The following is a 129,689-nucleotide window of genomic DNA, read 5'->3' as shown; positions in this document are numbered from 1 at the left end:
TGCTCAGATGTTCTTGTTGTTGCTTATATAAGGGCTTCACATAAAATCAAGAGCGGTTGGTATTCATGGCTCGCAAAGAGGGATGATGTGAGGATGACTCTGTGTTTATCGCAACAGGTTACCAGGAGAAGTTTGAAACAGAGACGCTGGTCCTCTGACTAAGATCTGCTGACCTGAAGCCTGTGGCAAACGCTGTGACTCTTGTTTTGGTTGTTATGAATATTTTTGAATATGCTGCTAGGTGCATAATGTTTTTCTGACAGCTAAATGTCTACTAAACAATAGTAGATTTCTTGATTTTTTTAGATAAAAAATACAATTAAAAAAGCATCATATTTGTCCTTCTGAAATAAACATTTATTTTCCTGGGAACAGTGAATCTAGACAGGATCCCTGCTAGACAGACTATCCTGGTTGTGTGGCTTGTGGCTGACTACGTAGCGAGTGGTAGGTCACATGCACTACATAGCTGTTATCTAGCAGACAGAGCAGGATTTGTTCAATCTGATCAAACTAAAGTTAATTTGGTCGCCATAAATAGCAGCTGATGTAAAAGTAAACAATTAAGAAAGAAGAGATTCCTCAGGCCATACCAGAAACGTAACATCCAGGTAAAGAACACTTACACGATATGTTCCATCTTCTCATATGACCTTATATTTAATTGATCCCACTGTGTTAGTCTGACCTTTTCTCTCTTGCAGTTCCTCCCACTAAAGCCCACGTTTGGGTTCAGAGAAACCATGTTGGTGCAGGAACTACACCTGGCCCCAAAGGCCTAATAAAAACACACAGTGGAGACTTAACCTGTCAGTCTGTAGTTTAGCCTTGGGAAGGCTAAAAAAGGCAGGTCAGATTTTTTACAAGACTCGTGCAATAAATTAAAGATGGGGTCTGGTGCATAAAGCATGATATATAATTTAGCTCTTAGGACATTTTACTTTAATGGAGTGACTGTTTGTTGTTTTGCAAGCTGTTTAAATTCCAACCATGCCATCTGTTGATATGACAAACTTCTTGCCAGCTGTTATTTTGCACCGTTAGCTTGCCGTCCAGTCAACCTGATGAATATGAGCCATCTACAAGTTTGTGAAAAGTCCACATTTGCATAAATGTCAGATTAATTAAACTACTTTAGTGATGCATTTCAATTGTTTTGTCCACAGTGAAGCTATTTTATCTAACTAGACCAAACGAAACAAGGTCCTATTCCATTATCAACTTCTTTCCTCTAATCTGGAATGTCCAGATACCATCATGTTTTCTAGATAAAATGTTTGTGATTAGAGGAGGCAAAGTTTTACGTTTTTGGTAAAATTTACAAGAAGAATGTGAAGAGGTGGTCGAAACTTAGACCACCGCTTTAAACTGTCAAGCATGGTGGTGGTAGCATCATACTAAGGGTATGTTTAGTAGCCTGACGTAGTCCTACTCAATTCTAGTCAGAATATGAGTCTGATGCTGCTCCATAGAGCTGTGATTATGGGGCGTGTTTCGAATGAACCAGGAAAAAAAATGCCTCTGCACTCAATTGGATAGACCTACAACCAATAAGAGCAACGGAGTGCGTGACGTATGTTAAGCGATGCATAGTTGTTGTCAACAAAAATCAAAGCGTGCAGTTGCACGCCTAGAATAAGAAGATGAGACTTGATCGCGTTTCTCTGTTCCTCTTTTAAAATTAATTTGCTGACAATATCTTCTAGAACAGATCTAATAGCAGAATCTACTCACCTCAACTCTCCAGCAGCAGCCATTGTTGTTGTCACCCAAGCGCGCTTTGGTCACATGGTTGATTACGTTACTGTTGATCATCTGTCCATCATCGTATAAAGCCCGCCCTGACAATTTGATTGGATCGCCAGAGGGTGGGCGATCATACTCGCGCTACTATGGAGCAGAGCCAGACCGAACTTCCCGACCTCAAACCTTGTGGGCGGGACTAAGTTCGGAATGGCACCCAGGCTATATGTTTAGTGGTGCACTACAGAAAGTTATAAAAAATTAAACAGGACTACTGTATTCCTTGATGAAAAAAAAGAAGTAAACAGTTGCAACTAGAGAACATTGATTCCAACCACACATCAAAACTAGCTTTGATTCGCTAGAGCAGGCTACCAAGAAGGTTGACTGCAACAGTATTGATAATGGTTTCACTCTTACTAAAAAGTCAGCGGATTTAAATGACCCTTGTAAATTTACACAAAGAAAGCTTATTTTGCAACATGCAGAAGAATATTTATCCAAATATTAGTCAGATCTGTGCATGTTAGACCCAGAGTGGATGAAAGAAAATAATTACTTTATTCACAAACCTGTTCATCCAACTCTAGGTTAATAGAAATAACTGTTTAATAATAGTGTTGTTTTGAGATATCCCCCCCATTTAAGGAAGAACATTTCAAATAAATGATAAAATGCTCTAATCTGATATGATAGATTTGCACTGATGATGAGTTTCTGTACATTCTTTTTTTATCTGTACCAAATTGTGAAAAGAATGCTTGCTGATAAATGCTTTACCATGCTCTATTGCTTTGCCATCAGGGTTCTTACTAAACAGTAAGTTTCCGTTGAAAATTTCCAGTCACATTTGTTGCAAATAAAACTCTGACAATAAACCTGGTATTATTTTAAGAATGAAGCGATCCAAGGTTGCATATTCAAATATTGCTTCATTAAAGTTTATGACTCTTTGTCATGCTAACCTCATCATGCAAAGTGGATATGTAGAAAGCTGCTGAAGAAAAGCAAAAAAGTAACAGACTGTGAGCTAAAAGGTGTTGTCCAGTGGTAGAAAAAATGACACCTAGGCTAAATATAAACTATCAGGTTTTCTGTCTGTTCCTTAGGTAAACCTATCAGATGGGGGCAGACGGATTCTGGTTAAAGGATGTCCTCTCTCTGGTTTCGTTATGTTCACTTTCATAAAAAAAAAAAAAAAAGCAAGTTCTTGTTATGTAAGCCTTCCTTCTACTTTGACAGTTTGACACAGTTCTGTTAAATGTTTAACCTCCAATCTTTATGAGGCTTCTAGAAGAGAAGCAAAGCTTTATCAAGATGTCCTGATGTGATAACATCCAGACTCTTCCTGACCTAATTCATCCCACTGTATTCATTCAGATTTCCCTTTTTTAATGCTTTTTATTACACTTCAAAGTCTCAGATCATCAAATAATTCAATATCCATCCATCTGCTCTCGCTTATTCTGTCAGGGTCGCGGGGAGGCGGTGCCTACGGTATCTGGCAGTCTGTTGGCAAGAGGCGGTTGCACCCTTGACAGGTCACTAGTCTGTGGTTACATAAACAGATTCAAATGAAAAATAAAACAAATCAGAAGCTGATAGATGGTGAACAAGCATCTTAATAAAACTATTTCAGGTAAAGGTGATAAGATTATAGCCATAAGGGAGTAGGTGGTAAAAAAAAAACTTTTCTTGAGTCAGAGTAAACATTTTTGTTGATATATCTCGTTACCTTTGTAAAACCAGGTACATTTTCTTGTTTGCCTATTATTAATTAATTTACTTTAAATAATAACAAAAAAAAAATACAGCAGATATTTGGAGAATTCTTCTAAAAATACTAATCTCTTGAAACAGAAAATGAATTCCTTCTAGAAACATCTCTATCCCTTTCACCACTTTGTGATGTGAAGCTTCCCTCAAAGCGTCGTTTCATAAGAGCAAGAATCATTCTTTCTTAGGAAACGTTTCTTGCTGGTGAGGCCTAAACGGCCACATCTACAACATTGCAAAACACCGAGTCCATATCAGGAATGATTGCTGGCTGTCTAAATTCTCTGTTTATGCTTCTCAGCAGCAAAGCATTGTTTATGCACAAAGCAGATCCCACCTAATAACAGGCTTCTTCCTTTGAATGGCTGCTTGTTAATCTCACCTCAGTCTATAGGTGTTTCAAGTCTGCTCTGAGACTTCATGCGAGGTTGCAGCACAGTTGGATGTTTTGCAATTTGTAATTAACATGCAGCTGATGCCTGTAACTAACAGTTTCTTGGCCCTGAAATAGGACACTAATTTAGTTAAGTAGAGAGTTTGTGTATTTTCCAGCTGAAGGTAAGAGCAGTCTGACATGAACTTCAGACAGCATGATGTCATGCCTTCATAGACTCTTTACATATTTTCTGTAACATGGTAAGGGGTGTGAGCCTTCACCACACATTATTGTAATCTTCAACCTGTTCATGGAGTCTGAATGGAAAGTGCTTGCTTTTTTTTATTTAATTTAGGTAGTTATCATAGAACACACTAATTTTACCCCTTCTTGTCGAGTTTTCTGCATCAAAACAACTGAAGAGGCTAATAAAAGAGCAAGCACGCCTCTTGTCTGTAGCCTTGAAGTGAGGAATCAGCCATTCCTCAAACACCGGCTCAAGGAGTCCTTCTCCGCAGGATGGCAGGATGACGTGCAAGGCTGAATCTGAAGTGGTATTAACACACAAATCCTTTTAGCAACACAGAAAAAAAAACTGAAGGGTGATAAAAATAAGGCTCCGGCGTATCTCCAGCTCTGACCACCCTGTTTGTAAGCTGGGGAGAAGATAGCTAAACAAAGCTGAAGGGGAGGCCGTGTGTGGCCTCCTTAATGTAAAGCTACCCATCATATCCTTCGGTTACAGTAAACACAAAGGCCTTTTCTGTGTGAGCAGCCATACAAACAAATATACAATAAATCCTTGCAGGGAATTTAAAAGGCACCGTTTCTGTTTTAAACTTAAGCTTTTATTTTATTAACCGGATTCCTGCTCAGAGAAAATTAATGTTTTATAATACTTTATGTCCTTAATACCATTCTTTGACTTCTGAGTGTACAATTTGGCCCAGAAGAAACATGTAAACCTTCTTCTCATTGATCTTGTTACTTTAAAGCCAGTGAGTAAAGATTGACTAGTAAAGTCAGATTAAAAGAATAATTGAACGCATTTAGGCAAATCGTCGGGAGCTGAACTGCATCTTTTTTTTCTTGGTTCCTTTAAGTTGCAGCAACAGATTTTTTTTTTTCTGTTGTTGTACAATCTGCGCTATGCGTGGGCTGGTGCAAAAAAGAAAAAAAGAAAAAGAAAAACATCAGCAGTACAGGAAGAGAGGGATGAGAAAAAGAGAAGATGAAAGCTGCACTCAGGTAGATGCTGCAGAAAAGACGTTTGCCACATCCTGCCTCTCTTCCTGGTAATGTGACCTCCCCCGCTAAGGGGATTCATGAATCTAGCTTTTCACACATTTGCTCCTGCAAGTGTTTTTTCATAGAGTGATTGCATGCATATTAAATCTTGGAGGCCATAGGTGGTGTGACAAAACCTGCTTAGAAATATGTGTCCAATTCGTGTGTGAAATCATGAAGTTGCACATTTGGATGGTGCACCACCCTAAAGGATGTTGTGGGTGTGTGGCATTAACAGATTCAGCCAAGCTTAACAATGGCCAGACACGGCACAGACAGGCCAACAGGGAGACTGAAAGGGTTTTCTCAGCTGTTGCCTCTGTCACAATCCTCCTCAAACAGCTGTGGTGTTTTTCTATTGAAGCTAGCAAAAAAATTAGGCATTTTGGAATTTTTGAGGAAAGAATATAATATACAATATTGCACTGCACACCCATCGAAGAAGTGATTGCACAAAAAATAACATTCATATGCGATTTATACTTTCCATCACTTGATAAAATCTGGCGTAGCACTTTTTTATAGCTTGTTGGATAGAATGGTTCTGAGAGCAAAAAGGAAAATGTAACCACCATGAATGTGCAGAGGTGATAAAAGAAGACGTGCCAGCTGCCAGGAGTAAGATGAGAAACGGAAACAGAGGAGACGTTTGGAAGCCGAGAAATCCGTTTGGAATGTCTGAGGCAGGAGAGAAATGGAAAAAATGTATTTCAATCGGCACAGTGAGTTTGAGAAGTAGAAAGAGTTGCGGGGTGAGGATTAAGAAGTATGGTCATGCATGTCTTACATTGTAGAGAAACCAGCAGTAAAAAAAAAAGGCATTTAGAAAGTGGAGAGTGATCAGCAAAATTCCCTGTGATTCTCAGCACGTCTGATCCAGCAACTGTTAAAGATATGAGCTTGAACTATAGCTGGTTGCCAGCAGCTACATCCAGTCATTTCATGATGTCAGCCTACTGTGGGTTGTGGCACCCCTAATTAGGGAATTTCCTGATTATTTCTTGTGTTCTTCTTGTTTCCTGTCCTGAAACATGTCCATCCTGTAACTGCTGGACATGACAGATGGACACCCAATATGTTTCACAAAGCATCTGTGCTTTTTTACTTTGAATTCATTGTTTCTCTTTTAACAAATCAAGCATCCGACTGGTTTCTTGCCTCTCGAAGGGAGAAATCTGAGGACGGGCGTAATGGATCAATGACTCATGTGACAGCAGGTAGACGTGAACAAAATAACATCTGAGCCACGGCAGGGGTCAAAGGTCGGCTTGGTGCTAATGATTACCTGGTGAAGCGTGCTGCCTTACTGTTTGTTTGTGTAGCCATGGTGACAGAGCAACAACTGTGACAAAGGAAAGCAGAGAAAAACCTGCCCATGTCATTTTAATTGGTATTTCGTGGAACAACAATATGAATCTGTTTTCTTATAAATAAATCTGATGTAACAGCATTGATGAGGAAATTTATCTCAAATTAGAGCTCAAGTGTGAAAAAAAGGACAGACAAAGGTCAAAGTATTTCTAAGTTTTTTCCAAATGTTTAATTCTTGACCTCTACTCGACTGTGACTTTGCTTTAATCTGAATCCTTCCACTGTAGTTCTGGTGGTAGGTTTATTTCATTTATATATTTTTTATGTTAGGACCTCATTCGCTGACTTAGTCTTCATTCTAATGTTTAATTTCAGCACCAGGTTGTTTTTACTTACATTCATTTTTCAAAATGCATTCTCGCAGTCTAATGCTGCCGCTGCCATGCCGCACAGCTGTAAAGGTATGTTCAGAGTGATTTGAAATGTTATAAGCATCGATTTTGCATGTATGACAAAAGCAAATATACTGTATTTTTACATTTCATGTGGGCAGGACACCTTCTTCCGAATGTTTGCTATACCCTCTGAATGGCCTGTAGCAAATGACAGTTAAAGACAAACACCTATTTTGGAGTGGATGCCTAATAATTGTCCTGCAGCCAGGTTCTCTCACTGGAGGCGTAGATCTATGCAGCTTCTGCTTTTTCATGATCTCTTGGGTTCTTCTCAGATTAATAATCCCCATTCCTGGTTTTCATTTCAAGTGCATGAGTTAAAACATCGGTAGGTTTACGCTAATTTTGGGATGATGGATTAAAATGAGCTCCATAAAAAACTTACATATATATATTTTTTTCTAATAATCAACTTTAAAGATCCCCACAGGTTTTTACCGAAACTGTCTGTTGTTTTTCTTTGGTCTTGTTGATGCTATTTGCTCAATAATAATCTCTTAGCAAACCTGTGTGGCCTTAATTAACCTGTTCCTGCTGATATTAGATTAAGGTTGACAATAGATTTGACAAATCTATTTATAAGGTGTTGGTTGCATTGGTGGATTATATTTTGAGGTATAAGTAGGTAACAAACTTTTCAGATTCATAAACAAATAACAGCCATGTATTAGTTTGATACCACTTCAAAATTAATAGGTACTTTGTGTAAGTCTATCGCCTAAAATCCCTTTAATTCGCTGCATTACAAGTTTGTGGCTGAGCTGTTACAAAATATAGCCACAAAAAGGGTTGTGAATACTTTTGCAATGGACTGCACACTTCCTTTTTTTGCTACAAGTAAAGAAAACATGGGAAAATGTTTAAAGAAGCTACAACTGTAGAACTGGTGATACGCTCTATAGCTTCAAAGCACAGGAGTAGAAAGTGTGTAAAGGAGGAAAATTGCTTTGAATCAGAGCCAAGAAAACTTTGGCTTTTCCTCCTTTCCTTTTATTTATCCCATTACAGTTCTGTGGTTTTGGTGAATGGGTGTATTAACAACAAATGAGGCAAAAGACAGGAAACAAATGATTACACCTAATAAAAGAAGTTTTATAAGGTCTGATGGTTCCATGGTAGGTTTAGTGCAAAGAAAAACTTGTGATTCTTTTATCCAAAAGTGTCTTTAAAGTCTCTGCTTTCATTTGTATACATTCTTTATGCATGTAGAACTGTGCTGCACATTCAGATTTTAAATGAGCAGAAAAGGAGGAGGAGCTCTGAGTCAAATGTCAGGGAGTTCTGGTTGACCCCCTTTGTTAATGCACATGTTACACTTTGCGTTTAAATGCAAGAGATGTCTTGAGATTTTATCTTTAAACCAATAGATTCACTTTTTTTGTATTTTTTTTTTCTTTATGCGTGTTGACAGCTTAAAAATGCAGATTGATGCAAGTCTTCCTTTATATCCACCAGATTTTACAGCTGCTGGTGGATACATTATGATTAGGTTTAGACACATGGATAAACTTTCAGACAAAGTTAAGATTGTTTAACTAGTAGACTGCATGTGATGTAAGACAAAGTGATGATCAACTGAGAAATTATACAAGCCTTAAGGTTTATGTTTAGGGTGTGTAAAAAGAAGTGAATGGAGACAGTAGAAGACAGCAGTGATGAATAATTTCTTTCCACAGATTGTTGACGATCAGTTACTTTGCAACCGTTTTCTGCCTTTTAATCCCAATTCCCTTTTTTGTCTTTACTCAGGATGAATCAATGGATAGCTGCAATCTGCTGGACTTCATCAGAAAACTTCTCAGCAGCTACTTTTATATAATAATTTCAATTTCACTGTATTCTATAAACATTTGGCTTAATTTGACTTTACAATTTTGTGTCCAGATTGCACTGAAATCAACTAGAAACAGAATTTTAGTTGAATAGTATTTTACATGATTACGTATGAATCAGAGTTTATGTATCAATACATTTTAGTGCTAAACAAAACAAATTAGATGACTAATTATGAGTTTATGTCATCTGCTTGTCTTTTCTTGGAGAACAAAGCAAAAACAGTCCCAATTAATCTTAGCTTTGATGCTTCATCTGGTGTTTATGCAAGGCAAAGGTTTCTCTATAGACGCAATTCAACATTTTATAATTAATTTCTTTATTCTATCTCTGCAAATTCCCAAAAATGATGCTGTTGTTCAGACTGATACATGCCTTTTTATTATTATTTATTGTCTTTTTGTCCAACGAACTAGGTGAATTTTTGATTACATAGTTAGTTATGCATTTTGCTGTCTGAGAATGCCTCCCACAGAGACATCTAGACTTCTGGATGGAATATTTTAATGTTCCTTTTTGGATGATTTTAGTGCTTTAAGCAAATTAAAGCGACTGTAAATCCTTTTTTGCTCTTCATTAAAAAAGTTGTAATTGATACATTTTCTTGCTTTGTACAAAAGCAGTTTAAATACTAAGTTGATTTAGATATTTAATCATATTTAAATAAGAAAATGCAGTTCAATAGACGGTTAGCAGAAAGACCTAAGGAGCGTTTTACACACAGGTTTGAAAAAAATGACATAAAATGAACAAAAGAGATGGTGAGTGACTAAATAAGTTATTTGTCAAGATCTTCAAAGGAGTTTTCTCTACATAGACCTACTTGGTGAACTGAAGTCAGCTAAATGCTTTGTTGGTGCAGCAAAGCTGCATTAACTGTTAGCTTTGACACATGGTGAGTAATGTGTTTTCATGTATACACCAAGCATTGTGCTGATGAGTGTGTTTGAAATAACATACAATGCAACATGTTATGCGACACATTATACTTATGGATAATGCAGATAAAATAAGCAACCTTAAAGCTAACATTAGCCCAGTGTTAAATAGATCATTTATTCTGATTTTATCATCATCGTTCTTATTTGTGTTTGCCTTAGCAATTAGCAAATGTCTGCTCAAAAACTAACTAATTTAGAGATTTAAAAAGTTTTGTTTTATTTTGCAATAGAATTGTTTTGGTTGAATAAGTATTATAGCAACTGAAGCACAGATTTGAAAACTATCTCCTTTTCCTTTTTAAGGTTTTTGAAAAAGATTCAATGGAAGGGTAAGTATCATGAGTTTCTACTGGATATGAGGTTTTCAGATACCTGCTGAATCAATGTAAGATAAAATATGGGAGCTACACTTAGAATGTGCAATTTATTTGCTTACGACATGAATGTTTGTGTACATTTGGCTCCATTAATCTACTTCAGGAGCACCTGCTGAGGAGTCACCAGAAAGCTCATGATCTCCAATTATGTGATCAAACCTTTCATTGCCGGTTCTGTGGTTTTTCTGGCTATATAAAGTCAGCTGATGCCTGGATCCTGCTGCTATGCTTAAATATAATCCCACATTCTTCTTTGCAGCATAATTTCAATTCATATATGACTTCTGTAGTTTTTATAGAATTACTGTGTTTTAGTTCCCCACTGTCAGAGCGTGATAGTGTGGTCGGGTTCGCTCCTATTCACTCCCTGCACTGTGAGTCAGGGTGGTAACCTGTGATTTTTTTCATAACAAGCAGCATGGTTGATAATACAGTTTCCTCATAGTGCTGACAGAGATGAATGAAGCAAAATATACCTCACAGCTATTCCATTAAAGATGCTGTAAATACATATAGAATAGTGAAAAATTATTCACCATAAATGAATATGGTACATCGATCAAAAAGTTCAAAAAAAAAAATCAAAACTTTTCTGTACTTTTTACTGTTATTTACAAAAATAACATATACTTTGTTTAGATGAGAATACATCAAATATAATTAAGTGATAGATCATGTTGTTTTGTTTATCTTCTTCACATCTCTATGGCAAATGTAAGTAATTTATGTGAAATTATCCATTTTACTAAAGTCGATTTAAATTTTAATTGCATCCTTTTTTTAGATTATGAATTAATACAAATTCATGTACCGGGTTTAAAATTGTATACAAACTAGAATGGGTCTAGGCAAAGGGTTTCTACGTAATTTTCCAGTAAACTCGAATAGTTTGGATAAATTACTTACTATGAAAAATGGTTGCTATCTGCTTTTGTATAGCTTAAGAACATTATTTTTGTGAACTAATATGTTTAAGTAAAGCCTACTAATTAAGACTTTACTATTTTAAAGTATTTGTTGATATTGTCAGTTAGAACAGCCTAACTTGTTTGGCTTAATCTTGTGTAAAAATTATAATTATTGGTTTTCCATGTTAATTTCTTGTAAAGACAACTAGTTTGGGTTAAAAGTGCAGAAATACAGAATCTACAAGTTAAATGATCTCCTTGTAAATGTGCTGGACAGAGGCCAACTTCCAGTGGTCTGCTGCCTTTTTCCAAAGCTGGAAAAAGTTCTGGCAGTAATTCAGACTGCTTTAACCACCCTCCAGCTCAATGCCCATGGCCATGCTGAGGGTGTGCCTGTACTTTGATGGGCCGTCCGCCTCTGACAGACCCTTTGCTAATTTAAAAGCCCCAAACCTCACCAAGAAAAGGCAGGGATTATTGGCATCTGTCGGGTTTTAGCATAATCTTCCTAATCAGTTTCCAAGGTTTATTCGTGGTTTGAGGGTTAATATTCTCTCCACCTGTTCCACATCACCCTGCTTATACAGAAGATGCATATTTAACCAAACATCCTACATATCTTTATCTTCATTCATAGCATGCTATAGAAAGGGCCTCTGATGTTAACAGATACTGAATTGAGCCATTGTCCTTCCCCCTCCTCTTTCAAGTAAAGAGTCTGATGAAGAGGGGACCCTTGTCACTGTGGGATGGGGATAGTTGGTTCTGTGCTTCCCTTCGCCTCTGTAGCCATAACTCTAATCTCAGTGAGCGTGTTTCTCACACCCCTCACTCCAGCTGGAAGACAGGAAACAACTCTGTCTGTGACTGCAGCCGTCTAATTGTTGGGTTTTGTGAGCGTTGCGATGGTCATGTGCAGGGGACAGCAAGAATGCAGCACCCAGATGCCAGATCTTAAGGAATCCCCCTACTGACGCAGGGCTGGGACAGAGGAATCTGCTGCCACTTGCCCGTTAAACCAAAGGCAGCGCTGAAGACAGATGAGCTGTCTTAGAATGGAAAAGTTAACAACAAAATAACCCTAAAGTTTTCTGTGGAGCCTTAACTTTCATTTCCATGAGTATCAAGGCCTTTTTAGCACCAGGAACACATATTGAATTCACTTTCTGAATAGCTTGAATAATATGTTTATTTTAGACATGTTTTTGGGAACCTTCCAGAGCCATTTGGTAGTCTGAAAATGTTCCATGTTCTTCACACCTGACCTGATTTTAAATATTGGAAGAAGATCCTGCTTATACCTTTATCCTAGGCTAATGGTTCATACTTCGTCTGTGCCTGCTTATCCTAGAAGGGATTATTTGGGAGCTTGTTTTTCTCTCAAGCGATTCATGAATGGTAGAGATTTACTCTAGACAGTTCTCACTTCATTTTTCTTTTCCAAATGGATAAAAAACCTCATAATAATGAATGCGAGTTGAAATGGCATATTTTTACATTGGAGAGATTAAATTTTTATCGAATAAGCATAGATTGCTTCAGGAGTTAACTTTATACATTTTATAATTTTTGTGTTTTCTAAATGAGCTCTTGTTTGGCTAAAGTATGCATGTTTAACATATATAATTGGCTTACTTTAACTACTTAGCAGAAGTAAGAGAAACTCATGTTGGTTAGGACACTATAGTCAACAATGTGCTTCGATGCTATTGTTATTCCATAGCATCATTTTACAAAAACAAATCATGTTAGATCTTCATCTGGAAAAAGTGCTGATATCTGATCTTATTGTTTAGTTTATGATGGCTTAAAGAATGACAAGAATCCCTCTGTTCTCTCCTCCCACCCAACAGACCAATGATGGGTCAAAGCTATAAAGCTTAGTCCAACAGCTTAAAAAAAGTAACGATTGAACAACCAGACTGCATTTTAAATGCAATGATTTAACTGAATGTTTGAAAACATATTTCAGAGTTTGATTTTTCAATCTTAGGTGATAAGTTCAGGGTAAAAAGGCGAGGCGGGAACATTTTTCCATATGGGCTAATAGGAATCTCTCAAGTCAGCCACAAATGTCATTCCTTACTGACAGAGCAGTTTAAGTTTATTGTAAGGAAAGATGGAGGGAGTGAACACCGCCCATGTTTTGAGACAGTCTAATCCTACCAACTTCCTAAAATAAGACAACCTGATAAACAGAAACTAAGAAGGAATTTTGCAGTCAAACTGGACAATCAGCTTTGAATTATGCCCATTTAAGGCAGCAATGCCTTGAAATTCCAGACATGCCCTTTACGGGAATTGCCTTGTATTCTATGTTGGACTTCACCTTGATTCCTTCGAGTCACGGAAAAAAATACCCATCTTGAATTTCCATAAGTAGCTGATGATCATGTAATTACATTTTCCAGCTTTCAAACGCTGCTGCCTCAACACAAAACGGCTCCTCTAAAGCCTAAATTATAGAGGGGGACAGTTTTATGAAATACATATAGAGTATGATAAATTTGCCTACACCACATTTGCCCTAGAAAAAGGAGAGTGATGTGCTTCTACTGGAGGACTACAAAAGTTCGTCATGGATCATGCTGCGCCGCACGTTTCCCAGAGCTTCATGTTGACCTGTGTCCTGATGTCTAATGACTGCCTGACAGATTCTTCTGCCATCTAAAGATGGGAAATAGAAGACATTTGCCAGAAAGTCAGCCTGACCCATTCAATCAATGCTAAAATGTACCTTAGCCTTTGACTCTGCCTCTAATCATTTTTAAAGAGCCTCAGAAGTTCATAAGGGGGAGATGTGGACATGAGAAAAACTCTTCCAAATCTGTAGCACAGAGGTTACTGACATGAGTTAATAGAGAGTGATGTGTGATAAGCACGTAATAGCATTTACAGTAAGCACAGGCATACTTCAGGGACCAGACTCCTCGTCTCGTGTATTTTAGTGAAGGAAAATTACGTTGGGATGTGATAAGAGCCAGATGGACTTTGGGAATAATGTGCAAACGCATCTTTATCTCTTGTTGTCATAACAAAATTTACATAATAACATTTTCACTTTTAAAAACCACCATGAGATGCATACGATTATTGTCAGATATGATATTTTTTAGACAAATTAAATCTTTATTTACTGTCTATCACACAAAAAGACATCAACAATGAATTACTCAGGTTTTTACCAAACCAATAAAAAAAAAAGTCAGCATAAACTGACAAGAGTTTAGGTAGATAAAACCTATGTTAATGTTAAAATGTTGAAGGTCAAAATGTTACATTAATGCTGATGAAATATGCTGACTACTACCCCAATATTTACTTATATGTGTTTTTTTTTTTTATCTTAAATTTTATAGTTTTACAACCATCAAAGATATTCTTTACATTTTAATTAGTACTGAGGTTGGGACCAACCAGAGGCTTAATGTGAGCCTCCTTTACCTTCCCTAAAACTAATTCTGACACATCTTGTTGTTAGAGCACGATCTGATCCCATCTAAACCCTAACTGTCACTTTAAAACACAGTAAAACTCTAAAACCTCCTGGGAGATGCTGAAACAGCAGTCAAGTAAATATTCATCATAATTGGCTTAGATGTTGCAGACAAGGAAAGAACAGTTTTCTCCATAATTAAACTTGCAGCGGCCACGTGGAGAGGCCACCCTATTTTCTGGTAGAATGTTTTAAGATCAAATTAGAAAATTTAAGTTTTGACAATATTGGCAAGAAAAAATACCAGGAGGTGGTTAATTCATTCTGTTGTGAAGCACAGTGTTGGTAGCATCATACTGAGGGTCTGTTTGCTGAAAGTAGTATCGATGAGTCACATCATGTGAATAAGAAACAGTTATACATCATATTTTACAATTTTATCTCAAACAGAAAATATAGGAAACCTCCTGTTTCTGAATGGACAAATAAGGCCATCAGTAAGTTACATCCTCACCTCTTTTTGAAGAATATTTATTCAAACACCAGTTGTGGTGTGTGTTTAAATTGGTGTATTTGCTTATAATTCTGGCCATGTGTGTTTAAGTTAATTCCATAATTTTCATTCAACCTGTAAAACGGCTGCAATCATTAGAGCATATATTTATATATTACTTTTACTAGAGAATGTTTGTAAACTACCAATAAGAGGTGTAGGTTTAACTAACTTTAACGTTTAGAATTACATAAAAATCTTTATAATTTGCATTTCAGTAGCTCCACATTGACTCCAGAGTTCAACCTTTGAAATGTAAATATTTGTCCTGAAGCTTCCCTCAGTTAAAATCTAAAACAAAGCACAGCAGGAAGCAAAACAGAAACAACAACTAACAGACCATGATTTCTACACACCATAAGCTGTTTGACCAGCGTGCGACCTATGGGGGTTAAGATTTATCTCGGTTTCTGTTTACAGCCACGTCTATTTCTGTCCACAGGTAACAAAAGGGAACTCAACCAATTAGAAAAGCAAAGAGACAGAACAGAAACGATAAACAAGTGCAGGTATGCCAGAAATGAAGGCGGGCAACATTTCTCTCTATTTAGTTAGATGAAAAAAAAGCATTTGCGGAGATAATAATAGGGATTAGCTGTAAACCGTGAGGGTGTGGGATGAACTGGTCTTGTGCCGAAAAAACACAAAGGAAATATGATATTTCAAACACATCAATTACCAAAGAGAGAAGAAAAAGTGCTCAGAGTGACAGATATTTAGCAGGTTAACATGCTCTCAGACACTGAAAGTTGATGCAGTGATTACACAACTGTGCTGCTGACCTTTCATTGGCGTGTTCCCATAGTTATCTAATGCTATAGTCATCAAAAATTACTATAACTTCCTTTAGAGAGGAGGGTTATGCAATTGAAGAAGGCAGACAGTGCATCCTGGAAAATAACATCAAATGCTGATAGAGAACAAGACATCAGTGCTCAATCCTAAAGATGACATGCGCCTAACTGAGCATGAGTGGCATGGGATTTTCTGAATACCCGAGAACACAGGAAAGGTTTCAAGAAAACAAGAAGCAGAGGCATGTGTGAGCTCAAGATGCTAATGAGAATGTTTATATCCCCAAAAGAATGGATGTATAATGTGAGCTGTTTTGTCTGGGAGGGATTTTTTCACTTAGGGGCATGCTTGAGAACACAATGCATGTTTTGTCTGCACTCTTAGTAACAGCCTTCTCAGGGCTACATATAAACAGAAGTAACCAGGTGGAGGGAGAGGAGTGCCGCTGATTTCATCACTTTCTCTGGGGAGTTAGGTCAACATATGGGGAAGATTTTATCTTTTATATAAAAAGAGAATAATAGTAAGTCAAAACAGAAAATAGAGTCCCATATGTGAAATAAAATTCCCAGTAAGACAGGGGACTGTACTTTTCAATGCTAACTACTCCTTGCTGACTTTGATGGGAAGAACTCTTTTTGTTCATTACGTAAATATCAGGATGGATCACCTGCAATGGATACCATTCAGAGCTTCACATAACCTCATTCCAGGTGTGGGACTAATTCCTAAAGGTTTTGACATTCATCTCCTCCACCTGGAGCATCAGAAAGAAACAACACAGCAAACCATTAACAGAGGAGACAAGTTCAGAGGGCATTTTTGGACAAAGCAGCAACATTTTTAAGGTGCATATTTAAAGGGTTTTGTTGAAACTGGGTCAGTTTTAAAGCCATTAGTGTCTTTCGTACACTCTCTGTCAGATGACGGATAGGACCAGGTAAATCCTGAATGATCACATCTTAGCTTTGGATATAAACCTGCCAGCTTTTAAAAAAAAAAGCTGGTAATGAATTTTGTTTGCACATACACAGCTCAAAAACGTGAGCTCATCAACAAAACAGCGTTCCCCTCTATGTAATGCAGCTGTGAGTGGAATGCATAAGCTCTAACTGTGTCCTCTAACCTACTGTTTGAGCTGTAATTATGATATCAAAGCTTTTGGTTAAACTCGGGTCAAGTCTGATCCCCAGCAGACAGATCCGAGTGCCAAAAAGTCCAGAGAGAAAGAACAGGATGTCTTATGTGAAGAGAATTCTTCACATAGTTGATTCAAGGGACATTTCCCATGACACAATTGCTGCCATTCCTTGGAAGACTGAGGTTTTGTATACAAACAGGTCTGAGGGACTGCCAAGCCAGAGGGTCAAACTGTGGCCCTCAGGGTTGCAGCTGACGTCAAAGCTTGTGTCGTTCTGAGTACTATAAACCTTCACTAATCTCAATTTTTTTCCTCTTTGAAAAAGTATGAAATATGAACTGATGAGACACGAACGAACTACAGCTTTAGAGAGGAATGAAAGTGTCCTCATACTTTGTGGTTTACAAAGAAAGGATGAAAAATGCTTTGTGCCAAATGCTGATCATTATCTCCTGTATTTTCTGTGGAACTTGCAAAAAATAAACTACTAACATATTGCACTGCATCATACTTGTAAAGATCTTGCTTTTAAAGTAAAATTTGTATAACATATTTCACAAAGTTGTGAACTAAAATTGTATCCTCATACTTTCTGAAAATGAATGTCCTGTCCTACATCATGCCAAAGCATCTTAAAGAGAACGAAGACCGAACTTTCACTTGACCATTCCAAATCCATCAGTTAGTCAAAGGTGGACTCACTGATTTGCTTTAAATCATAGTCCTGCTACATAACACAAGTTTTTCTGAGCAGATTGTAAGTGCTTATAAGTGTTTAATGAAAGTACCTCCCTCTGATTTCCCCTCTGAAATGTAAAACTAATCATCCTGAAGCATCCGAGGAGGGTCCGCCACATTAAAGAGCTTTCAGAACATCGTAGGGGGTAAGTCGAGTGGACCGTTTAACCCTTAAATAGCAAGTCAGCATCAGTGCAGACCTGCTGGAATTTGGCTGCAGGTGTAACGGCGACCTAATGGCGGAGGAAACATGTGCATTAAAGTAATTAATCTCATGTCAACCTGCGCCACACAGTTACAGCCACGCACATCTCATTGTGTCATCTCATTGCTATAGCATCGACTGCTTTCCTTCTCAGTTGGAGGGAAGATGCTATCCCATTCTTGTTTATACCCCACCACCATATTCAATCAAGGTGCCTTCCAAAGCTCCAAGTGCGACTTTATCAGGAGTGACCCTCGATAGTTAAGTGGTATTGGAAGGGGGCGATTTGGGATTCAGCCCACAACTTTCTGAACTTCAACCAGAACCTTTGTTTCCTGTCTTTCATCACTGTAAAGATTGATTAAATAAAGAGCGTCTGACCTGGTAACCATGGTAACACTGGACAGACACACCTGGATTAATCAGTCTGTCCAGTAATGAAAGACAGCAAACAATGTTTCAGGAAGTAGTTTTACAGTTAATATGGTTTACTGGCATCCCAATTCTCAAATTACTGACTAAGACATATACATTCCTCTGTAAGAAATGCATTGTTCTTTAGATCTGATAATGTTTTCAGCCCACTTCATGTTTTCAAACAGGTTGTATTTGAACAATTCTTGATTCTGCTTCTCTTGTGCTCATCAGTCCAGGATACCGCTAAAGGAATCGATCATAATTTATCTATTATTTCACATGTGGTGATGACTTTCAAATAGAGTACGGTTAGTTTGGATAGTTTCTTTCATGGTATTCTTCTATGAACTAAAACACTGATTGTTGATCTGAAACTAAAACAGATGCCATCTGTCAGATGGCTATTTATTTCTATCAAAGTGCTGTATGTGAGGTCACAAGTATTTAGATTTTCCACATAGCTTTTCTATTTTCAGCCAAGATGATTTTATCAAGAAACAACAGTAACCTTTGTCTCTTTTGTCACCTTACCATACATTTTTGTTTTTCACAAAAAGAGAGCTACAAGCACCAAGGTTGTCAGAGGTGAAAAATTTAAAGATCAGAAAAGAAACCAAAGCCACATCCTTGATGTTCATTTTCTCAACCACTTTCACAATGCACTCCGTCAGGCACTACAGCAGACTTTTGTAACTGTCAGAGAAATGAGTGCCATATTTAAGTGCATATATACATGAAACCTACCCTATCAGGAAAGCATGTTTTAGTTGCACAGATGTGGGTTTCTTTACATTTGGACAGTGGGACAAAATTTCCCATTATGTCATATTTTCAGTACAGTTTGAAGCTTAATACCAGCATACACATGCCATTGTTGATATGATCAAACACTACGTGTCTGTTATGTTTCAATATCCTAGATACGAGGAAGCTGTATCTCTTTCCTCATACTAGGATCCCTGAAATCATCACGTGAAGAACAGGAAGAAAAGAATGTAAGTTCTTATCAAAAGATGGATTTGATATTTAAACTGTAAACTATTCTCTTGTGAGAAATAAAACATCAACTAAAAAGCTTCATCTACATTTGTCAGGTATAGCGTGCCATTTAACTTCACCGCATGCACCGCAGCGCGTCTATAGTTGTTTCACTTCTACTCACTACTCTCACATGGGACATCCTGTCGAACACATCTGCTTCTGTTCCCTTTATTAAAGTACAACTCTTATTCTAAGTCGACATGCATTCATGAGTCTCCTCTGGACTCACAGTCTTTCACCGGATTAGCATAAGAATGCAAAGGCCTCAGGTGACTGTAGAGCCAATCTTTTTCCAGTCTTAAACTGGTTTCAATGCAGAGTCCACATGGCAATCTTCTGCATCAAATATCTTAAATGAGCTTTCACTTTTTTTCTGTAAAATGCCACAAAGGCATGTGGCTGTGCACGTGGGATAACTTTCCTCTGGCTCTCCTCACAGCTGTAGACTTTTTAAAAGTCTGTTTGCCCTTGTGATGTGGGTTAGCCTTGCCAGAGAGTAATTTTAATGTCTTTCTGGGTCACTGTGCACTTCCAGTGGACCTCCTGATAATTATTGTGCCTCAGAGAAACTGCAGGTCATGTGTGGCAAGAAGCTTCCAAAAAAATCTGGTGCTTTCACTGTGTTGATAGAATTGATCCAAAGACGGACAGCTAGCATTTTTGACTGCAGCTCGACTGTTAGAGAGTAGACTGTTATAAACAGGACACAAGGCTGAGCAAGGAAACATTTCATGTTCCTCCACTCACATGTTGGCTCATTGTCATTTTTAGCATTGCAATGTTCTTAGGTAGAGCATGCAATATGAATCAGACAGGCAAAACTATGGTCTGCCTCTGTAGTTCAAATGGAAACAACAAATCCCAATATTTCAAGAAATAAAACAGCTAAATTCCAACTTAGGTCACTCAGTTCAAAAGCTTAAAACAATACATGGGAGTTGTAGATTTTTCTAAGAGGCTCAATGTTCACTGTTATCTGTCCTGCAGACTGTGGGACAGCAGCCAAACTGATGCCATCTCAAGGAGAGGAACGCAACAAAATGGCAGGAAATTCCTTCTTGGTTGGCTCCCATCAAAAAAAAGAAATTCTTTTTAAATCTGGCTGCCAAGCAGTTTCACAAATATGCAAGCTGTTCTTACAAACAACGCAATGATTTGTTGAAGAATTGTCATGTAATTGTGACCAACATGGGGCTGTTCACTGTGCCCACAATCCTATTCAGCTTAAAAGTGAACATGCTAAAGATTAACATTCTTTTGCATGGAGAGTAAAAAGCTTTCAGTTACTATTCAATATTTTTCTATGTATTAGAAATTGAAATAAGGACGTGACTGTTCCAAATGGCTCAGATGGTCATGTAAACAACAGTTAAGTCAGAAATCAACTCTCTCAAATGAATATATTGCACACAATGCCACCTGCTGGTAACCCTTTGATCTTCAAATAAAGAGATTTTTTAGATAAAATAAAAATAAAATAGAGATGTCTCTGCCCTGAGTGCAATAAATTCATTGAAAACCATTAATGTTATGCCTGATGATAAACATTTGCATGTTACACTGCATTAAGTGTTTTTAAATATGTCATACTAAATCAGGACACACCTTTAATCGGGGTCAGAAGTCCTACTTTTTCATCCTCCTATGTTTGCATAAGTTAAGTACCTCTCACTGAGGTTTCATGCCAGGAAGGCATTTTAGAGACTGCACTGTAGACAAGGTATGAAGAAAACAACAATTATGAGCTAACCTTACATCACTCATCACCAATCTATGAAAAATATGTCAGGTCTGTAAGTTAGAGATCTTCCTCTATTGCTGCTGTGTCAGACTAAAACCTATTTGTTATTCCATTGTTGATTTTTGGTCAATAAATCATAAGTCATTTGCTAAAAGGGACAATAGTGACATAATGATCTTGTGCTGCCATCTGGTGCTTAGTGAAAGCACAGACAGAATAACAAAGATGGGCTTAGATCGGTCATGATGTCATTCCTTCCAACCAATCATTGGACCTTCTCATTAATACTGCTGGAAACTTTTGCATAACACACCAAAACGAGGTTTTGTCTCCCACACATCCCTAATAAAAATAAAACAATCCTGACTTACAAGGTCATGAGAAAAAAAAATGGAGCACCAGGTGGTTGATAACGCATGGCCTTGTGATGGTCAGAGAGCAAATTTTACCAACCTCAAATCCCATTGTCTCACTTAGTTTGACTGTCTGTACTTTGCAGCAGCTACTTTCTTTGTGAATACAACATTTTTAAGACTCCATCATGTCCGCGAACAAGAAAGTAGTGTTGATTACCGGATGCTCCTCTGGGATTGGGCTCAGCCTGGCTGTGCGTTTGGCCTCAGACTCCAGCAAAACATTCAAAGGTAACAACAGACAACACTTTTTAGTTATAATCTTGATGCATTGTTCAAGAGCTTTAAATTGGGTAAAGCTATTTAATTACAAATGAACACAAAATACCTTGTCACTCTATCAGATTTTATAACAACGTTTCTTGCAATTCCTTCACTGTTCTATGCATTTTTTTAAATAAAGCAGAAACATGGCCTATGCCTTTTGTTTTAGTTTATGCCACAATGAGGAACCTGGCCAAGAAAGAACGTCTCTTAGAGAGTGTAAAAGGCCTACACCGCGATACTTTGGAAATCCTTCAAATGGACGTGACTGATAGGCAATCCATCATGAACGCGCGAGAAAAAGTGGTGGAGAAACGGGTGGACATTCTAGGTTTGTTCCTGAACCTTTGTTATTTCCTTCAAATTGGATTGGTTGCCATTTCCAGGTGTTAATGGCCCAGTTTTCTATATTTACAGTCTGTAACGCCGGTGTTGGTTTAATGGGACCTCTAGAGATTCAGTCCTTAGACTCAATGAAGCATATTCTGGAGGTCAATCTTCTCGGCACCATTCAGACCATTCAGGTCTTCTTGTCAGACATGAAAGCTCAAGGTCAGGGCCGGATTCTGGTTACTGGCAGCACAGGAGGACTTCACGGTGAGTTAAACAAACCAAAAAGGAGTTATGTTAATTTTTTTCCTAAACAGCTTACTTCAATGTTCTCGCAGGTCTTCCATTTAATGAAGTGTACTGTGCCAGTAAGTTTGCAATTGAGGGAGCATGCGAGAGTCTGGCTGTTCTTTTGCAACACTTTAATATCCAGTGAGTTTTAATGGCCATCTTAACTGAATTTTGTAAATGAGCATGCTTAAGAATTGTTCAATAACTAAATCTAACTTAGAACAGACTAAATGAAATGTTTTTGTTTCACAGAGTCAGTCTCATTGAGTGTGGTCCAGTCAATAGTGACTTTCTCGTTAACCTGCAGAAGGCGGAGCTCGGGGATGAATCTCTTCAACAGGTTGATGGCCAAACGCTCAGTCTGTATGAAAAATACCTGCAACACTGCAGCATGGTTTTCCAAAACGCTGCACAAGACACCGAAGACATTGTAAAGGTGTGCAAGGGGTCTCTAGCACTATGATATCCTCATCACTAACCGCACTGCAGAAATAAATTAAGTTTGGTAAAATGAATTACATAACATGAGACTGCAATAAAATTAAATCACATCACACAACCCATGAACACATGTACCACAAAGTATTTATTGGCATTGATTTCTTTCATTTTGGAAGATCCGTGATCGGCCAATACTTGATGTGAAAATCAATGCTCTAAACATTGATTCATATTTGATAACAGGTTTTCTTATTTCATGTGTACTTATACATGCCTTTCATTAAGAAAATATTAAAATATTTAAGTGTTTTATGATCTTATAACAACTGACTCTGTCGGCTATGGAAAAAAAATCGGCATTGATCAAAATCAAAATCTGCATGTTCGGCTTTTTAGAGATTAGGAATCGGCGATCGGCCAGAAAGCTGCAATCAGTGCACCCTAAGGCCTAATGATTTAACAGCTATTCCTTGGTAGAGAACTATTTTGTAATATATATGTAATTCTAATGATAATGCTTTACTGCAATGATTTCCATACTCTCCAGTGTCATAATGCACAACATTTGTCTTTTATTGATTGAAAAACACTAAGAATCTTTTTGTGTCAAAATCCTGCTAGGTTTATAAGGCTACATAAATGCTTTCCGTAGAAAAGGAAAAAAAATGGATATAATATAACTAATTAATAACTACTTTGCAGCTGTAAAATTAGAACTACGGTTCAACAGAATAAAGTGTAAAAATGATATTTTCATGTACCCTAAAATATATATAGAAGTCAAAACAGCCCCATACACCAGCAGCTTCAGCAAAGACTACTGAATAATATTAGGTCAACAAAATTATTACAAAGGATAAGTTTTAAAAATAATAACATATAAAAAAAAATAAAATCAGAAACTTATTCAAATCCAGCTGACCTAAAACAAAAGCAAAAACCAATTGAAGTTAAGATTTTTTTTCTTAATTAAAAACTTTTAAAAAGAATATTACTGTTTATTTTTTTGTAAAAATATAAAACAGGATGAAATAAGTAGTTTAAAATCATCTTGTTGAAGTAAAACGTACCTATTCTGGAAATGACGTTGTCAGAATAGCAGCGTATCCTGATCCAAAACTCATTGTTAGCATTGCTGGTTGATTCAGTAATGTGGATTTTAATAAGATTGAGCAGCAATCTTAAATCACTGAAAGTACATGGCGGGCTTTAAATTCTTGTTTTCCGCCATTACTAATTGTAATCCTGTTGATAGTGACTCAGTTGGAGGAAAGATAAAGTTATGGAGCTTATCCAAATATTTTTTCACTTTTTGTAATAATAATAATAATAAATACATATTATTATTATTGCATTTGTTTTCTCACATCTTTGATTTTTTTCTCTTCAGGTATTTCTAGAAGCCATCCATTCAACCAAACCTGCATTCAGATACTTCACCAACAGCGTCATGCCGCCTCTCACCAACCTGAAAGTCTCAGAACCGGATGGAATGAATTACATAACAGCTTTGAGCCAGATCATTTTTACAGATGATCAATAATTCCAGAAATGTCATTCATGCTCTCACTGTATCTGCAGACTTTGGCCTAGATTAAAAGAACAATATTTGCTTCTTCTAATTTTAGCTTCTGGGACAAAGTTGATAAAGTGAGTTTTGTAAGAAGAGTTCACAAAAAGAGGTGGTTTCATAGTCTATTTTAGTCTGTTAGTTTTACTTGTGGAATACTGCGTACTAAAGATTATGCATCAAGGTTTAAGTCATTCCACAGTCTTTGCATGTTATTCAATAGCTCGCTTATCTCACATTCCTTATTATCTCTGTTATGCCCAAGCTTCAGGCAGTATTCTTGTGATGCCTTGTTGAGGTTGAACATTTCTAAAAATGTACTTATGTAATTTTTGTTCATTTTCTATTTTTGAAATGTGGGGATATTTTTAAACCAGTTACAGAACTGTGGTTATGTAAAGAAATAAAGCTAACCCTTGAAAAATGACAATTATCATAAAGTGTTGCAGACTCAGGAAGACATTCTTCGAGGAGACCCAAAGTAAATGAAGAAGAGAACATCTGCATGTTTCATATACAGTACAGATGAAGCAATAATCTTTTGTTCACTTCTTCAAGTCAGATTTCTGCTTATATGTCATGTCACATACAGGATTGTAGGATTCATTATATCTGGATATTGTGATATTTTGAGTTCCCTATGCTAAAAGAAGTATGATAGGAAGGATACAGATTCATTTTCCAACGCAAGCACTATTGAGACACCTCTTATCATGCTGACACACTCCGTTTGGCTAAAGAGTGATTACCCATTTGCTGTAGTCCGACTGACTCAAACATAAATGCAAAGAAAGCTGTAGAGCTTGACGACTCCATTTTGTCCATCTTTCCTACAGGACACCACCTCGATCTGAAGAGACTAAAGCAGGGTTTGTATCGCCACCCCTGGGATGATATCTCCTATGTATTGCCTGAGCATATTTCTATGTAATTAAAGACACTAAGCTGCTACCAGAGGTGGTTAGAGTACCCACAAATGGGACTTAAGTAAATTAGTACTACTTTACTCAACTAGAAATAAAAAAAATATAGCCTTTGAAGAAATTAGTCAAGTTAGGGTAAAAAAGTATTTGGTAAAAAGGCTACTCAAGTACAGAGTAAGAGATGTACTGGCTACCAATGTTCAAAACAGCTGATTTAATATTTTTTAGTTATTTAACTTACAAAATCAATAACTAGACAATGAAAGAGTAGGTTAAATTACAATAATCAGTTTACTGTATTATCACTGAGCCTCCAACGATACGGCAAACAATTCAGTTGGAAAATAACATTTAACCAATGAGTCTTGACTACAAAGATGTTTTGTTTAAAACAAGCTTGTTCTCAGTGGATTACTCTAAATGGATGGAGTAGACAGAAAATGTACTCAAATAAAACTATCAACATATTTTTACTCTAGTAAAAGTAGAAATTAAAATGCTCTAAAACTACTACTAAAATTTCATTAAAAAAAAAGTTACTCATGTGAATGTAACTAGTAACTACCCACCTCTGGCTGCTACGCGCCATCCATCAGTTCCACACTCTGATCTGCTACTTCAGAAACTACATAGTGGCAATATATAGGGACCACTTGTCATCATTCTGCTTCATTGCATCTCTATTCTCCCACTCTGCAGTATTTTTCAGTTCAATCTCTAACTTTATGTTCTCTCTGTTTTTCCTTATAGTAGCTTCATCCGGTCTGTTCCTTTTTGGCTTTGACACCATCCCGGAGAGAAATATAATTTGTGCCGCTGCCATCAACACCTTTGTTTATAGATGTTAGAGCTTGGCCTGTTTTTCAGTGTAGTCCTGTTTCTCTGACTGTGACTAACTGTATGTGCTCTCTCTATCTCTTCTGGAGCTGGCTCAGAGCTTGTCTACCTGGCTGGTGTTTCCTGGACGGGGCCACCTGAGGAGCTGACTGACAGTTGCCTTTTGTATTTCTTCTTCTTTTTTTATGTCTGTTTCTGTCTCCTTGAACCCCAGTGTAGCTCGGCACTGAGCCTGGTTCTGTTGGAAGTTCCTTCCTGTTAAAAGGGAGTTTTCCTCTCCCCTCTCGCTACAAGCATGCTTGGTGTGAGGAATTGCTTTCAAGTCAATGAGGCGATACAATCAGCTGCTTTTGATTAGATAGAAAACTTTAAACCATTCTGACCATATGATCTGGTTGAATTGTCTCTGTAGAGAGCCTTGAGATGACATGTGCTCTGACGTCGCTATATAAATAAATAAAATAACTGAATTCTACGGTGGGTAGGAAAGGAACTCAGGATGCTCATACATTATTATGCCATGGAAACATAAATACATGCTAAATGAATAAATGACAACAGAAAGCCAAAAAGAACTAAAAAAAAAAAAACACAAATTACACAAATGTTGCAAAATGCTGAAAGTCTCCATTACACAAACCGAAACAAGAAGCATTTTTTAGATGCTGTTTTATTATTCTCTCTAAAGGGCTAAAAATTTTTCAAACCAAGCTGATTTTGAATGAAAAGTGATGGTATCCCAATAAAAATAATTAGTAAGCCGTTTTTTCATTGGCCACAAACAGACTTGATTATGACCAGAACCATTAAGTTCTCTTTTTCATCAAAATCATTTCATTGTGGCAAGAAAAACAAAAAAATATATATTTTTAAGGATTAAATATTAATTTAAAGAACTGTTTTATTAATATTACTATTAAAATAACAGCTTTAATTACTCCGGTTTAACCCCTTAATGCCTCGGGTGTTTACAGAAGTTATTTGTCAGGTTTTCATGTTGCGTTTAAGGCCAAATTTGGTGACAGACGTTTCAAGCAAATAGACTGGAATGCATCATGAGTTGTTTGTTGTACTCAGTGAAAGGCCTGTGACAAGATATCAGCCAAAACAAACAGAACAAACAAAAATCAAATAAAACTTCTTATTAATGATATGCAAAACAAAGAAGTCCTTTTTTTGCTCCTTTCTCTTTCAAGAGATTTCTAAAAACCTCCGGATTTATTTGTTCAATCTAAATTTGACAGATTACATTAAATCTTCAACAAACTGGCCAGGTAAAAAAAAATGTTGCATAAGGGTTCAAGAATTAAGGTCAAAGTGGACAGAGGCAACAGACTTTACTATGTAATATTTAATTTAGTCAGGGGATCAGCCTATGCTTGTCTGACATCAGTCAGGTTATCTCACCTGTTCATCTATGTCATGCGTATTTAATCTATTTTTTGAACTGGATGACAGAGGCTCCTAAATCCTTTCCTGATCAGGTGCTCTAATCCCTCTTGGGATCCTTTTAGGATCCAATGCCAACAGGTTTGGCTTTGTTAGCACATAATCATTTAAAAACGAAGCGCTTAGAGAATCTCTTTAGAACGTGAAGCATTACATAGATCAGTATAATTGGGGTTAAAGGCTGTTGTAAATAGTTACTCATTATTATTATTATTTTTTTTTTACAAAGTATCTGCATTGGTGAGTTGCTATATTTTTTAGAGCAGATTTATGAAAACAAATAGTGCCTGTATTATCTCTGGTTTAAATTATCTGGTTTAATTATTACTCCAATCAGTTTCATGACCTCTACTGTTGGTCATATCAGCCCACGTTCATCATGTGCTGGTCATTGACCAGCTGGACAATCATTATATCTTTTGAGTGGAAAATACTTTAAATTCCATACCCTTGGATGCTAAACTCCTTTTGATGTAGACAAAACCCCCTCTTTATTTCTTACAATTTTTTAAATAGGCTATATCAAATGCAAGCAAATCATTAATCCTTTTTGATAGACTATTTTCACAAGAAAATGAAAAAAAAAATGCCTCTGAACTGTGAAATTTATTACTAACATTAATGCTATGTTCAGACCACAGTCAGCAGAAAAAATGTGCGTGCTGCTTTATTTTTGATGCTTGTACAAGTTTAGCAGTAATGCGTGGCTGAAGCATCTTTGCTGCTCCTTTATTTGTCTGTAACAATGGCTGCTATATTTGCTGTGATCAGTGGGTAAAAACTAGTTTTAATGTTTTTTTGGTGAGAAAGTCCTCCTGAAAACTTCATCTGTGCAATCAGTTCATCTAGATAACGATTCTGCCTTCAAATATTATTTTGCTGCTGTAGCCGTCAGATCCCCGTACACCGGCAGTTCTCTATCACTGGGAATCCTATTCAACGGCAGCTTCTGGCCCCGGGCGTCTCTTCGCGGTTTTCCGCTACTGTTCGTGGCGGCTGGTAGGCATTTTTCATGTACGAAATCCAAACTAGAGGCACCAGAAAACTTGAACATATTTCGACGGGCAGGTTTAACATTTTAAGCAAGTTTAGGAATTAATGAACTATTTCAGTGGAGTGATCATAGCGTTCTGCATCAGCAGTGCTGTGTCTGTCTCTGATTGGTTGATGTGGCGCGTCAAGCAGCAAAAGTTAAAATTTTCCAAGTCCAGCTCTACTTCAACTTCTCAGATGCGCTGCTCCTGCTGGTCAAAACACACTGCAAAAACTTTTGCTGCGCCTTGATGCACATCAACTATTGACTTTGCATGTAAACTAGCTGCTTCTGCAACGTGCGGTCTGAACGTAGCATTTATACTGCAGTGAGTCAGTGGATTTTTTGGTAATTGGTAACCCGGCATAAGCCAGATTGTTAAGTGTATTTCAATTTCAATTCTGCACAGAAGTTTGTGAATTCATAAATCTTGCAACAATTATTCTTGCTTGCAACATAATGGTAATTGAATGTTCTAATCAGAAACCAGAAGTAAAAAAATAAAAAAAGTAGTTTGATGATTTTTTTTTAATTAAAAAAAAAATCTAAAATGGACATTATTAAGTAGAGATTTTAATTAGTGTAAATTTCCCGTTTATATATTTTCGTAACAAAAGACCAGGTAACCCGTAAAGAGACATGAACAACATTTTCATATCAATCTACAGGTAGCCATTTTTTTCATGCAGACCAAAGGGCTGCATATTGATTGGGTTTGGACCACCAGAATCATTCCCAATCTAATGTAAGTGATTTACCAAACCACACATTTTGTCCCGAGAAAAAAAAAAAAAAAAAAAAGAACACTTCTAAAATTTGGATGAAGTTGAGCCAGGATGAGCATTTGAGAAAATACTGTAGTCAAATTCCATCACAATTAATCTTCACCCCTACCACATGCATATATAAAAGATTAAAGCATATATTCCTGGTGCCATTTTTATTTTTTCCTTTTCCAGCGAGTCCATCTTTTGCAAAATAAAATATATAAAGTCAAATTACAATTTCTTACTTTCAGTTTTTGACCAATGAAAATCGGCTTGTATGTTAATAAAAATGTATTTTTAAAAAATCTATCAACTACCTAGTGTTTCTCACTACTCTTTCCAGATAAGAAAATCAAATTAAGACAATACTCATAACTTTGCAGCATTTAAACAACAAAAATACAAGACTAGTAATTAAAAGTAAGGGAAAAGCATTATTTTACAGCATTTTCGATTAATAACTCAAACGTATAAAATAATAAAACCCATTTTACACAGTCCATTTTGAGCAACACTACAAATACACTAAACATAGTGATATCTAACCATATAGGAATTTTCTTACTGTACTATTACTGTACGTTTTGCAACTCCTTCAGCGTATCATTTAAAAACTACCCACGCGCCCTCTGATTGGTCAACCCAAATGACAGAGCACGTTACGTAAAATACTTCCTTATTTGGCAGTATGGCCACGCCCCTCTGGCTTCTATAAAGTGCTCGAGCTGTCGCTGCTGAGGTAAAGCTTCACCGGTTAGTTTGTGGACTGTTTGTTTTAATGGAAAAATTCAAAATGAGCAGAAGAACGAGTTCTCTTCTGTTTAAGGCGCTAGTAGATGTGAAGGATGGTAAACTTTTAAAGGCTGTGCGTGGAAACCATAGAAGAGCGCATTTTAGGTGAGTGACTTTTCCCACGCGAGATGAATTTCTACCCTTTAATTGAATCAGATTAGATCATTTCCCTCAATCAATTAGAGAAAAAAATAAGTATTTCAGCTTTTATTTGAGCAATAACAAACAGTACAGTATTTTATTTTGTTTATATAATTATGTTATTCTTATACATTTTTCTAAAGTCCACATGACCATTTTTTATAATCTTTTTGCTTCTTTAAACACCAAAATGTCCCCATTGGTGACAATTTAATAGATTTTGTATTCTATTCTATTCTATTCTAAACATTACCTACCTAAGGCAGGGGCGGATTTAGTAAATTTGGGGCCCTAGGCAAAGACAGGCATGGGGCCCTCTGAATTGAGAAGACAACACATAAAACAGACCCATTATACGGATACAGAAATTTTAATATAATAGATATACATAATTTTTTCTACGTTTTGTCCCTCTTCTTGTTTTCCTCTCTCTGTTTTGTACTCGGCTGACTTTTCATGCCATCTCAAAAGGAATGATGCTAAGCTCACTTAACCGATTGCTCCTTCTTGTGTTTCCAAAAAGGCGACGGCAAAAGTAAATGACCCAGTCCTTCTTTCCACTGTAGACAAGCTATGATCAACTAATCGGTTCTCCATTTTTCATTTGTATGAAACAATAGCTGCATGAATCATGACAGGAGACAAGAGAGAGGAGAGCAGGAGGCGGGTTACCAATTTACTTGCTGTGGAGAGCAGAGTTTGCTGCTTTTATATCTTGTTGCCAAGGTCTCCATTAGCAGAAAAAAAGTCACTAGATTTGGCGCTAGGTGCTTTTTTGAAATGAAAGCACTAAAGGGGTCTGAAAAGTTGTTGAATACACCTGTGACTGAGACACACTTATTATAAGCATTCTGAAGGTGTTTTAGGGGAATTTTATAAAAAACCTCATTAATGTGCACAAATAATAGCTGTATTAACCATATATGGAAAAGGAGTTTTATGGGGCCCCTAGGTTTGCCTAATGGTAAATCCACCCCTGACCTAAGGCAAATTTCCAGGTTTACACCTTTCCAAAGTGACCAGAATGTTTTGGATGTGGGGTAAACTCACCAAATAAAGATCTTTTCAGGAGGGACTTAAGCTAAAATGTTTTCACAGATTTTTCATGAATTTTCTATTTTATTCCTCTTTAGGCATTTGGGATCTTGTGGGATCCTGGCAGAAAGGAGAACCAGCTTTCAGCTCCGCCCTACTCTTCCCATGAGGTCCACCAGGCGCACTTTCATCAGCCTGGCTGCTCCCATCAGTAACCGTAGGATGGAGTACACTGAGAGCAGGATATTAGAGTAGGTTTCTCACACGTCATTGATTACTTTCTAGACTGTAAACCAAAAAGTTTGCAAAATATTTTGGAGGAAAAAAGTGCAGAGATCATCTAGAGCTATAAAAAGTGATGGGTGTAATTTCCTGTGTGATTGTTTGTTCAGGTACACTCCAGAAGAGATGTACAACGTGGTGGCTAACGTGGAAGAGTACAAGTATTTTGTTCCCTGGTGCAAGAAGTCTCGAATGGTGAAGGGACCGAATGGTGACATCCTGGCAGAACTGGAAATCGGTTTTCCTCCAATCACTGAGAGATATACATCTAAGCTCACGTTTGTTCCTAACCACCAAGTCAGAGTAAGTTCTTAGAATGACAATTATATCAAAGTTTATTACTTTATCTATTCCTTTATTATTTATATTTTATTCCTTAGTATGTCCTCTAACACTAATTGAAAAAATCTATCCTAGAAAAGCTTTTTGTTTGCTAAGCTTTACTTTTATCCACCATTTGCTTGGATTTCTGTAACATTAAAATTTAGTTTTTATTGTTATCCAGAGTAAAATGAAATATTAACTTTTAGCAATGACATATTTGTTTTTTAAACAGGCTGTGTGCTCTGACGGATCGCTCTTCAGCCATCTTGAAACGATGTGGAGGTTTGCCCCCGGAGCCAAAGACCTACCAGGCTCCTGCAAGGTGGATTTCTCTGTAAGTATTTCTATCTGAATAAAATGAACTGTTGAATGAAATTGGATAAACAGACTTAAATGTGACCAAACTGAACATAAATCTCTAAAACTGTCCATAAAACAGATTTTCAAATTTAATAAATTGAGATCAAACCAGAAACCTAGAAGTCCCACTTTTTACCCTTCCTTTGGATTAAACTACTGAGAGGAAGTGCCGGATAAAATCTCATTATGCTCTAAATTAGGTCTTGTGCAGCGTGCTGGGGTTGTGTAAGTTCTGAATAGCAGTAAATTTAGCATCTTAAGGAGCTACTGGCAGGAGTTTGACCTTAATTTTGGCCCAGATTACGCCAAGATTAACCTGATAGATTACAGCATGATGTGTTAAGTAAGATTCTTTAGGCTTCGGTCATCTGACTTGACTTCTAAAATGTCAAAGACTCCATGGACATTGATTTTTATAGTCATTTGTAATTCTTATTTAACATCTGGCTTCTTTTTTTGTCTCATGCAGGTGTCCTTTGAGTTCAAGTCTCTGCTGCACTCTCAGCTGGCCTGCGTTTTCTTCGACGAAGTTGTGAAGCAGATGGTCAGTGCCTTCGAGTCCCATGCAGCAACACTTTACAGAAACAAGCGAGTCGCTTCATTGAGGAGTCGCGCAGCTCTGAGCAAACAGCTCTGACCTCTGCAGTGACCTTATTCTCTCTGGATTTGACCAAAACCCAGCCATCAAGCTGCTTTAACCAGTCAACACTTGACCATTGTCTAAGACCAGTTCTCCTCTTTGCACACAGCTATGTTTTATTGATATGTAAACAGAAAGTACTCAAACTGTATTTATTTTTTGAGCCAAATTTTAATTTATTTATATTCTGTACATTTGTATTTATTTTTCTGAAAGTGGTAAATGTATAGGGTAAGTAAATCAAATAAAAAGTTGTTTTAATGATTGAAGTGATTCTGATGCAGCAACAATTTGTGCAGCGACAGATTAAAAGGCATTGCCAGTACATATCGGAACTGCAGGTGTGTGTATTTGTAATCTGTTATTGCCGACTCATTGTTAGGTAAGCATATGAGGAAAGGGGGGAAAAAAACAACTTACAGGAATAGTTGCTCAATGACCTTAGAGGCAGTTGACCTGTCCCTCCTGACTGGATATTCCGAGAACAGATATGCAAGCTTAATGGTAGCTTGGGTTGGGTTTCAGGGAATCTTTCCAAAGAATGCTCTAGTTTGCCTTTTTTTTTTTTTTCTTGAGATGGAAATTACTCAACTTTTCACAAGACTGAGGTTTAAAAAAAGATCCAAATGTAAAATACACGAAATAAAAACTAGTCCAGGCCTGATTGGGATGTATAGCATGAACTATGCTTGAAGAGATATGCTATACTCTTTATTCAAGGTGCTTTTTTATTTGTACCTGCTTAATGATTAATAATTGACCCTCTTCTATGGTGTATATCACCCACCGTGAGTTTTTTTCCTAAATCAATCAACATGACATCTAAAAACTAGGCGGTACATCCTTTAAAAATGTCTTTGGAACTTGTATTTCCACTTTTGCACAATACATACTAGGTAAAGCGAAAAACAAATCTGAGGAATGTGTAGAAAAAAATGAGTATATATTGTTAAACTGAAATTTCCACTGAAATGAAGGAGAGAAACTATATAAGAAAATGAATACTGGGAACTGAAGGAGACAGAGGAAATCTTTATGAATAAAAAAGCAATATTCATTTATCTGCATAACACAAAACTAATAAACAGCAATTAGTGGGTGGAAGCTAGTTTTACATACCATTGTATAATAAGTGGCAGTATGCACCTATGACCTGCTTGCAACCTGCTCTAATAAGAGAGAAGAAGAAGAAAAGTAGGTGGATAGGTTGGAGAAGTCTGTGGACAAAGGCAAACAATCCAAACGCTTCAAGCATGAAGACGGTTGTTGTTCTTTTACTGGCATTCAAGCTCTGTTGTTCTGATCTTGGACCTGATGAAAACAATGCAAAACTTGGCCAGGGCTCAGGCTTCGCCAGCTGCTGTAACATCTGCCCTCTCACATCTGTAACTCAAACTGTTGGAGAGCTGAAAGAGAAAGTTGCCAACATGGAAGAAAAAATAACTTTTCTGGAGACCAGGCTGCAAAGCACGGAAAAAGAAGTCCTGGAGTTACGGAGCCTCATTGGAGGTAATCGATTTATCAACTTTATGATGACTTATATTACCTCCTGGTCCAATTTTCCAAAGTATTTGTGGTATGCTTGATGTTTTTAGGTGCTCCTCAGGTGGCTTTTTCTGCAGCTCTCAGGGATTCTGGCTCCGGAAACACTGGGCCTTTTACCACTGTTATCCCACTGCAGTATAAAAAGGTTTTCTCCAACACTGGCAATTGCTATAATCCTTCAACAGGTGTGTTTAACTTAACAAAGAAATTTATATAAAGGGGAGGGGGGAGATAATGAAGCTGTATTATTTGAAGGCCTGCGTTATATTTCTTCTAATCCTTCACACGGCAGGTGTTTTCACAGCAATGGTCAGTGGAATGTACTTCTTTCGATTCTCAATGTTCAACAACTTGGCTCCTACTCCCAGCTCGGTTGTTAGCCTGATGAAGAACAGTGAGCGGTTGACGTCTGTGTGGGACACCAGTGGGACTGATAGTAACGACATGGGCAGCAACGCCGTGGTCATCCCTCTGAAAGTGGGAGATAATGTGTACGTGCAGCTGGAACCAAACAGGATGGTGTATGATGACAGCATGAACTACAACACATTCAGCGGCTTCCTGCTCTTTCGTATGTGATGCTTCTAACACGTGTCCCGGCATGCTTCTTCCATCATTTTACAGTAAAGAAATTTACTTCTATTGTAGTTTCAAATTGTGATCTAAATAAAATGAGGGATACCTTTATTTGAATTTGGGTTACATAAATATATTAAATATATATCCTGAGCATTATATAACAGGGAGCTTTTCCATTGGCGGATCTAGGGTGTGGCTACTTGGGCTACAGCCCCGGATGTTTTCCCAAGAAACCCGGATCTAAGCCTCTAAGCTGATCTGAGTAAAATGTGCAGTACTGGAATTCACCAGAGAGTGGCAGCATGCAGAACACTAGGAAAACGACCTAGAAATAAGTAGAAATTTCTTAAATTAACTGTATTTATTCTTAATATGAGTTGGTAAATGAGATAGTTTGCCAATAGAATGAGTATTTCTTACTCTTAAAATAAGATAATTAGATAATAAGCACTTGAAATAAGACAATGCAATTGTGTTTTCTTATTTTAAGTGTAAATTGTCTTGGTCCATTGGAAAAATGTCTTTTATCTCCTCAATCCAAGAACAAATGCACTTATTTTAAGAAAAAAATGACTTATCTAGATTTAAATTTTTTCCAGTGAGGCAGAAGTGTTTCTCTCTCGCTGCTGCCACTTTAGCCCAGCTCTACGTACAGCTCAGTCCAGGTGGCTAAAATATTAGATTTTCCTCTCATAACTCTGGCAAATAATGATCAAATGTTACAAAATCCACAGTAACTATTGTTGATGAAGAGAGGAATAAACACAGTTAAAGACTTGCAGGTAAATTAATTTCTTCCCATGTTAGCAGGGGGAACCGATTATTTCAGGCAGCTGAAATATCCATTCTGTCCTCCTCCTCCTTCCATATTTTTAGGAAGTATGTGTGCATGTCATATGCCTGAAATTTCCCTAATCCAGTAATCTATCATATTTTACATCAGAATGGGATTTACCAGAAAGTCTACACTCTCACCTTCACCCTCAGGGCTAAGCCCCTGACCTCGTAGAATCCTAGATCCGCCCCTGACTTTTCAAGGAGGTTTAACTTTTAAAATAACCTTAGACTTATAAAAATGGAAACTTAATCATAGCCATTAATTTTAAATTTTGGGAAACCTTGGGCTGAAGGTGGGGGTTTACTTCAATAATGAAATTATAAACCACATGTTGGCACACTTTGAATCTGTAATTGCTGCTTTGAATCGTTGTAGCTTTATGTGTTTGTATACATAAAGGACAAATATTACTCAGAAATGACTGGTTGTAATTATTTTTAGGAAAAATACAAAGTTTTGTTTTGAATAAGATTAAACAACAGCAAAGAATTACTTGCTTTCGTTTTTAGACCCTCTGACCTTTAATGCTTTGGCAACTTGTTAACGAGAAGCACAGCAGAAAATTATTTGGAAACATCTAGTTCCACCAAATAAGACAAGATTTTATTATAAGTAAATGGATATAAATGGTGAAATGTAACTGTTTTTCTAAAGCTTTCATAAGGTCCATGAAGCCCCCATATTTTCTTTTTTAGGTCAGCATTAGAAATAAAGCTCTTACTTTCTCACTCAAATTTCAGACTTTTAGGGGAAGTCTCTGCGCAATTTGTAATAAAAACTTCTGAATTAAAATAGAATGAGTAATTATACCCCATCCTTAGTAGTTCCCAGCTCTGGTCCTCAGGGACCCCTGCCCTGCATGCTTTAACCATGTCTCTGATCCAGGTGACCTGATTAAAATCGTCAGCAATCAAGTGCTGCAGAAGCCTGTTAATCATCCATTCTTTTCTGGTGTGACGCAACAAGGAAACACATAAAACAGGCAATACAGGTTCCTGAGTAAAGCGGCTGGGAATCACACAAAACCAATAGACATGTAGTTTTCTTTATTAGATGGAATATGGCATTGTTGTCCCACTAAGTGGAAATGCATTTAGGGTGTTATTTGAAAGTTTCTCTATTTACTAAGGCAATCTTAATATTTAGTATATGCACTATTTTTGCACGCCACGTATCACTTTACTTGGATTTATCACTTTAGTTGGATATTCACTTTATTTGGATTTAGTTTTTTACATATGCATATATATATATATAGAAGAGCTACTGTATATGTGTATATATTTTCTCTTTTTATTCTTATTTTTTTTTAATCTTTATTATATTGTGTAGTTGGATGTGTATATATATATATATATATATATATATATATATATATATAAAAAACTGTAACTGGAGCGTGTAACGAAAGTAATTTCCCTCTGGGATTATTAAAGTATTTCTGAGTCTGATAAGAACTGATAAAAGGGTTAATTTTTTCACCTTGCCCTTCTCTCATTGGTTTCACTTTCTGGAGGAACTTAGTGATAGCTGATAGTATGTAATACTATATAGTGATTCAAACATCCATGTACTTAACCCTTGAAAATGGCCACGCCCCCTTTTGAAACAAATTAGACCTTACTGTTGGAATGGGAGCTGATGCAAAAGGATTAGTTGTTTTGCGAAAAAAAAAAAAGGTTCAGTGTTTTACAAAATAAAAGCAGAGAACAAACCATTAAATATGGCTTATATGCTTGTAATGGCATCCGATGTTTGAATGACATCACTTCAGACCATTGATTTATAACACTATAATGAAAAAGAAATTTTAGGTATTTTGGATTGCTTACACTGAAATTCTGCTTCCTTTATAGTTTTCTGTATAGCCAAACAAATAACTGATTAGCTGCCATGTTAGCATAGTTAGCATCTAAAATAAATAATCCTGCATCAGCTTCAATATATCGAACTTTAACTGGACAAAACAGCCCAGAATTGTACTAACATAACATTTGACAATAAAACTATAACATGTACCTAACCCTGTTGGTGAAACAGAGGTGAAAAATAAATTTATTTCTAAAGGGAAAAAAAACAGTAATTTTATAAACTTTATTATGTACAAAAATATTTGCTAATATTAATTCCTTTGAGAATGCACTTTAGACAAAGAGCTGCAAAGATGGCACAGAGGAAGTCATAAACTTAAACTAAACCCGCTTTTGATGGATCTGCGTTTCTTTCTAAGCAAAATAAAAACTGATGAAGCTAATTCTAGAATAAAGACTAAAAACATCTAAAAAAAATTTCCACTAAAACCTTAACGCAGATCAAAAATACGACACCATCCTTACAAATTGATACCAACAGTGTAGTTTTAGCCCATTTTATCTTTCGATATTAAGATTTAAATCCAACATACAGGTGCGGCTATGCTCCATAGTTCTCATTATCATCTAAAATCTAAATGTATAAATCAGTTTATAAATATGTCTTAGCCATACATGGAAATATCACCTCTTACTCAACAAAGGTTTGTAACTATATTCACGTACCTTATCTAGACTGTGTATATCAATGCGTTATAGTTTTCCAGTTGACCAACAAGCTTAACAGTACATTCCTCATTTGCCTCCTTTGCATCCATACGCACTGTAACTATATACATTTAGGCACTCAAGAACATCGTATCTGTACAGTTCCTCTTTGTTTTCATAGAAATGCTGACTCTATTACAGAACCGTTAGTTTAGCTTTGCAGGATATTTCCCCGTGGTCATTGGTTGCCCTGCAGGTGTAAACATTGCCATCCTCTGGTGCAACTTTTGAAAGAATCAGAGTGCAGCGGCCATCGTCTTCATACTCTATCTGGACGGTGGATGATTCCTCTATTGGTTCATCTCCGCACAGCCACACCACCTCTGGATCAGGATATCCTGCAGCAAATGAAACAAGAGTGAGATAGCTGGTGTTTTTACAGCCGAATACATGAACAAGGTAATAATACGGTAACAGTCAAATTGACCAGTTAATTTATCAGTAGATAATAAAGAAACTGTTTAAAATAAGGCTTTTCAAATGAAGCAGAAGCTGATTTATTAATGTGGAGTTACATAAATGAAGCAATAAAAATATAAAATTTTTGTTTTAGGTTTCCTTTCTAACCTTAAAATCTGTACATGTGGATACATAAAACATAAATGATTTGTTCTAAAGTGTTAAAACTATTCAGAAACTAAACGTTATTTACAATTAGTAGAACAGCACATTTTAAACAAATAGAATATGGGTTAAAAAAGGAATAAGAGGATATCAGTTTGCATATTTAATCTTAAACGGTTGCTGCTGCAAACAGAGTTATTGCTTTTTTTTCCAATTGAACCTCAAATATAATAGAACTGGTTATTATAATTATGACTTACTTAGTTTTGTTTGTGAACAGATGAACCTGGATTCAGTGTAACACTAATTACATCTATCTATCTATATATATACTCAGAGTTATGCAAGGCTGAAATATGTTAAAAATACCTATAAAAAGTATGGTTGTAGTAAGCAGTGGGAAGTCCTAAAAAGTGTATACCTCTTCCCACTCCTTTTAAATCCTGTTAATATCATGATATGACAAGGAAACTGAAAGTATAACTTATTTTTTGTTTTGTGTCCTTTTAAATAGTTTTTTGTTATATATTTTCCTTTTTATTTTCACTTAAATGGAAAATTTTATTTTCATTCATTCATTCATTCATTCATTCATTCATTCATTCATTCATTCATTCATTCATTCATTCATATTAATATAAAATTAACTACTTAACCTTATAATGTGGATATATATATATATTTTTAAAGTATTTTCATTTAATTAACTCTGCCAAGGAGGTTATGCTTTTAGGAAAGATTGTATGTTTGTCTCTGTGCAGCATAACTTGAAAACATATGGATGGATTTTAATGAAATTTTGTAACAGAGGTGCGCGTATACCAAGGAACAATTCATTTAAATTTGGTTAAGATCCAAACGACATGTGGGAGTTTTAGCTCTAGGTGTAGGTTACAATATGGGGCAAAATTTGCTGCTTGGCGGAAATCTGCACTCTCAAGGTTCTTTTCCAGTTTTTACTTGAAATTGTTGGTCGTTGGGTCTCTTTTGGAATACATTTGCTCTACTTTAATCTGGTGGTAGTTCTAGTTTTGTTACTGGTTGTGGGGACCAAGCAACTTAGCTCTGACATCGTTTCCAATCAACAGCACTTTAAATCTGTAGATCAACACACCTAACATCCTGGCCAGGTTGATAAAGAGGCTGAATAAAATAAACAGGTTTCACTGAAGGTATAGTCTTGATAGATTTCAGTCTACATAACTCTGCTTATTACTTAAATCTGACCTGAACTTAAATCTTAATTTCTATGTTATTTGCTCAGTTTGAAAGAAAAGGGTGCCTACCACTAAGGTGACATGACAGACGGGCACAGGAGCCCTGGGCTACTTTCTGGTCCTCCAAGCTCTTGGTAAATTGGGGGGGTCCCTGCATCTTACGCTCCAGAGACTCTAGCGCATCCTCTGCTTCAGGGCTGAGCAGGAAATCTAGAAGACAAGAGTAAATTATATTCTTACGCACATACGGTTATATGACTCATTCAAAAAGAGGAAAAGAACAGAAATCATCTTACCCTTTTCAGGGCTTGCGAGAGATGCAGTGCTTTCGTTTTTAGACAGCAAAGCCATTCTCTTTAGGGCCAACATGGCCTTGCCAGCTTTCTATTAGACACATTTTAATGAGACTTCAAACCAACTCTCATCTTATGAGCCCAAATGGTCAAATCGTGTTACCTTCCACTTCTGCCTGGCTAAAAACCTCTTCATTTTCTCCTTGGACAGAGTCTTTGTAGAACAAAGATTCTCAGAGTCAAACTTCTCCATCCAGGGATGAGCAAGGCCCTCTTCACATGACATCCTCTGCCTTACAGATACAATGAGAGCTGCATTAGACCAACTGTAGTGTGTGAATGTGAAAGAGTTTGGATTACATGTCTGTAAAATGACCTGGGGTCCTTATTTAGGAGAGAGCTGATGAAATCCTGAGCCTCCTGTGTTATATCTTCAAAGCTCTCTTCATCAAACTCCCACTGGGCTGCAGTGACCAAAGCCAGTGTCTCTGCATCACTGTTTCCCTGGAATGGAGACTCGCCACTAAGCCTGAAACAGAAAGTGAGGAAAAATGTTAGCAAATTATTCTACCACTAGGTGGCAGTAGAGTATGATATTTAATTTGTATTTTACTTGTTGATTTTTTTGCTTGTTTTACCATTATAAAGTTGGACTTCATTGTCATTCCACATTCTTCAGCTTTTATGAATATATTGTTTATATCTGCAAATCCTACACATCGAACATTTTTAGTTTCCCACGTTCCATATATGTTCTTGGGGTTTTAAGGCAACACAAAGCACCTCATATTTTAAAGTGAAAGGAAAATAAACCTTTTAGACTAACCACGATCAGAAAACTGTCTGTCACTCATCATTTTGCTCTACTGTTGACAGAAAAGTCGTTTGAAGTATGTTCCAGGCAGCCTTACATAAGCAGAAACTAAAAACCTTGCCCATTTTCTTTGCACTCGAGTTAGCTTTGGTAGAAAGTCTTCATCATTTAGGATCTGGAAGCTGATCTCTCAAACCACATTTACTCTCATGAAGCCCATAACATTTTTTTAGTTGTCTTTAACCAGTTTCTATTTTCCTGCAGAGGAAGATCAACCCTGCAGCATTATTGTACCTCAATGTATCACTGTGAGGGGGATTTTTCAGGTAGATATTAATTGTTATATTCCACCATAAAAAAAATATACATTTGTTAGTTTATATTTGTTTAACAATTATTTACCATTCATGTTGGTCTGTCAAATTAAAAACCCCAATAAAATACATGGAAGTTTGTAATTTCAAACAGACATTACAGAGCAATAGTTCTGGGGTGTGGCTATTTTTACCAGAGGTGCCAAAGTATTAATGTTTACTCAAGTAAAAGTACTTACCGTATCTTAATGTTTAAAAACATTTTTGTAGAAGTTGGAGCATCAGCTTAAGATTTTAAATCAGGTAAAAGAACAAAAGTACCATTTTTAAATTTACTTAAAGTATAAAAGTAAATGTAATGTAAGAAAAAATGTTATGGACAATATGCTTTACTGCGCTACCCTATTAAAGGAAATTTTTTCTACAATCCTGGATGATAACTTCCCGCTTAATTTTCTTAGTTCTATAACTAATGACAACAGTGTCAAATCTAACTTTGCATCACCTTAAAAAAATATTAATTTTTTGTATGTGGCAAACAACAAGTTGGTCCTGCACACAAGGAAATTAATTGTCTTGATGAAACAAATTATTTTGATGGTTTTGATGTTTTTTTTTAATAACAACAGACCATAAAAAAATGAGCTTAAATAAAACAAAACTAATGTGTCTATTCTTAAAATGTTAGAAAGTAGAGATAAATGTAAAAAAAAAAGGAGTAGAAGTAAAAAGTCTCTACTCAAGTAAGGTAACAAAGTATTTGTACTTTGTTACTTGACACCTGTAACATGTGGTAACTATAAAGGCTGCACAAGTTACCTTGCATAGACGTTAAACATCTAATTATCATTAACATCTATTAAACTGAAATACGTTTATGTTACTTTTTTTGCAACATTGTCAAAAATGAAATGCCTGCCCAAATATTTAGTGACCTGTCTGCATATAAACTGCAAAAATTAAACAGGTCTCTGTATAACACTAGGTTTACTTTGATATTTTATGGGGGCGTTAACAGAAAATGTCAGGTGTGGATGCAGGTGAATCCATGGGTGAAAGCCAATCATGTCACAGTGATTCAGATCCATGCTTTGAATTTATTGCGCCCTAACAAGAGTGATCCCGATCCTTTATTTGTGTCATGGCAATAAAATGAATAAGTGTGTCAAAATACCCTTTTGATAGAGACGGGACAACAAGGTGACTCACAGGATGTAGCAGATGACGCCAATGCTCCACATATCCGTAGCCAGAGTCACAGATTCATAGTTTATAACTTCAGGAGCTACAAACTCCGGAGTGCCATGCATCACCTTCAGACCCGTGTTCCCATCTGTGCAAACGAGCAACACAAAACTGAGGAAACAGATCCAACATGTGAAATGCATTAATATCAATATCATTTCCCCTGACGTACCAAGTTTACTGGCTAATCCAAAGTCAATTATCTTGATGGAAGTGCCAGTGGTATCCACACATACAATATTTTCAGGTTTCAGATCCAGGTGCACAATGTTCTGCTGATGCATAAAAGCGATCCCCTCCAGAATCTGCTGCATGTAGCGCACACTGGCAGGCTCAGTGTGCTCAAAGTTGTCATCCACAATGCGTTCAAACAGCTCCCCTCCTGCAATACTGCAGGAAAAAATTTAACTTTGAGACCTGGCACACTCCCAGGACCTAAAGCTGCAATGAGAACTTGACAATATATTACTTACAACTCCATTACCATGACCATCTCTGGTTTGTGATCATAAGCCCCCAGACACTGGACCAGTTTGGGGTGATGGAGGTGGTTCATCAGCTCAATTTCCTTGCGGGCAGCTTCCCTCTCTTTGGCTCGGCGTCCTTTGTAGAACTTTCCCGCAAACACACGGCCCGTCTCCTTATGGGTGAGCTTGAACACCAAGCCAAATTTTCCCCTGAAGAGGACATAAGTCACTCTCACTTAAGAACTTTAGGGAGGAAATGTGAGCCGAACAGAACCACTCATCAGATTCAGACAAGCAGGTTCATACATTTTATTGCCTAAATTTATACATTTTATTTTTCAAATATTTCTTCGAATTTTATGTTTTTTCAAAGTTCTTTTCAGATTCTTTTTTTTTTTTTTTTTTTTTTAGCAATTTTAAGCACAACATTTTCAGAAGGTCTTTCAAAATGTTTTTTCGTACCCATTTTTACTTGCTTATATTTCTGGGATTATTTAGAACAGATAGAACAGAAAAGAAATGAATCGATTATGAAAAGTTGATTTTTTTTTACACTTGAAATCAATCAGATATTAAAGCACCTTCTTCCACTAACAAGCAGAGATGGCAAAAGTACTCACTTTCCGTACTTGAGTAAAAGTACAGATACTTGTGTTAAAAAATACTCTGGTAAAAGTGGAAGTACTGACTAAACTTCTTTACTCAAGTAAAAGTAACAAAGTACAGGCTTGTAAATTTACTTGAAATATAAAAGTAAAAGTAGAAACCACTTTTTTCATGCCGTTGCCTACATTTTAAATGGATGTCTGCCAATAGGACTAGATCTCCGTTGTGTTCATTTTCAATCATCTTGTCGTCCATACTACTATGCTAACGCCACCGCCACCAAGCTGTATTGATTTGCTGCGAATGAATACCGCCAAATTTCTCGATTCATCTTGTAGTGGTGCGTCAAATGCAACGTAGATTCCCATCCAATTAGATTGAATTTTGAATTTGGTAAATCCATTGAAATGATTCAAAACTAAAGTAACGAGACAATTTTTTAAAATGTAAGGAGTAGAAAGTACAGATATTTGTGTAAAAATGTAAGGAGTAGAAAAAAAAAGTCGCCATAAAAATAAGTAGTAAAGTAAAGTAAAAATATCAGAAAAATCTACTTGAGTACAGTAACGAAGTATTTGTACTTCGTTACTTCCCATCTCTGCTAACAAGGTAAACTAACAAAAAGCAATTAGCTTATATCTTCCTAAAGTAATCAAAAAATTTGGTTACTTTAAAAGATTACAAGAAAATCTGACTTCCTAAGGACTAAATACTAAATTTGCATTGTGATTTCTCTTTTCTCAATCTGTCAAAGTGAACTCTTATTTATGTATTTATGTCATCATTAAAACTTACGAGTCTCTTTCTTTGTTTTTAAAAGAAACATGTTTCTACAAGCTGACAGTGCAAAAAAGTTCAGAGCATAATTTCCCCTCTGGCTTCACTCCAATCAAAAGTTTCTGTTCTCTTCCTGAAAACAATCATTTGGTTTCTCGAGAAAGTGAATTTTGGCTTAAGATCAAAGAAAAAACACTCATGCATGTGTGATCTCTGGATACTTACGTGCCCAATTTCTCATGCAAGTTGTAGTGATCTGTAACTTTGTGAGAAGAGTCAATGGTGACACAGGAGTACTGAGGGGCTTCTGCTTGGGTACTCTTTGGATCTATCATTAGAAACGCACCAGGTTCAATGTAACATTTCCTTTCAGATGAAAACTGTCTTCACTTTTTCCGAGTATACTAGTCAGATAACAATTACAACTCACCTGTGTCCTCCATTTTCACTGCTGCTGAAACTGGGCTGGGTTCACTCTCCCCCACTGTGTTATAAGCTCTCACTCTAAAATAGTACTCCTGTTCTGGTTGAAGCCCAAACGACACTTGGTATGAGGTGCTTGCACACTCAGCAGTGAGCTTTTCCCACCTCCCAGACTCAGAAGAACTCTGGTTTTTTACTTCCACCACATAGCCCTGTATGGCACTGCCGCCGTCATAGCAGGGTCCCGACCAGGACAACACAAGGCTGGATGAAGTTATGACAGAGGCTACGGGACACGAAGCAGGAGGCTCTGGCCTGTCTGGAAGGATGACAGAGGTACAAGAGTATAAACAACAGCTGCACTTGGTTTAAACACATAAGGCCTGATCTTTATGTACAACACATTTGAAACATGTTTAATGTGCTATACAAATAAAGTAGATTGGATTGGACTAATCTTTGGTAAGTTTGTGTATCGAAACATATAGAAACTTGTCTGAACGTGCGGAGCAGATCCTCCTATAAGGTGCAAAGCAATTTGCATGTGCAATTCAGTAAGTGGCACATGCAAACTTTTTTTGTGTATTTAGCTTCATAAATTGAAGATCATATTCTAATGACCTTACTGTGAAACTTTATATGTGGAGGATATGCAAATCATGTTAAAAATTAAACGGAAATTGATTTTTAAAACCTTTTGGGTCTATCACCTTTACAAGTCATGTAGGAATACAAAATCCCTCTTAAAAATCTGTCAACCTTCATTGTGGCCCCAAAGGAGGCGTTGGTTAAACGATGAATGATGAAGAGAGATTATGTGCACATGGAAACATACTAAGACTTTCAGGAAAAACCACACAAGAAGGAAATTAGTACTGAAAACCATGCCTGAGCAGGCTGGTGCAAATACACGCAGCTGTTCTACAGTATATGCAGTTAAACCAAAGCCAAAAAAATATTAAAAAAACCTGAACTCATACTGATGCATGATTATAGCACTAAAAACTATTCTGAAATATTAACAACTACCAGGAAACCTCTATCACAGTAATACTCCTTACATGCCAACTTCTAGCATAAACACTTTTTTTTATTTATTCCCCAAGTAATTAAGTACTTTATTTGGAATCTTTAAAGATCAGTCCTTTAACATGCTCAAAGGGCATTTTATAAGGTACACCTGCCAAAGGTCTGGTAAAGGATTTAGCCAATAGTATAGAAGGAACTCATTGGATTTAAGCATCTATACAAAATAGGGAAGAAAAGTGATTTGGGTGTCTTTGATGGGAGCATGACTTTTGATGCCAGATGGCTTGATCTAAACATATACAGGTGCTGGTCATAAAATTAGAATATCATGAAAAAGTAGATTGATTTCAGTAATTCCATTTAAAAAGTGAAACTTGTATATTATATTCATACATTACATACAAACTCATATATTTCAGATGTTTATTTTGTTTAATTTTGATGATTACAAATGACAACAAATGAAAATCTCAAATTCATCATATCAGAAAATTAGAATATTGTGAAAAGGTTCAAAATTGATGGCCCCTGGTGCCACACTCTAATCAGCTAATTAACTCAAACCACCTGCAAAAGCCTTTAAATGGTCTTTCAGTCTAGTTCTATAGGCTACACAATCATGGGGAAGACTGCTGACTTGACAGTTGTCCAAAAGACTACCATCGACACCTTGCACAAGGAGGGCAAGACACAAAAGGTCATCGCTAAAGAGGCTGGCTGTTCACAGAGCTCAGTGTCCAAGCACATTAATAGAGAGGCGAAGGGAAGGAAAAGATGTGGTCGAAAAAAGTGTACAAGCAAGAGAGATAACCGCACCCTGGAGAGGATTGTGAAACAAAACCCCTTCAAAAATGTGGGGGAGATTCACAAAGAGTGGACTGCAGCTGGAGTGAGTGCTTCAAGAACCACCACACACAGACGTATGAAAGACATGGGTTTCTGCTGTCGCATTCCTTGTGTCAAGCCACTCTTGAACCACAGACAGCGTCAGAAGCGTCTTGCCTGGGCTAAAGAGAAACAGGACTGGACTGCTGGTGAGTGGTCCAAAGTCATGTTCTCTGATGAAAGTAAATTTTGCATTTCCTTTGGAAATCAAGGTCCCAGAGTCTGGAGGAAAAGAAGAGAGGCACTTCATCCACGTTGCTTAAAGTCCAGTGTAAAGTTTCCACAGTCAGTGATGGTTTGGGGTGCCATGTCATCTGCTGGTGTTGGTCCATTGTGTTTTCTGAGGTCCAGGGTCAACGCAGCCACATACCAGGAAGTTTTAGAGCACTTCATGCTTCCTGCAGCTGACCAACTTTTTGGAGATGCAGATTTCATTTTCCAACAGGACTTGGCACCTGCACACAGTGCCAAAGCTACCAGTACCTGGTTGAAGGACCATGGTATCCCTGTTCTTAATTGGCCAGCAAACTCTCCTGACCTTAACCCCATAGAAAATCTATGGGGTATTGTGAAGAAGAAGATGCAATACACCAGACCCAACAATTCAGAAGAGCTAAAAGCCACTATTAGAGCAACCTGGGCTATCATAACACCTGAGCAGTGCCACAGACTGATCGACTCCATGCCACGCCGCATTGCTGCAGTAATACAGGCCAAAGGAGGCCCAACTAAATACTGAGTGCTGTACATGCTCATACTTTTCATGTTCATACTTTTTCAGTTGGCCAACATTTCTATAAATCCTTTGTTTTTATTGGTCTTCAGTAATATTCTAATTTTCTGATATGATGAATTTGAGATTTTCATTTATTGTCATTTGTAATCATCAAAATTAAACAAAATAAACATCTGAAATATATGAGTTTGTATGTAATGTATGAATATAATATACAAGTTTCACTTTTTAAATGGAATTACTGAAATCAATCTATTTTTTCATGATATTCTAATTTTATGACCAGCACCTGTATATGAAAAAACTGTTAATCTGCTTGGTTTTCATGGAACATTTCATGGGTTTACCAAGATTTTTTTGTAAAATAGAACATATTCTAATGCCAAAAGGTCAAGAGGAGAACGAACAGATTGGGTAAGATTAAGAGAGAGACCTGAATATTTCTAGAATGGTGTATAGTATTATAGAAGGCTGTAGCAGTACACACAACACTTTTGAACGTTGAAGCAGTATGGAGACAATCATAAGGCCATAATTTACACAGAAAAAAACGGATTCAGAAAAAAATTATTCCTGATCCTATTTAGAGAGTAGGGTCAAAGTTTGTTGTAAACAAAGCATAAGAGCGCCATATCGTTTATTAAAGGGTTCAGACTGCTGCTGGTTTTATTTGAGCCCTTTGCTTCCAGTTGAGCTTTGAGAGTACAACAGGATCGTTTTGACCATGAAAATGAGCTCATAGGACATAGATTTCCATCAAAGCCACCAGATCTCAATCCAACAGAGCTGCTGTGGGATGTATTGGGGCAGCTAAATAGCATTCTAGTGTGCAGATATTGGTGTGTAACTAATAGTTCTAAACATTTTTGTAGCAAAATCAAAATTGCAATTATTTTTAACCACTATTGCACTATTGATTTTCCTTTATGCTAACCACAATCATCCAAATGTTTAATTTCAGGCTTTCAGTTTTTCAAGCTTGCTTGTCTCCATCGTTGCTGCATTTTACAGTAACCTCCTGTAAAAAAAGTGTTTACTTCTATTTGCGTGCCTGGAGTTGCGTGCTAGCTAAACTCTTTTCCCCACTGTGTGGTGACAAACCCAGTTTAAACATATCACCACCACCTAAAGGGCTGGAGTGAAAAAAGGAATGTCTTACTTTAGTTAATTGTAATATGACAAATATTTATAGCTTCTGTGATTTGAATATTGCATCTTATTCAATTGCGATTATATTGCAAATGCAATTTATTGCCCAGCACTAGATGCTACAGTTTTCATAAACCAAAAATATGGATCCATTTGAGGATGGAGGAATAAACTAAGTGTCACAAGTAGTTCTCACAGGAAGTCAGCCTCTCAAAGTGACACGACAAATGAATAAATGGAGCAACTGTTCAAATGTTAATCTGGTTTCAAAACTGTGGAATGCAATAATCTCTGGGGAATGTTTGACACCTACCTGAGGAAAAAAAAATCTAACCTAGCATAATTAAGAAGTGGCCAGTGAGTGCCATGTTATATGTACTATCTTACCTATGACAGAAAGGGTAAGTGTGTGTTGGGCTGAGCTTTTGCGGTCTTTTACCACAACCGTGTAGCGGCCTGTGTGCTGTGGTTTGGCCTCTTTTATGACCAGCGTACTGCTCTGTTCTGTGTGTTCTGTCCACAATTCAGGGCTGTCGACTATCTGCACACACAAAAACAGAAAACTGGGTTATAGATAAAACTGGGAAGAAACCCACAAGTTGTCCATTTACCTTATTTTTACCTGTTCTTTGTTCCTGATCCAGCAGGAGAGCACAGGGGGGTTTCCGGTGAAAAAACAGGTCAGCTTGGCAGTCTGCCCCACCTTCACCTCTAAATGTCGGGGTGGATTTTTAAAGCTTAACACTGAGCCTGTAAAGACAAAGCAACGGAACTGTTATGACTTCGAGGTCAGAGTTTAATTTTTTTCCCCTCTTTCTGGAAGGAAACTATAAAGAATTGTTTGCAACTTTAGAGATAAGGGCTGGCTGAGGGATCTTGACTTTGTTCTGTGCTACATGACAGGGAGTATAACACTCATCCTGATACCATCATTATTGCTTCAGCAAGAATACCGATTGTATTATGTAGATACAAAGAGCAAAACACTTATGCTATACTTGTTAACCCAGTTTATTTTGTTGTTAGGCCTGTTTAATGTAGTTAAAACAGCTCACTCTCTTAAAACCAGTCCATATATGAGCTTAAGTTATCTTCTCCTCCCATGCTGTCGGTATGTAAATATTGTGGCATCAGGGTGGTTAATTCAAATGAGTTCAGTCTGATAACTTTATATGAAAAGCCTTTATTGGTAACAGTTAACTCACAGTGTCCAATTTCTAGCCGACCTTCATATGACATTCGATAATTAAAAACAAGGAAAAGGAAATATGACACACTATGTTTACAATAAAGCAGATGCTGGGCATTATCCTGCCTTTTTAACGTCTTTGTTCATGCAGCCAACACCCTGAGGCCATGTTTCTCATTATAATAAAGCACAATAAGCAAGAGCAAAACATTTTTTTATTTCTTGACAAAGATTTAAAAGGAAATTGCAGGCCCACTTTAAACCATAACAGCTTTAACACCCAAATATAAGTAAAATGACCAAAATACTGAGCTAATATACAATATATGGCACAAAGTAAAAGAGAAGAAAAAATATTATAGCCTATATGTTTATTAAAACCACTGTTTGGCAGAAAAAAAATAAGTAATTAGCTTTTTTTACCTGTTGCTGAGTTAGTTCTCTTCTTTGGGATGGGTTCTGTGGAGAGGTGAAGACAGGGGAGGTTTAAGCTGTTGAAAATGAAGGAGTGGCTCAACTTTGACAACCATGGCTATCAGTGCAGACTCGGGAAGTTTCAATGTACATTCAGTGCAATGTCCACTTCCCTATATGGCATTTAGTTGGAAATAAAAACTTCCAGTGAGTGTAACAGGGAGCTACATTGTTTCTGAGGGATTGTGCTATTGGCATACATGTCGCCCAACAGCCAATGAGGTTAGGACTGCTTCCTTTTAAAGATTAAACAGGAACATCCTCAAGTCAAGATATTTCCTGATCCAGAGGAAAAACAAACAACTACATTTTTTCCAGACTACAAATTTATATATTTGGATTTTTACATTAAAAATAAAATAAACAATAAACAAATGTGACCACAAATTAAATTACTGTCAAATATGTGATGAATGCCTTTACCTTTTGGTGAGGACACTGGGCTTTGTTGAATAGACTTTACAGGCGACGAACAAATAGATCCTTTTATTAAGTGCTGCTCAGGTTTGGAGGTTTGTGAAGACAGCCCATTTTCCACGGTGCTCTTGAATGCAGAAGTGGGCAGCTTTGAGACATCAAAGATACTTTCGAAGTCTGAAATGGTCAGAAGTAAGAGGAAGGGAAAGGAGGAATAATGAAAAAAAAAAAAAAAACTAGAGAGCTCTAAACGTGCCTTAATGGAGTATTCATAACTCATCTGTTCATTATGAGCTCAAGCTTCTTTTTGTTGGAGGGAGATTTTGTTTGATAAACCAAAACAAGGCAGTTCATAAATGCAAATTGTAGAGGGCATTTATATTAATACTACTGTATTGTGCACTATCTTTTGTTACACTTACAGTACTTATTATCATTGTATTTTGGGATAGGCCGACCAGCACGTCTAGAAAGATGCATAGTTGTTTGTGCATACATCTCTGCTAAATAGTTAATGCAAATTGAGCTATTTTTACTTGGCCATTATTCAGTTAACTTTTTTCAAAAGCATTTCTGTTGAAGCTTTGATTGCATGAATCAAATTGCATTTTTGGTCTGCAGGAAGATGGTCTTGACTGGCCTCTCCTGTCATACATTTAGTTCATTGTTTTTGACCAGCTTCTCTGTAACAGCCTAAGAAAAGCTTCAACACAACATGATACTGCCACTACTGTGTCACACAAGAGAAGTGGTGTGTTCCAGATCCTATGCCATAAACCTTTTTTTACCACTCTTAGCATTTCATATGCATGCTAAAGAGATCGATTTTAATGTCATTTACCCTTTGTCCCTTATTTTCTATTGTAAAATTGAACAAACAGCATTTAAAAACAGTTTTTTCTTCTAGTACACAATTATGTGACATTTTGTGGTGGTCTACTGTATAAAAATCCATTACAATACATCACAGTGTGTGATTTTAAAGTGTCAAAGTGGAGACAGTTAAATGTGAACTGATTTGGCTGCAAACACTGGAACATTCAGATAAAAAAATAATCAGAACACAAATCTTCGGTTCATGGAGTCAATAATGAAACTGTGACATTTTAACTATGACAAAAACTTTTCAAATAATGATTCCTCTTACCTCGGACAAACACCGCTGCACTGCAGGATGTCCGCCCTGCACGGTTTTCAGCCAAGCATGTGTAGGCGCCAGCATCTTCCGGTAAGCAATCCTTCACCACAAAACTGACGTCTCTGCCATTTAAGGAGGAGTTTCCAAAGCGTGCTACTTCACCTGCCAAAGAAAAACAAATAAAACAATAAACAAATTGTCATCCAGAAGCACAATGTTCAACTCGTAGGTTGTGACACTGAAGTGGGGTTATGTGGGGTACTGCAGTTATCAGCAGTCAGTGTCATACCTGTCGGAGTCTAACATTGTCCGATTTGGACTAATGGATAGAATAAATCACATATACTTAACCTCTATCTTGAAAATAACTTTCCCAATTAAAACCTCCACAATAAAAACATTTAGTTGGTTTGTTAGCTTGTTGTTCTCTGCTTTGACCTGTCTTGACAAGAGATCTGTTCAAGGTGCATCTTGGACTGGATATGATTACTACCACTCCTTTCTAAAGATTTAATGAGTAGAGAAAATAAAGGTATGAATGAACACATGTTGAAATTAAATACCTTTTTTAACCATAAGTCTAAAAAATGCTGAGGTTTAATCATGCCATTTTTTGAAAGTGGTTTTACTGTCAACTTCAAAGAGGGCCATTGCAAACACAGACACTGTGCCTCTTTTGATTCAATAATGGTGAATATTATTGTACAAAATGGATATTGTGCCTTTTTGGCCATGAAATAGCCTGTATGACTCAAAATACATGGAAGGAGACATGGTGACTGAGAAACAGAGGAGTATGAGGAGTAGAAGCATGACTGACCTACACGCTTAGCAAAGTCATAGGAATGCATGGAAGTTTAGGAGGAAATCTAAACATTTGAAGCTGCAACAACATTAATGTTTTATCAGCATCCTCTGGAACATGTATTAGTCTGATAGGAAATTATTCTTTATCAGATCCTTCTTTTTTAAAGGCTCTTAGCTTAAATTCTTGGTAGCCATTAGCTTTACTCTGTGTAAATCATAACCCTAAGGTCTCCACGACACCCTTTACTGATCCCCCTACTTAATTACACTATAATAACAGAAGTATTCATTCACCTGCCTTGACTTGTATACCATCTAAGGTGATCCCCGTTTCCAGTCCTTTAGGTTTAATAAGTTGCTGCACGTTTTGCAACCATAACAGCTTAAACTTTTCTGGGAATGTTGTCCACAACCTTAAGGAGCACCTTTGACCAGGGGTGTGCATTGGCACTGCCCTCACGATTCGATTCGATTCACCAGGTAACGATTCGATTTAATTCGATTCTACGATGCATTGCGATGCATTGTGATGCATCAAAATCCCATTGACTTGGTAAAATCCGAAATGTGCCCAGATATCCGCTTTCCAAGCTTTTGGTGCGTTTTTAATTAGGCCTACCCGTCTATTGCGGTCATCTCCCTCCACCTCAGCCATCTTGATTGTTGTTGGTATGCCCCGGGAAGTAATTGAAACTTCACAACTTGTCCATTTGAGGCCAGAAAATAAACAGTGACATAATCGATTATGGCACGTTGCCGCATCGATGCTGAATCGTGCATGCCCCGCATTGCAATGCATCGCTGAATCGATTATTGTTGACACCCCTACCTTTGACCATTCATTAAGAAGCACGTTTGTTATGTCATATACTGATGTTGGAGAAAGCCTCACTCTCACTCTCTGCTCTAATTCATCCCAAAGATGTTCTGTTGGGTTAAGGTGAGAAGTCACGCAGTAAAACTCATCAAGACCTAACTACCTCATCCTTGTCTACATGGACCTTGTGTAGTGCAGAGTCATTTCCCAGGGGGCGGGATCTTTAAACTGTTTCTAGAAAGTTGGAACAAAATCTCTAGGAATGCTGAACATTCAGAGTTCATTTCACTGAAGCACCTGACGTAAAACCCTCAGACAAGGGACTTTATCCTTGCAACCATCAAACCCAAACACGTCCTTCAAGTTTTCAGATTAAGAAGCTTAATCTATCCTTTCAGAGAACATTAATCCAGTGCTTCAGTGGCATACTTTACAACTGTGCATCCAAAGCTTTGCAGAACACTTGATGAAGCATGGCTTGGATGCAGCTCCTTAGTCATGGAGACCTACTCTGTTAAGTTCATACACTGTTCTTATGTTAATCTGAAGACCATAAGGTTTCTATAGCAATTAACTCTGCAGCAGGTTGCTGGCCTCTTCCCACCATAAGCATCACCATTTACTGTACCTGTTTGGTCAGTGTAGGTGGCATATCGGATCATGGCCAAGTTGATGTTGTTTTGAAACGCTTCCACTTTTTAAGACAAAAAACCACCACTGACACCGATATGTAGGAATGAGGAAATTTCATGACTGGACTTGTTGCACAGCTGGCAACTCATCCCGGAGAAAAATCTCGGAATCCACCAAGATCCTGAGAGCGACCTATGTTTTTATTCTCACTGTCAGAAATTATACCAAGGTGCTCGACTTTAAAAATGGGTGTTAATAGAAGTGATTAAATCACCCAACTTAAAATTAATTGGATGGAAGAATGTATACTTTGAGCAATATACCAAAACTCTCACTCCTTGTTTATAAACACAAGGCATGTGGCGTAAAATAAAACAGTTTGTTTTACCAGCAGCTAATGTGAACAACCAAATAAAGAGTCACTTTATGAATACAATGAAAAGCTACATTTTCTGTGAACACCGAGTAATTTGCCAAAGTCTATATTTTGCTGCTAAACGAATACCATGCAATGGGTCACATCCTGCTGGTGATTGAACTAAATGGAATACTGGGAGTAAACAACTTACAGACAAAAGGAGGAAGTAGCTCCAAGTAAACCAAGGGTTTCCCCCCCCCTCATGATATGAAATTTGATTGCGTCCCAGAAAATGATGCCCCCACACCATAAAATGTCTTCTTTAGATAAGAGACTGTATAAAAAAACGAAATTATCCCCCCTCTCTCAAAGCATTTTTTTTTTTTGTCATGTACCTCTGTCCTCTGCCATCCTGCAGAAAAGTTAAATCACTGACCTTATTTGTCCCAGTATGAATGATTTTTGGGTATCCGTGCTCCTTTTCAAAGTTTCAATCAAGACTGTTGTTTCCTCTGTTTTGTTCTAATTATCATTATTATTATTTTGTTTAAATAAAACACAAAACTATAAACAAGAAACCAGGTTTTTGTCCCTTGCTTACCATTATGCAGCCATGACACTTTGATGGGCTGACTTCCTGTGAGAACTCCGCGAAGCACAAAGTCGGTTCCTTCATCTACACTGCAGTCTTCAAGCGGCTTTATAAAGACTGGTGGATCCAGAATTTTAATAGAACCTAGAGGGAGAGGAGATGTAAAGCTTTTGTGGTTAATTCTGGTATGACAGCATCGATGGCAATGGTTGCTGCAGGCTTGTTGAATGCACATCCTTAGTGTAAATCGACATCATATCTCAGAGGTGGTGTGCTGGATTAAAATCTGATGACTGTTTAGGCCAATTGAGAGCACTGAACTCTATCATGCTCAGCAAACTAGTTCTGGATTGGTTGATCATCAGATAATGAGTGGACCGTGGTCATAAAAAAAGATGAACATCTGAAGGTAGGGTGTGGCGTTTCAGTAATGCTCATTTGGTACTAAAATGTCCTAAATGTTAAAAAAATTGCAAAATAAATCTTGATGGCAATTATCCAGTAGTGGTGAGCCTGTGTGAATGGTAGTATCAGTTTTCTATTCTTAGTTGACTGACATCTGATGTGAGATGATAATCTCCATATCCTAGTTGCAATGACCGGTTAGTTGGCCTCCCCCTTCTTTTAAAACCAGTATTCCCATGGCCCATTCAAAGTCACATAAATTCCTGTTCTGCATGTTGAGGCTTGGTTTCAACTTTAGTCTTTTATACCAAACAGGTCCCTCAATGCACCAAGCTGCAGCCCTAAGTGGACCAATAAAGGCCGGTCAGTATCACTTCAAATAAAACTTCAAAAACTGTTTCTATCATATAGTTTTGGGAACTTAATTAAAGATAGTTGTCTGCAACTTAAAGCAAAATCTCAAACCATCTAATTTAGTTTGCTCTGAGTCCGTTTCGTTAGAAACATGCTTCACAGCAGAAATAAAAATAGCATGCAAGGAAGTAATGGACAGTATGTAAAGCATTTCTCAGATACCAAAATTTGTAAGACATTTCTCTTTTCTTTTCTCTTAAAAGAAGCAAATATTGCACTGACAGAGTAAATCTTGTTATTAATGATGGCTTTAGATTTTAAAACTGAATAACTTCCTCATAGCATATTTTTTTAGATTGTGTGCAAATATTTTCCTGATAATATGCTAAAGATAAATGTCTTGTTCTGTTTGACAGAAGCTGAGTTATTTCATTAGATCTGGATCACAGCCATGTGGGGGTTGGTTGCAGTTTTCCAAAGAATTACCCTCCCTCATTCCGGCGCAGTCTTGCTAAAGGACACAAGTGTTATGTTTGGGATTCAGCCTGCCTGAACTGTCATTACTGACATGATTCAACTAGAAATGCCTGATAATGAACAAATCTGAAATAAAAAGCACCATCAATATGGACAAGATAAGATTTAGCAGCTTCCACTTGTGCAAACAAACCTGTAGTATTCAAGTTACTGTTTAACAAAGCCAATATTTCACCTGCAACCTTTAGCCAGAGGTTTCAGTTTTAAATTTACTCTAAAAATTGATGTGTTAAAGTGGTAAAGTTATGGAATTGCCTTGTGAAAGGCGCATCTTTACAAGCCATTCTTGTAATTTGTTTATTCATTTATGCATTTCTTTAAGCTAAATTAAAGCATCTGGAGGTTAATACAGAAACAGTCCTCTTTAAAAAAAAAACAAAAAAAAAACCTTCCGATTATCCACTTATAGTTTCGTTTTTCAGTTCCAAAAAAAAAAAAAGACATGTCAAACATATCAGAACAGTTTCTCAACTTGCGATGGAAAGTGTGCAGTCATGCATGCCAGATAATTGCTGGGTTTTAAAATGCATCATGCGACATTAACAAGCTTGTACATGATCAGTTTTAAAAATACGAAACTGTGACAATTTTGAATTTAGGAAATTATTAACTATAAGAATAATAGAGAAAGAAGCAAATTTTAAGTTTGTTGACACAAAAAAAATAATCATTTTGGCCAAAAAAGGAAAGCTAAAAATCTATGATGAAATAAAATATCCAACAAACTGTGTTGTGTAATTTCTTCTTTAAAAGTAGTCTTTTTGTAAGCCCCTATGTAATTCAATTGAAGTCGGTATATTCAGTGCATCAACATATGAGATGCACTGCTTGTTCAAACTTGTTGGTTGAATGATTAAAACAGTAACATGAAACATGCAACAAGCCTGGCATACTGAAAATAAAACACACCATCTGATTTTCTAATCCCCTCTTCAGTTCTTACCCGTTTCATTACATTTGTCTTCAGTCCTGGTGTTCATAGTTCTTGTCCCATTTTGTGTACAGGGGGGGCGTGATGGCTGAAGCTGCACCTTGAATGTTGACACATAGCGTTGTTTGCTGCTGTCACCATTCATGTCTGTTTAAAATAGTCCTCCACGGTCTAAAAGAAACAAAAAAAGAAGTTACAGAGTCATTTCTCTGACTGGTTATCACACTTCCTTTCTGGCGCTGTGGTGTGAGCAGCTCGACTTCAACAAACCACTTTTATACACACTCTGTTGAGCCAGCAATGACTCTGCCTTCTGCCCTCACACTTCTCAGCACATGTTAAACCCCTCTTCTCTCACCCTCCCTTGAACTGCACTGACTCCTCCTACGCGACATAACCTCTTGTTTTACCTAGACCCTTCCAGGTGTGACAGGCAGCTGCTTATCTTCGTAGAATCTCCCCCTGCAACCAGAACCGGCATCCACAACCAACCCTGTGTCTTTGTTGTTATGGATAACAGACACGCACTTTGCATAAACAAGAAAAGGCAGAAATAGAAAAAGAAAGGAAGAGCTTATCTCCACCACCCAGGCAAAGGTCAAATTATGCACCATTTGTTGAATGCTCCTCTGTCCAGTGATTTCTGTTTGGCTTGTAACTTATCAGTGGCTCACCTGAACTTTGTAATGCCCAACATCAGCACATTCATTCAAAGCGTGAGGACTGTAAAGCTGTGATTGTGCACAAGATTTTACATCCATCATGGGTTTGAGACTGAGAATATAAAGAGAACCACCTGCTGTTGGGGTAACCCTTTTTAGAAGGGCTGCAGAGTTATTCAACACACTAACCAGCAGTATTCCAGGAGATTAAAGTGGACCACTCAATCTACATCCAATAGATCATAATTATGAGAGAAGTATTTAACAGATAATCTGCAAATAACTGCTTACAAAGCTGAAAAACCAGCCCTAAAGACGTATTTGTTAGAAAGTGTGATGGGCCAAAGCCCGCTTAAAGAGGAGCACAACAACAGATTCCGCCTTTCTCCCATCCCAGCTTCCCAAATTCCACATCAGTGATCACACAGAATGGCACTGCAAGGGGGCTTCTGTTGAGCAGAAATCCTACATCAAACATTTACAAAAAAGGCTGAACTCACAGAGACACCATTGTTTAGGTTTATTGGAAACAGGTTGGGGCCTGAGATCGGAGTAGCACCACTGATAGGTACATGACATTGAACTATTGGAGTTAAATGTTTCATTGTCAAAACCAAAAAGCTGCTGCAAACCTTATCACATTGTCTTCTCGATCTGAATTATCTTCTACATGGTCATTTTTTCTTTGTTTGAGTTATGGACGTTCAAAAAACTCTCATGATTATTCTACTCATGTTAGAGGGAGGGATGGCAGAGTACAAAAATATGTTAATACTGTTGCCCAGTTCTACACTTCATGAAAGACATCTTTACTAATAAGGCATGACACAAAGCTTTTAATCAGCCATGACAGATTCCTTAATAAAATTGAAATCATTCAGATGAAGTCGTTTGAAACTCTCATTCTCAGCTGCTTGTTAAAAGGGTATGGACACACTTTATAACTATCAGAGGTCATGAAATTAAGGAATAAAAATAATAATTAAGGTTAAAGGTCTACATAGAAACATTCTTGGCTATCGATTGCTTTACTTTCACATAGTTTTTTTGGCATTTATCCTTCTACAAAATTTAAATTCTAGAAAAATTAATCATCTAATCCGAACTCCCTTTCTTTTGCATTGAATATTGTCTGAAAACTTCAAAAATATATCTAAAAGTAAATAAAATGTTCCATTTAAACGCAAATAAACTCTGATCATACAGGAAGTTCCTCCCAAAATGTAATGAACTAATTCTGCTTTGAAAGAGAGGCTTATTGTGAAAAGAAACCTAGTTACTTTAAAATGTTAGTCTTTCAAACCTAGAAAACACAAATTATTCCTGAAGGTAAACAAGCCACAACAAATGCAACCACCCACCTAATTGGATTTATAACCCGGTACATTCCTTTGCAACAAAGGTACCTTAATGGAGCAGGTACCTCCTGTCCTGCAGGGCAATCAGATTGTCGAGGGAACAAAGAGACTTATCAACATAACTATCCAAAGCATGAGAACAAAACCCAGTTCACAGGATCCCCACCCAATCAATACTATATTCATTCAGTAATTGCAAGATTGAAGGGAACATAAAATAAACTATTATTAATACACACCGCATTCAAGCAAATCAAGGTCAGCCAATTTGTTATTTGGTCATGTGTTGTTTCTTGTTTTGTTCTTAACTGAAATTAAAACCCCTTCTTAAAAAAAAATGCATGCATTTATTCAAGCAACGTGTTTTGGAGGAAATTAGGACATTTGTATGTACTTAAGCTGAGTTTAAAAAATGGAAGTAAATTTGTTTATTAGTTCATTTTAAAAGAGCCAAAACACTAAAAAAAAAGTTATTTTAAGAACTATGGTCAGAAATGGGTCTGAATTAGCTACACTTTTTCCGGAGCTATTAGAAGCAGAAGCTTCACTAAGAGGGAGGAAGCTGCTTCCACCTAGAGGTCAAGTCTGTACAGTACGTGCTGCAGGCCCGTTGGCTTTTCACAAACAAATCCCTATTAAATCTGGTCAAAATGAGATGTAAATGAAAATTATTTAAAAATGCATTTCATTTTTTGTAACAGAAATATGAGATTATTACCTATACATTTTATTTTTTTCCCTTATGATTCACATTAAGTCACATTGCATGCTTGAACAGCTTAAATCTAGAGTCCCAACACACATACTATCTTGCAGCTCTGCCAGACATTATGTCTAACTGACTGTTGACCTGGTGAAAAAGTGTCCTGCTTGTTTTTTTTGATTCAATAGCTCCACACAAGACTCAAAAAAAGAAAGAATAAAAAAGCACTTCTCAGATGGAAACTATGGACAAATTTGAGTCACCCCTGCTGTTTCACAGACTGGTTTAGATCAATAACGTTCTACATTTAGATATTACACTCTTGGGATTTGCCAGTATAATGTTGAAATCTCAGATTAAAAGTAAAAGTTAACATAAAAACAAAGAAAAGCAGCAGAACTTGATCTGAATACAAATGTTTTTTAGGCTTTTATGTGATAGAAAAACGTATAAATGGGAAGAAGAAGGAAAACAATTCATGGATTTTAAAATTTAAAGTAAGATCTAAAAAGTAATTCATTCATTTGTATTTAGCCCCTTTCACTTCTTCATACCAAAATAAAACAGGGTGAAAAAAATGTACCCAGAGGTATTTTGATATCTAATTGCTTTGAGCAGCTCATACATAACTGTTTTACCCAAACGTAGAGCATTGCATATCTGCAATCCAACCAGGACCCGGCGGTCCATGGTAGGTTTGAAAATAGACAGCGAGGCAGCCAAAAGGCCCACAGTAACTTTAGAGGAGCTGCAGAGATCCAGAGCTCAGTTGGGAGAATCTGTCCACAGTTTTACTGTACAGGTCTGACCTTCATAATGGTCAGGTTAATTAATTTATTTCTTTTCAAAAATAAAAAGCAAAAAATGTGGAAGATGTTCTCTCTATATGGGATCAAAATGTTCCCATGGTGAAACAGGTTAGCAGTATGGTGCCATGCTGGGGGGATACTTTAAATAAAGACAGCTGAAGCTAAATATGGGTAATAATAAGGCTAAAAGTGTATTTTTCAATTAAAACACATAGCCAGTGTTATATAATTAAATTTAATTCCCACGTAGTAAAGTGTATTTAAAATAAATTAGATTACATTCTTTATACACAACCATGTCCATGGGAGTTTGGTTCCAGGTTCTAAGAGATACACTCAGATGCTAAATACCAAGCTGCAGCTTAGTATTGTTTCATTGTAGCCATTTCTTTAAATAAAAGAAAGCTCATTTTATTTATCACTGATGTACACTCAACACCCCGTCTTGACTGAAAAAAAAACTATAGAAAAGTTGTTGCAAATGTATTACAAAAGAAAAACTGAAATATCCCATCGTCATAAGTATTTACACCATTTGCTGTGACACTCATATTTAACTCACATGCTGTCAAATTCTTCTGATCCTGTTTCAGATGGTTCTGCTCCTTTACTGGAGTCCAGCTGTGTTTAATTAAACTGATTGGACTTGATTAGGAAAGGCACACACCTGTCTATATATACCTTACAGCTTTTTCGAATTAATGGGTTGCATCTTCCAAGGACCATAGACATAATACAGTAGACCCTGCATTGACTGTATATATATATAGATTTATCTATATCTCTATATCTATAGATAAGTCTATATCTATAGATATCTATAGATATAGATAAGTCTATATCTACATCTATATACATCTATATCTATCTATATCTATGTATATATAGATATATACATAGATATATATATGTATAGATATATACATATATATATCTATAGATATACTCAAAATAGGGTTGTTATTAAAACTGGCTTGAACTTTATGTAAAAACTACTAAGTAAAGAAAGTTTTTGCACTGTCATGTTTCAGGTGAAAAGCCTTTTCGACAGAATGGAGTATCTCTGTAGTGTTTCCCTGCCTATCAACATCAACACTACAATCAAAAAGGCACCACATGGCTATATGCGTCACCCAGACAAGATACAAGGTGGATCGTAACATGACTAAATAGCAGAAGCAGGGAATTAATTTCACCGAGGACAGAGGTAATCATTCTTATTACTTTTACCTCATTTACAGATGCCCATCATCCCAACCGACTTTTACCCCAAAAGGTAACATGTTGATGTTATTTGCACTGAAGGACCTGACTGCTACCACCAAGAGGCTCCAAACATCTGTGTGGTGTGCCCTCCAAATGACGCTGTCCCAATCTGTCAGGATTCAGGACCACAACATGCATGAAGGAGCCTAATGTGCCGAGAGGTGCTCTCCTCCTTTACAGAGAAACTCTTTTCACAAATTATCTAGATGCAAATGTGAGATTTGGAATGAAGTAAAAGAAACGAATATTCCTTTGTATTATTGACCTTCAATTGATTAAATTATTATTAATAGAAAAATTAGGATAACAAAAGAGATCAACAGCTTGAAGATAAGCTGATTTTTTTTTTGACAACACTGACTTTTTTTTAAACAAGGATTCAGGAATTGCATGAAATGCAATTTAAAATTTGCAACATCTTAATTTTTTCCCCCACTTTTTTTCTACAGATCTACTCTAATCTTGTAAATCTTTCAAAGACAACATTTATGCAGCAGATTTTCACAAATTCTTCTTTTTACTTATTTATTGAAATATAACAGAACCTCAGTTTTATGTATTCCCAAGTAATAATTGGTGTATAAATATCACTTATAAATAGTAAATTCTTTTCAGCAATGCTTCAATCAAATCCCTTATACTTTTGTAACCTTAAATTTCAGTATAAAGGTTTTTTTTCCCCCTCCTGTAATCAGTCTGCTCACAAGTGATAAGATTAAAAAAATCTTCATGTTTAAATTTAAGTCGTATTGTTCAGCAAAATGCTGGGTGAAGTGTGATTATTTGTAAAATGTTATAACTTTTCTGCTTTTACTTTTTTTTTGTCAATTCGTGTTTCGATGTTACCCGTTCCGTACAATGAAATTTAAAAATAAACACAGTCGTCAAGAAATAAAAAAGGAGGTTTTTATTCATTTCAAAAAAAGATAAACCTCAAAACATTTGAATGATGGAACAGTATACATCTGAGGTTAGTTAATTTAGCAAAATGTGTTCTGGTTTGCTGTCAAGATGCATAGAAAATAAAAGCAAAACCTGCAGATGAAAGTTGTGTAGAAATATCCAGCATTTATCAAATGTTGGCTCCAAGAATACCAGTGAAATGGGTTGATTCTCATCATTAATGATATGCTTTAGTGAAATCCTGACATCATAATCAAAACGGAACATTTTTAAAAAGGTAGAGTTAAGTTTTCTGCATAGTTATGATTACCAAAACTCTCATACAAACTGGGTAAAATTACTCTGAAACAACTAAGAGTAAATGTATTTATGTATTAATTGTACTTCTGCCCTTTTTGTTCAGTGTGTCTAACAACCGAGACAAGTTTTACCAAGCATCTGACAGTGACTTAAACACATTTAGAAATTTAGTTGGAAAGAGAAGCACACATTTCAAGCTTTAACTTCTCAATCTTTAGTTTTATTGCAAAAGAAACTGACGAAAACCGTCCTTATGGGTTTTATCTTTTGCGTTCACCTTTTTGTGTACGTTTCTTCTCTTTCTCTTTTCTGTCTTGTTTGGCCAGTTTGTCCTTCTCTCGCTGCATTTTGTCCATTTCTTTCTTCTTCTGAGCATCTTCCCGAGCCTGGTCACGCTTTTGCTTCTGTCTGTTGAGCACCTCTTCCACATTGGTGTTCCTGAACAGGGCTATGGCAAACAGTAAAGGACAAGCACTTATAAATGTCATGTTTTTATTTACCAACTTTAACCACGGTGCAGTAAACACAACTAGAAATAATATAGTTTAAGGTTAGTAATACAATTGATGAATGAAATATGAGGTATTCACATGATAAGGCTAATTATCAGGAAATTTAAGGTTAAAACAGGCACAAAGGATACATCTCTCATTTCCAGGAACATCGATTCCAGTTGCTGGCTCCTCTTCCACTTCAGTGATTTAGTCAAGGAAAGAGTTCATCCCTGAAATTCAACTGTTCCAGATGAAATAAAGCCATTTCTCCTTCTTTCCTTGATCATACTATTAGACTTTATGCTCACATAGTAATAAGCAAACAGACCAATACAGAACACTTAAAAACAAAAATTAACGTAGCTCAACTGCCATGTTTATCGTCAAGGATATTCCTCTTCATCTGTTACATTGGCGTACTGAGCAAGAAGGGCCTCCTTCCTTTTCTTTGACTCTTCAGACAGGTCTTTCTGTTTCACAACAATCTGGGCCTGTTTTTCTATCATGCTGGCAATGGCCTGGACCTCAGCTAAGATCAAAAAAGGAAAGACACAGGGATGACAGTCACATTAAGATAAAAAAAGTCATTGCTACAACATCACAACTAATCTTATTTAGTATGTCTAAAAAGCTATCAAATATCCATCCATCTTCTAACACGCTTTTCCCGAGTGGGGTCGTGGGAGGTGCTGGTGCCTATCTCCAGCAGTCATTGGGCGAGAGGCAGGGTACACCCTGGACAGGTCACCAGTCCATCGCAGGGCAACACAGAGCAAAACAGGACAAACAACCATTCACACACACACTCACACTTAAGGGGACTGTAGAGAAGCCAATTAACCTAACAGTCATGTTTTTGGACTTTAGGAGGAAGCCGGAGTACCCGCAGAGAACCCACGCATTTTTTTATATTTATATTTTTAAAAAACAAACCGGAATGTGTATGACGTCATCTGCGCGCTGGACTGTAGTTGTGACAGGCAGCCTGGGCAACAGGCGGATACGCTCTACCCCTTCTATTCATTCGGCTAGCTAATGCGAATCGTTCAATTCCATTTCGAGAGCGAGATCATCTGTGGTAGAAGCACTAGACATCTTCCAGGCATGTGAGTAAAACTAGCAGCAGTTCAGCGGACGGGATGAATGAATATAGCTGGTGGGCGCGGATGATGTCATACACACTCTGCTTTGTTTTGAAAAAAATACAAAATATAAAAAATATAACCGTGGATGTCTGGGGGACAGTGATTCGCCTACATGTTATGAATGCTGGCGTACCATAAATAATAAAATATGAACAGTTTACTTTGTGCCTTCAACTCGTTGCTCATAGGAAGACGTTACTTGGATATAACATAACGGAACATCTTCAGAACAGCTCCAAATGACACAAAACTCATATGGGTGAGTAGAACATGGGCGTAGGTTTGCATAGGGACCATAGGGACATGTCCCTACCAAAATTTTGAACCGACCTAATTGTCCCGACCAATAATTGGATGTGAGCAACATGTTTATAATTTACAGCAGTAGTTGTTGCAGCAGTGGCTTCTTTTCCCCTCGCAGCTCCTCTGCCTGGTCTCTCCTGTCCCTTTCATGTAGCAGCGCATGGAACTGTGCTGCGCTGTTTAACTCCACTCTCATTGGTTGTTCTGCCTTAAGTTCCGCCTTCTCTCTCTCTGATTGGCTGTTTTCTAGTCCGCGTGTGCTTGGAGCACAACATTGAAAATTTATTCACACTAGAATGCAGCGGTTGCTACAATTAATATTAGGCTACAAAATTAGTCCCAATAAAAAAAATGAATATCATGTACACTAAAAAACAAAAACCTTTTTTTTTCTTTTATTAAACGAAATATTCTGAGTCAGCCAGGAGTTCTGAAGACTGCTGGAAAAATGGGCAAATAAAGGCTGTAAGCCATCAACATTTCTGATTCTTAGCCACAGCCAACTAAAAAAGACAATGTAAGGGTTTCCTTTTTACCGATATTAAGTTGATATTACTGTTTTCATTTTTTTTGTTTTTATTTTTACAATTTTGATATAATAACTGATCTAAGTGGGTTGCTCTGTGGGGAAAGGCACATTTTACATTTATATTACTGTATGTTTTAAAGTCTCTATACCCCAGTTAATGATGAATTACATACTAAATTAGTTGACGATTATTGAAATAATCAATTAATAAGGTTCATTTTTTTCAGCCCCAGATGAAATACTTGAAATGGGCTACACAGAGTAACTACAGCCCAGATGTATAACTTTTATAGTGAAGTTAATATTTTAATGAATGTATTATTTTTGCTTGATACAGAGAGAGAATAGTAGGTACAAATATTTGAGTGGGGTTTAACTCTGCACTATTCTATATCTTTAAAAGAAAATACTGTATTTACCTTCTCTCTTAGTCGTTCAAATGAAACCGTTTTCAAAGTGGAAAACGGTCCTAATTCCACATTCATCAGAGCCGGTGATACTTCAAACATTGATAAACAGCATCTAATGAGTGTACAGTAGTGCTTATACAATTTTTATTAATGTAGCAAAATGATGCTTTTCTCTTTTAACAATGAATTCCTCTTATCAGTACGGATGCTCACATCGAACATAAAAAAGGGCATATTGCATAGCACCAATGACACCCGACCAATAGTGTCCCTACCAAAGTTCAAATCAAACCTACGCCCTTGGAGTAGAACATGATGTAATAAAGTAAAAACAAGGGCCCAATGTAAAAAAAAAAATGGCGTTCCCCTTTAGGACCAATTTATGCTTCTGACGCATAGCCTCTGCAACTGTCAAATCTGTCACGCTTCTGACTACGCGTTGGACGGTTGCAAACCCGCGCAGACCAAAAAAGCAGCTGTGATTGGTGTTTGGTATGCCTTTCCGGCTGTCTGTGTGTTTGTCCTTATCGATTCGATGCCGGGGCGTGCCATTTTCTAAAAATCGAGGAACAACTACAATGGACAACTACGACGAAAGGTTAATCTATCTTTTTGCCAACTCCATTAACAGAAACCGTTCCTCTTCGATGTCTAGTAACTCTAGTTTAACTCAATATCTTGAAGACACGTCATTGTTGCTTTGAAAAAAATAAACACTCCCGCCGCCAAAGTTCTCGTAACCTTCCGCTGAAGTTCTCACGAGTTCTTGAAAAGGCTACACATTGTACTGCATAAATTTGCCTATACACTACCCTATTTCCTAATTTTATACAGCTCTCCATTGCAAAAAAGTCTCTTTCTGAGTTGAAATTAAGTATTGGGAAGGTAAAACTACATTGGTATTTGTTTAAGATTTGACCGTCATGCCGTGATTACTTTCCAGATAAATACTTTACATTTGGTTGAGATAAAATTCAAATCTTCATCTCCATACCGCTATCCTTGTTTTGTCCGTCAGCCAGTCGGCTGCAACACTCCTTCCAGTGATTGATGATCTGCTTGCAGACTTCTTCTATGGTATCTTCATCCTTTAATAAAAGGGGGGAAATTTTAGTACATAGTTAAGCACTGATAAACTACATAAATAATTTTATTTATGGTATAAAAACAGTAAGTATTAGCATTTTTCACAAAAGGATGTGAACTTAAATATGAATTGCTTTATTATTTCATAGCCACTATTTAAAACTAGACCAAGAAAGTTGATTTTAAAGCAGAAGTGCAATTTGATTTAACCCTTAATGTACAAGCCCAATCTAATCGTCTAGTTAGCTAAAACAATACTGGGTAGACTAGTTTAGCATGGAAGAATCGTACAACTCACTGATTATAGAGAGTGTAAATTAGAACACTCTGCTAAAATTAAAGCTAACAAAAACCCAACAGACACCAGAAACACAAGACGTCAAACCACTTGACAGAGGAGAGACAGACAGAAGCAGATGTGAAGGAAATCTCAGTGAGAGAGCGAGACATGCCACTTCAGCATTCACCAGAAAAGCAGACAAAATCCCCTGAAGGGCATCTTCTTTTTCCTCGTCGCTTTCTTCTTCCTTTAAAATTCCTAAAATATATGCACTGTACACCTCACGGTCAACTTCTAACGAGTCCAGTCGCTCGTCGAGCCAGCTTTCAAACTCCCCGGCATCTTTCACGGGCGCCGCCATCTTGGCGCTTTAGGGTCTTTCGTTTTCCAACGGTCGCCTTAAGTAAATGCCAGTTTAAAAATACATACTTTACTGACTATTTTATAGATTTTATTCAGATTTTTTTTATACACACTTAGCAAATAAACATGTTTTCATTTTATTAAGTGAACATGTCTTGTTCTACCACATTAGAATGTTTAATAATAATAATTAAGAACAATTAAAAATGATACATTTTTACAATATGGTCAAGAACAGGAAAGTGTGAAATAGTTGAAACATCCCAAATTGTCCTTTAAAAAAACAAACTTAAATACGTTAATAAATAAATGATTGAACATATAAATAAATATATTTAAATACATATATTTAAATATATGGTATCTGATGAGAAAGGCATTTATCATTTAGTGATCAAATGAAAGTAATATTTTCGGAATTTAATAAACAAGAAATTACACTTAAGGATGATAACTTCCTCTAAATAACTTTAAGTACTGCATTTTGCTAAACGTATTACACCACTAAGTATAATGTAGCTTCTTTGAATATATTCATATATTTTTCAGCTAAGAAGCCAGACTTTTTCTGTGATCCGTTAAAGTACTCTTCAATAGAAATTCTCATGAATTCTGGATTTTTTTTTTCTTTTGGGTTTTTGTTATTTGATTAATTTTCCATTTATAGGTACCTGAACATAACTTAAGCTTTTCTTAAGAAACAGATGTCGAATGACAGAGCCTGTTGTGGTTAACATATTTATAAAACTGTTAATACTTTCAAACCATTATTTATAGTAGCAATGTATATTCATTGTATATTGTTATTATACATATTCTTCTGTCCTCTGCTGTATACAAACGAATCACTACTACATAAATAGCAGTGTCATCTCTATGTTGACCACTAGATGGAAGTAAGATAACTATTGTAATCTGTCACAATGCTTTACTCTGTATCACTCGTTTCTAATGTCTTATTTAAATTATTGTATAAAAGTTTGGGGAAATTGCTACAAGACAAACTTGTTACCTCTAGTCTCTCTCCAAAAACAAGCCCTTAGAATTGTTAATAAGGTTAAATATGATGATCACACCAATCCACTTTTCCTGAACTAATTAAATCAAAAGTTGTTGATTTGGTAAAGTATAAAACTGCTCAAATTATGTACAGGGCATCAAAATAGTTTCCGCCTGGTAACATACATTTATTAAAAGAAAGAGTTGCTCAGAAATTTGAGAGGAAATAATCAATTGCACCAGCCAAATATAAGGACAGTCCTATCTGCCTCAGTGAAAATAATCATTCAGTGGAAAAAACTACATTCTGAAATAAAAAGTTTAAAATAAGGTGATGAGGGGTTACCAGGAGGAGATGATTGCTTGATGCCCTCTGGAACTGACACAAGCACATTTATAATATATATTACAGCTGTCTGTTCGTCTGTGGTTGGTTGTTTGTCTGTCTTTTGTACTGATTGTTACTCTAAAATGTTGTATTATGTTATTTGTGTTGTGTGGTGCCATGTGGGGGGTTAAAATTCTATAAGCCTGGCTGCTTCCTTCCTCTTTTCAGGTTGTATGGATGCAAATCTTTTGTTTTGTTTGTTGCTGGTGGGGCTCATTGCAATCTGTTGCTTGCGTGTTTGATATAAATGAATAAATTAAAATTGAAGGTTACAGGTTCAATTCATGGATTGGGGTCTTTCTGCATGGAGATTGTACATTCTCCCTGTACGTGCATGGGTTCTCTCCAGGTACTCCCACAGTCCAAAAACATGACTGATAGGTTAATTGGCTTCTATAAAATTCTCCTTAGGTGTGAATGAATGGTTGTTTGTCCTTTTTGCTCTGTGTTGCTGTGAGATAGACTGGTGAACTGTCCTGGGTGTACCCCGCTTCTCGCCCATTGACAGCTGGAGATAGGCAAAGTAGATCACTCTTGCCAAAGTATAAAGGACAGATAACAGAAATAAAAATGCAGTTTCTAAAATAAATATTTTATTATCAAGCAATCCCATGTATGAAAATATTTAATCTATGTTTTTTTTGTGACCACGTAGTGAAGATTTTTGGTCCACTTATCTTTCAAGAATTGCTTAAATTCTGTGACATTCAAGGTTTTAAAACACAAAAGTCTAGATTTAAGTCACAGGATAGTAATTTAAACCATTTAGAAGTTTACTTCTTGAAGTGCCTTGTTGCATAACCCAAATACATTTGAGCTTAGCTCTAAAAGCTGGACATTTAGCTTTAGGATTCTCTGCCAGAGGGTAGAGATCAGTTTAATTACACAAAACAGTCCAAGTTCTTATGTTGCAATGCCGCACCAGATCAAAACTTTACTACTTGTGTGTTTAAATGTAAGGATTCTTTATTTATGTTTTTGTCTTTTGAATTTCATTTGGTTTTATGTAAAATATAAGTCATTGTTAAATCACACTAATGCAAGTGTGGTTTGCAGCGTTTTAGAAATTGTACCAGGTTCTTCTGTGACACCTCGGTTGTGTCTTTGATGACCTCTTGGAGTAATTTTGGTTGTTTGACCATTCCTTGGAAGGTATAGTTTTGTCTCAGTTTGTGAATAATGCCTTTCACTATCATTCCCCTGCAAGCCGTAGAAAAGGGCTTTATAACCCTTTCCGCACTGATAGATATTAATAACTTTGTTTTACATCTGTTTTTGAATTTCTTTTTCTGATATATTCATTTTGGAGATCATTTTGGATACATTACATAGATATTTTACTTCTTTATTATTTATTGATTGAACCAGATGCTGGTTTACCACAGTTTATTCATAACCTATCCAGGGTGTCAATCAGGCCAGTTGGTATTAAATAAAAACAAAACAGCATTTTATAGCGACTTAGGTCATTTTTGTCTGATCTTGAAATATTCATGATAATTTGAGACATATGAGTGTCACCAAAAAGGAAAAACGAAATAAATCTGTGAACTGGGGAATACTTTTTCTCAGTAGTGTACTCAAACTACCAGCTGCAAGAGTTTCCTTTTAATAAGGTGGTATACTAGTGAGAGGGGAACTGCCATTAAAACAGGCTGGTGATGCCATATTTCCAGCTCAGGGGTCCAGGGTCGATGAATAATGCCATTGCCTCTCATAGTAGAGTGTAGCTTTAGGATGTCTGTCCTATTTATACTGAGGGGCTGTGGATTAATGTGAAATGACGATTGCCGCGAGGTGGCTGAGTGGGTGGGGATCCACACGCTCTGTTCCACAGGCAACCCTCTACTTGTATACACGCATACATGCACACACAGATGCACGCTTGTCTTCGTGTCCCAGTGCCACCAGGCTTAGAAGAGCCCCACAGACTCGATGTGCAATGTCCTCTCTCTGTCAACATATCCTCTATCCCATCGCTAACATGACAGAATATAAGCAGAGCCTAGAACAACCAGTCAGTGCATAGGAATAAAAAAAAAAAAATTGCATGAGTATTGAGCATGTTTTTTTTTCCTTCCAATTTTCAGGGATGGGGATTTCTCATCACTTTGATGTAAAAGATAGATTAAAAATATAAATCTTTATTATTGTACTCAATTAGATAAATAAGCTGTTGAATAAACTGCTGACAACTTCTCAGAATCCTTAGGCCAATATCTGATTTGACAATATAAGCATAAAAAAGGTAAATGGGTGAAACAAACCCAATAATGAAATATTTGTGTAATAGTTTGGGTTAGTTCTTATATATTTCTATTAATGTTTGAAAAGGGCTAGAGAAAAACATTTTTTTTTGCTTTAAACATGTAATATCAATTAACAACTAGTCTCAATGTGTCTAACATTGCTCATCTTGGGTAGTAATATGTCAGTTGTGTTGAAAAATGTCTGGAGACCAAACTAGAAATTAGAGTGGATGTTCCCTTGAGCCAGCTGTGGGTACGATCCCAGCATGTGTGTGTGTTTGTCAGAAAGAGGTGCAGAACAATGAACACACAGCTGATGTCAGTTTTCCCATTTCACAACGTATGACACATTTTCAAAGCATACAACACCATGAAACAAAGCTTTAATTAGTTGCTTTATTTACCCAGTTATTACACAAAAATGTATCACCTCGGAATAATTAAAGCCACCAAGCATTTGTGTTCGAAAAACACCAGCAGATATGTTAACAAGGTCAGAAAATTCATTTGCAATTGTGTCTGCACAAAGATTTCATTACTTTTTGAGCCAGAAATGAAGTGGTAAATTAACATTTTTTTTGTGTCGCTCTTGTTTAGGATTAACAAACATGACTGTTTGCATTGATTACAGAGCTAAATAGGTACCAAGGTTTTTTCTTCTTACCTTTGCCACAAATGTGTCCTTACAGCTACTTTGTTTTACAATAAAAAAGCAAATAATCTAAAATAGTTACAATTGGAAATACTATTGAACTCCTGCAAACCTTTGCACTGAAAGAAAATAATTTCATTAATGAAGTAATTCTGATTCTCACTGATTCTGAAATCACAAAACAGGATAAATGGTTATTAATTTTCTCTACTAACAGCACAGCATACAGCAGAAGCAATTGACTGCTTGGGTACTTAGAAATATCATTTGATTGGGAATTTCTAACTCAAATGTCATGCAAATATTATGGAAAAGTGTTTTTCAAGCCTCATATCACAAATACCAACTACCGTAGATATATACTACTTGTCCAAGTACTTCTATATATAATCACACAGGATTTTGACTTTTTGAGGTTTCTTGGGATTTGTTTTGAGTGAAAACACATCAAATAAAAGTTCTTATCAGTTGCAGCAACCTGCATCTAGAACAACTTGAGTTCAATATTATGACCAGATCTGAGTAAGAACTTCACAGATAAATGGAAATGAGTGTAGATAGCCACCAGCGCTTGTTCCTGGTGCATTGCTTTCAAATCTTGAAATGTTTTCCACAGCAGTTCTCTTTTGGGTCACTTCTGTCTGATACCAAAACAACACAGTTAAATAAGTTATCTCTTTGGCTTATTTATTTGAGTACACGGTACAGTAGTTAAAAAATATATATTTTAAAACCAAAACAATTTAACAAAAACACTACAGCCTTAATTGCATTAAACCAGCTTTAAATTAAGGCTTTTTTTAAAATAGGATTTATCATTGATTTTGTTTCAATTTAAGTAAGAGAAATTAACTTAGCTTATTATGCAATTTGTTAGCTCAATCAAATTACAAATGCTGCAGGTTTTGTTGAAATGTAAGTTTGATAAATGTACACTATATATATGTCCTTCTCAAATAAATAAACAAATACTACCTAAAAAAATTAATATAACTGCCCTAAGTTTTCTTTCTAATGGTTTTATTACACAGCATAATAGATATAGGCATTTTTAGTATTTCTATGAATTGTGCATAAAACAGCCGCAGTTCTATTATTAAATATACATTTGTTTTTATAATATTGAGAGTCCTTTGCTGTCTTTAAGGATTTCTGTCTCCTCAGCCTCCTCAGGAAGGAGGGAGAAAGGAAGAAGGGAGGGAGGGAGGGAGGAAGGATGGAGGGAGGGAGCAAGGAAAGATGAAAAAAAAGAAAGATGGAAGGAATGGAGCAAGGAGGAAAGATAGAAGGAGGGATGGGATAGAGGAAGGAAGGAAGAAAGAAAGGAAGGAAGGGAGGAAGGAACGAAGGAAGGAAGAGGGAGGGAGGGAGGGAGGGAGGGAGGGAGGGAGGGAGGGAGGGAGGGAGGGAGGGAGGGAGGGAGGGAGGGAGGGAGGGAGGGAGGGAGGGAGGGAGGGAGGGAGGGAGGGAAAAAGGAAAGATGGAAGGAATGGAGCAAGGGATAAAAGATAGAAGGAGGGATGGGATAGAGGAAGGAAGGAAGGAAGGAAGGAAGGAAGGAAGGAAGGAAGGAAGGAAGGAAGATCAGCATTAACCTTAACTTCACATATAATAAGCATATTTTTATTGTTCTTTTAACTCCTAATTTTCTTTATGATATTGTCATTTTGAAATCTCTATAAATGCTCTATACCTGATAAAAAAACTTAAATTTCAATCTTAGCCCACTGATGGGTTGTGCTGTTTTCAGAAGATGCTCTGGGCACCCCATGAGGCCCCTGCAGCCCCCTTATGCCCGCGGGCACCACGTTGGTGACCCCTGCATTATAACATCTCAGGTAATATTCAAATGGCTAAATTAAACCAATGTTTTTGAAGGACAGTTTTAAGCCGGTATAAAACAATGAATGGATGGAGTTCCTAACTAAGAAAGATAATTTTGAAAATAGAAATAAACAAAGTTGGTATTCTGCCTTTGAAAACTAAAATATTTCAGCATGAACCCAATAGTCCTGCCATGCTTTTAACACGCATAATTACCAACTTGATTTCTCACCTTTTGTGGAGGACAGAGAGTCTCTCCCTCCAGTTGTCTAACAAAATTTTAAGAGTCTCTTGGCATTTTACTACAACACAGCATTAAATGTTGAAGCATATTTTTGTTGGAGCAGAGTAACAAAGCATCTATGAGGGAAAAAAGATTAACTTGTGCTTGTAGCTGAGGGAATAATCAGGTAATTTGTAATGAAGGCTCCTAATAGGAGTTATGCCTCTATGAGGTTGAATATGCTGGTGGTGGGCATCCCACATGTTCCTCTCAGGAGGCATTTTGCTTTCACTCTGCTCATCTAGCCTTTTACTCTAAATTGTAGGCAATTAAAATCCCACCATGTATGAGTGGGGAAAAGGTAATGAATATGCAATACTAACTCAGAGAAATCCACAGAGACTCCTCCTTGAGTTCTAAGGGTTTCTTTTGGCAAATCATTGGGAGGCACGAAGACCATTTGACAGTTTTTTCTCCTTCTTTTCCTCTCGCTTGGTCTGCATGTGACTCCCCAAATGATGGCCCAGAGGTTTTAAAAATGCAAAACCCATTCTTTCCAGGTCTCTGAACTTCCATGACCTCTACCAGCGAGTATAAACTTTTATGTTGCACGTTTGGCACCCTGCCTGGCTGACCGTGCCAGCTATCTCTGCGTCTGAACAGAGCAAGAGGAGTCATGCAAAGGGGGTATGAGAGGATGTGTCTAGACAGCCAAGTGGATGAGGGCAAATATTTAGCTGTGCCACTTGGGGAGCAGATCCAGGCCTCCACTCGGCTGCAGAATCAGGCCATGTCTCCATCCTGGGTTACGCTCTGTATTCAGGGTCACGGATTTCATTTCTTAGATAATATTTCAAGCTGGTCACAGATGGGGAATTAAATTGAAAACCTGGCATGGTATGGGGTATCATGGATAGATTTTGGTGGCTTTGCAGAGACTGTGTGAAAAGAAAAGGGAAACTGTAGATTTAGATGCACTTAGACCACCTCTCTGCCAAAGAATGCAGGAAACGCTGATTGAGTTATGAGCTTATTCAAAGCAGACCAACCTTCACAGTCATCCCTTATTATCCACTTTGACACGCCCATCACCTTATTTTTTAAACAATTTGTTATTTTTTATGTTGACAGCTGAATGCTTCCCCTTTCTCCCATAAAACACGCATAAAGATGTTATTCCTTTAAAAATAATTATTTTCACGGTACTGTAGATGTTAAAATGCGAGCTCCCTTATATTTTCCCCGATTGGCTTCCAGTCCATGCAAGGCCCCATGGATTTTTCTACCTGCCTCTGCCACATTTGAATAAGTCTGTAATCAGATGAATTGCTGTCAGACGACTGCCTAACAAGGCCATTCAATTCAGGGTTACTACAGTCTCAAGCGAATCCATGAGTGACGGTTTAGGGTACACCACATAGCTGTGCTGACAATACACGTCCTTCCTGTCACCACCCTGTTGCTGGATGCTGACAGAGAGGAAAGTAAAAGTTGGAGGGGAGGGAAAGGGAGAGCGCTGTGGTGAGGAACATGCTACCTTTCCCGTTCATGCATGCTGGTTGCTGCTGCAGACTGGTGCTGCTGGTGCACCTGCTGATGGGCTATATTCGCCCTGCTCTACTGGTAGCTGTCACTTACCCACACATGAGACGAGGCTGTGCAGCCTCATGCCACCTGTGCTCCTATTTTGTGTACATCATGATCCATCTTTGTGAGCTGCTGTTCTTTATTCAGTCCAAATAAAGAATTTTATTATTTCTTGATTGCATAGAGGTTACCACAACTGTATTTTTTCCACAGACCTAAAATACTACTAGAGCAATTAGCAGGACTATTAGACCTTCATCAATAATGAATTACTGTAAAACCCAAAAATCCCAACAGAACTTATTAGATTAGATGTTCAATTCACTTATGCACAAAAATTCCTTAGATGCATTGTTTTTTTTTATTACTACTTGTTTAAGAAATAGTTTTTTTTTGTTTTTTTTTACTTCTGATTGTACAAGTTTTAGCAAGGTTTCTAAAACCCTTGCTCTGTTTTGAAGAGAATAAAAGATTATAAAAATTGTTTGCATTTTAAAATGTTATTTTTCCCTGTCTGCGATGGACTGGTGACCTGTCCAGGTTGTACCCCGCCTCTCGCCCATTGACAGCTGGAGATAGGCACCAGCCCCCCTCGCGACCCCAACTGGGACAAGCGTGTCAGATAATGGATGGATGGATGGATTTTTCCCTGTTCCTGGGCATATCAAGATGGCGGGCTACAGGTAGGGCCATGGACACCCCTAGCCGACCATACACCACCTCCGGAAAAAGCTGTTCCAATGTTAAACAGAGGGTGGCAGCAGTGATGCTCTTAAGCAGAGTGTCTTAAAGGAAAAGTCCAGTCAGCAAGGAATAATCAATGAATCATTAGCTATACCTAAAACTAATATGTTCGCCATGATTTAATTAATTTAGCGTTAATTAGTAAAAAAAATCTGAATAATAATTTTTCGTTGTGATCATTCAGTCCTGGACTGGCCATTTTTGCCCAATTATAGTAACACCTCACTCGTGATATCTTCTGGCACGTCATGGTGCAGTAAGCCTAGCTCCATTCTCCCCACTTTACAAGCAGAATCCATGGGGGAACTACTAGACACATCTGCAATCAACAACAATTATTGAAGATTTGTAGAGGACTTCCCATTGAAATTCATGAGAGCTATAGTTAAAGTTACAATGCCCACATGCGTGGCAGTTGGATGTTGTAATACATCAGGTAAAAGTTAAAAAAAAAATTTGTTAGTTCACCTTTCTGATTAATGATCCTCCATGGACGGATTCGTTGTTGGATTTCCAGCTTGAAGGAGAATTTGAACTTCTGGCCAGAGAAAAAACACATAATATGTAGTCAACATTTTGAAGAAAGAATGTTTTCAAGATGACTTGGATTATAGCGCGTTGTGACAAACACCAGATACAGCACTGGGACTTGATCAACAGCCGACACTGCACTGTGACATCACAAACCAGTAGGTGGCAGTAGTGTTCTTTGACAAACATGGATGCCTCAGGAAAAGCACATTCAAATGAAAATTACTATTAATAAAAACATAATCATTTATTGAACAGTATGCAATAATTTAATTCTTAAAGTACTATCAGTACAATTCTCTAAATTGTCCTTAGGTGTGAGTGTGTGCATGAATGGTTGTTTGTCCTGTGTGTCTCTGTGTTGCCCTGCAATGGACTGGTGACCTGTCCAAAGTGTATCCCGCCTCTTGCCCATTGACTGCTGGAGATAGGCACCAGCACCCCTCGCGACCCCACTCGGGACAAGCGTGTAAGAAAATGGATGGATATCAGTGAAGACATGAGTAACTTAAACCAAATGAGAAAACATTCTTAAAATCAAGGATCAAATGGGGGTAAATATCCCCATATAGGAACTAATGGTAAGTTGCCTTTTAAAGAATACCAAGAACATCCCCCCAAAACAATGAAATAAACCTGTACTATCATAAGCGCTAATGTATTGTGATGATCTCTTCTTTTTGCATCTGGGGATCTAATAATCCTAGTACCCTTGTAGGTTTAGTTTTATGTTTCACCACCAGTGCACCAGTAATCTCCATTAAAAGCATAGGATATTTGTCGCTCCCACTTCTTCAAACTAATGGAAGCATTTATTTATCTTTAATATAAAGCATATAGGGCTTAGTCATCTTTCTGGAGTTGAGTTGTTACAGTGTGTCATCAGAGTCTACAACAGCAAATTACCACTTATTAGTACAAGTACCAGCGGTGACAACATTTATCAAGGAAAATATCTCGTACCCTCCCTAATTGTCCCCCTCAGGGCCCACAGTTATGTGGACCGGTATCGACGGCCAGGCACTCATTAGGACATCACACTCGAGCTGACGAGCAGAGACTTAGGGGGGCACATCCATTCTGAGTGGTTAATTTGATGTGAATAGAATGACACCATGTCTGGAGCTGCAGAGATATTTATAATCCCGGTTGAGGAAATTTAGACCTTTGCCGTTAGTTTTGCGTGCTGCTGTTTGTGGACTTCTGGTAGAGCATGCCCTCGGGGCTTGTGGCCCTACTGAGCCAGGCATTGATGTGAAAAGCTGGCAGGAAACGTAGAGCAGGAGGTTGAAAGGACGGTAAAGTTTATGGCATGTTGATTGAATACCAGCAAGTAGCTGGTATTCAAAAGTATCTGTCAATCTCTCCTGGCCTGGCTTATGAAAATGTGTGACAAAGAGCGTAGGTCAGAGAGCCATTGGAGATTTTTTTTCCCGTTTCTCTTCAACACAATGGGATCTTGTCTGATACAGATATGCTGCCTGTCTGTCACTTTTACTCTGTGATATTTTGTCTCCTTTGTCTGCGGGGCCCATACTGAGTGAGGCGGGCATGTTCACATGAATGCCTGTTTGTGTTTCAGCCCTCAGATTGTGATCTCCAGTCAGGCTGAATTGTCACTGTCGCTGCCCCTCCTTCATGCTGATACCTTCCCCCTGCCACCTTCCACTTCACACTGCCAACATCCTCAGGGAATGACAGATAGAAATCAGAGTCTAAGCTCTGCTCTTTGCAGCTCAGGACCCGCTCAGGTTCTACCCCCAGATACTGTGATCTTTAAAAGGGGCTTTGTGACTAAGCTCTACGCTCACAACTCTCTTTTCTCAGGGTCCCATTTACCCTTTACTATCGTAATATTGCACAATAAAGTATTTTGACTCTTGCTCCAGCAGCTAAACCTGACCTCATTTTTCAAACTCCTGACCACGTAAGTAAATCATCCCCTTGGCAAATGTTCCTCTGATTACACCTAATTTTTCAGCGCCGCAAATTAAAGGGGTTTAATGTGTACGGCTGGAATCAGTAAGGCAACAGAAGCATCTCTGTTCTGCTTCCTCCTAGATACTTAAGGCCAGCTTTGTTTTATCAGATGATAATCATAATTTTTCACACAAACATGATAAAAAGTAAGAGGGATTTACTTCCATCCTGCCTGTCAGGCAGCCGGCTGCTGTGAAGCGAATCATTTTGGCAGCAGCACTAATGTAGGGATGGTTGTTGTTTCCTATACTGATTTCCTTAATCCTCCACTTGTTCCTCGCTTTGTAAACACAGGGGCTAGATTTTATAATCTGGGAGGTCCCATCGATGCAGGAAAGCAAATGCACACACACATCAACAACCTGTCCCTCTAACCTCTTCTCGTCAGCCTCTGCCTTAATTAGTCAGAATTAAGACGAATGCCTGGGCCTCCCACGATCAATTGGTATCGAGCGGACCTTCGCTCGCCCCTGCCTTGGGGCCTCTCCTGGCCGGCAGATCATTTATATCAATCGCTTTTGTTTTTCTTTTCTTACAACCTTCCCATTCTTCCATCCACCAAGTTCAAGATTCAGTATATTGGATGGCGCGCAGAATTGATGATAGGCAAAATGGCCCTCTAACTTAAGTGCTTCAGTTATAATGGTGTGGTACACTTATAGAAAGCTCAAGGACATATTTACTGATTATTATGAGTGCTATCATGTCTCCTTGTGTTCATTTGTAGTGAGTGCTTGAACAAGTGTTTTGTTCATTTTTTACCTACATTTATTTGGATCAATATCAGAAAAAAGCTGCAGAGCTGTGCAGTTTGTAGCACTGTTGCCTTGCAGCTAGAAGGTCCTGGGTTTGATTCTCAAGTACTTTCTTAATGGAGTTTGCATGTTCTCCCTGTGCATGCATGGGTTCTCTCTGGGTACTCTAGCTTTCTCCCACAGTCTAAAAACATAATTATTATATTAACTAGTGTTTCATAAATTGCCCTTATATGTGAGTGTGTATGTGAATGTCTCTGTATTGCCCTGCGATAAGCTGGGCACCTGTCTGGGGGGCATCCTGCATTTTCCCCGATAGGGAGATGCACCAGCCCCACCATGACCCTGACGGATAAGCAGAACAAGATGGATGGATAGAAGTCTCTTTTTTTATGTTTTCTTTACATCCTAGCAGCCTAGGAAAATAGTTTGTTGGAATGGTTGATGCTTTGTAGCACAAATGGAGGAAAATAGAATATTAACTTTGCAAAACATTTTATTATTATTTTATATTTATTGTTATAATTTCTATTTATTTTGATTATTTTTAAATAGACAGTGAAGGTGCCTAGTTGACATCCCACCCGGGTAAAATTATGAACCAAATTTCTCAGACAAAATAGGCTGCATGTTATTGTGTGTCTGTATGCGTTTAACTGTAAAAAGGAATTTTCTAACAATACTGCCCCCTGTGGTCAGAACACAGAACTGCAGAGTCTTCTGCTCGGTCATGTAGCTCACACTCATACTTGGCAAGTTTTTTTTTTTTTGTTCTTTTTTTTAAAACCTTTGTCTTAGCTGGAGTTGCAGTTAGTGTCTGAGTTGAGCCGGATGCCGGTCGCTTCTGAGTTTCCACAAAATCCATCTAGAATATAACGATTTGTTTGCAAAGTTTGACCCATTTAACATGGATACACTTGATGTCACATGTGCAGAACAGCAAGTACATTTCCGACTCAAAGTATATACAGGTGTCAGTCTGCTCATAAGACCATGTTTCGTTCATAAAGGATGAAATAATAAGGTTATTTTAAAGATTATTTTCAGTAAAAACATACAAAAGACCTCTTTAAAGCAACATTTTAGTCACTAGGGGCGCTAGACCTGTAACTTCCAGGTTTAGTGCCCCTCAAAGCAACTGGCAATGCTTTGCAACAACAGTTCCCCACTGTTTTTTTTCAAATCTGATTGCAGACGATTTTTAACCAGCTGATTGAGAAGTCATGGAGTTTTTTGTAAAGACAGGGCCAAATGTACAACTCTAGGTTAAATCTTACATCTGAGAGTCAGAAATATGTCTGATCAGGCAGGTGTCATATCTGTTTTATTGCATAATAACTTTCACTCGGCTGAATCTCATGTTTAAGGAGAGCTCAGGCTGAGTGATAGTGATAAATCTAACCACCTCAAATTACATATAGGAGTTTTTGAGAATAGCAGCCCACATAAAGCATCGATATATGCCAATTCCTGTATGTTGACCTGAAAACATTTTTTATGTATCTCAAATTAAGCTATAGTTGATTTATGCCAGACAAATCTGTGAGGTCAAATTACGCAATTTATAGCTTCCACACCCCTCCATGCAGCTACTGTGGAGACGGAATTAACACATGTCACATCTAGGAAAATATTTAACAACATGGATTGATCCGCATAGAAAAACATGGCCAGCGAGCAACAGCTCCTATAAGGATTTGCAATCGTAAACATCTAGAGATTTCCTTTGCATTATCCCATAAATAGCAACATTACCCACGGGTTGTGGGCAAAAAAGAAATTGCTGTCATTCCTGAATGACACGAATAGGCTTTAAAAAAGCTATAAACATGGAAGTGGTGGCATAGTCATTAGTGCATAGAGCTTGGAATCCTGAGGTTGTGAGTTTGAAACCGACTCCAACAGGCTGCCACTCTGGGTCCCTGAGAAAGACCCTTAACTTCTGATTGCTCCTCGAGCGCTCCACAATTGCAGCCCACTGCTCCCCAAGCGGATGGGTTAAATGCAGAGGTAAATTTCTCCAATGTGAGATCAATAAAGTTAATTTATTATCATTAAAACAGAGTGTTTTCTACTTCCTCATGTGGTGTGGTGTTGTCAGCTTGTGGTTTGTACCGAACATGCCCCCTCTGGACCCGGTGTTCTGTCAGATGAGCAAACCTCGTCAGACCAGCACACCCATAGTCAATATGCAGATGTCAGATTTGCGTTTATCGCTTTAATTTTGTGCGAAAAATAGACTTTAAACTACCTCAATGGGCGTGTATCCCTTTAGTCATGTACAAAAATCTATTTAAGGTGAGATCGCCATACGCTTCAAAAAACAGCATAGAGTATAAAAGCAGCAGACGTTGTGATGGGTGGATATCTTTCTTGCAGATTGTCAGATGTTATGCATTACCCTACCTTAACGTTGCTTTAAGTGTGACCTATGTGGTGGCAGTGGAGCAGCTGCATGGAGGGAGTTGGACACCCTAGCAATACTAGGATGCAGACCTCAAAGGCTCCCAATCTACAGGGCAGGTCCAGCACACCCCAAATTTTCAGTCTTCCGCCATTCCAGTCAAACCACAACACCAGCACAATCAAGCAGATTTAAGAATGAACCTACGCAACAGCCAGTAGAACTCCTGCAACCTGGTGATACAGACCTACTCAATGGCTAATCAAACTGTTCATAATATAATATAATGCATAAGATGTACACTTTATTATCATGTATTAGAAATAATCTGTCTCACTCAATACAATCTCAACAGTATTAAAGGTCAAATGAAAAGTTCATTCTGTCTGTTTAAATTATTATGAAAATATTCACTCTTCAAATGAAAACTTAAAAAATTACAAATGAATATAATTTTAACTTCTAAGTGAGTAAATTAAACACTGACCAATAATGATTATTTTGTAATATTTTAAAAATTTTTTAAACAGAAAGTGTTTTGTAAAAATCCCAGTTTGGTTTCTCATAAGTAACATACACATACACACACACACACACGCACACACACACACACACACACACACACACACACACACACACACACACACACACACACACACACACACACACACACACACACACACACACACACACACACACACACACACATGCACAATGCATTTTTAAAAGCAAAAACAAAAACTATCTAATAATTGAACCCTTCTGTTACCTTGAAGCAGCTATGTCTATACATACAATGTCAGGATGATGGAAGATGCAGCTCACCTATTCTTAACTATTCATCAGAATTGTATCTCCTTGAATGTTTAAACACTGTTTAGACCCTGCTTACTGGTAAGCACGATTTATTGGATTCTACAGTAAGCTGTTTTTTCCTTCCCTTGTTTTCCAACTCAATACCCAGGATCTGCTGTTGCATATCTTACCCACAAAAGCAGAAAAGGTTGTCTATTGCATATATTTCCCTAAAGTCCTGTGGCACCTCAGGGAAATGTGTTTAAGGACAGATTAAACAGAAAAGAAAATGGTACATGAGGGCACATTTGTTTCTATCTTTCATTTGTTTTAACCTGATAGTGTTGAACTGTCCTTCAGCACACATTTATTTCTGTTCCTTTCTATTGGTGACTATGTACTATGGTGTACTGCATGTTAGATGGTACCTGAGTGTTAGATACTAATTTTACCCTCGAGGTGTGAGCAAACTCTTAGCTCAGCTGTCTTTTCATGTTGCATATCTGCTGTGCATGCCTGGTGAATTTGTTATGTTGCTGACTGCTTACTGAAGGCCCTCCTGGATGTGTGAGGCTTGGATAGCACTCCTCAACGCTTCACCCCTTTGTGAGCTCGCAACTAAGTCTGATTTGTGTCCTCTCTTCTGTGCACCAGTCTGTTGCCTTTGATGCAATTTCTTCTGAGGTCATGCCAGAGAAGTAATCAGGAGCTCACTGACTTAACCTGTGTAGGTAGGCAAAGATAACCCTCAGGCTGCAGTTTAAGTTTTTCAGCAAATGCCTTGGTAGCACCAAATGAGCTCTCTGCACAAGAGAACTTAAGTGAGCGTATTTTATTGATTAAATGTTTTGTGCATTTTGGTTCCAAAGAATTTTTACAATTTGAAAACGAGCAACTACCATCTCTTTGATTCTTGCCTGAAGCTCCAAATTTTTACTGGTTCTCTCTGTTTCTTTCCCACCCTTTCTTTGTGCTCCAGCCCTTTTTTCCCCCTATATGCTGCTGGAGAGGCCTTGTATCTACAAACAAAAGCCCTGCTTTGAGCTCAGTTTCACTGGGGATATCAGACAGAGAGAGAGAGAAAAAATTGACAAGTAAAGGATGCTGCTGTATAGCATTTTCTTGGATTAATGGAAGGTGGGATGGAACCATTAATCCTCTCCAAACCTGTGCCGCAGTGTAAATATCAACCTGTGTATCCTTTCATAGTTTTATCTTATTGCTTTCATTCTCTGCTTATCAAATCTGTAATGAGTCACAGAAGAAAAGCACTCAATTTCTTTTTGCATCTGTGCATATGCTTGATTGGGTGGGTTGGTTGGCAACCTCTTGAATTTGTAGCCTAATTGAGCATTGTGTAAACTACTGAGTAAAGTGGCGGGGTTTTGCTGTTTTTCAGAGCTCTTTAATATGCTAACATTACGGTTTAAGTGCAGTGAAAGAGAGAAAGCTGAGAAATTGAAGAAACAAAGACTGCAAGATCCCAGTTTAAAGCCAGGTACTAGGAGGATGCTGACAAAGAGGGATCTGGTGAAGGGAGACTAATGTGTAGACCCTTAAGTGTTGCACCAACCATAGAAATGGTACCCAGGGGTCTAACTTTGGATGACAGTCGACTGTACATACCATGAACCCTGCAAACTGTGCACTGTTTGAGTTGTCACAGATGGCACCTAAAGAAGCAATGACATGGTAGAGTGCTTATAATGACTCATTTTGAGAAGAATACACACACTTTCAAGTCATACCTACATTCGATATTGTTCTGTACCTGGTTCTTAAATTTAGGAGGATGTATTCTTGCAGTAATCATAAAGAAAACAGAAACATCTTTAAGTATATAATAGAATTTATTCCAGTCATGTTTAACCAAATCATTGATATAAGCATAAATTATAGTGGAAGCTGTTCTACTCAGGCCAACCTGACCACTGGTCTGATAAACAATTTATGCTAAAGGGAACATCCTCTTAGAACATAAAAAATATATCTAATGTATATATATAAAAATAAGGATTCTCTATTCACTTTTCAGGCAAGTTTGATGTAGCTGCGATCTTCTCACTGTATTTGGTCCTTGACAAACAATGAATTATGACAGTTATGGATAAATCACTCAATTAAAATAAACACATTTTCCCTTGATGTGTTTTGGAAAGATGGCTAATAATTTTACAGAACTGTTTTATTTCTAAATGTATTATATAATTAGTGTTACACTCTTGTTATGATTTGATTAGAACAACTTTTTTAACATCTATACCCTTGATGCTGCTCTAAACCTGAGCGTCTGCTCAGAAAAGTCCATAATGTTGATCAATGTTTTTCTTTTCATATGGATAAATATTTTCCACCTAAAGTTTGGCAAACTTCGCACTCACATTACACCATAGATAGTCAATGCCAAGCACTGCATGAATGTCATTGTGTATTTACACTAAATGAGCCAACTGAAGAATGATTTTTAATGAGTTTCTCTTTACTCCTAAATGAGCAATATTTATTCAGGTTTTCATATCTTCCATCAAGCATGGCTCCAGAAAAAGCAGGAAACAGCTGGATTTGCTGTTCTGAACTTGAATAAAATATAAGCAAAGACATAGAGTATTTTCTTTGAACTTTGTTTACATTTTTAAAATACCATATAAGATGACAAAATATATAAAGAATAATGAAATATGATATATTATTATGTAAAATCACTAGCCACATGTTACAGTTAAGAGTTTAAACAAAGTCAAACTCTTGAGTTTTTCATTATTTCATTAAAGCGATTTCTACCGAATCTCCAATAGAATCTGCATTAAGTCCTGTGAGAAAGAAAAAAACAAGACAGCCTGTTCCCCTATGCTTCATGATGTATTCACAACAAGAACATGTTGTTTGCAGATCCACATGGCAGATTCTTGTTAGTCTCGATCCTGAATAATCAGTTATTGCTGGTGCTCGCAGCAGCTGCCGCCGGGGCCGCAGAGACGTGCCAGGGGGAACCTTAGGGGCCTCAACATTGGGGTGAGGGTGCTGTTTGACTGCTACGTCTGTCTATCAGGAGATTTGTGTGAATGCTGAGGGCATGGAGTGGAGACAGTGTCAGGGTGATACCCTTGACGGTGATGTGATTGAGTAGACAGCTGCGACCCGCTCCTTTCTTTACCCGCCAACCATCTCTTTTCCCCCCGTGCCCCAACGCGCTTCTACTTACACGACAGCTTCCCAGGAGTGAGCGATCACTTAAAACCGGTTATTATACCTAAGAACATCCTAGTAATTTATGCATGATTGCCTAGCAATCCCTGGCAATTCATCATCCTCTTTCCTATCTTTCTTTTTTTAATCTGTTGGTGTCTTGTTCCTCTGGACTTTAATCTATAGGGCTATTAAGAATGCCTGTGTAATAATGGCTCAGCCCAGGTGACAGGATGACATTGGCACCGTCATTGCCATGCAGGTTTGTGGTCCTTTAGGACTTTAAGCAGTGGAAGAGGACAGATTCTGCTATTATATGGAGCCATTAAGGAATCCATTCTTTATTTAATGCAAGACTTTCTCTTCAAGTAGAAACATTTTTTTCCCTAATAATTCTGCAGTAGACCATCTACACCTGGTCATAAATATTGTTAGCAAAACAGAGTATAAACAGAAATGACTGTTTTTCTTGTTGTTGTTTTTCCGGCATAAATAAATTGTGGTAGAAATTGTTTATATATGAAATATAGAGCACCCCCACCGCAAGGTACTTTAAGCTCTACGTTAAAGCAGTGGTTCAAATTTTTTTGGGACTTCCTCAGTACCTTCCTCACCCAAAATTATTGATGACTGTTGAAAATTGGAATGTACAATAACTAACTAGTTTTTAACTTGAGCATTTAATTCTTTGGCATTTTATTCTTTCCAACTCATGTAAAAAAAAACAACAACAACATAGTTATTGCCTGGAAGTTAGTAAGGAATCCAAATAAATGCAAAATAAAATCATACTATAAATCTCCCTTTATAAAACTGGAGTACCTGTGAGTAACTCCCCTATAATCACATTAAAATTTGAGCAAACAGCTGCACTCACATCCCCTTAATAAGAGCTGTATTGTAAAGTTTGTTGTCAAGGCTCCACCTCAAGTTTACTATTTAAACATTTAAACTTTTGAACAAAATACTCAACAAAAATTGTAGTCAGACTCACTCCATTTGTTTTGTATTGTTTTCATCATTCATGACACCTGAAACGTTTTGATGAGTTCAGGTGTGGAAAAAACAGCTGATACGATGCTGCGCTCTACATCCATTCTGCTCCTCTGCTTGGTTTGGGTCAGAGCTGAAGGTGAACTCAAACATATAGGAATAAATAACTTTTTAGTGAAAAAAAAAAGCTTGTTTTAATTTTAAGGTGGTTCCTCACAAAGCAGAACAAATCCCAGACCTATTTTATTTTATTACCTGAGAAATAAAATATTTTAAAATACTCCCTGAGATGCACTTGTAGACCACTAGGGGTATGAGTACAGGAGGTTGGGAATCAGTGCCTTTAAGTACAGCTTTACTCAATTCCCCTTGATCACAGCTGTATTGTAAAGTTTGCATTCAAGGCTCCATCTCAAGTTTGGCAAACTTTACACTCAACTTATACCATGGATAGTGAATGCCAAGCACTGCATGAATGTCATTAAGTTTTTATATCAGCCAACTGAAGAATGGATTTCATGGGTAGCAATGGCAACCGCAGCCAGGATAGCAAAAAAAAGCATAGTTTGACTGAGGTGTTTTTGTAAAAGGTGGAAAGCCAAATAAAAAAATTTGGTATCCAGAGTAAATAAAAGGAAGTGTTACTATTTAACCTAGCATAAGCCAGATTGATACATGTAGTTAAATTTCAATTCTACACAGTACCCATCTGGAAAGGCTCCTGTGGAAATTGGTATGTTGGCCTCTTGCATGATATAATTTTTTGAGTTTGTTAATTTGCAAATCTTGCGACAGTTTATCTTGCTTGCAAAGTGAGTTAATAATGAGACATTCAGAGTGTGCTGATGACTGATAATGTGAACATGACATCCAGGCAGCTTGAAGCTTATAGCTGACTGTGATATCTCAGATTTATGGATAAAACAAAATTCACAGAATTATTTTCAGAGTTAATAAATTGCAGATTATGTTTAACACCAATTTGCGCTGGTAAGCACACAGTAACAAGGGAGTGATTAACAGATGGAATTAATGAAAAAGAGAGCAGAAGTTCTATCTATAAGTTTTAAATTGAGGAAGAATGGTTGTGTTTAGGCTACAGCTTATTCTATTAGTGGTTTCCAAATCTTTTGAATATCTTAGATCTCTAATAAACTGACCTGCATGAAAACTCGTCCATTTGTTGCTGAGGTTTAGTGCTGCAGGTGGAACCAGTAAGCTTACCAGATACAATAATGGAGGAAAAACATGTGTAAAAGTTACAGCAACATCTCAAGATATAAGCCTAGAACAAAAAAAAACAATAACAAAAAATCCTAAAAGATCCCTTCAAATGGAAAATAAGATATGCATACCACCAAATTAGTTTCAACCTGGTAAGACTAACACAGAGAAACTAAGCAATTAGAATGTTTGACCAACGTAAGGACATAAATATTTGGCGCTCAGACCCCAGTTGTGGATGCTGGTGCTGAATGTAATGGATCTGTGTAAGCAGGTAGATCTAGGTTAGATATCTCTACCCTCAAGAGTCTGACATTCGTGGCGGAATGGAGGTTGAAGAATGGAAGAAAGGTAGAACATTGTTGACTTTGAAAGTTCAATGCAGTCTTGAGTGATAATTTGCTGAGTTAAGGGCTTAGGCTGGAGCAGGGAAAGGGTGACTGGTAGGCAGGCAAGCGTCTTCAAGTTGAATATAAGCCTAAGCTTCAGTACAAAGTGACCTAAAGCAGCAGAGTCAATGCTGATTGGTGGCTATGACAAAGCACTCATTTGAAAATCAGTGTGCAAGAAGGGACTGCACAACACGGAACAGTTCTGTTCAGAGGGAATGGTGTTAAATTTCAACAAACTATTATCATACACTGGTTAGAGGGCATCCAAATCATATAAAGGAAATGGTTGAAATGTTATGGAAATCAATCTAAACCTCTAACTTTGAGGAAACTATTTTTGAAATATTCCAAAAATGATCTTGATCATTACTAAAAAAATTGGTAATGTTTTGGCATATTTGAATTTCATATGAATGTCAAACAGAAAGGATAAATAAACGTTATATGTGCTATCTACATAAACTGTGTTTCTATACTGTGTATGTAAATATACTGTATTTCAACTTGTTATAGTAATAATGGACTGAATTTCAATTACACACTTCAAACTTATACTGAGCACTCAAACTGTTTCAAATAGAGCGATAGCCACATGGTGAAATGACACCCAGGGTTAAGTGTTTTTCTCAGGAGCTTACAACTTATGGCAGCTAAGAAAATGTGAATTGAACTCACAACAGTCCAGTTGCATAAGGTTTTGGCCTCTGAGCCACCATGGTGTAATGGTTACTGGCATCACAATTTATTTAATGAAAAGTCTCATTGTGTAGAGCAGGTTGAATATGGGGTTTAGTGTTTTGCCAAAGAATACTTCAGCATGATGGCTGTGCTGGTGTTGGTCGGGAGGGGTTAATAGACTGCTACTTCCTCATCTCTGAGCCGCAGCTGTTGAAACCTCACGATTTAAGTCTTGCATCAGCTAAACCACTTCAGTTGTAATGCATTTGTTCCATGCGTCAGCTCTTTAAGCATGTGTGTCATGTGCTTACACACAAAGACATCTCAATTGGAGGACAGGATTGCTACTCGCTGGCCTTTCTGTTGTGGAGTTATCCATCTGTGACTTCAAGGCATGGCTAATGGATGTCGACCTTGCTCCATGTTCTCTATTGGTTCCATTCAGCATGTATCAGCTCAGGGATGTGTCTTGATTTAGCCCTGTCCTTCTGCCACTTCATGCTTGTAGAATCGTCCACCATCGTGCACCTTGCCCTGTTGCAGGCCTTTGTAATCAGTTTGAGCACAGTGGGGGCTAAATTAAGAGCTGAGCAGTGTGAGGCAGGACTGAGGCAGCAGAAGGCAGCTCAGCTCAGACATTCAGACAAAGGAATGAGGCAAAGTTGGTGACCCCGGCTTATCCTTTTCATAATATTTACTTACCCATTGGGCCAGCTTTCAAGCCATTTTTCCCACCATGTGGGCAGAATTTTTATCGTGCATTGCACAATATTCATCATTACTCTGAGGCTTCTGTTTAAAAATGAATTATTCAGTATTTAATCCCAGTCTAGTCCTAAATTAATGTGGATATTATAATTAGTTGTAACTTTGGTCTTCACATATGACTGAATTTATACAAAGTTAGAATAACCCACTGGGCCATATTAGCTTACTTATAGGAACTACAGCCAGTTAAAATAACGAGATATTATTTTTGGTGTGTTTTAGTCGTGCTGTAAACCTTTTCTTCAACTAATAAGGGAATACTTTGACATTTGTGGAAATGTGCATATTCAGAAGATCAATAACACTCTCAACCGGCAGCTCAACTCGGAAACCTTGTAAAAGGACATATTGTACTTCTTAAATGGTAAATGGTCTAAACTTTTTTCAACTTCCTTATTGTTAACCTTTACTAGTTTTCAGAAATCTATGTACTGACCCCCCCCCCACACACACACACACACTCATACAACTAGTATTTAGGCCGCATGTAGGGAGCATTTCTGTAATTTTAAATATATCAGTATCAGTGCCTTGCTCAACTACACCTTAACAGATCAAGTGGGTCTAAAATGTCTGAAATTAGAGAGTAATTTGTGTTTTGCCTCTGTTTTGCATTATTTTAATAGGTTTTGTAGTTCATTTTTGTCCAAAATTATGATTCACACAGCAAATAGCCACATATTTTATGAAGTACTTGAATACTGACACAGATGGTTGAGGTTATGCTGTAAACTTGCAGATGGTGTTCAGAAATATGAGTCATATTTCATGTGATGTGCTACAGTCAAGAGATGCATCCTTCATTTATGCGGAATTGGGGAAAAAAAGCTTTGCGAAGTCAAATGAGTCAGGTAATGGATTCGCTGAAAACTTTTCTTCTGGATTTAATTCCTTTATTTTCTTCTATGATTTCTAATATTGAAAATAAAAAAACAATTTTGATGATTAACTCATGAATCTGATGTAATCTATCAAAAAGACACCCTGTTGTGTTATTCCCTGTCTAATTGCAGCTGTGAATCCATGCGTGTTTGTATTTGTTTAGTGGTATCTGTGGTGCACATCCTCATTTCCATGGGTTTTGTCAGTCTTGAAATCACTCTGGTGCGTTCCTGTTTTTCGATTGCAGCTTTTCATTGACACTCACAGCAGCATGCAGCTCATTGATCCCTATTGGTCGATTCTGGTTGAGTTTCCTTAAGGAGTTACCAAGGGAAATGTGTTTTCCTCATTTTTTAACACTGCAGTACTAATGCCATTTCATTCTATTTGGTAAGAAAAATATAAGAAGTCTCTGCAAATGTTGACAAAAATACATTTGCTCATATTGCTCCCTTCTTAAGATCATTAATGCAATTTATTTCCAAGGGATTCCCTTTCTTAATGTACAATAACCTTTGATAATAGGAATAACAAGCACATATATGCATTTTCTGGTGGTTTTAACACTATGAAATATGTTCATAGTGCTGTATATCTAGATAAATATACTAAATATTTATTCCACTTTGTGCAGTCCAATAATATCACTAGAGCTGAAACAGCTCTATGCCATTATGCTTCCCCCAGGCATGATGAAATACTCATGCATTGTGCTAAAAGCCTCCTTTTGATCAAATATTTCTTATGGTTATGACCAAATTGTGAAATCTACATCTTTTCTAAGAATACAGCTTTCTACAGAAAGAATGTGTTTCTTCCAAGTGATTATTAGCAAATATCAGTCATCCCTGGTGCTGTGGATCTTCGAACAAGCACTTCTTTGCTGGTCATCTTCCTCTTAGTTCATTGGTATTGAAAACGTTGGTATCTGGTCACTGAAGACACTGTTCCTGCAGCTTTTACTTCTCGTAGACTTAAGTGGAAATGGATCCTGCATTGTTTTCCTTAATCAAAACCAGTTTCTTTCCATCTGAGGACAATATCTTGTGTCATATGCTTAGAAATTGTTCCCAAATACATTAACAACTTTTACTCACTGAATAATACAGCAATCGTTAAGCTTCCTAAAAGGTCTTCCCAAGAACACAGCACTATTTAACATTTATGAACTTTGCTTTACAGATGGGTCCATTATAGGAAACCAAGTAATTTAAACAAATATTACTAATTCTGGTGGTCAAATGGTTATATATTACTAAAAAAGTTTGCAAAGTTTACCCAAAGTTAAGGAATTTTGTCATTTTATACATAACAAATTCACATTTCTTCCTTTTTAAGATCAATTTAAGAGTAACCTATTAAATAAACCTTACATGATCCATATTTATTCATTTAATATAGCTTATTTATTAAAAATAGATAACTCTCAAGTTTTTGTATTGTGAATTAAAAAATCTACTTCATCAAAATGAATACTGATAAGTGTATTGTTTGGATTGCATAACAATCATGTTATGTTTATGCAATTAAAGAACAATTAACATTAATCATTAAAAATAAATACACTAGTATTCATTTTAAGTAAGTATTCTTTACTGATACTTTTATGTATCAGTAAGTATTTTACGTATTTATAAAACATACACACAAGGTGGAGAAGAACGTTGAGAAAATACATCATGTAAATTATACACTTGTTAATTTGCGTTTCCATTTATTACAGTTCCTGTATCAATGAATAAACGAGTGGATTAATGTTTTATTATTACTGTCCAAGCATGATTAAATGGAAAGTGCAGAAATCAAGGTGTGTAAGCAATCGTAGTAGAGATTATTAAAAATTTACTAAAAACAGCAATAAGTAAACAATCTAGCAAATAATCAAATCGCTATACAATAGCTGCTTGTGATCTCATCCAGAGCTAAGTGTGCATTTGGCTCTGGGGTAGAAACTGTACTGTAGTCTGTTTGGTTTGGCTTTACGTGTCCTTTACTGCCCGTCTGATGGTGGAAGTTAAAACAGATGTTCTTTATTGTCTCTGGAAAGGTGCAGCTCTTTCAGTGATGGTGGTTTCAGTCGGTAATCTTCTAGACTGTGGTGAAAACCTTCTTGAGAGGCTTCCTGTCTGCAGCAGTGCCTCTAAAAAAAAAAAAAACACACATTCACAGACAGTATAAGTCTGGATGCTTTCAATGGGGTATCAGTGGAAGGCCAGCTAGAGTCTCAGGAAACTACGCAGCGTACCATTTACACTCAACAGTTCTCTCAGTTGCTGTAACCGGCCGATCTTGACATGGTTTCAAAAGGGTAGTGTAAATGGGGCGAGTCTTCTGTGCCTTTTTGATGGTAAATGTAGTGTTGTAGCTCAGGTGAGGGTTGTCCTTCAGATGCCTACACGGAAACTGGAGGTCAGGGAGCCCCTGCAAAAATGTAATAACTGTAAAAATTTCAAAGACAAGTTAAATGGATTTCGAGGAAATGTGTGTATCACTAAATATTTGTATTTTTCAACATGCTGCAGAAATATAATAAATTGCATATTTGCTTTCGTTAAGACATTTTCAATGAAACTACATTTAAACAGCAAGAGGCAAAGCCATAAAGTTTGAATTTTGACTAGATCAAGGTCAAAGTTGATGCACATCAATCTTAATAATATATTCATTAAATCAGCCTTGACTGAAAATTACTTTGAATTGTCAAATTTAGGTTATTTTGTCAAATTTTGTTGTTTGATAAATTAGACAAATATTTTCTTAAATGATGTTCCTCCACTAATTTTTGCATCCCGCCATTTAAATCAATTAACTTCTGCATAAATCTTATGCACCATCAGAGAAGAAGTTTCATATGCTGCATTTTGCACAGCCTACACATATTTAAAATCTTTTTTTTTTGTCCCAGTTTTGTTTTTTTATTTGACAAATGTGGGCTTATGTTTTTTTGGGCCATATCCTTTTGCAGGAAGCCAGAGGGCAGTGTAGTTGTTAAGCCCTGTTGGCCTCCCTGCTGGTTTGGTCACCCTCAGAGCATGGCCGCCATACAGAGGCCATTTTTGTGTGCAAATTCTTCCTTTCACTTGAAGCACCAAGCCTGGTGGACACGCACTCATGTTCAGTTCCATGACGCCCCGATGTGGCGTTTTGTTTTGGTGTTTTTTATCTGTGTCAGACAGTTTCTTCTCATTCATGGTGTTTCATCAAATTTCCCTCTCTCTGTGTTTGTCGCCACTTGAGAGTTCTCTGCCGTAGCTCCGGGTCATACTGTTTTATTTAAACTGTGAAAAAGAGAGAAAAGCAGAGGTGGCTCTGGTGTTGAGAAGTTGTTTGGTTTTCATGTGTGTCATGTATTTTCTCCTTCAGGAAAAACGGCATTTGACCTGATCTTTAAGGTTGCATGAACAATGTGGGTGTTTGACATAACCTTTTTGTTGTAGGTTAAAGTGTTGGTGACAAACTGACAAATTCACAGACTCTCACTGTATTTGGAATGACATCTCAGTTTTTTTTTTTTTTTTTTTTTTTTTTTTAGTTACTCAACTTAACTTGCCAGAGAGCTGTTTGGGGAATGTGAAGATGACTGAATTACAATTATGCAACCAAATTACAGGCAATGATTTCTCTATTAGGCAATTATACAATTAAACTAAAGCATACCAACTCAAACAGTGTGTAAAAAAAGATTGATGTTATCTTTATTATTTTTATTATTTTTGAAACATCAGACTTTTTTTTTTATAGATTCAATTTATTACACTGCATTAAACCAATGACATTGGTATCACCCCCCCTAATTCAATATTTTGGAGCAGACAGCAGTTGTCTTGAAATCAAAGAGTCTCCTACGACATTTAATTTTGCTCCTTGATCAAGACACTCAACTCCAACTTTAATACTGTGTATTCACTTTTAGGTATGTATACATCTGCAAATGTGGCTCATGTAAAAAGAATTAGAGTTGTTGTTTTGACAAGGAAATGTGTAAAATTTAGCAATTACTGAAAAAGAAAACATTTCTAGTTTCATTTCAATTAAAATGAAACTAGAAAAAGATGCATTTCCTCTGAAAATGCAGTGTGAATATTGTACGCTAAACTGTTAGCTGAAAAATGGCAGAAACAAGAGAATTTGAAGAAAACATGCATGGATACAGAGCTGCAATTAAAACAGCTAAATGGTAATAAATAGCAGAAAACAGAAATGATTAATTACTTTCCCGAAAAAGTAGCAGAATGAAGCTAAAATTACCAACAAAAACATGGCTGACTTGTCTTGAATTAGTAAGAAACAGAAAAAGCTTAATGATTGTCCTGAAAGATGGAGAAAAAAAATCTATTGGCTTAAGGTTTGTGACTGAAATGTTGAAGGAAATTGTATTTAGTACGAATACCCTATCTTGAAGTAGTTTTTCTTTTGGTTTTTTTGTGTTCTTTCTCTTTTTCCACTCTCTTGTGGTGCATCATCTTTTCTTATGGGCAGAGTAAATTTTGGAGTCAGTCCCGCTTGAGATGATTGAGAAACAACTTGCATATAAAGGAAAGGCTCTACAATTCCTGAGTTGCCAAATTGTTTGTTACAGTCTGGTCTTGGTAATGATTGTATCCTAGTGCCTCTCTGTTCCTTTGAAACTAAGCCCTTCTTCAGTTGCCTTTCATGAAACCTCACCATTCTGGGTATTGCTTAGATTTCAACCAAGTCATCACACTCAATGAAGAAGCCACATCCAAGAAAGAAGACTTCTCTTATATATCTTATATATCTTCTCTTATAGAATAATTACCTAGACCTGCTGCTTTGCTCAACCATTTAAATGTATGTTTTTTTTCAGAAGCAAAAGAAAACAAAAAAACAATGGCAATCATTCCTTTAACTTTAACACCCTCCTTCAATCCAAATCTTCCAGTCTGGATGTTGTCCTACAGCAAAGGGAAAGACAACAATACTTACTGTATTCACTCCTTCCAGTTTTGGTCACTCTTGATCAGATCAACAAATCTAAACCCTTCATAAACACTACTAACCATATTCTCTTCCTTCCAGACAAGTTTTATTACCTTGATGGATGGAAACTTAAGAATCATTTATATCAAATTGCTTACAAAGAACCATTAAAACTTCCATTTTGCTATCCTCAAAACCTAACCTTTAATATGAATAATAGGTTATTTTAAAACCTCTGAGAATTAAATAAAGAAAAAGAAATGCTAAAAAAAAAATAAAGAACACAAGTAAAAACCAAGTAAGGATATGGACCAGGCATATTTTCTATTTACAGTAGTATATAGAGGTGCCTTACAAAATCAGTCAATGAGTGAAAATACTGTTAACATCTATTGAAAAACTAATCTAAAGGCCTTAAAAAAGTATAACTTAATACTTGGAAACAGCGTATAGTGAATTGAAAGATGAATCAAAACTTTTGCACAGTGTATAATTTTTTTACTTCTCTATGGCATTTGATAAACTCATATAGTAAATGCAGTTAAGGACCTTCAGTATCAGATAAGGAGCCACCTCAATGTCATGGAAGAATCTGTCTCTTTTTAAATGTAGTTAATCTCCTGTTGGCGTTCATCATCCAACTCATCCTCCCACTCGTCCTGTTTGACGTCTTCTCATCTTAATCATTACCAGAAGTTAGAGTCTGAAAGTGGCATCAGGCTCATAATGAGTCACACAGTGCAGATTGAGGTGTCTCCAAGTTCTAGACAAACTCCTTTTAAATAAAAGCTTAATATAGACTTTGTAGTTGTACAAAAGTCTAACTTCACCTTTGCAACCAATTGGAAACGAGTTTTGACAATGTTTTACTTATATCAACAAAACAATGTAGGTAGATTTAAGGAAATTGAGAAAATTGGAGAACTGACTCAAGTAAAAGCTTTAAACTGACTAATAGACTAAAACTGATGTCTTTAACATTTGTGGTGTAACCTCAGGTATAAACACTTTTTTCAATTTAATTCTTTATACTGCCCATTATTATAAGGAAAGTGTTTTAGCTTATACCCAGTTTATGAAAAATTTACAGCAGCCATCTAAGTGACTGTCGTGCACGGGGACTAATGCATTTTACATTACCTGAAGCAGCAGCTATAGCTTTTTTCCTTTCTTTCTTTTTTTTTTTTTTTTTACCTTCACTATCTCATAGTACTCATCAGGCCGAGAATTCAAAAGATGACACAGAGTGCAATCATTCAATGGAAATCTACACCACAATACTTCCCCCCAAAATGAAAACCAATAATTGGACACACTATTTAATGACAAAGTCTTAAGGATGTAATTGGATTGTGAAAAGATCCAGATTACTTTTACCCATTGATCTGTTTGCAAAACTGCATTTGCAATGTTCCTGCATGTTCAGAACAGAAAAAAGGGGTCCCACGCCTTTGCTTTCTAGTCCCAGGGAAGAGAGTAAATAAAAGGAAATTTGATTTGAGGCAGGTGTTTTACCCAGGAACCTCAGAGGGGCCCCTTCCTGACAGTGCTACTTCAAAACAGTTTGCAGAGAGTGAGATGGGCTGTCACCACCAAGTCCCAGCTGATGTTTCAAAGAACTCCTGATTCTAAAGGTTTTATTTATTTCACCATTTCTCTTTGGTTGCATATTTCTTACAGCTTTTAAAAAATGTTTTTTTTTTTTGCTTTTTGGAAATACATTTCTACCCCAAATAAGTGGTTTTAAATCAATTGGATTGTAATTTAGATTATTCTATAGTTTTAAAACCTGTATGCTATTATGCTTTTATCCATCCATCCATCCATCCATCCATCCATCCATCCATCCATCCATCCATCCATCCATCCATCCATCCATCCATCCATCCATCCATCCATCCATCCATCCATCCATCCATCCATCCATCCATCACTTGCAGTTTCAAAGATGAGTTGGTCCCTATCTCTAGTAGTCATTGGGTAAAATAAGGACATGCTATGGAAATTATTCCAGTTTTCCAAAGGGTAAACAGCCATGTGCATTCAAACTTAAGAGCATTTTTCCATAAATGCACATCATTTTGACTTTCTCTCATAACTTGTATAAATTATAAAGAGCTTTGTTATATGGGTTTGTCCGGTTAGTTCCTCTGAGACTTTAGGGTTGTTCGCTCTGGTTCAATCTTGACAGCTTCTCACATAGGATTCAGAACTTGGTCATTAAAAAGAAAAAAACAAAACAAAAAGCACTGCAACTAAGCATATGAGGTATACAAAAACATATATCAAACCTAAATCTCAACAAGCTGGTCAAATTTATTCTTGACTTGGCTCTATTTGTTCTCTGCTACTGTTCTATGAAAGTATGAAAACTTAGCCATTCCAGTTAGTAGCAGTCATAAGGCATTGATTAACCAATCAGAAGAGGACTTGAGAAATGTCCTATCTATCATGAGATATGTCCCATCTATCATCTGTGTTTTTGTTTTCTTTACCCTACTTTTTTAAAGAGATAGAGAAAGTCTGTCAACAAACTTTCCTAGTGAATCAAATAACCTTCTGCTTGGGGCTGTTTTCTCATTCAGGACAGGTTTAAATTTCACTGCTGATACAAGACTTAACTATTTCATGAAAAGTTTGGTGGGCACACAAACTCAACACCTATTGGCAGCAACTTATGATTTTGTGACCCAGCCTTTGATCAATTTCAAATGAACTGGATAAAAATAGCACATACCAACACATAAAATGCCTTATTATTAAAATCTAATTAAAATTAAAACCAAAAAAAGTTCACTCATCAGTGTTTTTCATTCAACAGATGAATCACTACTCTGATGTTTCGCTAGACATACTGAGAGACATTTCAAATCTTTAAAACAAAAAGTTGTCCAAGTAGTCTCTCCAAAGAGAAGGCAAGGAAAGCAGAAGAGGGATTTTGTAGCAACACTTTCTATTAGCTACTTTTCCTCCTAAACAAGAAACGAGGGGGTTTGTGTTTCCCAGCAAGAACAATGTTAAAATCCTTTGGGTTAGGGTTAATTTCAAATTTTTGCTCAAATGATTAATATATATATATATATATATATATATATATATATATATATATATATATATATATATATATATATATATATATATATATATATATATATATATGTATGTATAGTGCCAATTCACAATACATGTCATCTCAAGGCACTTTGCAGAGACAATTCAACCAGATCATACAGTCAGATTGGTTCAAAGTTTTGTATCTAAGGAAAACCAGCTGATTGCATTGACTCAAAAGCAACCCCTAAATCCAAGCCTGTAGCGACAGTGGAGAGAAAACACATACGAATCACATGAACAAACTTCCAACATAAAAAAAGAAGCAGATATTAAAAGGCAACTGTCAACCAGCTACACAGGAGGCCTCCTCCTGGAAACACACAGCCAGGCAGATGAGCTCCAAGCCAAAGTTCCAATGTCAGAGGATGAAAGAGAGCACATACAGTTAGTCACAGTCAGAGAAACAGAACTACACCGAAAAACAGGCCAAGCTCCAACATCCACAAACAAAGGTGTTGATGGCAGCAGCACAGCCGACACCCCTCTTCAGGATGTCGTCGCAGCCATACGGGAACAGACCAGATGAAGCTACTATGATAAAAAAACTGAGAGAACATAATGTTACAGATTGAGCTAACATATTCTGATGAATGGGAGAACAGAAATAGAATGAAACAGAATGATGAAAAAGGGCCCCTATGTCCTCCAGCAGTCTAAGTCTGTAGTAGCAAAACTATAGAGATAGTTCAGGATAACTTGAGCCACTCTTAGCTTTATCAAAAACGAAAGTTTTAAGCCTACTCTTAAAAGTAGACAGGGTGTCTGCCTCATGGACTAACACTGGTAGTGTTAGTCCATGAGGCAGAGACCTTCACAACATATTCTTACTGGTAAAGGAGCAAGTTATTTATAGAATGTCACTCTGCAAAGAATGATAATCCTATTACTTATTACCATAGCAACATCTTCTGGGGCGATGTCTCTGTGGCCCTGAATGCAGAGACACCAAAGATCTATTGGATGGTATGAAATAAAAAAAAAATCCCAAATAAGCAAAAAGAGAGTGTCATACTTTAACTAGACTTTTTCTAGCATACCACTAGCTGAGGACACAAGATGTTGATATGTTGAAGATTCAAAATTCTCTCTGCATGAGCTTTGAGATGGTTTTGGATAAGATCTAAAAGGATATTTTCAATTATCTACAGAAAGTAAAGATTTACTGTATGTATAAAAAGTCAGATCTGTGTGTTTTTGTACACTACAAAGATAAAGTTTTTACTGGATATTACAGTTTTCCAGCCTATAAATGATTGTCACCCAATCTAACTTAAAGTTTGCCCTCCTCCCTCAAATCATTTGGCCCTTCTTGGGTTTTCATGATTGCATTTTGATTTGTTAGCTTGATAAACTGGCTGCTGGTGCCAGCCAACCTCATTTTAACATTCACAGACTGACTGTGCTCAGTAATTAATCCCCAACACTGTACTTACGAGATTATTAATACCTCTGTAATAGACAGTTAATTCTTACATCAGAGACAGGATATCGCGTGGATTTCTTCTGTGTTGCAGTGACTCATGTCTCCTGCTGCAATATATTGGCTGTCTTGAAATTTCCTCACTTAAAATTACACCTGGTTTTAGGTTCACTTATGGGGTCATCCGATAGTCCCGGGACCGACCACCGGTGTCACCGGGTTTTTGGTCCTGGTATTATTGGATGTGAGTGTTATGTGTGAATGTGTGTCTGCGTTGTTATTTTCTTTATTTATTATTATTATTATTTTATTCAATTTTTTTTTTTTTTTTTTTTTTTTCCTGTGGTACGAGTGGGGGCACTAGGGAGGGAAGGCATGATTGAGATGGTGTGTTTTTTTTTTTTTTTTTTTTTTTTTTTTTTCTTTCCCAGGTTGGGGTCTCAACCGCACCCTCTCCCAAATACATCTCAAGTCTCCGCTAAGTGCGGAGCCCATTCCCCCCGTCCTGCTCTCCCTCCGCTGGCTGGCGTCGGGGCTCACCGGTGCACTGTTGGAGCTGGGGGTGGATGCCCGGGGGACTGCTGGCTCATTCCTGGCGGCCTCTCCACTGGCCCCGGCCGGCCGGGGCTTTGCTGGGGCTCCTGTCTGGGGGTGGGGTGCCCTTGGGGCCTCGGATCCCTGGGGCCTGGGACTGGATCCGCTTCGGGGTGGGGCTGGGTGTTGTTCGGGGATTTTCGGGGTCGGTGCCGGTGCCTTCGCTACGATGCCGGTTCCTGGGCGGTGTTTCTTTCCTATGCCGGTTCTGTGGTATCGGTTCGGGGAGGGGGGGAGCTGCGCGGCATGGTGGGGTGCGGGTCTTGGGTCCTGTTTTGGGCTCCGGTTTTTCCGCTCGCACTTCTCCTCTTGCCTATTTATTTTAATTGTAATTATTAATTAATTAATTTATTTACCTATTTATTTGTTATTTTTTTTTTTTTTTTTTTTTTTTTTTTTCTCTTCCTCGGTGGGGGGGAGCGGTTGCGGGCGGGTCGGTGTCTGGTGTCCGCTGTCGCATTGTGGGGGCCCCTTTTTTTTTTTTTTTTTTTTTTTTTCTTCTCTTTTTTTCTTTGGGGGGTTTGGCATGTCTGTTTTCTCGGGGGGCAGGCGGGCCTGCTGGGTGGGGGTCCTGCTGGCGGCGCGCCGCTGGTGTGTGGGGGTCCGGGCGGCTCCGGCGGGGGTAGTGTTGGGGGGCCGGTCTGGGCGGGCTGGCTGCGCTGGCTGGGTATTCGGGTGGGTTTTCCCTCCTGGAGGCATGGCGGGGCTGCTCTGTTCCCACTGATCGCGGCGGGTGGGGCTGCGGGGCGGGTGTGGGCCTGGGGTGGCTATGACCGGCGCGTGGTGGGGGGCCGGGGCGGCGGAGCTGCTCTGGCCGCGTGTCGGGGCCTGGTGCGGGCTGCGGGGGGGGGTGGCGGACGTGGCTGGGCTGCTTTGGCATCGTCCGGTGGGGGGGGCGGCGCGGTTCGCTCCGCTCTGGCTTTGTGCTGCCCCTCGGGCTGCTGGGGGGGGTGGTTGCGCCGGCTGCGGTCTGCTCCTCTTGCGGTTTTGCGCCGTGCGGCTTTTCTGCTCTCGGGCTGATTCTGTGTGCGGTGTGTTTCGTTGCGCGCTGTTGGCATCGGTCTTGGTGGGGTGGGGCTGCGCTTTTGGCCGGGGGGGCGTTTTGGGGGGGGTCCCGCGGCGCTCGTGGCCGGTTCGCGGCGGATGCGCATGGGCCCCGGCCGGGGGCGGGGCCGTCTTAGTGTTTTCCTGGGTGGTGCGGTCGCGGTGGGTGTTGCGGCCGGTCGCCGGGGCTTGGTGCGGGGGGGCGGGGCGTGTTTCGGTGCTCTGTGGGGCTGGGGCGTTTCGGTCGGCGCCGTGGGGGGGCTGGTGTTCGGCGCCCGGCCCTACTTCGGGGTGGCCGGCTGCCGGCGGGGCCCGCGGACTCGTCCCCGCGGCTCCCCGGGGCGCCGGCATGGCGGTGGCTGGGGGGCTTCCTCGTGGCTGTCTCTCCTCCTGCCTTGGTGGGGTCTGATTTCCGGGGCTGGCCCCGCCTTGGTGCCTTCGCTTCTGGGGTCCCCTTGGGCGCCTGGGGCTTTGGGTCTCCCGGCGCTGGACTCAGTGCTCTGGGGGGTGTGCCTCTCCGGCTCTCCACAACCACTATTGAGCATTTTTTTCTATGGTTAAAACTTTACATGCACAAGTTCACCCTCACAAACAACTACAGTTGCTAGGCTTCAGGTACTTAGAGATTCACTTCCAAACAGAAACCCCACATTTATATCTTCAGGTAACACAGAGTACATGTCAGACTTAATAATATTACTTTAGTGATAGTTTCAAGGTGTTTGCTTTATTGTATATCTCGTACCATGTTTTTTGGTTGTGCTGTTCTTTTTTCTTTTTTTTTTTTTTTTTCTCCATCTCATTAAAGGTGTTGAAGCAGACTGAAAATGTTTTGTCATTGTCTCCTTCCTATCTCCTCTTTCTTTCATCTTTTGTCCTGTTTTTTTCTTTTTCTTTTTCCTTCTTCTTCTTCTGTTTTTCTGCTCTACTTACATTGCAGTGTCCATATGAACTGTAAAACTCCCTGCATAATTATAATAAAGCAATTTATATACATGAAACAAGTGGAGCGGTATGGCAATTGCGATACCGCTACACTTGTGAAAGTAAAATCTGTTGGGCTCCTTTTGGCATCAAGACAATTATTCTTATTGCCACCTTGCCAGACAGGACACTGTAAAAAAAAAAAAAAAAAAAAAAAAAAAAAAAAAAATTACACCTGGTGCATACAATATTCCCAACACGGATAGATCTTAATTATTTTAGTCATTTCCTCTTAAAATACCGTTATCTCTCCACAGACCAGATCGACTTCAGTCAACACATTAGTTTCCTCCTTCCAGTGTTTTTTTTTTTTACACTATTCTCTCATTTCGTTTTTTTTTTTTTCTAAATCTCTCTCCCTTGGTCTTCCTCACCATTTTCACGCATCAAAAGAGCTTGATGGTTTGACAGGATGGGCCCTGGAAACTTGCTGCCTCCCTCCAGACCCCTCCAGTCTCTGCTCCCTCATTGAACTGTTATCTGCCCCATTTCTGGGCTTTTTCCATGGCAACTATGTGCCAGACTGAGAGTGAGAGAAAAGACTTAAATCTCCGGTGGAAGCAGCATCTTGTCTCCGACAGCTGTCTACTAGAAAAGACAAAGAAAGAGGAGAAAAAAAAAAACATAGGAAAAGGAAAGTTTGGAAAAGTTGGAGCATGCTTTTGGTATTAAAAGCAAATTAATTGGATGCATTTCCGCTTAATTTCTAATTTTTATTATTTTAAAAAACTCAGTCTTTAAGTCACAGAAATTTTTTTATATAAAATTTTAGTTTTTGCCTGATGAACATATAATGCCATCAGCTTAATAAATTTCTAAGCAATGTCCTCAGCAAAGAGAAATGCTGCAGTTGGTGACTGACACTTCTCAAAGTTATATCCATGGGACCCCCTCAGTGGAAGTAACCCACATTTCACTCTATTTTGAGCTTAATGTCAGATATAAGGTCTTACAAAAAAAAAAAAAAAAAGAAGCAGTACATATGGGTCTATGCTCAACGTGTATTAGATACAAGCTAGTTCCCAGGAAAGACAACAGTTACAATTGATTTCTTCCATCCCTTTCAGAACCTCTCCTCTCCAGGTTCCTCACTTGGATGTAGAGCGACAGGGCGACTTTAAAGTCAGGTTACGTCTGCATCTTCTGTAGGATTACAGAAGAATCCCAGTGGTTTTAAACAGTCACACTCTGCCACTCAAAGCCAGACATTTGTGTTTGGAGCATTTATTAAAGGAGCTTGGGAGACTGCGGTGACAAGTGAAGCATTTTGTAAGAATGGAATAAGGAAAAGGGAGCGGAACTGAACTCGGAAACAAGGGTTTTCCTTTTTTAAGTCTTTCACTCTCAAGACTTTCATTTTGTGTGCCACTCAGTTTAGAAATACAGTCACTAACACATCTCTGGCACAAAATGGCCATAGAGACAGAAAAAAATCAATATTTTTGTGAGTAGAAATAGACATCATTATAAAAATGATCCATCTAATTTTGAAATATAGAGTACATTTAGACTAGCAACATAAGTTGTAATTGGTACAGTCCTTTCATCCTCCTTTCAAACTCCATTTCAAACATTTTAAACTATCTAAGGTAATTGATCTAAACACTTCCTTTTATTAGAAAAACAAAAGACAGGAAATGAATTAAAAGTTTCACCCAATCACATCCAAACATAACAAAGATGATCTATATATCCACTATGGTTATTGCCTATTATGGAGTGAATGTCAAGTTGGACAGAAAAATATATTAACTTTGACAACATTTTGTGCTAATATTTCTAAGTTATTTATCTGGGATACCCACTGGTAAAAAAAAAAAAAATCAGATGTGTGCCTGTCACACTTTGGCTTTTAACTCCTGGTCAATGCTCTCTTTTATCGCTGTCCTGCCACCAATGCAGTGAATGAAAAAGTCTGTGCTCATTAAATAAGTTTAGAAATAAAAAATCTTTTTGCGAAGTATCACCCTTAATGGTAACTGTTGCTGTTCAGGATGTCAATGGACAATAACATTTTCCATAGGGTTAGTTTCTAATGGATAGATTTTTTTCTGCAATGGATTGGTGACCTGTCCAGGGTGTAACCCGCCTCTTTCCCATAGGCTTCCATAGAGACACCAGCCCCATTGCAACCCTGACGCAAAAACTGGAAGAACATAGATGGATACAGTAGATTACTCTGTTTTTGTTGATAAAAAAAAATCTTGAAAACCATTTTCTGTTTTAAATGAGATTAAGTTCCTGAAAATGTTTGAATAATCTGTTGCATTTAAATTAGATAAAAAAAAAAAAAGATAGGTAAAATTTTATTAAAATCACAACAAAGAGGTCCACTGAAATATAGTTTGGTCATGTGTAGGGGGGACGTGTTATACCTACATGTCGGGGACTTCCAGGTAAATATGGAGACATTCAACTGGTCCCCATATGGTAAAGTTTTGTCCTTTGAGTTAGGGTTAGTTATATGTTGGTAATAGGTAGGGTTAGTGTAGGGTAAGGATCTGGGTTAGGCCATATAAAATGAATGCAAGTCAATAAAATATCCCCATATGTCATAAAAACAAAACTGTGTGTAGGTGTGTGTGTGTATGTGTTGTGGGGTGTATTTAAGCCTTTGGGTGAAATGAGATGTTGTCTTCCGTGGACAGCTGTGGCAGTACAAAGAGGAAAGAAACCCAAAATAAGTCAATTTTAAAGCAGACAGCAGAACAATAGGAGAGAACCTACAATAAAGCTCTAAAAATGCTGTGAGGAGCAGATTCGGGTTGATCATCAAGGGGGAAACTCTTTTAAGGTTTCCAGTTGTTTTCAAAAAGACATTTTATACATTGCTCCTGTGAAAAATATTGATCAGTACCATAAAGCAGATACCTGTTGTGGTGGGCTGCAAAAATAGTTTTGGAATTTTTTTTTCTATTTTACTGTGCTGCTATTCAAAGCTGGAAAAAAAAAATTTAAATATCTATTTTTATAACTGATGACAAAAACATATCTTAATTCTAGGTCTAACCAGAAAACAAAGAGACAATCCATCAATGAATTATTACCACCTTGGCTGTAAAGTAAAATATAAATCACCAATTTTTCGGCTTTCACAAATTTAAGCTTAACAACAGGTGGAAATTAAAATCCTGACTGGCAGCACTTAATACCTTGAAAGAAGGAGCAGATTTGCAACATCTTTTTCTGTCCACATTCCTAAAACTCTTGCAAAATGCCTCCTTTGTCAGCTTTATTGTGTTTATCTATTCTCTCTGTCAGACCCATCAGTGAAATGGCTGGTGTGAGTATGGATCCACTTCATTACAATCCATCACTTATGACAAGTATACACAGTAATCTATTTTAAACAGCAGGGAAGGATGCTGATGATGCATGACAGGAGAGGCTGCTGAGTATAATGGGCCAGCATATTGATAATCAATGTTTTTTTTCCATTTTAACCAAAGAAATAATCCTTCTTTTGGATTCTTTTTGTTTAAGTCTTAGGAAAACACTCAAAAGTGGTCAAATGCATTAGTTTTAGATTGACTAACATTAAACATCATAAACAGAAGCCTAACATAGCAGAAGAATGGATATTATAAAGTATTTTTAGCTGGTAATAAAGATTTTTTTGGGATTCTAGTTCTTTATTGAAACAAGCAGAAGTCCATTTCTATATAGATCTGTGAAGTCTAAACAAAAGCCAGATATTGACAGAAGAGCAAAAAAAAAAAAAAAGAAAATCAAAATGAAGATATGTAAGGATGAACTACTCCTGTTGTTGCCTTGTTGCAATATGCAATCAATCAAAGAAGTGACAATATTTTCCTCCATATAGACTTATTGCCTTTGCTGCTTGTCTGAATTTTCCTTGAATCATTTATAACCTGCAAATATTACCGTGACAACTTGGTAACAGTCCCACTGCACTGTGCAAGGGTCTTTTTAGCCCACTGTTTGTACAGTATGCAAAACTTGCAACTCTTTGACAGAAGAAGATGTTTTTTAACCGTGCAAGCACACTGTGAATAAAAATTAATTTGTACCCACATGCATCAAATAAATAAAGCCCTCAGGATCTAAATTCATGCACTTCTCACTCAGTACTGTATCTGCTGCTTTCTAGGCTGCTTTTTAAAATGCCTCCCCTCTCTATATCTGATCATCTCACTCATATCTGTGCTCTCAGTGATGGTAAGTCTGTGAATTCCAGACCATTCTTTGTAGATATCTGCATGCCTTCTTCTTGCTCCTAACACAATTTCAGGCCGTCTGCAGGTTTCAAGGTGGCTGCCAGGTGCTTCTTGCTGAACCGCATGTGCTTCTCTGTCTTGGGAAGAGCTATGAGAGGGGTATGGCAGTTAAAGATGAGCCTATCTGGAGCTACACTATATTGCCAAAAGTATTTGCTCACCTGCCTTGACTCACATATGAGCTTAAGTGACATCCCGTTCCTAATCCATAGGGTTCAATATGACGTCGGTCCACCCTTTGCAGCTAGAACAGCTTCAACTCTTCTGGGAAGGCTGTCCACAAGGTTTAGGAGTGTGTTTATGGGAATTTTTGACCATTCTTCCAGAAGCGCATTTGTGAGGTCGCACACTGATGTTGGACGAGAAGGCCTGGCTCTCAGTCTCCGCTCTAATTCATCCCAAAGGTGTTCTATCGGGTTGAGGTCAGGACTCTGTGCAGGCCAGTCAAGTTCATCCACACCAGACTCTGTCATCCATGTCTTTATGGACCTTGCTTTGTGCACTGGTGCACAGTCATGTTGGAAGAGGAAGGGGCCAGCTCCAAACTGTTCCCACAAAGTTGGGAGCATGGAATTGTCCAAAATGTCTTGGTATGCTGAAGCATTCAGAGTTCCTTTCACTGGAACTAAGGGGCCAAGCCCAGCTCCTGAAAAACAACCCCACACCATAATCCCCCCTCCACCAAACTTTACACTTGGCACAATGCAGTCAGACAAGTACCGTTCTCCTGGCAACCGCCAAACCCAGACCCATCCATCAGATTGCCAGATGGAGAAGCGCGATTCGTCACTCCAGAGAACGCGTCTCCACTGCTCTAGAGTCCAGTGGCGGCGTGCTTTACACCACCGCATCCGACGCTTTGCATTGCACTTGGTGATGTATGGCTTGGATGCAGCTGCTCGACCATGGAAACCCATTCCATGAAGCTCTCTGCGCACTGTTCTTGAGCTAATCTGAAGGCCACATGAAGTTTGGAGGTCTGTAGTGATTGACTCTGCAGAAAGTTGGCGACCTCTTCGCACTATGCGCGTCAGCATCCGCTGACCCCGCTCCGTCAGTTTACGTGGCCTACCACTTCGTGGCTGAGTTGCTGTCGTTCCCAAACACTTCCATTTTCTTATAATACAGCTGACAGTTGACTGTGGAATATTTAGGAGCGAGGAAATTTCACGACTGGATTTGTTGCACAGGTGGCATCCTATCACAGTTCCACGCTGGAATTCACTGAGCTCCTGAGAGCGACCCATTCTTTCACAAATGTTTGTAAAAACAGTCTGCATGCCTAGGTGCTTGAATTTATACACCTGTGGCCATGGAAGTGATTGGAACACCTGATTCCAATAATTTGGATGGGTGAGCAAATACTTTTGGCAATATAGTGTACCTCAGAGAAAAAGTCTCCCATAGGTAAAGTTGGCTGACTTTTGGTGAGAAAAACAACTCTCCAAACTAAACCCCTTGTTCCTGATTCCTTTTTTTTTTTTTTTGCTGAAGCCCTGGGAGGCTTTCAGGAATGGGGATGGCAGAAAGTTTCAACTGAGTCCCCGTGGGCTCAGAAAAACAGAACTTGTCTCAACGAGCCAGTTGGCCTGGTGTGGCGCAGTGTCCACGTCGCCATCCTCGCCTCAGATCCTGTCAGTCAGTCACAGTCTGCTGGGCTGCAGCTCCAGTGGTCAGACAGCGGTTCACTCTGTTCCGGTGACTTTATGTCTGTTTTTCTGACAGCCAAAATTAGTCTGTTAAACTCTGAATCCAGTCTCTGCTTCTTTCTTCTGTTTCCGATCCAGGAGCGCTATCCGTACCCAACTTTTCACACTTGAAGTTTAGTTTTGTGCCTTCAGGTAAGGCCTGGAAACTGGCTGATAGCTTTTCTTGCAAGCTTTTCTTGCACTAACATATAGACAAGGAGTCAGCAGCTTTTACAATCTCAAGAGCTATTTCTGACTTCAGTCTGGTAAAAATATATATATATATATTCCTGAGCCACAAAATGTACTTTACAAGAAAAAAAACATGATTTCACTCTTTATAAAAACCCACCACAGAAAATCTGCTTTAATTAAGATATCCAGAGATCATTTAATAACATAATTAGCAATTTCTTAAACCCCATGCTTGTAGAAAATGCAACAAAATTAGATTTTCATCAAATTGAATAACTGACTTGGGAAAATGTTTCTTACAATGTTGCTGTCTTTCTGTTGTGGGAATCCTTTGCAGATATTAAGAACAGCACATGAAAAAAAAACAGTTTTTATCTAGAAACTATGATTATTGCTTTATTTTTATTGAGTAAGGTTCTGGCGGAGGGTCTAAAGAGCCAAATCTGACTCCAGAGCCCCAGGTCTAGACTTAAGTAATTATTAAAATCTTGTGATTTCCATCAAAGTCTGCAAAACATCAACCAAACAAAGTCTTTTTTGGGCATTTCATCAAACCAGATGCACTTTTTCCCCACAGGTCACAGCTGCCTAGAGGTGTCCTGTAGTCACCAAGACTGGCGAATATATTGTGACAGACGATAAATGTGAAGAAGAGCAGCTCTCATCACCCATCACCTCTGTGAGATGAAAGGCCCTGAAAGCAGCCAGCCACCCTGCTGGACACAGCTCAGCTGTTGGAAGAAGTGTTTGACAGGAGTGGCAGGTACTTGACCTTCTCTCTCTGCTTCTATCTCTCACTTCCTCTCTTTTTTCTATCTCCTGTCTCACAGTCTCTCGTTCAGTGTCATTGCTTCGCCCATGGTGGACCACTTTTGCCCCTTCTCGGGTGTTGTCAGAGAGCTAACATCTCCTTCCATCCCCAGATGCTTGCTTATCTTGTGAGACAAGTCCAACAGATAATGCTGAAGAAACCCTTATGGCGCCTGATCCGATCCGTTTAGGCTGAGGGAAACCGAAAATGTCAGAGGAATTATTTTGGTAAACCATAGTTCATAGGGGGTGATCTAATGAGTTAAAAAATCTGGGGAGCGCAATTTTTATCTGCAGAGATCTTGTTTCTGATATGAAGTTACATGAAGATGATGAGATTAAAATAACACCCACCGACTAAATCAGGGGAGGCTTGAATTGGTAAATATGGCAGCTTACCTACTGTATTCTTAGCCTAGATTTGCATGCCCGGCTGGGGAATAGAGTTGAATTTTTAACAGCCTTGATGCACATTTTCATTTCTCTAAGCAGACAGTATGCCATGTATTCGTCTCTCCCAACAATGGCAAAATGTCAGCATACTTTCAGGCAGTGCTAAATTAAACATTCATTTCCTCTGAGTATCTAGCTATAGAGCTGTTCTTGCTATCTCCTCCCACTCTATTTTTCTATTTTCACTTTAAATAGTTTGTTCAAGTAGGAGCCTCCCTTTTTTCTGAAATAAATGATCAAGTTATGGTGTTTAAATTGTTTCACTAACACTCGAATATCAATTGACTCGCTGCCTTCCATTGTCCCATCATGGTCACCTTCAAAGATCCCAAGTGAAATGGGCAAGAAAGTTTAAGGAAGACTTCAGATGGGGAATGGGATATTTTATTAATAGGACCTATTAAAATTCCATCGCAGTGGGACAGTGGGGTGTTTCTTTCTGCAGAAGCATAATGAATAACTGAACGCCTCCATGGTACCTGATTCGTTATTATGAATATTCAGCCACTGCTGGCATATGATGGGAGTTTTGAGAGCCTCCTCTCCGTTCAGCTATGGATCACACCCCAGCATTTTGTATCACTCCTCCTTTCATCCACTTTTATTCATCTTCATTTCTTGTGACTAAGATCAGTTCTAGTACCTTGGGACTGATGTCTATAGATCTGAAACTTGGCTCTCAATAACACTCACCACACAAGCTGCATTGATTGATTACACCACTGCAGTTGTGTGTGGGTTTTTTAATTGATCGATTAATTGCAAGGCTGGGGCTGGGATGTGATTGATTATGAGTAGTCAGCAGTAGGTCGGAGCTGGGCTGTCAAGAGCTCACCGGGTGAGAGGTGAACTCCTTCAACTTCTGTAGTATGTTTCTCTTTTTATTGCATGACTCCTTCTTTATTTGTTGCTTAGTATGGTCAGATTATGCCCTTGCCTCGGTCATATTTCTAGAGTCATTTCACCGTCCGTGTTTCTGTAAACAAGGGTCTATGTCACATGGGATGTTGCCTGGAGCTCCGTATGTCCTGTTCTTCCCACAGAAGGAGTTCAATAATTTCAAATTGGTTGCATATACAATGCATTTTCCCTTGCAAAACTGAAAGTCTCATATAGGAATCTAAAAAGAGAAAGATCTCAAACATAAAGATACAAAAACTAAGAGAGATTAGATAATGAAAAGCATGTGGCAATGAGAAACGAAAAAAAATCAAAGAGTCAAACTCTGACTTTAAATTCACATAAAGTCAATAATGAAGATAGAAAACAACCGAAAGATGATAGATGGCTAAATCAGAGAAAAAATAAGCTTTTAAAAGCTTTGATGAAAAAAAGTGCTGATTAAAACAAATAATACTCAACTGAAAGTAACATCCTAGATGATAATAATGATACTGACAATCAACACTAATAATAAAAACAATTATGCAAGTTACCGTTAAGATGGCAAAGAAATAGATGAATCATCAGTAAAAATAACTGAACAAAATAGTTGACAAAGGAAGCCTTTGGGGAGAATAATCAAAAGAAACTGATCACGGCAATTAATGAAACTTAAAGGAAGGATTTGAGCATTTGGGAGGATCAAACACAATCTTACTGCTGCAAGAAGAATTTCTATTTAATGTTAGAGTTTTCCATGTAGCCTAAAACACACAGTAATGATGCTTAAATAGCTATGAGCTCTGATAAATATAGATGAACCAAACCCTTATTTAACAAATCAAACTGATCTGAACTAGTTTAATGGCAATAAATATGTTGCTGTAATAAAGAATAAAGTGGAACGACTTAAGTGAAAGAGATGCAAAATATTTCAGACACACTCTAAGCCTCAGGACATAAATAAGACGAAGCAGTATTGTAGAACACCATTGTTGTTTGACACACTTTCAGGAAACACAGGATGCTGTATAAAAGCATATGTCTCATTGTAAATTCTGAAATATTGTTTAACACAATTTTTGGTCCAGTTTTACTTTTTATTTACAAACACTATATTGCCACATAATTTGCTCAGCCATCCAAATTGAAATCAGGCATTCCAATAATTTCCATGGCCACAGTTGTATAAAAACCAAGCGCCAAGGCATGTAGATTGTTACAAGAAATGGTCGCCCTCAGTGAATTGCCATGAAGTGTCAGAAGGCTCAGAACATAGTACCCAGAATTCAGGTGAGACGGACCATGATATATTCAAAAGAGAGTTCATAATGTGGCTGATTTCTGGCTGGGGTCATGAAGTGATAGTCTACGTTAACTGACGGAGAATGGTCAGTGGCTGCTGATGGGCATAATGGGAGTCAATCACTACACGCCTCTGTTAGGATGATTATCATTGACGTCAGTGCAACCTTGAACCATCAAACATCATGTAACCTTCAGATTATCTCAAGCACAGTCTTCAGAGAGTTTTATGAAATGAGTTTCCATGGTTGATCAGCTGCATCCAAGCCATACATCACTGAGTGCAATGCAAAGCGGTAGTATGAAGCACACCGCCAATGGACTCCAGAGCAGTGGAGACGCATTCTCTGGGGTGATGAATTGCGCATCTCCATCTGGTAATCTGATTAACAAGACTAAGTTTGCCAGTTTACAGGAAAACGTACTTGTCTGACTTCACTGTTGAAAAGTTTGGTGGAATGGTGATTATGAAGCAGATATTTTGTTTTGCCCCTTAGTTTTAGAACTAAGGGGCATAGCTGGGCTATGCCCCTTAGTTCTAGTGAAAAGATTTTTAAATGCTTCGGCATGCCAACACATTTTGGACAATTTGATGGGCCCAAATTTGTGGGAACTTTGCCCTTCCTCTTCCATCATGACCGCGCAAAAATGCATACAGTAAAGCTCATTAAGACTGAATGGCAAAGTCTTGTGTGGGTGAACTTGACTATTAAACTGCACAGAGTTAAGACAGTTTAGACCTCAACCTTTGGGATGAATTGCAGTGGAGACTGAGAGCCAGGCCTTATTGTCCAACATCAGTGTTTGACGTCACAAATGCACTTCTGGAAGAATGGTTAAATATTCCCATAAATACACTGTTAAACCTAGTGGACAGTCTTTCCAGAAGACCTGGTGCTGTTCAAGCAGCAAAGGGTGAACCAATGTCATGTCAAACCCCCATGGAATAGGAATGGGATGTTACTTAATCTGATATTTGACACAAGGCAGGTGAGTGAATACTTTTAGAAAAATAGTGTATCTTGTCAGACAAGATGCGTGATGCTAAAATATTTAAAAAGAGATACATAGAGACCATACTAAGATATATACAAGATAAGAAACTCAGTTTGGAATTATATGAGTTTGAAACTGATTACAGAGTTGTTTTTTTCCCCAGGGAATTGAAACTGAGAAGTTTGTTATTCTAAAATGAAGAAACTATAGAACAGTGCTGAACCTTATAAGCAAAGGTCAGCCTACGCCAACTCAACAACAAGCTTGAGTACTTTACCAAATCATCCAGGAAAAAAAGACCTCAAGAAAGCATCTGAAACGTCAGCCCTGAGTTTCCTAAGTTCACAATAAATGTTTTGAAACTGAGGTGTTGTGACATGATATTAAAAAGGTCTTACATGCTCAGACACATGGCGGGACAAATCTATCCATTGAGATGAGGACACTCAGTTTTCACAAACACTTTATCAATTTATGTCTATATATTTAGGGGATTTTTTTTTTTATATATACAGTACAATTTTTTTTCTCCTAAAATGTGAAAAATACTTTCATTATTTTCTCTGTCCACTCAGTCATTTTTATGTTTTAATTACAGATCTGGTACCTCTGTTGATGATTGTCTCACTTTGGTGATTTACAGCACTTCTGGTAGTTTACAGCTTTTCTTAACTTGCAGTTGTGTTTTTTGTGTTTCCAGGGGGTTTTGTGTTTGCAGCATGTTTTCACTTTGTTGCTTTTTATTTTCTGTGATTGCAACATTTCTCCTTTTCAGCGTTTTCCTTTGAGTGGGTTTGTAAGTCTCATATTTATGGGGGGGTTTGTTGTTCTCTATTGGTATACCATAAGCTGCCGCAAAGTGACTGCTAGTCTTCCTGAGGTCCTAGAAAAGTGTAAAAAGTCTGAAATTTGACATCATATCATACAATCCATCATATCAAAAATAAAAACAGAATATAGTTGATGCATTTTAAAATGTTATGTTAGAAAAAGAAAACATTCAGACACACCTTTTTGTTGTTGCAGTACTTTCTGTATTTCTGGTGCAGTTATGTTTGTGCATTGTTTTTGCACCACACGACCACCATAGTTTTGTCTCATGGAAGACAAACTCCTGACAGAAACAGTGTCATAAAAACAACAACAACCAAATATTTTAGACATATACCATTAACTCTATATCAATTTCAAGTTCTTTAAGGTCTGATATAACTTTCGCCAATTTTAACCTACTCTCTAAAGCATATACTAAAGCCTAAGTCCATTGTTTGAGATTTATCCCCTCAAACAATGAATGTTCACAAATATATATGTATTACCAGTTAAAACTATGCTATGTTTCTTTGATTTTTTTTCAAAAATATATAGGTTTGTCTATTTTCTCCATAGATCCACCTCAGATTTTACATAAACATAAATAAATTAATGTTTGTAGACATCTATAGATTTCGTAAAGTAGCTATCTTTTCATCTTTCCCTCTTTAATTACATTTATTACCTTAGACATCAGCCTGATTGTTTATTTGATTCAATGAAGATATATAGCAAGCACTAACCCTAAAAGAAAAAAAGATTGTCATCCCTATTTTGCAGTTATGAATGCAGTAGAGAACAATGAGATTCCAGCATTATTCCCATTTATACTTGTAGCCTTCATTTTTATTCTACTAAACTCAAATCTTTTTAAGATCAAAAAGTTGTAATTTTAAGTCTTGATCCAATCCACGATCAAGAAAAAGAATATCTGATGGGGTTTTTTCTCCTTGTTATACTTTAGAGCTAATCAAGGAATCTGATTTCAATACTGGTCAACTGATTTCTTCCTAAGTAATAACAAACCATAGGATCAATAACATTTAAGCTATTGCTCTAGCTGGTTTTATTTCTTCTTTTCATTTTTTTATGAATTCCATGTTCTTTCTTGTTGTTATTTAACAGATATGTTAAGCTTCAATTCAGTAAATGAAATTAAATATATTGTTAGCATATCTTAAACTATATGAAATGTATTTTCTTTAATCAGATTAAGCAACATTTTATTCACAACAAGCAATATATCATGTGTTGAAAGACCGATGCAGTCGAAGGGAGAAAAACAAACAGAGAATGACAAGACAAACTTTTATGCAGCATCATTCCTATGCCTTCTGAACTTAAATTTTCAGAGTTTTTATAAAGGTCCATAGTTCCTCTCCTCACATTTCCCAATATTACAAGTTCCTTCTTTATTGACAACCCAGGGAGAGATGTTTGAGTGGGCTGCATATCACAGCCATCTGCCTGCCACACTGTCCCCAATGTGCTTTGTGATATTAAAGGGGGCACCTCAATATGTCAAAGAATTAGCAGTAGAAAAGGCAGAGTCAAAGATTATGTAAGATAATAAACGTGTTCTTTAGAAAGCATCCTTTGAGTCTTCCCTTTCTCAAAGAGAACAGTAATAAAATGTCTTCCATCTGTGATACTTCCTAAGTATGGATTCCTGCTGGTCCAGCAGATGCCACCGACCGATGCTACAGGACAGCCTGGAGTGCAGATGCAGGGTGAAATTTAAAGTGAAGTTAAATATAACTAATATTTCTATATTTGAATAAGACCTTTAGTTATTTCAAAAATAGTCTAAAGTAGTAGGTCTGTTTGCCAATGAGGTAAAAAATTATCTCCATCTGTCAATTGTTTTCTGTTATTCAAAATAACCTATTATTGGGATTATTTTCTATCATTCATGTATGTACTCATCCTTGAACCCTAATAATACCTGCCTGTTACATGTTAAGGCAAATGTTTTCCTAAGCAGTTTATCTAACTAGGGCAATTACTCTGTCGGCATAGAAAGAAATCATCTTCATTATGTACAAAGATTTGGTAATGAAATGGGAGCATACAGACTGAGTGGATTATTCTTAACAGGTAGTGATGTCAGTGTGCATTTTGTTGTTCTTGGTCTTAGAATAATGTGTAATATTTTAATATGGCTGCAGCCAGTGAAGTCTCCTCATAAACAAACGTATATAATGTAATGATGTTATGATGCTGCAGGCTGTGTGTAAAAAATGCTTCTTTAACTGTTATTCTGGGCCAACTTTCTGAAGAAGCGAGGCCGGTGGTAAGCGCTGCCATCTGTAACCCAAGCCATTTCTCTGGTCTGATTACAATTTCTGTCAGAATCTGTCATGTCTCTCAGTAATTTAATAAATAAACCATATAGAGTGTTATTTAAAGTGTTTTTCTTTGTGTGTGTGTGTGTGTCTGATCTGTTCTCAGGAAAGAATCAAGGAGAGAAAGACTAAAGATTTAATACAAAAATTCCCCAAAATAAAGTCTACCTTTCCATTATCTCTCTAGAAAAAATCAAGAAGATAATTATCAGTGAACATATATGTGTTTGAAGAGAGATCTAACAATTATTTAAATACATTTTCTTATTTTCTGTTTGTTTTTGGAGGTGGGTAGTTTAAAAAAGCAGCAGAGAGTCATATGAAAATGTGTGGACAATAACTTTCACATGTAATACACCAATCTCCATGGTCAGTGTAAGAAAAGAAGCTGTTCTCACCTTTAAACTAACCCCTCTCTCACAGCTGGTTACTTTTCATACTACTTTCCCTACTCCAAGTGAGAGACCTAATCGTCAGATCACATAGCTGATGACAGTTTTGAACCACCCTAGGACCCTCAGGATGTAATTTGCACTTGTCAGTAATAGCACTGTGGGTTTCACTGATAACTTGCGGACTTTCATCAAAACTGTATAAAGTCTGTCATGAGCAACAACTAAAACAAATCATTGGTGCTAAATTATATATTAGTCTAAATATAGGTAATCTTTTAATGATGTTTTAGAAATGTAGGGTCTGGCTGTGAGAGTCTTTATAATGTTCCTGCAGCTATAATGTTTTACAGAGCGGAAGGTCAACCATTGATAAAACACAACTTTAGTAACTTTACCTTTTTATCAAATTAATCTTAACCTGTACTCTCCCATAAGTGCAATTTTGTTATGAAGTATTTGCTCCATATTGATTTCTTCTGCTTTTGCTTTTTAAGTCATTCCTGATCATTTATGGTCTTGAGGAAAATTTCATATTTGCAAAAATTGTTTGTGATTTCAGCTGCTCCCCGTTCTTGAGCTATTGTAAGTCATCAGGTATCGTAAGTCTTATTAAAGCTGCAGTCTGTAACATTGAGAAGAGAGCAGACTTCGACTGAAAATTTGAAGAAAAACAGGTTTCACGTCACTCCCCCACCCTCTCTGCTTCACTCATGCCCCACTTCCAAGCTCCACCCCTGTCACAGCACCTGCGCGGCTACCGCATGCGACCACAAGCGTCCAAGCAGCGTACGCGGCATGGAGTGTGAACCGGTAAGAGCGATAACACTCACCTCCAAGCAGCTAGATATAAGATGCTGGTTATACCGAAGTTTGCCGTGTAAGCAGTTGTCGGCAGGGGCAGTAAGGGCAGTTTCTCTTTCGCTGGTGGCTGTCGCTCCACCATGACTTCCACGCGCGTCCTCCTGACTGCGGCAGCCGGGGCGCTGCGGCAGGTTAAGCGGTGAGGGGGGGGGGAGCTGTGATTGACACTCCATCAGACGCTCCTCTGGCTGTGATTGGTTGTTTTGACTCGTCCCGAATTGTTCTTTCCAGATTGAAATACAGGCAGTATGTAGGACCAATTGAAGCAGTTTTTTTCACAGGTTACATATCACATGTACTGCTGTCTGGGCATATGGACAGTTTTAGCCAATATGACAAAAAATTGATTTTTAAAAACTTACAGACTTCAGCTTTAGGTTGAAAAATCTACCCAGACCAATCTAGTTGTATAAGAAAAAGTACACAAACTAGGTGTATTTTACTAGTTTAATTTTATCAACCACACCCAATTACAAAATAACTACAATATCTTTGAAATCAAGAAATATCTGTTAACTTAAGAAAGGCTAATAGATCATACAGAACAAAACAGTCTTCCCGTTATATAAAGAAATTTCATCAATAAATGAGATAAGAGTTTATTAACATCCATCTTTATAGAAATAATAAAAATGCTATTTTTAAGATTTTGGATCTTATTGGAACAATTGTGATTCTTATCATTAACAATTAGATTACACGTGAAACCATTGTGAATAACCCAAGTATTGGTCAAACAACGTCGCTCCCAGAGAAAAGTGATGAAATATCAGGTTACTAAAGAAACCAGAACAAAACTTCAATCACTGATGTTTTCAGTTAAAGTAACTGTTTATGGTTTAAAATATTTTATAGGAAAAAATAAATATCCATTCTACAGGTCCAAGACATAAATGACTCCAGGAAAAAGAACACAAAGTCTGTCTCACATGTTCCAAAACCTATTTTGATGATCCCCATGACCTGGCATGATAAGTTTTAGTGGGCTGATGACACAGAACAATGCATCTCATTGGATCACTGGATCAGTGATGAGCCCGAAAAATATTTTATGAAAAAGATCAAGTTTAAGGTCAAAGAAGGTAGAGGTAGTGTGATGGTTTGGGACTGTTTTGCTGGTTTAGAGCAAAGACCCAGCTAAAATACAAGGAAATCATGAACTTGGTCCTTTCTAGAAAATCCTGCAGGGAGATATCCAGGTTTCAGTTTGTGACAATAAGCATTTGTGAAGTTAGATTGCTCATCAGGACAATTATCTAACGCCAACCAGCAGATCCAAGAGATTGGGACGGGCCTACTTAAATGTTAATAATGGCCATGCTAATAATAGTTTTATTAAGCACACTATACTGTAATTTCCACCTTTGTGAAACACATTAGACTGCAAAAATATGGAACTTAGTTTTAGAATAATAAAGGAACCATTTAATTCTGCAAGGAACTCATCCTTCATTTGAAAAAAAAATAAATAAATCACATCATTAATGCTAATTCAGGCAATGTCCAACTACTCATTTGAATTTATTAAGTTATGTAGATCTTCGTCTCTAAATCCCCAGCAGAAGTTTTTTTTCTGAAAAGTTTCATTGTTTGAAGAACTTACTTTATTAACCAGCTCTGAGCAAGATAGAAACTAGCAGTAACTTTACAGAAAATATACTTCTACATTGGTCAGATGGCTGATGGGTCCTTGGCTGGTCCCAAACAATTCCTTTTTAAACATCAACATTTGTATTAACATATTTTTTCTGTTTCTTCTCTTCTGTGAGAGAAGCATCATCCCCTGGTCAGACCGTGTAATTCAGTGAAAAGGTGGAGTCAGAGTAAAAAAATATGCAACAAGGGGTCACTCCAGAGGCTGGAAGTTGGAGGGGATTTTATTGGGAGTTTTTGGAGGGACCCTAACCCTAACCTGGGTTTTCATGAGCTGCATGCCAAAATAATCCGTATTAAGACAATAAAAGAACTGAAATATTTCAGTTAGTGTGTAATAGATCTAAAATATATGAATTTTCAAGTTTAATCATTACTTTATGGAAAATAATTAATGTATCACAATATGCTAATATTTTGAGAAGAACCTTTCAGTAGAAGTACCACCTCTCTGAAGGCTGACCTACATCAGATTATACATCTGTTCATAACTGGTTGATATGCCATTTATTTTATGCTTGTAGTAATCTGAGGGTTGTTCTCAAGTGTGGTTTGCAGTCCATTAAAAAAGCTTATCTGTTTTAAAAATAGAACTTGTTAAAAGCACATGTTTATGGTTATTGCACGAGACTGATACTGAGTGAAAGCTGTAATTTACTGCTTTTGCTGAATAAATCACACTTGTGTAGTCACACACACATTAATATTTTACTTTGGTTGTGTTTATGTCTGATTGCTTTCTTACACAACTAACAAAAAAATTAAGTTGTCACTTACAGAGGCCACCAATCTAGAGGAACTGTTTTGTTTTAAAGACCCTCTTCCTCATCACTGTAATTCCACACCTTTTATTCATGACCTTAGTCAAATGTGATTGAGGATGATCTCCTTTGCATTTAAAGAATGTAGATGTCTACGCTTGGCTTTGGACAGGTTCTCAGTGAGACCCTGCTGATGTTGTAACAACTAAATTTTACCTCCTTCTTCCATTAGAGGCAGAAACTAGCGGATTACTGCCAGGAGCAAGGCTAATGACTGTCATGGCTACAGAAAGCCGATTTACAGAAACCGTGGTAGGGAGGCGTGACGCCAAAATCTCCCTCTAAGTCCCAGTTGTGGGAGGCCTTAATAAAGGAAACACTCTGCCCTCCCTACTGTCTTGTGTGGAATAAAAAAAAAAAAGTTAAAGAAATCAAAGTTTGGATATGTAATATATTCTTCCCTCATGGTTTCTAAGCAGAGAGCCTGGAAATAAAAGCACACGAGACATAATTCTAAATAGAAAAAGAATTAACTGGCTGTAATTCCCGACACATCGATAAACTTGATCCACAACTTTCCCTTGTAGTCACATTTTCTACCATGTTTAAAGTGGGAGCCTGCAGAGAGATAAATTCCCAGCATCATTACTCACCCTTTAGTCATAAATCACTAAATATTTTTGGATAACAGTTCAGTGAATGAAACAAATGATTCATTGTTCCCACAGTAAGAATACAGCTGTGAGATGCAGAAGTCAGATGTGACGCATCACAAAACCAATCAACACGTTTCTTATGCAACTCTTTTCTACTTTATGTCATGCATATAACATAAAGATAGAAAATTAATCCTCATTTACAGCATGATTTACTTTTTAAAGAGGAATATAAAGTGTGAAACTTACCACTGAGATGGCTTAAAGTGCTATGTAGAGACTTTTCTGTTTGGTAACATTTAAGGATATCTGATTTGATGAATTTCTTATGATTTACTTCTTTCCGGTTTTTTTCCCCCTCGCTCCATCTATTCTCTCTCCAGCTCTCCTCTGTCAGAATAACACGGAGGTGCACGAAGACACACATGCCTGGAAATTGATTTGACTGGTTCAGAACGTACAAGGGGCAAAGGAGAGCACTCATGGAGAAGTTTGTACAATTGATTTCTGGAGGGCTTGAGTTGCAGGACCCACTCTTTTCTCTCATTCAGCCTCACCAACTCACAGCCACACACACACACACACACACTCTTTAAGTCTCTTTCCTTCTGCCTGTGTGTTTCCTGAGGCTTTAGATATGTACTTTCAGGATAAGAGCAGAGACAAGGTTATAATGAATCCATGGTGTCTCAGCTGTGAAGTTTAAGGGGGAAAAGTGACTAAAAAACCCTGTTATTCCTATAGAGGATATTACAGTTGACTTAGCAGAAAGGCTGTGTTTTTGCAATGTGTGTGTTGACTTGCAGATTTTGCCTGGGTTCCCTCTACCAGGAAATCAAAGATTTGTTTAAATAATATCTACCTGTTTACCCATACCTGATGTGTACCAGTTATTCACTCTTTCAAATTTCACAATTCTTGCAGGAAAAGTAAATCTTAAATTCATGTTTATGTCAGTAATTAAACTTGAATGTATGAGTTTGCATTTCATCTGTTGCTTTAACGCTGTGTCAATAACATGGTCATGTACAATAATTGTAATTTAGGTACTGATCAGCATTGTAAATTGTAAATACTGTGGACACTTTATATAGTGTGATCCTTATCTTATTTTATTCTTATATTGTATTTTACAGTATTTATATGGGAATGCTGTAGTTTTATTTTGTGGATTGTAATCTTATTAATTTTTCTTATTTTACTCTGTCTTATTATACAATATTTTATCTTGCTCTATTGTACTTACAATCTTATTTTTCTTTTCTGTAAACGGTTGCACTACAAGAAAAGAATTTCCTGCAAGGGATTAATAAAGTCATTGGTATTCTGATTTGTTTTGGTTCTGTATAATGTTGTCATTTTTGCATTAGACAGTAAAAATGTAACTGTTTTGCAACCTGGATATATTTCTGTAAGTAAAGATGCATTTTCATTTCTTTCTTTTATTTAACAGAAATAATAAAAAAGCATGAACATTGCTGTGAAGAATTCAAAATCCTGGTTAGAAGCTGTCACAGGGGGCAGTAAATAATGACACTGGATGGTTTGCTCTGTTTGCAACTGAATCCACATACATACACCAGTTTCAGGGGGTTTTGTTGAATTTAAAACACAGCTTTTTGGTCAAGACATATTTGACAGATCTAGCAAGGGCTCTGAATGATTTTTATCTAGAGGGAAGGATTTTTGTCCCTGAAAAATACAATTGCATTTGAATAAGATATGATGAAATGAGGGGGGAAAAAAACAGTTTTGGCTTATTTTTATGCTTGCATGTGCTAGGAACAGGCTGCGATGGATGCTAACCTAGATAGTGGCTGATGCAAACAGTAATAATGATCATCTTGAGAAGTAAAACTAGCACCTACTCTATGTAGTTTTATTTCTAACTGCAGTATTTTTATTCGATTTATTTCCATTCATATTTTCCATACATGAAATATTCTCTTGCTCCTAACTTTCAAGCATGAAACAGAAGTTCATTTTGTGTCTGGTGCAGAACTTAGTTGGATTCTAAGGGCTTTTCTTGTTTTCTCCCGCTAGGCGCCTCGCTGTTATTGGTGAAATAAATAGCGTACCTTAGATCCTGTTTACATCTTGGACTTGGTGTTGGCAGGAATGATGGAGGGGCAACACATGGAGGCATGATAGGACTGAGTTGTTCAAGTGAACCTATCGTGAGATTGTCTCCTTGTGATTATTCTTTGCAGTTGTGGCAAATGATGGAGCATTTTTTTAAAGGTCACAGCAGGATATATAGTTGGTGCCTTAAAAATGGTTGATCTCAGTCGGCCCTGTTCTTTTTTTAACATGCGACTTCTTTCGTTTTTCTTGTTTGTTTTTGCCGAATAACCATAAACCCATAGAAGTGCTTTTCCGGTGTTTCCTGAACAAGAACTGGTTCTAGATTAAATTTAAAGGGTTAAAACAACTTAATTCATTTTCCTAATGAACAGCTTTTCTTCTTTTATTTCATTTAATGTCTGCATCATTCTTTCCAGTTGGTTTGCTCACAGAAACAGTGTTTCCTAATGTTCAAATTCCCTAAATAGCTGCTTTTATTCTATTTTCTAAGGCTTTCATCATTAAAAATGAAAATGAGTCTGACAGCTTTGTAATGGAGAGCACTTATAGATAATGGAAATATGAATATATGGCTAGTCTGTCTAACTTCAAACCAAATATAAATCCAGTTGGCGTAAATCAGTTATTTATTTCAAAAGTGTGTAGAATAAAACGACTCCTTGCACCTCTTAATTATAATCCTGACCCTTTTTTAAGCCCAACATTAGACAAAAACCTTCATCTAAATAATATAAATTACTGGGAACATCTGTGCTTTTATTTCAATTACTTACTGTGAAAGAAAGTGAAAACATGGCAACTTGACTCTGCAGTATTCCCTGCCCGTGTGGGGTGGGGGTTGAACACAGTTATGTGGAAACCTGTCTGTCCACTCTTCTTAGATGCTGCTCACAACCAAACCCCTCTACACAGATCTGAAGTATAGCATTCATAAAAACACTAAGAAAAGCTAAATATGTGTCCTTCAAGCACATTAACCTTTCCAAGCTCCCTTTATAGGGGCTGAATGTGTTGTTAGGATATATTTTCTTAAGTTAAATAATACATTACAAAGATATGCATGAAATAACATTGATATTTTGGGTTTAGTGGGGGTAACTTAATCTGTATGTATGGTCAGGAATTTTAAAGTTAAATACCGGTACTAAAAAAACAAAACAAATGCAGCATCATGACTCTCATTTGACTAAAGAAGCTCATTTTAATTTCATGATTTACTAACTGTATATAAGAAGCTGGAATGGGTTTCTGCCCATCTGATGTCTGACTGCACTTTCTCTAAAATCCTTGTATATTTGTGAAGGAGGAAAGTCTGGCAAAGGATTAAGGGAGAACAGCAAACTGCCAAATTCTGTACAGCCTGTCAAGAGTTTGGAAAAGAAAGAGACAGGAGAGGGAAAAAAAATGTCAAGAAGGAGACTGCAAATGAGGCTTCTTTCAATAAGGGGGATCGATGAGATGCAAGAAAAGATGTTGTGTGCATTGATGAAAAGTGTCCATGAGCAAACACAGGATGTGTATGTAGGAGAGATGTTAGGCTGTGAGGAAAGTGAGAAATGATAAAAGTGTGTGGCAAAGAGGAAGCTCCAGAACACCAGATCCCCTTTTTATGTGCCGTATTTACGTCTTATCTAATGTGGTGTAAGGTTATTGAAATTAGAGATATAATGGGGTTATTATGAGCCAGCTCAAAAGATTGGATTACATTAGAAAATATCTAATTAGCAGGTTTTATTTCTGCTGTAAGTTAGTAAAATCAGTGGCTCACCTTTTTCCTCTAGGTGGAGCCTTAAAGATGATATTAAATGGCCACCGTATCAAGTGGAAATATACTGGATTACTGATTATTTTTAGGCTGCTGTCCATTAGGTTTTTAAGCCCATTTTTGTAGTTGCTGAATCACCCTTAGACTGAATCAAAACGTAAAATAAAGTGGGAGGAAAATGGCAGGAAGTTTTCAAAATGATTTAAAAATAATTATCTGGAAATATTTTTTTTTATCAAATAGCCAATCGGGTACTTAAAAAAATACACCAATGCTCTTTAAATGCTTTCATAAAATTACTGCATACCAAACTTAAGTCAAAACCTCCAATCTCTGCTGACTGAAGGCTAGACAGAAAGGTTACCTTTTTTATTTTTGCACACAGCTGCTACCAAAAGTATGATGTCACAGTTGCTCATTGTCACTCTTTTAGTTTCTATTTTTTAAAAAGATACAGCGAGGATTTTTTTTACAGATGTCCATCTGGAAGAAATGTAAATATATATATATTATATCTGTTATTTTAAAAGAATATGCATCAAATTAAGATTATTTCTCAGCAGACATTTCAGCTTACTTCAAATTAGCTTTTGGACTCTCTCATATGCTACAAAACAGTTGAAATACTCAGACTAATTAGATTACTGTCCTAAAACTAATTTACCAAGTTGTTTAACTCAAATAGTGTGTTTTTAAAAAAAGCTTCTCAGTAAAATATAATCTATTACACAGAAAACCTGCAGGATTATGATCAACCAGTCACTATTGTATCAACAAAAATACTGAAAAACTGGAAAAAAAGCTGAATGTTGAAAAACCTGTAAATTACGTCACAGTCTCTGCATCAAACTGACCATATCAATGCATTTTTCTGCACTATGTTTTTTTTCTCAGTGTTTACTTTTGATCACTGCTGCACTTTAAAAAAATGGAAATAAGTTGTACTTGGAGCTTCTCTTAAGTTTTCAGATGTACCACTATGGTAATCAAATGTAATTGTCAGTTCATACATTTTTCTCTAAACATAAATTCATCTTAAATGCAAAGTTTAAGTTTCTCCTTAGTGCCATTATCAAATTCTTCTATGCTAGCTTTACCAGCAATAACCAAAAAAGTAAAGATAACATGTAATAGAGTTATTTCACACTGATTCATGAAAACAAATGGTGCAGAAAAAGACACCGCAAATGCTGTAGTCTCTAAGCATTCCTATTGTCTGCATCCAGCAATCAGTTTCAGAGGCTATCAATGACTAATGACATTATCACTACATCGGGAAAAAAAAAGCTTAACAGCCTAACAATACACAACCTCAGGCTCCTTGTGTTGTTAACATGAAACAGGAGATTAGTAGAGCAGCTGACATCAAGGTTGAATGAATACCAAGATTTTGTTTTTCAATGCAAGACTTCACTTAAAATATTCTGGATTGACATGTAAGTAAAATATTAATATACATCAAAGAGGAAGATTATTTTGTCAGGAGTGATTTGAGATTATTTGCTTGGGCTCATCTGCTGTGATAGGTCTTATAATGAAAAGTGCACGCCCCTCAAGGCCCAGTAACATGGACATCAGCTGAAAGTCTGTCCTCGGTAATCACATCTTTATTTAAAAGGCCCCGACCAGGGAACTGAATAACACTAAGGTTAGCAGCAGGGGCGATTCTAGGACCAGGGTTATCTGGCAAGGCATGATAAATTTCTGTATTTTCTACGTACGTTTTCTAAATTTTTGTAACTTGCTCTGCATCCTTTTTCAATTACTAACTCCCTCATTAAGTAATGCATAATATCTGAAAATTTTGCCTAATACTGACCATTTAAAGCTTTCGAACCACTTTTCAGGAAAGGCTCTCTTTTGTGGGCCAACCTGAGTAAATGGGAACTAGAACAGTTCTAACTGTTTAGGACCAGCTAGTGGTCTTATGCCCTATATATTAAAAGGCAGATTTGATATCCTTTGCTTGGTGGCTGGTCTGCTGCTTTCTCTGGTCTCCTCTTCTTGTCTTTCCCTGCTCAGCTGTGCCTCATCTCCCTGTTTCTCTTCTCGTGAAAATAAGCAAGTAGTAAAGTATAGAGATAATTAGGAAAATGTAATACAGATGTGTTGTTTAGACAGAAGTCCATTAAAAGTGCTCCTGGTAAACAAACAGCAGTAGTTATAAACCACTGTTGGTTTTTTTCTTACATGGTTTTTCCTGTCCTTGCTCCTTGTTCCCTTCCCTCTTTGGAATAGAAATCATAGAGAGAATTAGCTTCCACCAGATGAATATGTACAGTTATGCTTGAAAGATAAGAAACACTCCCATTAAAGAAAATGAAATATTCACATTAGTAATTCAAATAACCAGAAACTGAAAAAAAAAAAGATAAAAATGTACAAAATTATTATTAGTATTGATTTGAAATTTTGGTTTTAAAAATAAAACAAGCAAACGAAACTGCCCCAGATGCATTAGATCATCTCGTTCATGAACATTTCACCAACAAACCATCAACAGGAGCAGAAATTTGATTGAAAATTTCAGAAAACACCCGATTGCTGTGATCTCCTCAAAGTGTTGCTCACCATTTTTTTTACTTAGGTGTCCTTATTTGGCAAAATTCTCACATAATACATAATTACTGTGTCTATAAATACATAACTATCCTTTAAATACCATAAAGCGGTTATTTTATAATTATTTTACTCTTTGTTCTCTTGGCTGCTTCTCATTATCTAGAAGTAAAGGATTTGTAGCCAAGTATCACACTTTCTTCAATACCATCCTTTAAGGTAAAGCTTATTGAATGAAGATGGAAACAAGACAATGAAGTTCCAAACCCAAAGGTCCTCTCCTCTCCATCTACTGTCTGCAGTAGTTGCTCTTGTTGTTCACATAGAGGCACATCTATCTTCTTTTTAACCCAAATTACTTGCTGTCTGTGATTCTCGCTCCCTGTATAAATGAATTGGGTGTAAGAGGGTGGGAAAGTGGTGGGCTGATGGGTTTTACTAAAGGTGTTGCATGGCTAATCAGTGGAAAGGAGACAAGACTGTGAGGGTTGAGAGAAGAGGCGAAAGAGAGAAAGAGGAAAGAATCAGGGATGTCTCTGTTTGAAAAGACACTGTGTCTTTCAAGGAGCAAAGAAAAAAAAGGTAAAAAAAGAGGTAGAGCAGAGGAAAGGGAAAAAGAGAAAGTGGATCTGTCTTAGATGTTGTTGTGATGTCAGTTTGGTTTATTTCCATCAGTGCATCTGACTGACCAGAGAGCTCATACCACCTCTGTGAGCTGAGTGAAACTCCATGTTTATGAAAAGGTAAATGCTGGTAGCCCTCTCTCGCCCTCTTCTCTTCCCCACTTTTGTCCCCGGCTGCCATCTCACTCTCCATTTAGGGAGTGGGAAAGTGCAGATCTTTATTTATAAATCATTGTACTTCCAAATCTTCCACTTGGCCTATTTGATTTCAGGAGCTATTACATATTTTTGTCTGTATGCAGCACATCTCTTTATAACTTTGAAAAAAAGGGTTTTATTTTTCTTAACAAATATACTTATTTTCAATTTCCTTAAAGTTTACATTGGTACACTATAAACCTTAGTTGTTGTTTGTGGTTGGATCTGTACAACTCACATTCCTTACAATTGTTTTCCATTTTTAGGTGATGAACACTGGATAGGTTGAAATTATGTTTTGAGTTCACCTAGACCCGTTTCTACTCGAAATGACACAAGCCGTTTTTATCATTATATGTAAAACTCCTACTGTTTATTCCTGCAAAAATAACTTTAACTGTTATTTGTCTCAATTTTTGGCATCATCTGTGAAGATTAAATACACAGAAGCCTGATTTAATACTAAAGTAAAAATGCAAGAAATGCAGATGAAAAAATAGCTGAGAAGGATAGGCCAAACTGGAACTTCATCTTCTTTCAGGCATGTTTTATACCCTGTATGATCTTATGTCCCTTCACTTCTTAAAAAAAAAACAACTTTAAACTGTTAAGTTTGATTACCTGGAAGTTAAGGTAATTAAATGTGAGCAACATTTAAGGCTTTAAATTAAGTTTTATACAAATCTTGGAACACTGAATTGTAGATTAAGCAGGTTTAATCTAAGAGTTTAGCTGGAGGAGCCAAGTGATGTCACTCACAGGGGTTAT

At 37.4% G+C, this 129,689-nt stretch overlaps 5 protein-coding genes and 1 long non-coding RNA gene across 8 annotated transcripts; 4 read left to right on the top strand and 2 right to left on the bottom strand.

Moving 5' to 3' along the window:
- The first annotated feature begins 19,204 nt into the window (after positions 1-19,204).
- Positions 19,205-24,799, top strand: hsd17b1 (hydroxysteroid (17-beta) dehydrogenase 1). The gene is made up of 7 exons (XM_038278329.1): positions 19,205-19,287; positions 21,574-21,718; positions 21,921-22,082; positions 22,169-22,348; positions 22,420-22,513; positions 22,625-22,808; positions 24,204-24,799. Exons 2-7 carry the CDS (start codon positions 21,616-21,618, stop codon positions 24,354-24,356), a joined length of 876 nt encoding a protein of 291 aa, XP_038134257.1. The 5' UTR covers positions 19,205-19,287; positions 21,574-21,615; the 3' UTR covers positions 24,357-24,799.
- A 3,538-nt stretch (positions 24,800-28,337) lies between these two features.
- On the top strand, positions 28,338-35,204 carry LOC119778892. The gene is made up of 10 exons (XM_038278320.1): positions 28,338-28,355; positions 29,585-29,642; positions 30,080-30,131; positions 31,459-31,611; positions 31,753-31,945; positions 32,199-32,300; positions 32,796-32,870; positions 34,100-34,475; positions 34,562-34,696; positions 34,804-35,204. Exons 1-10 carry the CDS (start codon positions 28,338-28,340, stop codon positions 35,088-35,090), a joined length of 1,449 nt encoding a protein of 482 aa, XP_038134248.1. The 3' UTR covers positions 35,091-35,204.
- On the top strand, positions 30,105-33,235 carry si:ch73-141c7.1 (coenzyme Q-binding protein COQ10 homolog, mitochondrial). The gene is made up of 5 exons (XM_038278290.1): positions 30,105-30,289; positions 31,459-31,611; positions 31,753-31,945; positions 32,199-32,300; positions 32,796-33,235. Exons 1-5 carry the CDS (start codon positions 30,171-30,173, stop codon positions 32,961-32,963), a joined length of 735 nt encoding a protein of 244 aa, XP_038134218.1. The 5' UTR covers positions 30,105-30,170; the 3' UTR covers positions 32,964-33,235.
- Positions 35,205-38,008: 2,804 nt separating the features above from the next.
- Positions 38,009-58,216, bottom strand: mylk5 (myosin, light chain kinase 5). Of its 2 annotated transcripts, none has more exons than XM_038278286.1 (18): positions 58,089-58,216; positions 57,691-57,849; positions 55,461-55,595; positions 52,254-52,406; positions 51,113-51,283; positions 50,639-50,674; positions 49,649-49,776; positions 49,414-49,567; positions 45,235-45,546; positions 45,030-45,132; positions 43,428-43,631; positions 43,127-43,344; positions 42,919-43,042; positions 40,958-41,110; positions 40,745-40,874; positions 40,585-40,672; positions 40,358-40,498; positions 38,009-38,845 (listed from the first exon to the last, which is right to left on the bottom strand). In XM_038278286.1, the coding sequence occupies exons 2-18, from the start codon at positions 57,821-57,823 to the stop codon at positions 38,643-38,645; spliced, it is 2,586 nt and encodes an 861-aa protein (XP_038134214.1). In that variant the 5' UTR covers positions 57,824-57,849; positions 58,089-58,216; the 3' UTR covers positions 38,009-38,642. The 2 variants fall into 2 exon arrangements, with proteins under 2 accessions (XP_038134214.1, XP_038134217.1); XM_038278289.1 differs by lacking the exon at positions 58,089-58,216 and adding an exon at positions 57,964-58,021.
- Positions 58,217-63,360: 5,144 nt separating this feature from the next.
- Positions 63,361-68,309, bottom strand: ccdc43 (coiled-coil domain containing 43). 2 transcript variants are annotated; one of them, XM_038278325.1, is made up of 5 exons: positions 68,114-68,309; positions 67,555-67,648; positions 64,567-64,702; positions 64,335-64,375; positions 63,361-64,127 (listed from the first exon to the last, which is right to left on the bottom strand). In XM_038278325.1, the coding sequence occupies exons 1-5, from the start codon at positions 68,285-68,287 to the stop codon at positions 63,940-63,942; spliced, it is 633 nt and encodes a 210-aa protein (XP_038134253.1). In that variant the 5' UTR covers positions 68,288-68,309; the 3' UTR covers positions 63,361-63,939. The 2 variants fall into 2 exon arrangements, with proteins under 2 accessions (XP_038134253.1, XP_038134254.1); XM_038278326.1 differs by having other exon boundaries at positions 63,369-64,127; positions 64,323-64,375.
- An 18,058-nt stretch (positions 68,310-86,367) lies between these two features.
- LOC119778891 lies at positions 86,368-122,759 on the top strand. The gene is made up of 3 exons (XR_005280142.1): positions 86,368-86,432; positions 110,339-110,524; positions 122,075-122,759. It is a non-coding gene; the product is annotated as an uncharacterized LOC119778891 (long non-coding RNA).
- The last annotated feature ends 6,930 nt before the right edge of the window (positions 122,760-129,689 follow it).

This window comes from Cyprinodon tularosa, unplaced genomic scaffold, assembly GCF_016077235.1.
Source record: "Cyprinodon tularosa strain WSP-4 unplaced genomic scaffold, ASM1607723v1 ctg14, whole genome shotgun sequence".
NCBI classification, from domain to species: domain Eukaryota; kingdom Metazoa; phylum Chordata; class Actinopteri; order Cyprinodontiformes; family Cyprinodontidae; genus Cyprinodon; species Cyprinodon tularosa.
This window is presented reverse-complemented; position numbering and strand designations above follow the sequence as displayed.

Excerpts from the sequence above, each read along its gene's own strand:
- hsd17b1 (XM_038278329.1), top strand. The coding sequence starts at position 21,616 with ATGTCCGCGAACAAGAAAGTAGTGTTGATTACCGGATGCTCCTCTGGG. Across the intron at positions 22,083-22,168 it reads GAAACGGGTGGACATTCTAG|TCTGTAACGCCGGTGTTGGT; the intron begins GTTTGTTCCTGA and ends CTATATTTACAG. Across the intron at positions 22,809-24,203 it reads ACACCGAAGACATTGTAAAG|GTATTTCTAGAAGCCATCCA; the intron begins GTGTGCAAGGGG and ends TTTTCTCTTCAG.
- LOC119778892 (XM_038278320.1), top strand. Across the intron at positions 31,946-32,198 it reads TTCCTAACCACCAAGTCAGA|GCTGTGTGCTCTGACGGATC; the intron begins GTAAGTTCTTAG and ends TTTTTTAAACAG. Across the intron at positions 34,476-34,561 it reads GTTACGGAGCCTCATTGGAG|GTGCTCCTCAGGTGGCTTTT; the intron begins GTAATCGATTTA and ends TGATGTTTTTAG.
- si:ch73-141c7.1 (XM_038278290.1), top strand. The coding sequence starts at position 30,171 with ATGGAAAAATTCAAAATGAGCAGAAGAACGAGTTCTCTTCTGTTTAAG. Across the intron at positions 30,290-31,458 it reads CATAGAAGAGCGCATTTTAG|GCATTTGGGATCTTGTGGGA; the intron begins GTGAGTGACTTT and ends ATTCCTCTTTAG. Across the intron at positions 32,301-32,795 it reads CCTGCAAGGTGGATTTCTCT|GTGTCCTTTGAGTTCAAGTC; the intron begins GTAAGTATTTCT and ends TGTCTCATGCAG.
- mylk5 (XM_038278286.1), bottom strand. The coding sequence starts at position 57,823 with ATGAATGGTGACAGCAGCAAACAACGCTATGTGTCAACATTCAAGGTG. Across the intron at positions 43,345-43,427 it reads ATGGTCATGGTAATGGAGTT|TATTGCAGGAGGGGAGCTGT; the intron begins GTAAGTAATATA and ends TTTTTCCTGCAG. Across the intron at positions 40,673-40,744 it reads TAGCCAGGCAGAAGTGGAAG|AAAGCTGGCAAGGCCATGTT; the intron begins GTAACACGATTT and ends TGTGTCTAATAG.
- ccdc43 (XM_038278326.1), bottom strand. The coding sequence starts at position 68,287 with ATGGCGGCGCCCGTGAAAGATGCCGGGGAGTTTGAAAGCTGGCTCGAC. Across the intron at positions 67,649-68,113 it reads GGATTTTGTCTGCTTTTCTG|GATGAAGATACCATAGAAGA; the intron begins GTGAATGCTGAA and ends CTTTTATTAAAG. Across the intron at positions 64,128-64,322 it reads TGTTCCTGGAAATGAGAGAT|CCCTGTTCAGGAACACCAAT; the intron begins GTATCCTTTGTG and ends TGTTTGCCATAG.